Here is a 144179-nt window from a genome sequence, read left to right as displayed (position 1 = left end):
CCAAAGTGCTGGGATTACAGGCGTGAGCCACCGCGCCCGGCCTAGAAGAGATACTTTTAAGAGAAAATGAGAAAGTTGTTTCAGGTTTAGATGAGAACTAGGGTATAGGAAACTTCAAGAACCCACTTAAAAGATATTGCTAAGGGATTTCCCAAATCCCTCTACCTGAAAAAAGTAATTCAATTGATTTTCTATTTACTGGGTTGAAGATATTCTTGCATACTCTTAACCTGACTGAGTAAATAACCCAATTCTTTGTGCATGGTTTCAATTTTTCACTTGTATTTATTTATTTTGAGACAGAGTTTCACACTTGTTGCCCAGGCTGGAGTGCAATGGCACAATCTTGGCTCACTGCAACCTCCGCCTCTTGGGTTCAAGTGATTCTCCTGCCTCAGCCTCCCAAGTTTGGGATTACAGGTGCCCGCCACCATGCCCAGCTAATTTTTTGTATGTTTAGTAGAGATGGGGTTTCACCATGTTTGTCAGGCTGGTCTCAAACTCCTGACCTCAGGTAATCTGCCTGCCTTGGCCTCCCAAAGTGCTGGGATTACAGATGTGAGCCATCGCGCCTGGCCTGTGGTTTCAATTTTTAAACATCTTTCTTGATCTGTGACCCAATGCTTTTTAGATCTTTTCTAATTTCTTTCAGGATCTTGTTAGTGGGAGTCTCCAAAGAAACAGACTTAGGGGTGGAACAACTGCTCAGCCTTGCCTGTCACGGGACGATGTTTCAGAAGTAACTTCAAAAATTAACTGTTGATCCAGGCATGGTGGTGTGCGGCTGTAGTCCCAGCTACTCAGAAGGCTAAGGCAGGAGGATCACTTGGTCCGAGGAGTTTGAGGCTGTACTGAGGCATGAACATGCCTGTGACTAGCTACTGCACTCCAGCATGGGTGACATAGCAAGACCCCATCTCTAAAAGAAATTCGTTAATTTTTAAAAATCTGTATTTCACTCTGTAGTATAACAATTTGAAAATACAGTATTATTATTTTATTTATATCTTAAAAATGAATGTATAGATGAACTAAGGAATATTGAGTTCCATCCTTACCACAGAGCATTATTGACAGCATAATTGGTGTTAGATCATCTGGTCCTGTGAGTCCCCATGATGCCTATAAACTATGGGAGCCAAGTATGTAAAATGTCAGTGTGGAAAATAAAATTGGGATGTTTTATTGACAAAGCAACTGAAAGATTATACCCTACTCAAATTAACCCTGAGCAAATGCCTTTGTAGGGCATAAAAGTCACCATAGCATTATTTGCTTACTTCCTGAATGAATAAGTCATCCATAAGAACAAATTCTGTTGGCAAGAGATAAATTCTTATCTAGCAAAGTTGTTAAAAGCTGGTAGCAATCACACTGAGCTCTGAATTTAGGTGGGCATTGTTGCATTGAATGCTCTGGCATGGAAACATTGCCCTGATAATCCCCGAGCTAAAAAAAAGACGCAGAACACAAAAGGCATCCCGACAGCGGGAACTGGCAACATGCTCCTTTCTGTGACCAAACCAGTAAGATGCGTCATTGCTGAACCATCTTCATCTCTAGTCTCACATCAGCATTTGCTGCCTCGTAGAATTGTATCTTGCTGGTCTTCTCTAAGAAGAATTTAGAATACTTTTTTTTTAAAGGACTCCCAAAATGTCATGTTACTGTTCTGAATATGTGAAGATAGGGGGGTATGATTCTGCATTTGTGCAGGGGAAGGAGCCCTCTTTATTACCAGAATTGTGAAGTTGCCACCATCTGATATTTTCCAGGAACTGTGGGTGAAGAGTGTGAGTTTATTGTATGAAAATTAGAAAATACAAATAATGCTTCAGAATGAATAAAGATCACCCTTAATCCTTCTGTCCAAAGACCGCTATTGAGATATTGATATATAATCTTCCAGACATATATGTATGGATATATAGATAGAGATAGAGAGACAGTTGAAGATACAGAGGTAGATATATAGATACAGATAGATATATAGAGAGATATACAGATTGATAAAAAATATATAGATAGATAATTACAAATTGAGACCTTATTCTTCTGTAATTCACTTCTTTTGTCAACAATTTGTGAATATTCTTTCATGTGAATAACTTCTACAATGTAATGAAAATTTACACTTACAATGACAATTTACAATTTAGTGACAAAATAGTATTCTAGTAAATGGGTAAGCCATAATTTATTTAACAAATCTCTTTCTGTTGGACATTTAGATGGCTGTCAATTTTTTGATAGACAACTTTGTAGTAATCATCTTGCATAATATGCACATAAATATTGGCACATTGCTTTGATTTTTTTTCTTGATATAAATTACAGAAGGTGAAATGGCATGCATATTGTCAAGCTTCTGGTGCGTAATTTCTTTTGAAAGTTAAATCTGGTGTCATAGAGACAGTGAAATATACTCTCCCATCATGGGGTCACTTTTGTTGTTGCTCAGGGATAACCAATCAAATATAGGATCTAAGATTTTAATAAAGAGCAACTCCTTGGGGGAAAAAAAAAAAAACCATGATTTTTTTTTTTTTCCTTTTGAGTGAAACTTCAGGTTTCCTAAATCTCACAGGCTAGTTTTACCAGATCCACTGGGCCAATGTACTGTGTAATTATGTCTGATCTACTGTGGCAGTTCAAGGCGGGTTGGGGAAGTGGATTTCCCATCCTTATCAGGGTTGCAGGAGCTACCTCTCTGCCCTAGAGAAAAAAAGAGGGGGCATGATCACCCTACCTCAAATGGGGTTTAGGGAATCCAAATCTATTTTCTCTCGATAATGAAGCCACAAGTCAGAGACATGATGACTTTGAAGCATGGCTCCTCCAGTGTTGGCTGATATTCAGAGTGTACCTGCTTTGCTGCTATCATTTCCTCCATTACTTTTCCATCCATACGCCCATGTTTTCTTTCCCTTACATAATTTTTACATTCCTTTATAGCCATATAACTCCTTATGTACACTGCTACCTTGCCTTCTTTTATATACCACATGCATTTCCCTATTGCACAAAATTGCTCCATCTATAGTTTCTTCCCTGTTCCTGAGTCTCTTCCTAGATGACCTGGCTCTCTAAGCTAGGACAAGAGCTAGAACACTAGTGATTGGGGGAAACCAGGGGAGTGGTAGTAAACATCCGAAAGTGATTTTACATGCACAAAATTAGGGAAAATCAAAAGACAGAAAGGATCGAACTTCAGTGTTATAGAAAGATGACGTGAATGGTTTCTATTCATTGTAACCAAAACTCTCAGCAACGGCTATAAATGTATAAGTTCATTTACACAAAACCACAATAAGATACCATTAGATATTAACAAATAGTATGATGGTGTTGGGAAGGAAGTGGAGAAAGTGGAACCCTCATACGTTGCTGGTGGGAATTAAAAATAATGCAGCCATAGGAAAATAGTTTGGTAGTCCCTCAAAAAGTAAACACTACCATATGACTCGGCAATTCCACTCCTAGCTAGCCAAAGAATTGAAAGCAGCATTATTCACAATAGCCAAAAGGGGGAAAAAACCCTATGGGTCCATCAACAGATGAATGGATAAACAAAATATGGTATGTGCATACAAAGGAATATCATAATACAGCCATAAAAAGGAATGAAGTTCTGGCACCTGCTAGCTACAACGTGGATGAACCTTGAAAACAAGCCAAATAAACAAGCCAAACACAAAAGGACAAATATTGTATGACTCCACTTATATGAAATATCTAAAATAGAGAAATTCATACAGGCAGAAAGTAGATTAAAGGTTACCATGGGCTGAAGGAAGGGTGGAATGAGGAATAACTGCTAAAAGGTTACAGAGTTTCTGTTTGGAGTTGTAAAAGTGTTTCTTAACTTCTTACCTGTAGTTGCCTTAACTTCTTACCTGCAGTTTTCCTTATGTAAAATGGGAGAATACAAATCAGGATTGGTGTGAAGATTAACTGAAATATTTCATAAAGTGATCAGTAAATGTTAATTCTCAGCAATTAACTGAAACAGTGTGGATCAACTTCCACCATGAGAATTTGTGTGATCTTTTCAAGATTTTCCAGGCAGAGGCTGAAGATTTTATTTTCTCCTTATTCCAGAAGAACTATTAATTCCCTTCTATTAAGGCCCACTACTGAATGGGAGTTGCCTACCAATAGATCATTCCCATGAAGAGCCACAACCAGCTGTTCATTGCATCCTTGTTCTATAAGTTAGACTCAAGATGTCTGGTCAGGGATTTTTAATTATTATCACAATGCATTGTTGTATGTTTTCTATTGCTTCCATAACAGTTTACTACAAACTTAGTGGCTTAAAACAACACAACTTTATTATCTTATGGTTCCCTAGGTCAGAAGTTCTACACGGTTTGGCTCTTACTGCATGAAAAGCAATTGTCAGCAGGGCTCAGGTCCTGCCGCCAAAAAGGTGGCTCTAAGATCAAATCTGTTTCTCTTTTTCAGCTTTAGAAAGGCCACTCGCATTCTTTGGGTCATGGCCCACTTCTTCCATCTTCAAAGTGCACACTCTCTCTGACCTCGCTCATGTCATCACCATTCCTTTCTCCAATCCCAGCCAGGAAAGATTCTCTGCATTTAAAGATGTATGTGATTACATTGAGTCTACCTGGATGATCCAGGATAATCTCCCATCTCTAAGTCTATACCTTTATTCACATCTCTGAAGTTCCTGTTGCCATGTTAGGTAATATAGTCACAGGTTCTGGGGATTTGAATGTCAGCATCTTTCAGGGCCATTATTCTGTCCTGCACAATTTCAAACAGTTCAAAGATCTTTTATAAAAGGGAGGATATCCCCCTTCGTGCAATGCCCATTCTGAGCATGTTTCTTGGGGCCTTTGTCCTATATCCATTCCAAAAAGCTCTCTCATCTCAGACATAATACCTAGTTTATATAACTCTTAGTGTAAGTCACAATCTTTAATTATCAAGCCAAAACTTATCTTTACTGTCATTACCCAGGTCAACTTCTATAGACTTGTACATCATAGATGAACAGACTAATTTTTCAATGCGCCTATTACTCTTCTCTGCTAAATGATAGCGAAAGGCATCAGATTTTTTTCCAGAAGTTGTATTGAACTTCTGGACAGCCAAGAGGAAAGAGAAGAGAGATAATACATTAAACGGTTCAAATTAATATCATAGAAGGACTGATAAATTGATAAATACTATTTTTATGCTTTGAATAGCTCATCATTGCTTTGCTAAAAATATTCATAAGAAACTCCTCTGATTCTCCACTACATCATGTATCTAGTAGTTTTGCATTTCTATAACTGAAGTCAATACTCACTCCCATATCCCGAAAGAGACAAACAGCACACCTTCTCCTATTGTAGGGCTGACATTTGTTTCCATCATATGTTGAAGGCCACCCATCTTACAGGATACATCATTATTCATTAAATTCAATGATGTATTATCTTTCATAATCTTAAAAATAACTCACTCTCAAGAAATGAGTAAAGAAAACTAATAATACAGATTTTAAAAATTCTAAAATGTCTCCAGGGTTCCATGCAAATTTAGAGCATCAGCTCTACAGAATGCAGGTGTTAACTGATGCCATTTGCTAGAAAAACATTTGATTTCCAAAATAGGATCCAGTTTTTTGAGTTGAGTTCATTTTATTTCCTCTTGGCTTTTTTCTTTTTTTGGATGATAGAATGTCCTCCTGCCTGGAGGCAAGGGCTGAACTACCTGACCTCTTGAGGTCTCCTCTAGTCTTACCATTCTTTGCATCTGGATTTTCCTCCTTGTATAATAGAAGAATGATTGTTGTCTCTGCACACATTCTTTTACAGTAACCTCTGACCTTTATAAAATGTCAGTTGACTACCTCAGGTTTTCTCTTTACATGTCATGGTTCATTAATAACTGGGACACCTTGTCTCACTTGGCCAAACTAGAGGAAGACTCTAGCAAGCACTCACTCCAAGCCTACAAGAGAGGTTTATGCTGAAATCAAAGATTGATACAAAACTCTCTCCTGGTTATCTTGTCAAACTCTTCTTTATCTTCTCACTTTATCAGAAGGCCAAGGATGTTTATGGAGATACCACTGCTTTGCTGCTAGTAGTATGAATTCCCGGAATAGCAGAGAATCTCAGCTGGGTTCCAGCAGCAAAGGGAGCAGCTTCTCTGCATTTGTGTGTATTCCTAGCCCACCATTCTTTTCCCTGGCAGTGCGGTCTACTGTAGGGGTGGCTGTCTCTGGTAGGAAAAAAAAACTCTAAATTCCAACACATCTATCAGAAATACCCAGGATTTATACCCTTGCAGTAGAGGAAAGATGACTTATTCTTAAACCTATTTTTTCTGAATAGTACAAACCAGAAATTAGATATACTTTATATGTTTTTCTACTTTTGCTTTTAAAATACCACTCTCCATCTTAATTTCATGCACAAAGAAATCCAAATGTAAGCATATTTTTCTATTTTATAAAATAAATTGATGAATATTTCCATACTATATATCTATCTCCCTCACAAGATTGTGGGCCCCTTCAAGTCAGGGACAATGTCTTATTCATCTTGGATACCAGTGCCCATAACAGTGTCTTGTGTGTAGCAGGAACTCAGTAAAGGGTGGTCAAATAAATAAATAACGAATATTGTGAAGCAACTATCATTTACTTTTTTATTAATTTAACTGTGACCACACCCATTGGTAAATGAACAAGTTTTATTCCAAAGTATTAAACAAGCATCTCTTATGTGTCTGGCACTGCTATTTCTGGGGATACAAACATGTAATAGACACACCCTTGCTCCTAAGGAGCCCCAGTCTACCAGCAACGGGGGACGCAAATACAAAGAACTGCGTAACAAGGTGGGCAGTGCTATGAACAAAACACAACAGAGCAGAGTTGAAAAAGCTCTTCGTTCTGCTCAACGGAGAGATGGCCAAAGAAGATTCAGATGCTATCTTTATGCTGGTCCTTAAAGGAGAGAGCAGTCTGCTTTCTTTCAGGAAAGGGAATTTCATAGAAGGGAAGAAAGCATGCACAAGAGCAAAAGAAGAGAAAAACAGAGCTGGCTTAGAGAATGGCAAGGTTGTCTGGAGAGATCGGAGCACAAGGGGGCTGGCCAGGGAGTGGGAAGAAATGAGGTGGAAAAAGGGGTTGGAGCTAGAGAGTGAAAGAAAGCTCTTGAAGGCAGGAGTATGGGGTTTGGACTCTGCTCTGTTGTCAAGGTAACCCTCATCAAAGGCATGTGGCCAGGGAAAAATACCACCAGCTCTGTGTTCTAGCAATGATGAGTATAGTGGTGAGGGAGTCAGACTGAATGAAGCAAGAGAGTTGGAAGGTTATAACAATAAAGGCCTGAACTAGGGTGATGGGTGTGAAGAAGAGTTTCTTCTTCCAAAGAGACCCTCATATCGCATACACAATTTCCAGGTTCCTTCATAGGATCTGAGTGTGAATGTGTGAAGTCAGGGTATCCTATGGCCTCATTAATCCAATCCCTACTGAATATAGAGCCAGGCCTAAAAGCCAACTTTTCTGTGCTAAAAGGTAAACACATGACTTTTAACAGTTAAAATCCTAGTGTCTTCTTGAACACATATTTAATAAAGACAGACATATTCTGACCTTGTTTGCTCCAACCTTAATGTTGGCATCCGTGTGACACCATAGACTGAATGTCTCTGCTTCATGAGAAGAGAGATTAGCACCAGCAGGGCAGTGTGTGACATCCTTCAACCATTTGCCACCACCCTGCCATGGGTGATGTCATGTGGAGGTGAGAAAATTGTACAATTGCTCCTTGTCCTCTCTGCTGAGCTTGCAGGTGGGTTTACATGTTCGACTAAGTAAACTAGCACTTTTGGATAGAAAGTAGCCTTAGCCTTCATAATATAAAGGACATTATAAATTACTCAAATCTGGCCGGGCACAGTGGCTCATGCCTGTAATCTCAGCACTCTGGGAGGCCGAGGCAGGTGGATTACGAGGTCAGGAGTTCGAGACCAGCCTCGCCAAGATGGTGAAACCCTATCTCTACTAAAACTGCAAAAATTAGCCAGGCGTGGTGGCAGGCGCCTGTAATCCCAGCTACTTGGGAGGCCAAGGCAGGAGAATTGCTTGAACCTGGGCAGCAGATGTTGCAGTGAGCCGAGATTGTGCCACTGCACTCCAGCCTGGGTGACAGAGCAAGACCCCGTCTCAAAAAAAAAAAAAAAAAAACTACACAAATCTGAGATTTACAAGCACAATTTACCAATGCATTATCCAGCTTATAAAAAGTGATACTAATCACCAAAATTGTATTAGAGCAACACATATTAGAGACTCATTTCTTTTAATTCCCAAAAGGCAAAATAGTAAGAGTTATTGCTGGTAAGGGGTGAAAATATGAGTGATTTTTTTTCTCTTTCCTTTTTTCTTTGTCCTTGGTAATGTGATATTTTAAAACCACTACCTGTAGAAAATAAATACATTAACATTTCCTCCAACACAGCCTTGTGAATAAGCAGCACTAATTAAATTCTGCCCTATTTAAATTTCAGAGTGAAGAAATCTTCTGGAAAAGTCTAGTTCCCCAGACTGAAGCCCCTCAAGGATGGCTCTCAAGATTCCAAGAGGACCAGCGTCTCTTCCCTTTTCTGTGATCCCTGAATAGCTTTTTAAATTGGCTCTTGAAGTTTTTTGTTTTTGTTTGTTTGTTTGTTTTTATCTTGACAGGCTTCTCATTCACAGCTAACTTTTTTTCTCACTAATTTTCCAGCTACCTACTACAGCACATTCTATGAGCTAAAATTTGGTGCCACCAATCGGGGTTGGCCAGTCAGCATCACCTGGAACATAGACAAGCTACCTTTAAATTAGGATGATCCAAATACTCTAATTTACACTGCTAGGTTTTATATTGTTTTATTTTTTGTCTTTTATTTGTGTAGGGTTTTTTTGTTTGTTTTTTCAAAGCCATCACTGTTGGGTTGCGGATAAACAGCAAGAACACGTGCACTGCAATTGTAAATTGCCTTACCCAGGGCAATTTGTCAATGCTGCTTAACATGCTTATAAACGTTCATACCCTCTGGGCCTAAATCAGTGCCTGGAAATTTAAAGTAAGGAAACAATTGAGAGGAAAAACAAAAATAGTGTGTGTACGAAGCTGCCCATAGCGATATTTTCTATAACAATAAAAAACGGAACTAACCTAACTGTTCATTAGAAGAAGTCTAAATTACAATCTAACTCGTGATATTTAAACTATTTTGACTATGAGATCCTTTCTTTAATGAATAGTATGCATACACTAAATATGCAAATTGATTTTAAATACTTTATTTTTTAAAGAGCAATTGCTCTAAACAAAGCAAGAGGGTAGAGTTAAGAACCAAGACCGGCCTGTTTGTGCTCCTGACCTGTCTCCCTCCTGGCTCCAAACCAACTCTGAGAATTCTGAGGGCACTGTGGAGCACAACATAATTCCTGTTGTCACTAAAAATAAGTGTTCAGCCACATTAAAAAAGTATTTACAAGACAACATTTATAAAGTTATGCTAAATGAGAAGAGTGGAGCACGTGTAGTATACATACATAAAACTATATAAAATATGCATAATTAAGAAGATCAGAAAGACCAATGGATAGATGAACATAATTTGCCTTATCTTACTATGTTGTTTTAGAAATATTTAACTCTACTTAATGAAAACTTGTTTTATCAAACCTACTAACTAGCCCAAATGCTTTAGGTAATTAACCTGGCCTTCCTCAGCATTCTCATCTGTAAAATGGGAATAATTATAGTACCTGTATCATGGGGTTATAGTGAGCATCAAATGAATTGATTTGTGAACAGTGCTTAAAAGAGTGCCTCCAAAAATTTTAGCTGTCATTAGTAACATGATCATTGTCTTACACTCACTTGCAAAATGTTTGAAGTAAAGTGGGGAAACAAGAGAAAAATTTAGATTTATTTAGCTGCCCATCTCTTTACTCTTTTTGCTCGGCAAGGTAAATGGCCGCCCTGCTCCTGGTCTAAGACTCTCCGCAGCAGTCAATCAACTATGGTGAACAGTGAGTATGTGTGCTTCTAAATCCCCACCATCACCTATCTTTTCAATACTTGATAAAAACTAGTATCTCCCATCTCAAACTTCTAATGCAATTAACAAAATCAGTACAATTTGAAATTCCATTTCTCCTGCATATGTGCTGAATATGGGAATTTTGACTTTTAGCTATATATTTGTATTAATCTGATGTTCTATACACATACAGACCAGGGGAATTATTTCAAAGAAGGCTTCAACATTTGAATAAATTGACTAAATATTTAATGGGAAGAAAAAGATCCATATTTACCTAATGTTATCCATCATGTGAACACAAGATCTGTAGGCTGTTTTGTCTCTTACTGTTTTTCTTCCTCCTGTTATTCAGCTGTTGGTTAACATCCCTTTTCCATCTCCTCCTCCATGCCTCTAATTTCTGGGCTGATTCCATTGTTTCAGCCTTACAGCAGAAGCAGCATCTTTTTAAATATAGTATCACTATTTATTTTTGTATCAACTTTAATTGGTTAAATCAGCAAACCATACTGGCTTAACTGATGTCTAAGTACATTGATTTAAGCCTTACAATTTCTCTAAGGCTAACTCACTTTTAATATAACATTTAAAGAAATGCATCAAGGCTTGTGTTCTTAAGAAGGTAATCTCTATTTTCCCTTCTTCTCCCACCCCCACCACCTTGTTTTTATTAGAACTTTTTTTTTAATTTTAAGTTCCAGGGTACATGTGCAGGATGTGCAGGTTTGTTACACAGGTGAATGTGTGCCATGGTGGTTTGCTGCACCTGTCAATCCATCACCTAGGTAATAAGCCCAGCTTGCATTAGCTATTTTTCCTAATGCTCTCCCTCCCCCTACCCCATACCCCACTGACAGGCCCCAGTGTGTGTTGTTCCCTTCCCTGTGTCCATGTGTTCTCATCATTCAGCTCCCACTTATAAGTGAGAACATGCAGTGTTTGGTTTTCTGTTCCTGTATTAGTTTGCTGAGGATGATGGCTTCCAGCTCCATCCATGTCCCTCCAAAGGACAGGATCTCGTTCCTTTTTATGGCTGCATAGTATTCCATGATGTATATGTACTATATATTTTCTTTATTCAGTCTATCACTGATGGGCATTTGGGTGATTCCATGTTTTTGCTATTGTGAATAGTGCTGCAATGAACATACGTGTGCATGTATCTTTGTAGCAGAATGATTTATATTCCTTTGGCTATATACCTAGTAATGGGATTGCTGGGCCAAATGGTATTTCTGGTTCTAGGTCTTTGAGGAATTAGCATACCGTCTTCCGCAATGGTTGAACTAATTTACATTCCCACCAACAGTGTAAAAGCTTTCCTATTTCTCTGCAACCTCACCAGCATCTGTTGTTTCTTGGCTTTTCAATAATCGCCATTCTGACTGGCATGAGATGGTATCTCATTGTAGTTTTGATTTGCATTTATCTAATGATCAGTGATGTTGAGCTTTTCCTCATATATGTGCTGGCTGCATAAATGCCTTCTTTTGAGAAGTATCTGTTCATGTCCTTTGTCCACTTTTTAATGGGGTTGGTTTTTCCTTGTAAATTTGTTTAAGTTCCTTGTAGATTCTGGATATTCGACCTTTGTAAGACAGATAGATTGCAAAAATTTTCTCCCATTCCGTAGGTTGTCTGTTCACTCTGATGATAGTTTCTTTTGCTGTGCAGAAGCGCTTTAGTTCAGTTAGATCCCATTTGTCAATTTTTGCTTTTGTTGCAACTGCTAGAACTTTTTTTATCCTCTGTTTGAAAAGTACTAAACATCAGCAGTGACACCTAGTGTCTGGACCGAAAAAAGGAATCTGGAACTACTAGATTGTTCTTACTTATATCTCCCCTGTTGATAGACTGTGCACATTCAAACAATAGCAGCTAACATTTATTGAGTGTTCCAGGCACTGCGATAATTCCTTTAGGTGCCTCATCCTGTATAAGATGCACAACAAATTTATCATATGGATACTATTATTATTCTCGTTTTTATGAATTAGATAAGCAAGACCTGGGGATGTTAAGAAACTTGCCCTCCAGCCTGGGCAACATGGCAAAACCCTGTCACTTCAAAAAACTATTAGTCTAGTGTAGTGGTGGGCACCTGTGGTCGCAGCTGCTCAGGAGACTGATGTGGGAGGATCACTTGAGCCCAGCAGGTCGAGGCTGCAATGAGCCAAGATTGTGCCACCGCACTCCAGCCTGAGTGACAGAGCAAGACCTTACAAAAAAAAGGAAAGGAAAAGAAGAAACTTTTCCATTTTAACAAGCCATCGCACTTTATCCTCTGTCCTTCAGGTGAGAATTAGTACTTCCCTCATGGCCACTGCCCTTAATCTAAATCTAAAAATATGCGGAAAGTCATGCTCATATTGGGCCATAGGCGATTCAGTTGTGGGTGGGTAGGGCCAGCAATCCCAAAGGTGTATCCAAATGTTTTCTTATACGAAAAAGCAATAATCTGAGTTCTCTAGAAACTCAAGGCTAGAAAATTCTAATCACATTCCCATAACTTTTCACGAACAAAATAAGTGTTTTACTTTCTCTAATGCTAGGAATATCCTCTGAAGAATGGAGTCTTGTGTATGGATGACTGGGTAGATAAGGTACCACAGGGGAAAAAGCTAGACTGGGCAAGGTTGTAGATTGCTTTTAATGAAATCTTTGAGGCCTGAAGGCAGGGATGTGGTCTTGACCCAGCAGAAAACCTGGAGTTGAATAAGGAATGAAGAAAGAACACCAGCTAACCTTCAAAGAATCCCAACCTCACTGGGAATCTCGACAAGAATGGAGCATGCCAAAGAGAAGGTCAGGGAGGTAAGATTAACACAGTGGCCCTTTGTAAGAAAGCTTTTGATTGAAAAGATTTTAATTAATGGGTCTTTGAAATCCACTGGCTGATCAAAACTGCTGAAGACCCTTGATCTAGTCCATCCCACCTGCACAGAAGAACAGTGTTCACAGAAGAGACTCTATGCCACTTGTGGAAAACTTAGAACAAGATTACACATTTATAGAAGTATAGGTGAAGAGTAATCCAACGTTCAAGCAGCCTTGGCATTAGGAAATTTTAATCCAAACCTGCTTTCACCCGAGGCCACTTCTCCTTATTTTATGCCTAGCAGAGGTAGACTGCAGAGGGCTGAGCACAACTAATGTTTACTGTTAATGAATACTTCTCTGCCTTCTCTTCCCTAGCAGCAGCAAAAGCAAGGCCCAGTGGATTCAGTTTGGGACCCAGAGGATTAACAATGCCCAGAGCAGGTGGCAGAGCTGCTCCCACAGGGAATGGTGGCCAAGTGATGCACCTGGAAGGTAGGAGGAGGAGAGAGGGAGGTGAGGACAAAAGAGAAGAAATTATGAGACACCAAGTGCAAACTGACTTGACTCACTCATCAATGAGACACTCTTGACTTGACTCACCACAAATGAGACACTCTTTGGGAATATTTAGAAATAGTTAGGAGAGGGAGACTTCGGAAGAGGCTGAAATCTTGCACTAGCAGGTGGGAGTAAAGTAATGGTCATGGTGCCTCATTGCCTCATCCGCTACCAGGTACTGCAAATCAGCCTTTCTGATGCAACACCACCACCTGGTGGTTAAGATGAGGAACAAGTCACTGCTGTCTCTGCACCTTCCTGTTTCCTTTTTAGGGAGATTAATGCTCACATAATTGTTTCCTCTTAAGGCTTCTTTAATTCCTGTTAAATACTCCTTCTCCTTTACTGCATATTCTCCCTTTCAAGTACTGACCAGTTACTGCAAGAACATTTTATTTTATTCTCTCCATCCTCTCCCTCACTCCCTTTCTCTGTTTCTCACGCTAGCGTGTTGTTCTGGAAGACAAGGTGCCCGTAATGAAGAGACTACCTGAGTACTGGGAAATATGGCATCTATCATATTGTGAGTAACGATCTTCACTATGAATCAGCTACTTGAAAGTAAGATTTATATTGTTGAACATTGCATGAAAATTTTTAGGAGGATTTCAAAGTACTACTGAAAACAGTTTGTGAATATATGCATGTGCATAGGTGCATTAACGTCTTAAAAACTGCAATATCTTTTAAGCATTTTTTAAGGAACACCCATGAACTCAATATAACATAAAAGCTGACATATAATTGTAGATTTACACCCAGTCTTCTATAGATGCACACAACTTATCCAGAAAATTAAGGATTATATTGTCAATGTATACGTTAGTTCAAATGTGCATGAAAAAATATGCATTGGTTAATTAAATAAACACCTATTGATGTCTATCATGAGTCAAACATGGTTTAGGTGCTAAAAACTCTGATTAACAAAATGAAAAACACTTCCTTAAGGAGGTTACATTCTTGTAAGACAGACTGATGTTTAAAAATAAATATTATGTTAATGATATTGTAAATGACATGAAAAATAATAAATCAGAGTAAGGGGAAAGAAAGTAACAGGGCTGCTACTTAGAAAGTGTGGTCAGGGAAGGCCTCTTTGAAGAGGTGACATTTGAATGAATGAGGAAGTGATTCATATGAGTATCTGAGGAAGAGCATTGCAGGCAAAGAGAATATCCACTGTAAAGACTTGAAAAGGCCTGGCAGAGGAAAAACAAGGAGGTTGTCAAGACTGAAGAGTGGTGGATGGGACAGCAGGAGAGAAGGGGGGCAGGAGCCACAAGAGCACAGATCACAGAGTACTGTATATGCCATCAGTAGGCACAGCAGATTTTGTTCTGAGTCATAGGAAGTCACTGCAGTGTGGAGCTCAAATGGAGTGAAGCACTCTGACCCACTTTTTCAAAGAATCACCCTGGCCGCTGTGTGAACAATGTAGGGGGTAAAGAGTGGAGCAGAGAGACCAGCTGAGAGCCATATTTTAAGACTAGCATCCACAGGACTTGCTAGCAGATTCAATCTGGGTGTGAGCGAAAGAGAGTACAGAGATGACTGTGAGTTTTGTGTAGCTAGTGGTGCCATTTACTGAGATGGAGCATCCTTGGGAAGGGAAGGTTGCAGGCACAACAAGGGGATGGGAAGCAGAATTGAGGGATCTGGACATGTTAATGTTGACATGTCTGTCAGACATTCCATGGAGCAGTCTTATAGGCAGTTGGGTATATGAGTTCCAAGTTCAGGGGAAAGATTGGGAATGGATATATATATCTGATATATGCTGATATACATACACACATATATATAGTATATATATTTGAATATATATACATATATATGATATATAGTATATACATCTGAATATATATACACACATATATATGATATATATACACACATATATGATATATATACACACATATATATGATATATATATACACACACACACGTATATATATATATGTATATATCAACCATGTTTTTAAATGTCATTTAAAGTCATGGGGCTAGAAAAAAAAATTACCCAGGAAGTAAGTGAAGCAGAGAGAGAACAGACCGGAAAGGAACAGCTGGTGAGGAGGGAGGAAACCAGGACATTCACCTCAGAAGGCAAGTGAAGAGACAGAAACACGACATATACCCATGTCTAGTAAATAATTAAATTCAGGATTAGGCATTCACTATTTCTCTGATTCTCTGTCAAGCACTGAAGAGGAATGGAAGTGGGCAAGGGTGAAAAAGCATAGATAAATTTTGGTTTTGATTTACAACTTAGTTACAAAGTGTTTCATATGTAAGCTTACCTACATGAAATTATTACAGAACAAGAGTATGTAATTAAGTTTCACCAAGTCATTTGAAAGATGCTACCTGACCTAATGATAAGCTGACACATTCACAAGAAATACGAACTGTCTATAGAGACTCATTCAAGCATACTGAAATAGATATAGCTGAGATCTTTATCTTAAAAAAAGGTTAAAATGGAATATGTCCTCCTAGCCTTTTCAATCTTACTGATTTTTAACAAGCATATACTTTCATTATATATGACAAAAAGTCTTTGCTTGAATACAAATGAAGTGTGTTCTCATAACAAATAAAACAAACAGAGCTCTCTTATTCTTCTTGGTTGAGAAGCCAGATTTGGATTTGCTTTTTCTTAATAAAGTCATTTACATAAAAGAATATTTGGAGCTGAAATTTCGAATTCTTGTGATGAGTGAGCAAGCTCAGCTGAAAGCATGCTTCTGGATGGCTGCAAAGCACAACAGAACCTTTCATTATTTGGGGAAGGAGGATTTCAAGCTTGTATTTATCCAGGCTCCAATTTCTAAGAGGAAAAACACAGAAAGTATATCCACTATACAGGAAATAAGAGAAGGAAATAGATGAGGGTGTAGGAATTGTTGTTTTATTTGATCTCAGGATGTCTGAGTGACAGATGGAATAACCCAGCACAGCATAGTCTTTATGCCAAGAGAAAGAGGCACTGCTAGATACACAACATTTGGGTGGCCCCTTGGGACCAGGGCTGCCGGAGTTTCATGGATCCCAAATATTTTTATTATACAATAACCCTGAAAATTGTCTTTAAAAGTCATTATACCTGTAAAACCTCTACTTAGTCACAAAACTATGATTAGTCTTACTTATATTTATCTCAGTCAGTGCCTTCTGTCTGCATCCCTGTATTTCTCTTCTTGCTTTTCATCCTAGCTGGCTGAGAAAACATCGCATCTACCTGTATCAAATGCTAACACAGGTTTCCTAGAAGAAAATTCCATGAAAATAAAACCAGATGAAATAAACAGATTATATTGAGTTTTGGGGGCTATGCTGTCTCATCATCTTTAATTACAACACTTTGTTTTCTTTTTATATATTCAATAAGTAGTTTTAAACAATATCATTGTGGCTTGGCGCGGTGGCTCATGCCTGTAATCCCAGCACTTTGGGAGGCCGAGGTGGGCAGATCACGAGGTCAGGAGATCGAGACCTTCCTGGCTAACACGGTGAAACCCTGTCTCTACTAAAAATACAAAAAAATTAGCCAGGCGTGGTGGTGGGCACCTATAGTCCCAGCTACTCAGGAGGCTGAGGCAGGAGAATGGCGTGAACCTGGGAGGCAGAGCTTGCAGTGAGCCGAGATCGCGCCACTGCACTCCAGCCTGGGTGACAGAACGAGACTCCGTCACACACACACACACAAAAAAACAAATATCATTGTGTAGTCCTTGGGGGCTATACCGAGACTTTCCCACAAGAACTTGAGAATAAGTAAAATGAGCTTAAAATTTTATATTACATGTTTGCTCTCTCAGAGTTGGACTTTGCAATATATACCTTATGAATAAGAACCAAAATATAAACACACTCCTTAAAGGGCAGAGTGGCTTCAGATTTGAAAATCTTACTTGAGTGCATGTGTTAATATGTCCAATATAAGGATGTGCCAACTAGGGAAATGGTGGATTTATCACAGAATAGAAAACTGAAAACCACAGAAGCACATATTGCTAGTTTATCCAAATATATTCCAGTGTTTAAGAAAACATTAGTCAACAGGCCAAGTATTTTAGTCCTTTCGGCAAAACTATACATATTTTGAAGAAAATGCTGGGAAGTACAGCCAACAAAATTCTATTATTATGTCCCACTTTGAAAATCATTCTTTAGACGAGTCGGAGGTTTCAGACAATTTCTTTCTCTTATTTTTCTGAGATCCATACTCACCAAGTAAACATCTTATATAATTTGGTTTCCTGTGTAGAGTGGACTTCCTAGTGGTGCTCAAGAAATATTCTTTGAATGAACGTTCATGTTTGATTAGTGTTCCAGCTAATGTAAGACTCATATCACTCATTATAAATTAATAACTTGACTTTTTATCTTATATTTCAGACTTGTGAACTCACTTATGGTAAGTCTGCCCACGAGAAAGGGACATCGTGCTGACAAATTAGGTTTCTGATTTTGCAGAGCCGGGAGTTTGACTCTATACCTAGAGGACTTCATCAAACTCCTGAGACTCCCTAGGGAAATAGCCATCTGGTCTACTCCTGGCCACATATGCCTATTGCAGTGCTATAATCCAGCAAAAACAAACAAACAAACAAACAAAAACAACCTAAAGTGTAACAAATCTGTCAAGATAGATTACTGCTCTTTTCCAAGAGAAGAGGGAAGAACTGCAAGGTAGGGCCTTGGAAATGTAAATGCCTACAGGTAGAAGAGAAGGCATGAGAAGAAGTGGGAGGCCAATACGTGTAAAAGTTGAGACTGGGAAAGAGCGTGGCAAAGAAACTTGAAGTTCATGGTCAGAATCATTCAGAAATACACAAGAAAATAGAAGGCACTAGGGACAGGTTTTCAAAACCGAATGCTTAGAACAGGAGGGGTGGCAGTTTGCTAGGAACAAAACTAGATAGGGAATTTTTGTGGATAGAACCCAGGGAACTGCTTGGCCAGGGCCTTAAGAGACTATACAATAAGTTGTTGAGACTTGAATTCAAGGAATTAACTCAAACACAATGAAAATTATATTGTCCCTTCAGCATCTAAACAGGAATTAACACAGATCCCTTGGCCTTGGACTTGATGGGAGGAAGTAAAGTGGCAAGGGAGAGATAACAGTAAAAGTGAGGAAATGCCATAAAGGAAGAGGGAACCTAGGAGTGCCTGGAATAGAGTGACGAGTGCTGTGTCTAATAGTGTGAGACAGTGTGAATACTATTACCTTTTGGTATCTAGGTAATATATTTGTGTAGGTGTATATGGTTTTATTACAGCATATGCCACTCTGCTCAGTAGAATTGATCACTACTTTAGAAGAAAGGAGTGCTGGGAAGAACAAGTGGTAGGACACTGAATCATGGGGCTTGCTTTACAGGAGTGCTTCTTTTTTTTTTTTTTTTTTTTGAGATGGAGTCTTGCTCTGTCGCCCAGGCTGGAGTGCAGTGGCTCAATCTTGGCTCACTGCAACCTCTGGCTCCCAGGTTCAAGCGATTATCCTGTCTCAGCCTCCAAAGTAGCTGGGATTACAGGCACGTACCACCACACCCAGCTAATTTTTGTTGTTGTTGTATTTTTAGTAGAGATGGGGTTTCACCATGTTAGCCAGACTGGTCTCGAACTCTTGACCTCAGGTGATCCACCTGCCTTGGCCTCTCAAAGTGCTGGGATTACAGGCGTGAGCCACGGTGACTGGCCACGGGAGTAGTTCTTAATCCTTCTGGTCTCAGGACCCTTTTCACTCTTAAGAGTTACTGAAGATCTCAAAGAGCTTTTGTTTATGTGGATTATATCTGTTGATATTTACTGAATTGGAAATTTAAACAGAAGATTTAAAGTATTTCTTTATTAATTCATTTAAAGGTAATAAATGCATATAATGAATAATAAATTAGCATAAATAACAAATTTCGTGTAAATATTTTACCAAAAAAGGTATTAAAAAAAGAGATATTTACATTTTTTATAAATCCCTTAATGTCTGGCTAAATAGAAGACAGCTGGATTTTTACAGCTGTTTCTGCATTCAATCTGCTGTGATAGGCTGTTTTGTTTGAACTGCTTGAAGGAAATCCAGACACAGAGATATGTAGCTTGAAAAATGGAGGAGGAAGTTAGTAGCTTTTTCAGATAATTGTGTATATTTGTCTTCAGTACTACACCAAAACCTAACAAGTAGTGGTTTATTTTTTTTTGAGAAGTAGTCTTGGCTCTTGTCACCCAGGCTGGAGTGCAATGACGCGATCACGGCTCACTGCAACCTCCGCCTCCCGGGTTCAAGCGATTCTCCTGCCTCAGCCTCCCAAGTAGCTGGGATTACAGCTGTCCGCCACTACACCCAGCTAATTTTTGTATTTTTAGTAGAGACAGGGTTTCACCATGTTGGCCAGGCTGGTCTCAAACTCCTGACCTCAGGTGATCCGTCTGCCTCGGCCTCCCAAAGTGCTGGGATTACAGGCGTGAGCCACAATGCCCGGCCACAAGTGATGGTTTCTTAAAATCATATGAATAAACTTTATGAATAAACCACAGGAATAAACTTTTCATACTTGTTCCAGTAAAATCTATTGTTCTATATTGAATTTTGGATAGATAGATTTTTCTGTGCATGCCTGTGTAACATCATGCACTGGTCATTTAGAAAATATCAGTCCACCAAGTTGGGCATATCTTCAAAATGTTAACACAATTCATTATAAAATATCTCCCCCAGATCACATTTATTCAAATAACCAGTGGTTTAATTAGAAATGTCTCCATCCCTTGAAAAGCAGGCAAGCCGACAGAGGCAGACACAAACTTTCCAAAATCCAAATTTTCTCTTGAAAAATCTTATTTTACTATTGCCCACAAATACTTTAGCTTGTTTTTCTTGAAGTGACAAGCTCACTTTGTTCATTTCCAAGAAAATATTTGCCAATTACCCAAGCCTGAATATCCACAGTTTGTCAGTTTTTCTGTCAAATAAAAATGGTGCTCTACAAAAAAAAAAAAAAAAAAAAAAAAATGGCTAATTCAGTTTGCCATTCAGACACAAGCACAGAAGTGCTTCCCTAAAGGTAATCGTCATACTTCAATATGCAGCAGAAGTTCTTCATTCGGGTTTTCCATTTCTTGACTCCAAATATTAAAAGAATGTAGACTCAGGGTTGGGATTTAATAAAATTAGTAATTTTTACTTAGGAACTAGAACATTCTTGAAAGAAAATAACATTTTAAAACTGCGATTGGACAGTGGTGAAGACTACTAGTATTGTTTACTGCCACAGCCTTGATTTATGTAAGAAACCATCAACCCTTTTGTACCAGCAGTGCAAATGCCAAAACAGTTATTTAAAAAAATGCAAATAACACTTGGTACTATTATAAAATAGTTTTGACCTCACTGACTCCGTGAAAGTGTCTCAAGGACCCCCAGGAGCTTGCCAATCCTACTTTGAGAACTGCTGGTCTACTGCACTGGCTGTGAAAGAAATTGTCCTAGTTGTCCAGATGATGGCAGCAGAAGATTTTACTCAGAGGAGAGATGCGCGAACCTTAGCCAGAACAAAAAAGGGCAACACTTGGTTAAAAATCCTGGGGAGGATGGGCACTGTGCCTCACTTCTGTAATGCCAACAGGAGGCTGAGGCAGGTGGATCACCTGAGGTCAGGAGTTCGAGACCAGCCTTGCCAACATGGTGAAACCCCATCTCTACTGAAAATACAAAAATTAGCCGGATGTGGTGATGCGTGCCTGTAGTCCCAGTTAATTGAACCTGGGGTGCAGAGGTTGCTGTGAGCTGAATTGTGGCATTGCACTCCAGCTGGGTGACAGAGTGAGACCCCTTCTCAAAACAAACAAACAAAAAAACCCGAAATCATCCTGGGGAGAGAGGTTACCTTTTTAGTCACAATGCAATCTACCCCACCACATCTTGGAGTAATTTCACAATTGATAAACTGGCCATGTCCTGAGGGGAATGAATTGCTTGAGTTTTTAGATGAATAATCTATGGACACTTGCTATTTATTGAGGCAGATAGGTTGCAGGATATGCTCATTTTACTCGTGATCAGAGTGCTTATCCATGTGTTCATTCCTCAGGGTTTTCAACAAATACTTCTTGAACCACCTGCAAGGACAAGGTACTGTGAATAGCAGGCACGATCATTCCGTGCTGGTTGCTAGACAAGTTCAAAGAAGGCTAAGACAGATGAGGATGAAATCTAACAGACATGTCTCTGCCGTCTTGGAACTTGAGAGAGGCCAGCAACAGACAGGCCACAATGCTCAGAACCCAGTGTCCACATGTGAGTCCCACATGGGACACCAACAGGATTGGGTCATCCAGTAGCTCTGTCCTGCTGAAATGCCAAGTTTGCAATTCCAGGTTTAGCTCATAGGTCTGACAATCCCTATTCTTCCTCAAGCCAGTTAATCACTTTATCAAAGCATTAGCAGGAAAAAAACATTAAATCTTGTGCCTTATTGAAATGCTGACTCTACTTTTGGCTTGAGAAACATCCCTTAATTGAATGACAGTTATTTCCTGGAAACTCTGAATTAACTTATGAATTTCATTCTTTTCTGGCCTATTTCGAGCCACTTTTTCAGGCCTAAATAGATATTTCTTGCTTTTGCTGTGCAGAATATTTTCCCAGTCTTTGGGTCCTAGCCCCCATTTTCTTTCACTGCAGTGTCCCTCTCAACCCCACCACTCTTAGTCTGCTCAGTTATGAAAGAAGCTGACTCCCCCTGCTGCCCTGAGCCAATGTTCTCTCCACTGGCCATGAGGACTTGATGAAGGATGGACATGTGACTCCATCCAGGCCAGTGAGAATTCAAGCCAGACATTTTTTGAAGTCTTCAGACATAAAAGACCTCCTTTACCTTCTATAAGGTGTCTTATAGAAGGTGGTATAGGTACAGAGGTGCTGGCAACCATCTGACAACATGAGGGGAAAGTCTCACTGTTAATGGAGCCCACAGAGGTTGGGGGGCAGCCAAGAAGTAGGCCCTGGCTTTGCCATGATGAACGCTAGCTTTACCTCTGGACTTTTCAATTGTGTGAATCAATAAATTGAGGCGGGAGCCTCCTGCTCTTGCTAATCTCTTGGTTGCCTCACTGTCCTCTGTTTGGTTTCTCAGCATCTTTCATCACTTGTATAATTAATTGGTCAGGCATGGTGGCTCACACCTGTAATCCCAGCATTTTGGGAGGCCAATTCAGGAGGATTGCTTGAGGCCAGGAGTTCAAGACCAGTCTGGATAACATAGCAAGACCCCATCTCTATCAGAAAAAAAATTAGCCAGGCATGGTGGTATACATCTGTAGTCCCAGCTACTTGGGAGGCTGAGTAGGAGGATCACCTGAGCCCAGGAATTTGAGGCTGCTGGGAGCCATGTTTGAGTCACTGCAGTCCAGCCTGGGTGGCAGAGCAAGACCCTTCTCTAAATGAATAAATAAATAAATTATATTATTTGTTTTAGGTATTTTGAGCTGAGTTCCTATTATTCTCAAACAAAAGAGTCCTCACTGCTACATGTCCTTGTCCCCAGACACTAGGCAGAAAACCATACAGGGAACCAAATAACTCAATTTCTAAATATACCACACTTGGAAATCTTCATACCTTTGTTTTTTTTCCAGAACTAATAATTTCTTCATTTTCTCCATGTTCCCACAGCACTCTATAGATGCCTAAAATTAAGAAAACTAATATTTTGTGTTGAGGCATTTTGTTTTTATATGTGCCTTGGAAGTTTTGAGCTGTTTAAGAGCAGGAATAACATCTTAATCATCTTTATATCTCTAAGTCCTAGCATTACATTTAGCATCTAACATGTCCAATACATGGTGGTCAAATAAAATTTACAGAGTGGGAGAGAAGTATGACATTGGTTTTCTCTCTCTGGAGACTTCCACCCCAGCATCATAGTCTTTTGTTTGACCTAATAATGGAGGTTCCCAGCGCTGGTGTCTTGGCTGGTCTTAAGCATGTGTGTTCTCAGATCCAATCCTAGACTTTTCCACTAATCTGTTCTGTATCACAAAGGGGATGGCCTTTCATGTGTCTGGCTTCTGGCAAGGTTTCATCCACGGGTACTGGTAGAAATTTAGTGGATACAACAAAGGGAGAACCTGGAGTATTTCTCCCCTCCTCTCTGCCTCAGGTAAGATCTTAGATAATAACTGTGTCTTTAAAAAAATAACCAGATCCTACTACTCAGTCATACTTTCATTTCATCTTATCTGTTCCACAGCTCCTGGGCTCCAGGAACACTGCTTCCTCCTATGGAAGGTGGGACCTCCTGCTCTTGCTAATCTCTTGGTTGCCTCACTGTCCTCTGTTTGGTTTCTCAGCATCTTTCATCACTTGTATAATTAATCCCAAGTATTTACACCCTCTGTTTGGAATACTGAGTGGTTTCTGTCTTTTTTTTGGGAACCTGGCTGATACTATGCCACCTATTTTTTTTAATGCCAGTATCATTTAATTATGTGTTTGTGTCTGGAGCCTTTAGACACATAATACGATTATGTGTCTCCTCCATAACACAGTTATTTCCAGGAGTCCTTGTTAAAATACAAAATCTTTGTGTAACATATTTTTCCTAAGTCATGTCTTCCACAAATAACTTAGGGCTGAGTTATGGTTCATCAAACCCACACAGTTTCTGCAACTCTCACTCTTTGAGCACAGCTAAGATAAACTGACCATTCTCTTCACCCAGAAGAGCTATATTGGAAGCAAATTCGCTTGAAACAAGGAAGTTTAATGTACCCACTTTCTTCCGCTGGGTAATTCATTCTGGCAGAAGTGGTGAAGCAAGAAAATGTTGAAGATCTTCAGCCAGGAAGACTGCTGTCAGCCCATGACAGAGATGGGGGTCCTTGGTTGGTATAATTTCTCTTTAGGAAGGGAAAGACAGGTTTCTAGCCACACCAGAGAAATCACCAATTAATTCAACTCAAAAAAGAGTGATTTCTATTCACCAAAATTGAGTATTTACTATACATCAGTCATGGTGCAAGGTGTTAGGGTACAGTAAGCATATAGGCAAAACTGTGAAGTGGTTCAAGTTCAGCTTGGTTATCCAAACACTCAGATCATTCACTCTTGTATCAAGCTAACTTTCCTTCTGTCAACAGTCTTTGGTCCTACCAAAACTTGACATATGAAGATCAGTTACACTCAAGTGCAAATCACTACTGGTAACTTGGAAAATTATCCTGAGTGGAGTTTGCATTCCAATGGGTATTGAAACCTTAACATAAAGGATTTAGTCTTCTTCAGTAAAACATGAAAGAGCTTGGTGAGGTAGTTATCTGAGGGCCTGGATGCCTTCCCATCCTTTCAAATAAGACCACTATTTCTTGACCTACATTTTCTGCAGCCCCACTCAGAAGGTACTGAAAGCCTTTCACAAAATATCCCATTCCAATACCATTTTTGATAGAATGTGTGTGAGTAAAGCTACATTCTCTGTAACCTTATGTTAGAAAAACAAAAAAGGACTTCCCTATGAACAGCTCAGCAAATATTTCAAAGCATACTCTTACTCTTACCCCAACCTCCCCTCCCCTCCCCCTCCCCTCCCCTCTCCCTCTCCTCCCCTCCCCTTCCCTTCCCTTCCTGAAAATTTAGTCCAATGTCTACAAGATAGAGCCAAGCAAGGTGGACACTGCATGATGACAGGAGGGACAAGGCAGCCTAGCCCAGGACACCAGAACCCAAGCTGAGTGAGACAGGCATCTGTGCAATGTGTGGGTGAGAGGTGAAGTAGTAATGGGGTATTCGCTACACACAGAAGAATGAGCCAAATCAGAAACTGTGTTGGGGATAATGGAAGCCAGGTTTCTCACTGTTGAAGGAAATTACAAATATAGAAATGGAGAAAACTAGAATGAACACTGTAGTGCTGGATTAGAATTAGAGATATGAGTGTGAAATCATGTTTTAATATAGATAAGTATAGACATGTAGATGTTTATATCTGCGTATACATTCTCAACCACTGTTTATCAAGAGGGCCTCAGAGTAGCAATGTTCCAATAGCAATGAGCTCACCCAAATCTTGGTTTCCTCAATACTATTTTCTACTAAAAGAAACCAGGGATCCTTGGTTCTAGGGCTGGGGAAAGAAAGGTATAAAATGAGCCAGGAACATAGGAAAGCCGCCAGAAAGTAAGGACATAGGGACATGACAAAAGGACACACAAGTCAGCTTGAAGGTGCTCCTGCTGGGCAAATCAACAAAAAATGTGAGCATCAGAATAAATAATGATAATAACAGATTACAGCCTGTTAAATAAAACAGGATCTCTCAATCTATGCTGGAAATAAATGAATAAATTACAGGTTTAATGAGGAACAGAATATTTATATGCTCTTAAAAGAATCCCTTCCCAACAAATATTTACAAAGGACAAACTAACTTTACAACAGAGACATCTAGCAGACACCATCTGATATAGTTTGGCTATGTCACCACCCAAATCTCATCTTGAATTGTAGCTCCCATAATTCCCATGTGTTATGGGAGGGACCCAGTGGGAGGTAATTGAATCATGAGGGTGGTTTCCCCCATACTGTTCTCACGGTAGTGAATAAGTCTTAGGAGATCTGACGGTTTCATAAGGGGAAACCGCTTTTGCTTGATTTTCATTCTCTCTCTTGCCTGCCACCAGGTAAGATGTGCCTTTTGCCTTCTGCCATGATTGTGAGGCCTCTCCAGCCATGTGGAACTGTAAGTCCATTAAACCTTTTTTTCTTTATAAATTACTCAGTCTTGGGTATGTCTTTATCAGCAGCATGAAAATGGACTAATGCACCATCTTAATCAAATGACAAAGTGAACATACTCCATAAGAGCCAAATCAAAGTTGGGTGCTTGATTGCATGCAAGTAGAAGAGCACAGCATCACTTTTGTGGTATTCCTGCCAGCAACACATAATCTGAATCTAATCACAAAACACTGAACAAACTCAAATGGAAACATTCTATAAAGTAGCTGACCTATAATCTTCAAAAGTGTCAAGCTCACAAAATACAAGGAGAGACTGGGAAACAGGTCCTAACTGAAGGAAACATGAAAACTAAATGGACAAGTTATTCTTGAACGGATTGGGTGGTTAATAATAAAGCCATGCTAATCTCATGGTTGTTTTAGCTGTATTATGATTATGTAGGACAATGTCCTAGCTTGTAGGAAATACACACTAAAGGTTGTGAAATGATGAGGAATCAGACTGGTAAATTACTTTCAAACAATTCAAGGGGAAAAACAGTTTTTTTGTACTGTGTATTTTTTCTCTGAGTTTGAAATTATTTTCTAAATTAAAAGTGTAAAATGTGGCTGGGTGTAGTGGCTTATACCTGTCTTCCCAGCACTTTGGGAGGCTGGGTCAAGAGAATCACTTGAGCCAGAAGTTCAAGGCCAGCCTGAGCAACATAGTGAGGGATTTTGTCTCTACAAAAAATATAAAAATTAGCCAGGTGTAGTGGCTCACACCTGTAGTCCCGGTAACTAGGGAGGCTCAGTTGGGAGGATTGTTTGAGCCCAGAAGATCAAGGCTGCAGTGAGCCAAGATCATGCCACTGCATTCTAGCCTTGGTGACAGAGGGAGACCCTGTGTCAAAAAAAAAAAGTAAAGAAGAAGTGTAAAATGCAATCTCATTGTGCTTAATGTGCATACATGGCCCTGACACAGTTGAAAGCTTTTCTCATTTTCTTTATTGTGGTTGAATCCAATTTAAATTAAAATATGAAATGCTTAACAATCATAAAATCAGTATTTGCTGTGGTAAACAAAAGAGATCTACACTAGTATTTACAACTCTTTGTTTTAAAAGGAGGCAATATAACCATTTTAACACACATTTAAACCTTTTGCCTCTAGAAGATATATCAATTAACACATAATATTCAAGGAAATCAGTGCTGTATAGATATTTTTGGTCTATTAAGGTGCAATTTATAATACAGAACCAACACAATACTGAAGCAGAAACCATAAGTTACAAAGTAGTAACTCTCACAGACAGTAATTAGAACCCCTGTCCTACATGCCCCTCCACATACAGCAACTTACATTCTTCCAGAAAACAGGTTCTTTCCCTGACTAGGATACTTCACAGGTCTTTCCAAACTAAAGAAACACTTTTCCACTCAACACTGGTTTTTAAAAACCATTAGAACTTTTGGTTTTACAAGTTACAATTAATTAGTATTCCTTTAAAAAGAAACTATTTTCAAAAGACAATGTATTTTACTTGTTATATTAACTTATAGTGCATTTAATTTCAAGCAGAGAGATAATTACCAAAGACAGCAAATAAAAAATTTTTTAAATATTCAATTCATTAAATAATTGCTACAGATCAATCTTCTAAAAGCCTTAAACTAGACACTGAGGGGAAAAGAACATTGACCAAAGAATTAGCTTCACTCTTCAGGAGCTCATCTTATGCAACAGTATCCATCACTGTTACACAATTTACTGATACTCAGTTATTCTAACAACACGGCAGAATAAATTCAATTATTAAAATCTACATTCAAGCCAGGCGTGGTGGCTCACAACTGTAATTCCAGCAATTTGAGAGGCCGAGGCAGGAAGATCACTTGAGGTCAGGAGTTTGAGACCAGCCTGGCCAACATTGCAAAACCCATCTCTACTAAAAATACAAAAATTAGCCAGGTGTGGTGGCATGTGCCTGTAATCCCAGCCACTCAAGAGGCTGAGGCAGGAGAATCATTTGAACCCGGGAGATGGAGGTTGCAGTGAGCCAAGATCGTGCCACTGTACTCCAGCTTCGGTGACAGACTAAGACTCCGTCCAAAAAAAAAAAAAAAAAACACTACATCCAGAGGAAGAGAGATAAAAGAAACAAATCTTCCAAATCAAGGAAACTCAGGTAAACTTATGTCAGAAGATGACAAAAGTGTAGCATGTGTTCAAGTCTTAAATGTGATTATTAAGTTAATGCTTAGTGTCCCTCTGTTTGTACCAGAAAGGGCAAAAGAAACACCACTCTTATCCCCCACCAAAAACAAACAAAAATAAAAGATAATAGGTTAAAATTAAGATCAAGCTCCACCTGACAAAATTAAGAGACTGAGGGACATGTACAAAAAGAAAAGTGAGTTTTGCCATGGAAATGGGTTGAAGGGTTTATGGACCCATTCTATATTTATATGAGACTGAAGTAATTTTTTCCACAAATTGACAGAACAATGACCCACACAAAATTGCTTCCTGCTTTGCTGCCAAAACACCAGGCAAAAACGGGCCACATGTTCATCATGCCTAAGGGCAGCTCTGACTGCACTGGTACTGTGTCATATGTTAGTCTCAAACCAAGTTAATGTCATAAACTGGCAGGCACTGCATCTTGTCAATTATTAGCCAGTTCATTATTAACATTACTGAGTGAATATCATACATGGTATAATTCATTACAGTGTAAATAGCCATTTATATCCTGGGGAATTCCTCACCAAGACTATATGGAATATTTTTGATCAGTGGAGGAGACACATTAAGTAGCTTTATCCCATTGCCCTTAACTCTTGTATTGTTCATTTTATTAAAGGCATCATGCAATGAGAGTTAGCAATATAATCACTGCAAAAATTATCCTTATAGGAAAACGTAATCTACTTTTTATGAACTAGAATAACAAAATATTAAGCAGAATCACTTGTTACAAAAAAAGCATCACAATCCTATCATTTGAGATGTAAGTTTCCATCTAACATCACTGAGAGCTGTGACTAATTCAGTCTCTATGGCAAGGTAAAATTTTTAATACATTCTAAAGTTTGCAATGTTAACTATATTTTTACACAGGCTGAAGTAGACATATGTCATGGGTTTTAATATATGTCAAACAATGCTTACTGTGAATATCCATGAGTGCAAATAAGAGACAGATAAGTTAGTAAAGAGCTCTGGGTCAGCTCGGCTTGATGACCCATGCCTGAAATCCCAGCACTTTGAGAGGCAAAGGCAGGAGGCCTACTTTAGGGCAGGAGCTTGAGACCAGCCTGGGCAACATAGCAAGACCCCATTTCTTAAAAAAAAAAAAATTTAAAAATTAGCCAGGCATGCTTGTGCATGCCTGTGGTCCTACTTACTCTGGAGGCTGAGGTGGGAGGATCACTTGAGTCCAGGAGTTGGAGGCTGCAATTAGCCAAGATTGTACCACTGCCCTCCAGCCTGGGTGACAGAGTGAGACTCTATCACTAAAAAAATAAAAAAAAAAAAGAGAGAGAGATCTGGTTTTCTTTGTGACACTGAAGCTCATAGTAAAATGTTTCCTATAAATTAGAATTCCACAAAAGAGTTGTTGGCAGAGACTTTTGTGCTTTGTTTTGTTTCGTTGTCTCTCCACAGCCATGTTTGGGGGAGTTCATTGGTGACAATTTTTAATGGAAAGAGGCTCTCACTTTGCGGCCCTTTAGAGGCTGTGGTGGGCGGTGATTGCTCACCAGAAAAGCTGCTGCTTCACCCTCCGCTGTGCACAGGAGACTGCGAAATTTGGCCAGCTGTGGAAGAAGAAAAGAGTTAGCTTCAGCATAGAAATTCCCACCAATATTAATGAATTACCCTGCATAAAGAATTAAGATATATCTATAACCAGGAACAAAAAATACTGCAATGAAAATTTTCTGTTACATGTCATATATAATAAAGCAACTATTTTGCTAAATTCTCATCACTGTACAAATACCTACAGGTTCCAAAATTAAATGTATAAGCATTTTTAATTTGAGACCAGCCTGGCCAACAAGAGGAAACATCTAGAGTGTGGTTTAAAGAGTAAATATTCAGAAATCAGAGAATGTTTCTCAATGTTTTTCAATCTATAAACACACATACATACATACATTTTACGACAAAAATGAACTCAACTATATATGCTGTTTTGAAACCTAATTTTTTCACTTAGTATATATCCTGGCCATCTTTGCATGCCAATACATATCAACCTACATCACTATTTTTTGTTGCTGAAAACTTTTCTATTATAAATATGTTTTATAAATTTTTAACAATCCCTTGGTGGTTTAATATTATTTATTAAGATTTAGTACAGGTCTAAAGTGAAGTTGGAAAAATTAAAACTAATTTTATCTTCTCAAAAATATGCACCAAAATTATACTGTCAATTAATAAAAGAAAATCTTTGGTGTTTATTTTGTTTTACTTTGATGAAGACAAATTATTAGAAATGAGAACCTACATTCTCTAAATTTTGTTAACCATCTAATCTCAGAGTCAACCAAATTCACATCCTTTAGGTTTTCATCAAATACCTGATGCCTAAAATGTTTCTTGTACAGTACTAACCAGGACGGGGGCAGAGGAGAGAGAGGTCCTTTATAAGAAATAGGCAACAGTTTATAACCATGCTCTATGGCAATAGGATCAACCATCATACATACAAGCAACCATGTTTTCCACATGTGATATTTTGAGGGTTTTGTTTGTTTTTTGAGACAGAGTCTCGCTGTGTCACCAGGCTAGAGTGCAATGGCAGGATCTCGGCTCACTGCAACCTCCACCTCCCAGGTTCAAGCAATTCTCCTGCCTCAGCCTCCCAAGTAGCTGGGACTACAGGCACGTGCCACCGCACCCAGCTAATTTTTGTATTTTTAGTGGAGATGGGGTTTCACCATGTTGGCCAGGATGGTCTCGATCTCTTGACCTCATGATCCGCCCTCCTCAGCCTCCCAAAGTGCTGGGATTACAGGCGGGAGCCACTGCACCCGGCCATTTTGAGGTTTTTGTTTTTTTTTTTTAAGTACAGATATGGGAAGAAGACAAATGTTTACAACGTACTATTACTCATGTTTCATTAGACCAGATCATTATAGCTAAAACCACATGAGGCTGAAGAGAATCTCTGGTCAAGTCAAATAGCAGAGACTAATAAAATCTAACCTCTGAGACCATAGGAAAGATACCTAGCCTTCTGCAGATCATAACAATCCAGGTCTGTCTGGAGTGGTCATTCCAGGTGGCTGTGCAGGAATTCTGAGTCCTGAATTAAAGCATGGGTCCACAGGCCTCATCAAGCAACCTGCCTCCACAGTGATACTGCTGATTCTTCTGAAGACGTTGGCTTTATTTTTCTCCCACAACCCTAGCTCCTGCCTCTCTGGTAGTTCAACCCCTCTGGAAGGTGATCATGGCTCCCTGTCCCAGCAGCACTTTCAGCTCACCAGTCTAGAACTGGATCTGACTTCAGCTCTTTCTCTGACCAGCCTGTGTATTTTGGTAAGAGTCCCTAGACCTGTCCTGGTATCTCGCCAAACCCCTTCCCCTTATAACTGGGTCTCACAATCATTTGGCCCAGCTAGGTCGACCCTGTATTTGCCAGTCCCCATTCAGATTTGTTTCTGTTGGCTCTGGGTGTCCTCCACTACTGCCCTGGCCTTAAAATGCACATCCCTGGCTGGTTCCCACCAGTCTTATCCCCTTATGTGGTTCCAGGCTTTATTCAAGCAGCAAAGCTGCCCCTCTGTCACTAAGGCTGATTCAGTACCTACAGGTTCCCAGTAGAAATGTTCCCAGTTCAGCCTTGAGGCTGAAGCAGGTATGACCTGTTTTGCTGGTTTCCTTGACTCTAATACTGAAATTTTAATTTCATTGTGTAGCAACTCCAATAAGCTAAAATACTCTTCTATGGTTCTGTAAACAGCTTTATGCCACTCTCATGCTCAAACCTCTTTGATAGCACTCCACTGCCTGCCAAAATTGAGTAATAATAAAAATAAGTTCTGCTATGGAATATAATGGACTAGGCACTGTGTTAAGTGCTCTCCATTACCTCAGTCAAAATACCCCTGTCAATAATACATAATTATCCCCTTTTACAGATGAGAAACTTGAGGGGTAGCTGAGAAGTTTCAATAAATAAGCCATCTTGACAAGCCATGCACTAACCACAGAGAAACTTGTTTTCTGTTTACTTATTTTCTCCTATCCTTTTAATTTACTTTTTATTATGTAAATGTTCAAAAGTACACAAAGGTAGAAAAAGCAACATCATAAATCACCAGGCATCCATGACCTAGCTTCAACACACAGCCAATTTTTCCATCCATTCTCCCACCAAAGCTCTCTTTCCATTTGCCATCCTACCCAAACTAGGCTATTTTTAAGCAAATTCCCAACATCGTATCATTGTAGTGTAAATATTTCCAAATACATCCCTATAATACATCACATTTCTAACATTTTGGTATGCACCCAAAACAAATGTGTCAGCATGGCTTCCAAGCCCCTTGTCCACCCAGTTCTAACTAACCTTCCTAGATGGATCTATTACGTCCACACGCATGTCTCACTCTAAGCCAGTTTTGGGAGGGGTGGTCCTAAAGCACCTGAATGAAAATACTTTGAGTTAATTCTTAAAAATTCAGATCCCTGGACCCTACCCCAAACTTGTGAACTGGAATTTCTAATAAGGCCCAAGGATTCACTTTTTTTTTTTTTTTTTTTTTTTGAGATAGAGTCTTGCTCTGTCACCCAGGCTGGATTGCAGTGGCATAATCTCGACTCACTGCAACCTCCGCCTCCTGGGTTCAAGCAATTCTCATGCCTCAGCCTCCGGAGTAGCTGAGGTTATAGGCAGGGGACACCACGCCCAGCTAATTTTTTTTTTTTTAAGTGGAGACAGGGTTTCCCTATGTTGGCCAGACTGGTCTTGAACTCCTGGCCTCAAGTGATCCTCCCGCCTCAGCCTTTCAAAATGCTGGGTGAAAGATTCTCCCCCGGGGCCTGAAAGTTTAAGGGAATGAATAACTCCTCCCTCCTCAGGCCCAGTCCCAAGGTGCAAGGCCACTTGCTCCAGCAGCATGCATCAGGAAGATAGCAGAAGCAGGAAGAGAGCTGGCTGGGAGACACATACCCTCCGAAGACTGAGAGGGAGGCCGTCCAGGTACTATGCAGCAGTCAAGTCAGACTGGGACACTTCCTGTTTACAGAAGACTATAAAACCCCTGCCCCGTCCTCACTTGCGGCTGATGCCATTTTAGGCCTCAGCCCGTCTGAACCCAGGCGCTCATTAAAACCTCTTGTTGCTCCACACCACCTCGTGTGCTGTTGGCGCGCTCTCAGGGTTCGAAGTGATACAAGAGCGTTGCATCTGGTATCAGTACCCGCCCTACTGTCCACAGCAGCCCCTCTGAGCTGCTGTGAGTGTTATTGTGTCCGGAATTGGTGGGTTCTTGGTCTCACTGACTTCAAGAATGAAGCTGCGGACCCTCGCGGTGAGTGTTACAGTACTTAAACGCGGCGTGTCCGGAGTTTGTTCCTTCTGATGTTCGGATGTGCTCAGAGTTTCTTCCTTCTGGTGGGTTCATGGTCTCGCTGGCTCAGGAGTGAAGCTGCAGAGCTTCACCGTGAGTGTTACAGCTCTTAAAGCGGCGCATGTCTGGAGCTGTTCGTTCCTCCCGGTGGGTTCGTGGTCTCGCTGGCTTCAGGAGTGAAACTGCAGACCTTTGCAGTGAGTGTTGCAGCTCATAAAGGCCGTGTGGACCCAAAGAGTGAGCAGCAGCAAGATTTATTGCAAAGAGGGAAAGAACAGAGCTTCCACAGTCTGGAAGAAGACCTCAGCGGGTTGCCACTGCTGGCTCCGGCAGCCTGCTTTTCTTCTCTTATCTGGCCCCACCCACATCCGCTGATTGGTCCATTTTACAGAGAGCCCAGTGGTCTATTTTGACAGGGTGCTGATTGGTGCCTTTACAATCCCTGAGCTAGACACAAAGGTTCTCCAGGTCCCCACCAGATTAGCTAGATACAGAGTGTCAATTGGTGCTTTCACAAACCCTGAGCTAGACACAGGGTGCTGATTGGTGTGTTTACAAACCTTGAGCTAGATAAAGAGTGCCGATTGGTGTATTTACAATCCCTTAGCTAGACATAAAGGTTCTCCAAGTCCCCACCAGAGTAGCTAGATACAGAGTGTCGATTGGTGCATTCACAAACCCTGAGCTAAACAAAGGGTGCTGATTGGTGTGTTTACAAACCTTGAGCTAGATAGAGTGCTGATTGGTGTATTTACAATCCCTTAGCTAGACATAAAGGTTCTCCAAGTCCCCAGCAGAGTAGCTAGATACAGAGCGTCCATTGGTGCATTCAGAAACCCTGAGCTAGACACAGGGTGCTGATTGGTATGTTTACAAACCTTGAGCTAGATACAGAGTGCTGATTGGTATAGTTACAATCCCTTAGCTAGACATAAAGGCTCTCCAAGTCCCCACCAGACTCAGGAGCCCAGCTGGCTTCACCCAGTGGATCCCACACCAGGGCTGCAGGTGGAGCTGCCTGCTAGTCCCAGCGCCATGTGCCTGCACTCCTCAGCCCTTGGGTGGTCGATGGGACTGGGCACCGTGGAGCAGGGGGCAGCGATCGTTGGGGAAGCTCGGGCCGCACAGGAGCCCACGGAGGTTGGGGGGAGGCTCAGGCATGGCGGGCTGCAGGTCCCGAGCCCTGCCCGGGGGGAAGGCAGCTAAGGCCGGGCGAGAAATTGAGCACAGCAGCTGCTGGCCCAGGTGCTAAGCCCCTCACTGCCCGGGGTCGGCCGGCCCGCCGCTCGGAGTGCGGGACCCACGGAGCCCACGCCCACCCGGAACTCGCGCTGGCCTGCAAGCACCGCCCGCAGCCCCATTTCCCGCCCACGCCTCTCCCTCCACACCTCCCAGCAAGCTGAGGGAGCCGGCTCCGGCCTTGGCCAGCCCAGAAAGGGGCCCCCACAGTGCAGCGGCGGGCTGAAGGGCTCCTCAAGTGCCGCCAAAGTGGGAGCCCAGGCAGAGGAGACGCTGAGAGCAAGCAAGGGCTGCGAAGACTCCCAGCACGCTGTCACCTCTCATTATCAGTCTTTCCACTACGGAGGAAAAATACAACAATCCTTTACTTACCATACTTACATAGAAAAATCCTGTTATGGAACCTTAATCGAGGAATGTGTTGAATCGGGGAAAAGTTAATATAAAGTAAAAAATCTAGGAGTATCCGGTAGTCGTAATGGGACTATTTGTCCATAAGGTAAGCAGTGGCTTTGCTTCACCACAATTGGACAATGGGGAGTAAAAACTCAAGTGCTTGAGGATACAAAGAGAGAACAGATTATAGCCAAAACAAAAGCCAACAACTCCCCTCCAAAATCACCCGTGGCATTTCCATCCCTTTATACAAAACTACAAGCAGACGTATCGCTTCCCAAGGCAGGAAAAAACCTGTTTGTAGATCTAGGAGAACGCATCGCCCTTACCATGAATGTGTCCAATTGCTAGGTATGCAGGGGAGCCTGTATGAGTCAACAGTGGCCATGGTATGGGATAGACATTCCCCCTTACTTACTAGCATCCCAAAACTCCAGCCTCACTTTCACTCCTCAGGAATGCCCACAGTCCTGGACACTTCCAGTAACAGGGACGGTGTGCATATCCCGCAAGTGGAATGATAAAACTCAGCATGCCTAGGTGAAAGCCCCTGTCACCAAACCCTAACAGTCAATGCCTCCACAGCAGAGGGGTGGCCAAAATTACCCCACGGAGCTTGGTCTCCTTCTAACTTAAGCTACCTCAATTATGTCTTGTCAAAAAAGGCCTGATACTGTACACACCACAACCCTTATGCCGCACACCCCAGCCTAAGTGCACTGTGGGACAATCCTATGAACACCAGCCTCCAATGGACTGCCCCTGACGGATTCCTTTGGATATGTGAAACCCAGGCATACTCATGGCTACCTTATCCCTGGCAAGGTACTTGCTTCCTAGGCACAATTAAACCTGGATTCTTTTTACTTTCAAAGCAGGCAGGCAACATCCTCGGAGTCCCTGTGTATGATAACCTAACCAGAGAAAAACGATCCTTGGAGGTAGAAGGGAGCCAAAGATGGCAAGAGGACGAGTGGCCTCCGCAACACATCATCGAATATTACGGTCCTGCCACTTGGGCTGAGGATGGTTCATGGGGTTATTGCACTTCCATATATATGCTAAACAGAACAATTAGACTACCAGCTGTTCTAAAGATAATCACTAACCAAACCGCCTCAGCCCTAGAAATGCTCTCGCAACAAAACCAAATGCTTGCGGCAATTTTTCAAAACAGGCTACCACTAGACTACTTATTAGCAGAAGAAGGTGGGGTCTATGGTAAGTTTAATATCGCTAATTGCTGTCTTAACATAGACGATAATGGAAAAGCGGTTCTAGAAATCACTTCAAACATCAGAAACGTAGCCCATGTATCAGTCCAAACCTGGAAGGGATGGGACCCAACAAATCTTCTAGGAGGGTGGTTCTCTAATTTAGGAGGATTTAAAATACTGGTAGGGACAGTAATCTTCATCATTGGGTTCCTCCTATTTCTCCCCTGTGTTATCCCACTAGCCACCAAAAAATCCAGACGATGCTCCTGCTACAGCGACATGATGGATACAAACCCGTCTCTCAAGGATACCCCAAAATTTTTTTCTTTTTCCAAGGTGCTCACGCCACCCCTATGTCACGCCTGAAGTAGTTATTGAGAAAGTCATCCCTTTTCCTTCTTTCTATAACCAAATAGGAATGAAAGATTCTCCCCGGGACCTGAAAGCTGGGCAGGGGGTGAATAACTCCTCCCTCCTCAGGCTCAGTCCCAAGGCACAAGGCCACTGGCATCAGCAGTGTGCGTCAGCAAGATAGCAGAAGCAGGAAGAGAGCTGGCCGGAAGACACATACCCCCTGAAGACCGAGACGGAGGCCGTCCGGGTACTATGCAGCAGTTACATCAGACTGAGACACTTCTTGTTTACAGACTATAAAACGCCTGCCTGCCTTGTCCTCACTTGGGGCTGACGCCATTTTAGACCTCAGCCCGTCTGCACCCAGGCACTCATTAAAACAGCGTGTTGCTCCACACCACCTCGTGTTGTCTGTCGGCGCACTCTCGGGGTTCGAACCAGTACAAGAGCCTTGCATCCCTGGGGGCAGACGGGCTGAGGCCTATGGCGTCAGCCCCAAGTGAGGACGGGGCAGGGGTTTTACAGTCCTCTGTAAACAGGAAGTGTCCCAGTCTGATCTGACTGCTACACAGTACCCGGACTGCCTCCCTCTCGGTCTTCAGGGGTATGTGTCTTCTGGCCAGCTCTCTTCCTGCTTCTGCTATCTTGCTGACACACGCTGCTGGAGCAAGTGGCCTTGCGCCTTGGGACTGGGCCTGAGGAGGGAAAAGTTATTCATTCCCTTAAGCTTTCAGGCCCCGGGGAGAATCTTTCAGTGGGATTACAGGAATGAGCCACTGCGCCCAGCCTGAGAAAGAGCTGTTATCCAGACTATATAAAGAACTCTTGCAAACAACCCAATGTAAAAATGTACAGATGATTTGAACAGATACTTAACAAAAGGAGATACATACATAGCCAATAAGCATACAAAAAATGTTCAAAATCATTGGTCACTAGCTAAATGCAAATTAAAATCACACATGCCCACTAGAATACCTAAAGTTAGAAAAACTGACAATGCCAAATGCTTGCAGGGGTATGAAGCAACTAGAAATCTCATACGTTGCTGGTGGGAATTTAATATGACACAGCCACTTTAAAAAACAATATAGTAGTACTTTACTCAGCTGGGCACAGTGGCTTATGCCTGTAATCCCAGGATTTTGGGAGGCCAAGGCGGGCAAATCACTTGAAGTCGGGAGTTTGAGACCAGCCTGGCTAACATGATGAAACCCTGTCTCTACTAAAAATACAAAAATTAGCTGGGTGTGGTGGCGAGTGCCTGTAATCCCAGCTACTCAGGAGGCTGAGGCAGGAGAATCTCTTGAACCCGGGAGGTGGTGGTTACAGTGAACCAAGATCACACCACCGCACTCCAGCCTGGGCAACAAAGCGAGACTCCTTCAGAAACAAAAAGAAAAGAAAAGGAAACAATGTAACAGTACTTTACAAAATTAAACAAACATGAACTAGTAATTCCAGTCCTAGGTATTGACACAAGACATATAAAAATGTGTCCACACAAAAGTGAGCAAATTACTCCTAATATCCATATATGGATTGCTATTATTCATAATGGCCAAAAATTAAAAGCAAGCCAAATGTCCATCAACTGTGAAATATATTTTTTAAAAATATAATATATCCATACCATGGCATATTACACAGTAATAAAAGTTAATGAAATGGGTCAGGTACCATGGGTCACTACCTGTAATCCCAGCACTTTGGGAGGCTGAGATGGGTAGATCACTTGAGGCCAGGAGTTCAAGACCAGCCCAGCCAACATGGTGAAACCCCATCTCTACTAAAAATACAAAAATTGGCCAGGTGTGGTGATGCATGCCTGTAGTTCCAGCTACTCAGGAGGCTGAGGCAGCAGAATCACTTGAAGCTGGGAGGCAGAGGTTGTGGTGAGCCAAGATCTCACCACTCCACTCCAGCCTGGGCAACAGAGCCAGACTCTGTCTCAGGAAAAAAATAAAATAAAATGGGTGAATCTTAAAAAGATTATACCAGTAAAAGAACTCAAACACAAAAATCTACTGTATGACTCATTTAAATTCTAGTGACAGCACATCAGTTGTTGCCTAGGACTATGGTGAAGAAGGTGAAGGACTGCAAAAGAGCACCAGAAAATTTTTGGCTGAGATCTCTATCTTTTATTTATTTATTTTGAGATAGAGTCTTGCTCCGTTACCCAGGCTGGAGTACAGCGGTGCAATATGGGCTCACTTCAGCCTTGCCTCCCGGGTTCAAGTGATTCTCCTGCCTCGGCCTCCTGAGTAGCTGGGATTACAGGCATGCACCACCATGCGTGGCTAATTTTTGTATTTTTAGTAGAGATGGGGTTTTACCATGTTGACCAGGCTGGTCTCGAACTCCAGACCTTAGGTGATCCACCCGCCTTGGCCTCCCAAAATGCTAGGGTTAGAGGTGTGAGCCACCGTGGTGGTTGAGAACTATATCTTGATTGCAGTAGTTGTAGGATGTCTATATACAGTTACCAAAATCAGCAACCACACACTTAAAATCCATGAGTTTCACTGCATGCAAATAATATCATAATAAACAAAAAAGTTTTTTTCTTTAAAAGGAGAGTAGAAACAAAGCCAAGTATTTTGCACGTTGAATTTCAGCTAAGTAACCCAATTTTGATGATTTAGGATAACCCAAAGAGACTTGGCAAGAGAAGTTGTCCCTCCAGAGAAAATGACAGACTTGTCTTCAAAAGGATCAGAAAATAGTACATTTATCTGCTCACTGGCATGGCAGTTAAGAATTCAGTCCTCAATGAGTGACTCTGAGAGAGAAAAATGGACTTAAATCAAGAAAAAGAAAATGAAAAACATCTGATTTGCCCCTTAGGTCAAACTGTGACTTGGCAAGAAATTGTGGAGAAAACCCTAGGAAAAAATCCAGAAAACACTACACTTAGTATTCATATCTCCATAGGTATTTGTTGATTGTGACAGTATCTCAGACTTACCTTGTTTTTGATGACCTTGGCAGTTTTAACGACCTTGAGAATACTGACTAGTTTATAGAATGTCCCCTGACTGGGTTTTGCCAGATATTTTTTCATGGTTAGACTGGGACTGAATTTTTTTTCTTTTGCTTTATTCTTTAACTTTTAAAACCACCACAATATCAGATTTTAATAAATTGAATTGTTACTCAAATAACTTTCTCAATTTGGTTAAAAACTAAAATACGTGAAAGTGTTCCTACTATAGGAGATTTAAGTGAATGCTCCAAAGTGAATTAACAATCACATCAGAGCTCTAAAACATAGCTATTATTTTATATACTGCTCTGCATAAAAGCCACATTAATAATAGTAATCCATTGAGCCTCAAATAAGACAAAGTAGTGAATCCTCAGCTAGGCAGTCACAATTCCTAAACTTGCAGGTAGATATTTTTAATAAGGTTAACTTTATTATTTTTAAGGAACTAAACTATATATTTTGATATATTCTCTTCCAAATCACTGGTGGATTGAAAACAAAAAACAAAACTAAACAAAAAGTTATTTTCCAAGTGGCTTTAAGAAATAACAGTGTCCTTGAAATATGAGGGAAAACATGATTCCCTTATTAACTACCTTGATGTTATAGTTTATTCACTCTTAATATTATTCAGTTCAAATTTAATAAAGAAATATAAAAGTAAACCATTTAGCATGTGACAGGGAGAAAAATGAATTCCCTTATTAAGGACTCTGAATCAGTAACAGGTCATTTTTCTCATGATAACAATGATAGAAAAAATTCACAGGAGTTTTCATGTCAGTCAAGCTCTGGATTTCTACATAGACCTTTGTAAAATGTTTTTAAAAAGTATACACTTGGTTATTATTTGCCTTTAATCCTAAAGACAAGGTCAACAAGGAGAAACACCCAACAGAAGGAAGGATGTGTTCAATGCCCCAAGGGGAAATGCTGCCTGAAATGATCTCGGTAAAGGTGGGCCAGCTCTGGTATCATTAGGAGGAAAAATAAACAGGTAGGCAGGTGGGCAAGCCCAGTACATGTGTACTTTATTAGCTGCAAAAATTACTAGACTGTGTTCATGCTAAGATATTGCACCTAATTCAAAAAGAACAACAAAAACAAAACCAATGAAGAAGCACAGCATCCAAGAACACACAGCATCCACCCATCAGATTGGCCAGCCCCATGGTTCGCACTCCAAGCACAGTTTCTGAACATTAAAGACTCGATATCCTGGCTAGGTGCAGTGGCTCATGCCTGTAATCCTAGCACTTTGGGAGGCCGGAGCAGGAGGATCATTTGAGGCCAGAAGTGGATCACTTCAAGACCAGCCAGGGCAATAATGCAAGACCCTGTCTACACAAAATTTTTCAAAAAACATAAGCCAGGCATGGTGGCATGCACCTGTAGTTCCAGCTACATGGGAGGCTGAGATAGGAAGATGAATGGCTTGAGCCCAGGAGTTCAAGGTTGGACTAAGGTATGGTTGCACCGACTCCACACCAGCCTGGCTGACAAACTGGATATCCTGAGTCTAGCAGACTCTTGGCCTACAGGGGAAGCTCCATAAGTATTTAACAGAAGAGTGAGTGAGTAGATGTCTACACAGAAAGAGCCTCCCTACAGCCTCTCTGCAAATGCTTAAGCATTAAGCCCCTCAGACAGCCCAACAAAAGTTTTTGTCAACAAATGCCAAAAGATCAACAATTCCTCCTCTCCCTCTCATTCCCCTCCCCTTTCTCTCTCTTTCCTCTTCTTATAATTATAGTACGAACACTTAAATGAGATCCACCCTCTTAACAAAAAAAAATTTTTTTGAGACAAAGTCTTGCTCTGGAATGCAGCGGCATGATCCTGACTCACTGCAGCATCCGTCTCTTGGGTTCAAGCAATCCTCCCACCTCAACCCCTTGAGTAGCTGGGACTATAGGCACGCACACCACACCTGGCTACTTTTTGTATTTTTTGTAGAGACAGGGTTTTACAGTGTTGCCCAGGCTGGTCTCCAACTCCAGGGCTCAAGCGATCCACCCACCTCAGCCTCCCAAAGTGCTGAGATTACAGGCAGGATCCACTGTGCCCAGCCTACCCACTCAACTACCTTTTAAGTGTACAAAACAACAACTTCTTACACTTAGCAGGCACACATTTCTTAGGGCACTGCACCAATCACTGTCCTCAAGTTTCACTTGGAAATTTGTAGAAGCAGGTGTGGGGACTAAGGTCAGAAAGAAAAACTGTCACCTTCTATAAGTAGCCTCTCTCTGATTTTTTTTGTATCTAAGCCTGTTTATATCCCCATTTTTCGTTTGTATCTCAGCCTGTTTATATCCCCATTTTTCGTTTGTATCTCAGCCTGTTTATATCCCTATATCAAACAAACAGCAACAAACCAAAAGCAAATGATTATAGTGCTCAAAATGATGCTTCACTTTCATCCGTGTCGCTATGTACATTTCTAAGAAGTGGCAAATAAATCATCTAATCACAGGTCAAATACGAAAGGGACATAGGTCTCATCTAGCCCAACGACCCACCTGATGAATAAAGAGAAAACAGACTTCAAAACACAGCAGAAATTAAGGGCAGGGTTGAAAAAAAAAAAAAAAGCCCAGTTTCCTCTGAGGGAATCAGTATCAACCTGGAAGAGATTATGTACCTGTTGAGAGCTGATGTTTATAGGTTGCTTTAAAACAATCCATGTGACACTCTCAAGAAGAGGTGGAACTGTAAGAGAACCAGGATATGTCCAGTAGTCCCAGGATGGTGGAAGCAGAGACAATGGGTCAAAATTTGTGAATCGAGTTTGTCTACCCTGGAGGATCAAAAAGAATTCCCACAAATTACAATGGGATAGCTCTACATAGACCTCAAAAAATATACATCCATGTACTTCCATTATAATCCCATAAACAATACAGAATATCTGCATCTACAATTATGTAATATCTTCCTTTAGTATCTTTAAAAAAGCATCTACATCTTAAAAATTTTAGATAAAGTAACATATCATAGATTTATTTAAGAAGCATAAGGTTTGTTTTCATATAAGTGGTCCCTTAAATGTGTTACAGTTAAAGGCTTACTCTGTAATGTAATACCAGAGACTAACTATGCATAAGTATATTTATTCATGTTTATTTTAGGTAATTTAAGACCTTTACATTCAAAAGATAAGTGGTAATAGGTTACTTCTGCTTTTTTTCATCAAGTATGTTGCAAACTTCAAAGCAGGCAGCATATGTCTAAGTCTTTAAAGGAAGATAAGAGAATGTGGGAGAGAACAAGAAATATGTTAACTATTAACAAACAGTAATTCATTTTACCTTTTCTTTAATGGAATCCAAAGTGTCAGTAATCTTTTGCAGTTGGGAATTAGGTTCACCAATCTAAAAACATGAAATTTCAAAAGAAATGGTTACTGTAGCAGATCAAGTCTGAATCACTCAATTTCAGCCACTATTTAAAAATTATTTTTTAAAAAAACCTTAGCCAGCACAGAACATACAGTGATTGTTCTATAACAAAGCTTCTCTTTTACCTGCCGGCCTTATCATGCCAGAAGGATCTGAACAACAAGATAATATTACAGGGTTCCTGTACTGAACTTTCAGCTTAGTCCCAAAACTAATAGAAACAGCTTAATATTTGTTAAGTTTTATCAGTGTTTAAGATGTAGGTTAACTTGAGAGAAACTTTGCATAGGACAGTCTAACAAATAACCTGCACTACTAAGCTAGATGTGACAGTCAGCCCCTCAATTCAAACGGACAATGGTGGCATCAAAATACTAGATGCAAACATCTCACACTTGCAGCCTAAAATGATTTGAGGTCCCAAATCAAGGGAATATATCATCATAAGCAAACCCATCATAAATTATAGATACATAAATGATCCTCTTTTCATTATTACAGGTGATCTGAATCTACCTGAAGGTTTTAAAGCACCCGGATCCTGCCGCAACCACCCCTACTTGGTGTCCAAAGGCAAGGAATTGTTGCCATCCATGAAGCATTCTCTGTTCATGAGTTACAACACATGGAGAGTATGGGGTGTGACAAAGGGGTACACCTACAAGAATGTGGAGGCAGAGGGAGGTGAGAAGCCCAACCTGTTCCCAGGTATGATGACAATAATTGTCTAACCACATGTGAATGTTAGATTAAAGGAAATACAATAAAATTTTTTTTAAAAACCAGTGAGCACATTGGGACAATATGTCATTGTGGTGAGACCAGTGTTTCAAGAATCAGGAGCTTGAACTTTATTCTGTCCTAAATAGTATACAATTAGGAAGAGCCCAGAATAAATATTTTCCTCCAGTATCTCAGTTGTTATTTCTGCTACTATTCTTGATGTTGATGCTGCTATTGTTATTCACATAAAAATGATCAATGGACAATAAGAAGACTTATAAGACAATGCTCCTACATGAATATATAATTTTTAAATATTCATTTCAAAAGGAAACTGCTACACCTAAAATGAATTTACTATTAAACAAGATGGTTGAATGTCTACTTCGTGACTGAAGCTCTTTCTTCAACAAGGCTGATCATTTAAAATGAAAACAGTAGATTCTCACCTGTAAAAACACTCCCAAGACAGCCAGTCCATCTGGTTCATGAGCTGCCTCAACAAAGCTGGGGTATTTGTCTGAATTCCAGTGAACAACATGGAGCTGAAAGGGAGATATACAACATAGTAGGAATGTTTTGTTAGACATCCTGAAAAACATAAATGCAAATAAAACATTTACAAATTTTCTGGTGCTGTACACTTATGTATAATGTATTTATCACAAGAATCTTGGACAGAATCCTCTTGTTTATTTTTGTCCAAAAGTGAAAGTTCATGCAGTGAAGGATCAGTCACTTAACTAGTCTGTGGTACACTATATTAAAGACTATATAGAATGCCTTGAGCATCTTAGCTGGACATGGTAGTACATGACTGTAGTCCCAGCTACTCGGGAGGCTGAGGCAGGAGAATCACTTGAACCCAGGAGGTGGAGGTTGCAGTGAGCTAAGATTGTGCCACCACACTCCAGCCTGAGCGACAGAGCGAGACTTCGTATCAGAAAATAAATAAATTTTTAAAAAAGCCTTGAACATCCTTCACAGCCCCTTCAGCCCTAACAAACTCCAGCTATTGCTCCCAAGTAACTGGAGGCTCCTCCAGGCCTTCCACAGATGAGACTGCAATGGAGCAGCCTCAGATCAGATCCTGGCTGGCAGTAAAGTCCATGGAAGAGGGCTGAGCTCACAGATGGGTGGAGAAGTCAACCTCCTACACAGTAGGTTTTCCAGGACAATCCCGCTACCAAGGACAGTGAGGCGTTTCTAAAACTGTCCAGTTAAATGTTTACTACCTGTCATTTTAAGACTATTTATGGCTTGAAAACACAAAGTCTCCTTATGAGTAATCATGTAATCATGTTAAGTAGCATTCAAACTTTTTTATTAAGAGCATTTTTAATTAGCAAATCATAACTTTATACATTTATGGGGCACAATGTAATGTTTTAATATATGTATAAATGTGGAATGATTAAATCAAACTAATTAAAATATTTGTCATCTCGCACATAAAAATGCTTATCATTTTGATACATTTACCACGTTCTATGAATATGTTTAGATACTTTGCTGAGAGCAAGTTTCAATGGGGGAAAAAGAGGTAGAAAATGGGAGGGTAGCTGATGCTACTAAGGAGGGAGATAAAACAAGGGGGAAGGGAAGGAGGTGGGGGGCCTGGAACTCTGGAAAACAGACTTCACCCACCTCACAACTCTACTCATATGCAGCGGCCTTATGCACCACCTAAAGGTATCCTAAATGTTTTACCATTGCAAGCAATACGGTATCTCGAACACACCCACAAGTGTGAAAGATTTCAGAATAACGATAAAGGAGAAAACCACTTTGGGGGAGTCTTCCCCAAAAGGACAAAGTGAGACAGAAGCCAAAGGGCAATGCGACATGCCTAAAACATTTAGCTACGATCATAAATGGTGATCAAGCCATGGTGTCCAAGGACCTGATATGAGGGACTGACTTCAGACAAGATCTCCTTCTAATGAATCCCTTTTGTTTTATCAGGAAGGAAATACTTATGTGAGCCTTCATGCCCAAATCATCTTTCTAGCTGACTGTTACAGAGAGGATTTAGCATATTCAAATACATGTTTATCCCATCCTTTAAATATAACTCTATGTCTTACAGGCAATTTATAGGAGATAATTTCTGGATAGATAACAATTATCATAAACAGTCAACTATAAAACAGTGCATCATCCACAAACAATCAAGGAAGACTGTGCAATATCAGGCAAGTAATATAAAAGTGGATTCCTGTAGTGCCATGTTCCAAGTTGGTGTGAGATAGTTGGGGGAGGAAAGAAACCTGAAAACACCAGGTGATGAAACAGAATTCATTTGGCTCACATGAGACAGATGACATTCACTGTCAGGGAAGGGCTGATAAGGATGTTAAAATTGTTTTAAGTGGCTCTGTGCCAATGCACCAGTTCTCTCAGTAAGAGATGAGACCAAACAGAGAAAGATATAGAATGACTTCGTTAGGATCACAACCAGAACTGATTAAAAAATGAATGTGTAACTAAAGAGAGATGAATGGACATATATATATCCTATATATAACCATCCTTCTGCTAGTTAAAAGTACAACTATTTAAACTATGATGGGAAACTAGGCCAAGAAAATATTTTTCTTTCTCTCCTACACACCTTACTTAACTGGCAGCAATACCTTCACAAAGGAACTGATACCACTTCTATTAGCATTTATATTTTAATTAAAACAAAAAAAATAGCAAACTCACATTTCCTGACTAACAATGACAAGAGCAGTGATTTGAACTGAATGACAAGAAATTGTAACCACTACAAAAATGAAAATTAGATTCTTCTCTACTGGCAACTAATTTCTAAATAATACTATTAAAATTTAGCAGTTTCAAATTCCATATTAGTGGTATGCAAAATATACTGCCAAATACTATGCCAAAAATCCATGATGAATGTTGAAATCAGTTTCATTATTAGCTACATATTTAAAATGCTTGCTATATATTCTGCCTAAACTTTCATTAGATAAAGTTCCAAACACAGAATGGACGATTAGCCTAGTTTTGTAGATGCCTAACTTTTGGGATAAAACTTTTCTTGATTTAGATCACTTTAATCTCTCTGTAATATTATAAACCATCATATTAGGCCTAAAATTAAAGTTGTATATGTTGCAACTTTAAATGTCTTTTTTCTTTCTTTCACTTCTCCTTTTTACTCACAAGGGAACATAACTTGATGATGGTCATGAACTTTGTATAAAAGTGGCTGGAAAAACTAATCAACTCCTTGAAATCACGGAGATGAGCACAAAGGGGTTCTTTTGAACATGAAACCAAATGCAAGGACTCCCAAATGCCCCCATCTCCAGCCTTGACCTCTTCTTAAACTGGAAGTTTTTATCCAATAGCCTACTTGAACATGACCCTAGAATGCCTAACAGACATCTCAAACTTAACCTGTCTAAAACAGAGAGTGAATTCCTCTCTGCAACCTGCTCCTTCCCAGACTTGCACATCAGTAAATGGCACCACCAGCCTCCAATATGCTTACACCGAAACCTTAAGAGTGTTTCTAAACTCCTCTTTTTCCTTCCTTCAATCATGACATCCTTTTCATCAGCAAACCCTATTGACTTTATCTCCCAAACATCATAGATTTGTCCAGCTCTCTTCGTCTCCACCACCCCCAGAGTCCAAATTACTGTCACTGCTCACTTGAATGATTTCCATAACCTAGTTTTTCTCCCTACTTCAACATTTGCCTGACAGCGGCCTCCTCTCTACCCAGCAGCTAGTTATATTTTGTAAAATATAAAGCAGAACATGTCATTCCCCTGATCACAACCTTCCATTGTCTTCTTCCCACTGCATTACAGATAACTTCAGACTGCTTACAATGCCCAACAGTACCTGATGTGGCATGGTCCCTGCCTGCCTCATCAGGACAGAGCACATAACTTTTCCTTTCTCATTAATTCCAATCCTAATAGGCCAATGACTTTCTCCTCTTGAACATGCCAGCCTCACTCCTGCCTTAGAGAACTTGAGCTTGCTGCTCCCACTTCCCGGAAAGGTCTGTCTAGATTTTTCTCTTAGTGCTTTCTTCTTATCATTCAGTCTCAACTCATGTATCACCTCAAAGAAGCTTTTCCTAAGCCCTCAGCCACTCTACCAAATCACATGGTATTGTTCCCATCAAAGAACTTACCAGGCACCATTTATTTATTTGTTTATTGTCTACCTCTGCCACCCCACCAACCCTGAGGTTTGACCCAGACTTTCTCTATCTGCATTTCCTATCTCAACCCAGAAACATGGATGCTGCCCTCCCTCACTCTCAAACCCACCAATCGACAAATGCCACTAAAGCTGCCACTGCCAGCCAGCCAGCCTCTACCCGCACTCTCATTTATTGCCTGGAACTTTCCCCAAAAGTTTCCTCCAAAGCTCCCCTTAGCCACTCCTGCTTCCATCCAATCTATTCTCAAACAGTAGTTGAATTGTTTTTGAAATGCAAATATCACCACTTCCCAATGGAAAGCCTTTCAGTGGCTTCCCATTGCACTTAGAATCACCTTCATAAACCTTACCAGGACTTACCTCAGTAAGATCGGGCCCTTCCCAGCCTCTCCAACTTTGCCTCTGACAACTCTCCCCTTCATCCTCCATGCTGTAACTACACTGTTAAAGGCCATACTGTTTTTCAAATGTATGAGCCTCCTTCCCAACCCACATCCTCACACATGATTTTATGCAAAACCACTGCTGTCTCCCCACTTGACCTGGTTCCCTCCCCTTCAACCAAACCAGGTTTTAAGTTAAACCAGGTTTAACTTAAAACGGATGCCTATCCCACAGGGCAGCATTTTCTGACCTCAAATATGTGTGAGGCTGCACTCCTTTCAGGGTAAGCATCAGTAAGCTGTGTAAAGATTAGGAGCATGGTTGATTCTCAATGAATTCTTACTGAGTGAAAGAATGAATGAATATATAAGCCAATGAAATAAGAAGCAATCATCCCTCCTTGGCCTCCCAAAGTGCTGGGATTACAGGCGTGAGCCACTGCACCCAACCTTGTAATTATATACTGTTCTTTAATATGCATTCAAGGCTATTTCTTATTTCATTGACAGAGCCTGGCCATCTTGCCTAGGCTGGTCTGAAACTCCTGGGCTGGGATTACAGGCATGAGCCACAGCACCCACCCTTGGAATTGTATACTGTTCTTTAATATGCATTCAAGGAGTTTCAGACCAGCCTAGGCAAGATGGCCAGACTCTGTCTCTATAAAAAATAATTAGCCAGATGTAGTGGTGCCCACCTGTGGTCCCAGTTGCTCTGGAGGCTAAGGTGGGAGGATCCCTTGAACCCAGGAGGTCAAAGCTACAGTGAGACATGTTTGTACCATGGCACTCTAGCCTGGGCAACAGATTGAGAGCCTATCTCAAAGAAAAAGAAAGAAAAAAGAAAATCTATTCCAAGCTTTATCCACAAAGCTTTATCTTTAAATGCTGGTGCTGGTCATAGTTTCTTTGTTAGATTCTCTCATTAAAAAAAAAAAAAAAAAAATATATATATATATATATATATATATATATATATATATATATATATATATATACTGGCTGGGGGCGGTGGTTCACGCCTGTAATCCTAGCACTTTGGGAGTCCGAGGCAGACAGATCACTTGAGGTTGGGAGTTTGAGACCAGCCTGACCAACATGGAGAAACCCTGTCTCTACTAAAAATACAAAATTAGCCAGGCACGGTGGCGCATGCCTGTAATCCCAGCTACTCAGGTGGCTGAGGCAGGAGAAGCACTTGAACCCGGGAGGCAGAGGTTGCAGTGAGCCAAGATCGCACCATCGCATTCTAGCCTGGGCAACAAGAGCAAAACTCTGTCTCAAAAAAAAAAAAAAAAAAAATACTGTTTGTTTAAAGCATGCATAAAAATGTATGTCTTAAAATATACTTAAAAATTCCAAGATGCTTCTGATTTGTGTAATATTTACCTGGAGGACTCATACTTAGGTGTCTTAACATGAATTGAGTCTCCAAGGTCTCCATGTGAAACAAAAGAAGGGAAAATAATTATCTGTAATGTTGTAAGTTGTACCTAAGTTTTTTAATAAGTGAAATTTGCATTATAAATTTTTTCCATTTATAAATACATAAGTGAACCAAAGGTTTTGGTCCTTTCCTTCACTGGTTTGCTTTAAAATAAATAAATAAATAAATAAAAGATAATGATTTATTGCAGAACAACAACAAAAAAAAGTCTTTATCTACAAAAATGGCCCTTGATCTGCAGGTAAGGACTCTGAGCCTCTGACATATGTCAGGAGGACCCTTTTCAGGAAACTACTTGCCAGCTGGCAGAAAACCTAAGCCTCTCTGAGTATGTAGTACTTTCAAGTTTATTAAAGTACAAGGTGTAACCACACACAGCATTTTGACCAATTTTCCTGAGTTGCTAAGGAAAATGAGAGACCAGTGATCCAAAGCAACCAGTAATTAGTTCCAAGGGCGCTTTGGACATTTAGAACATGTTATATTCAGAACATAAAACTTTAGAAAGCAAACATGAAAACTATTTGGTAAATGATGCAAATTGAGACACCATACAAATTCAGCAGTCCCACTTTCTACCTTCTAGACATAGTTTGTCCACCATCATAAAAAACTTTGTATGTACATTTTATTTCTCTACCCTGAGGACAGAGCAGGTTCCATACTCTAAAGCTACTTGGCCTCAAACACAAGTGATTTAGTGGCAAAGCAAACATTTCAGATGATAACCTGAAAGGGCAGAGGTACATGTCAATGGAAGAGTGAAACTGGAAAAAAGTTCTGATTGTCGGATTTCTCTGAACAGCAGGGCTATACAGGGCATCTAAACTCTACAGCTCAGTAACCATGAGAACATGAAGAAAAATTGCACTTGCCTGATAACTTAGCTCTGTCTTGCCTAGGCGACTCAGAAACCAAATTATTTTCACGTGAATAGTATTGATTGAGTCATATAATTCACTTTCACCTCATGGTAAAGTTGGGTGTTAGTAATATTTAATCATATTAAACTTGAAGCTTATTATGCTTTGTTCTTTAACCAGAGGATTAAAAAAAGTAGAGCATTTTTTAATCCAGATCCTGCACAGAGTATTATTAGTGAATACAATTATAAGGAAAAAGGAGTAGAAACAACTCAATGAATGCTTTACTGTGTTATGATTTACCAAAAACTGAATAACAGATTTTTATTTTATACCTGTAAATATAGAGATAAAGTAGAGTTTAGAAGAGTTTGTCTTTTTTTTTTCCTCAGTAAAACTTTGCCATTTACCTATTTAAATATTACCTATTTAATGTGGTATTTACATATTAGTGGATATTTGTATCTGGATGAAATATGACCATATTTGGACTAAGACAAATGTTTCTTTCTCTCTCTTCTCACTGGCCTTTCAGTAGATAGAAACAATTTGTAATTTGATATCAGACAGATCTAGATTTAAACCTGTCTCAATGCTTCCTAGCTGGATAAATTACTTAATCTCTCCAGCAACCAGTTTACTCATGTCTAAAATGGGAACATATAACCCTAAGCTCTCAGGGTTGGTTTAATGCTTAGGAGGGCAACATCTGAAGCTCTCATATTCATAAACTCTCATATTGAATGAATAAAGCAGTTTCAGACACTAAGATACCTAATTGGCTCAGGATCTATTTGGAATCAGTAAAGTTGTCTCTGTACCCCTTAAATCCCACCATGTGGGAAAACTGTGAATCACAGATATGTCTTATGGCTTACCTCTGCAGCATAGCTCACTCCATCTACTATGTGCTCGGAGCCGTGGTCATCAGCGGACCCCCAGTGAAGGTGAAACTGCCGTAACCTGTAGCTTCCAGTGAGAGGACCACCACGCAGAACTAAACAATAACATGTTTTACATTGTTAGCAAGAAAAAAATATTTACATAAGCTGCTCAAACCACATCTCCCTGCATTACTCCATACATCCATGTCCTCCAAGGAATTTTTTACAAATGTGTCATTTGCTTTGCTGACAAGAATACCACTTTTAAATATGTGTAGATTGAAAATAGAACATTTTTAAAAGCTTAAAGCATCCACAATACAGATTTTTATGGAACACCTGGGAAATCGTAACAGACATACTGGTTAGAAAGGCATAGAAATTAGGACTTCTGAAAGGTAAGGAATGGTTGTGTTTACCTGAGGATAAGTCAGCCTGTCTGAATAAGGATGTGACATGCAGAAAGGTCCAGTTTGAGCTTGGTAGAGCAATGCAGCATTGTGGTTAGAGCACAGGCTTCAGCAGTTAGAAGGCCTACACTCATGCTGTCTTTTCCTAATTATGTGATCTTGAACAAACTCTAACTTCTTTTTTTTTTTTTTTCCTTGAGACAAGGTCTCGCCCTGTCGCCTAAGCTGATGCAATCACGGCTCACTGCAACCTCTAACTTCTGGGTTCAAGTCATCCTCCCACTTTAGCCTCCCAAGTAGCTAGAACTACAGGTATGCACCACTACACTCAGCCAATTTTTTTTTTTTTTTTTTGTAGAGACAGGGTCTCACTATGTTATCCAGGCTGGTCTCAAACTCCTGGCCTCAAGCGATCCTCCCAAAGTGCTAGGATTACAGGCATGAGCTACCACACCTGGCAACAAACCCTAACTTCTAAGCTTTATCTTCCAAGTGTAAAAACAAGATAGTAATGGGACCTCCTCCTAATGCTGTCATTAAAACAGAAGAAAAATTGAACACAAAGCACTTATTACTACCTGACACACAGTCAACACAATCAACACAGTTTTTTACTGTAAAAACAGGCAAAGCAAGCATACCTTTTGTCCTTAAATTCTATATTCTTGGGGAAATGTGAAATATAGGACAAAAATAATTTTTCAAAAATCTGTCATATCTTTGTCACTTTGACAAAGTACATTTGAGTAATTTCCTCAGTAAATATGATCTCTAAAACTATGACAATAAATCATATCTTAAGTATATAGAAAAGCTTCTTAATAGAAAACATAGTCCTAAATTGTCTCATCCTAATTAAACTTTATTGGGCATGTTTAAAGCATATGGGAGAATCAGGAAGCATTGGAAGCTAAATATACCATAAGCGTTATTAAATTTCCATGAACAGGCCTGGCATGGTGGCTCACACCTGTAATCCCAGTAATTTGGGAAGCCAAGGAGGGAGGATTGCTTGAGCCCAGGAGTTCAAGACCAGCCTGGGCAACATAGCAAGACCTCATCTTATTATTTAAATATAAATTTATATTTATATAAATTTAATATGTATATATTTAATATAAATATATTTTATATATTTGATATTTAATATCTGTATACAGAGATATTATATATATATTTTTTGGCTGGGTGTGGTGGTTCACACCTGTAATCCCAGCACTTTGGGAGGCTGAGGCAGGTGGATCACTTGAGGTCAGGAGTTTGAGACTAGCCTGGCCAACACGATGAAACCCTGTCTCTACAAAAAGAAAAAAAAAAAAATACAAAAATTAGCCAAAAGTGCTCACTTGAACCCAGAAAGCAGAGGTTGCAGTGTTTTGGGGTTTGTTTGTTTTTGTTTTTTTTTTTTGAGACAAGGTCTCTGCTGCCCAGGCTGGAGTACAGTGGGGCTCAAACTTGCAGCCTCAATTAATCCTCCCACATCAGCCTCCCTAGTGGCTGGGGCTGGGACTATGGGCGCACACAGGTACGTCCAGCTAGTTGTATTTTTTTTTTGCAGGGATGGGGTTTCATCATATTGCCTAGGCTGGTCTCAAACTTCTGGTCTCAAGTGATCCTCCTGCCTCAGCCTCACAAATTGCTGGGATTACAGGTGTGAGTCACCACACCAGCCTTAAATTTGACTTTTTAAAAATTGTTGGTAATTTGCTAACCCTGGCCATTTTCCTAAACTACACTGTAGTCAGCTGTCTTGAATGACAAGCAAGCTGGCAGGCAACAGGATCTGTTTGCTCACGCATTTACTCTCTGCTAATTAGGATACAAATTCCTTTAAGGCAGAAACTGTTTTGGTCCCCTGTATCTCCAGTGCCCAGAGAGTACTTGAATCAATTAATATTACTAAGATAAAATAAGAGACCTCACCCGTTAAAGCACTCTTCCACAAACTTTGGTTTGTAGGGATGCTACTGAAGTTACCTGGGAATCACTAAAAACTAAGTTCTTAGGACTAGTGAACCTGAGAATAATCACTTTATGGTAAACTTGTTCTCTGAAGTAAAGATACATGAACAGCACATCTGCAATTTGCTTGGAATCTAGAGAAACAAGAGCCAAGAGCACAAATCTGCCAGGATTATACCAAGACAAAGACAGAGAGGGAGAGAGAGAGAGAAACCAAAGGACATAGATGTTCCCACTCAGTAGGACCTTGTATTATTTAGGAAGCCAGAAGAACCTTCATTAAATCTGGCTTGTTTTACACAGAGCATATACACACCAAGCTACTCTCTCATTCAACAATTATTAAGAGCTTACGATGGGCTAGCAATTATTCAATACTAAATATGCAATGATAAAAAAGTTTGTCCTTATCCTTAAGAAACTTAGTCTAGTGAAGGAAACAAATAATCATAATAGAGCTTTATATAATTGTCACATTGTCATAGGTTACCAATTCATTTCCTAGCTATCTTGGCTCCTGGGGGGATTATACACCTATGGTATGTCCACCTATTAAATCTTTTTCTGCTTGTTGTTTGTTTTTGTTTTTGTTTTAAGAATATATAGTGTAAGATCTTGTGAATAATTTGTTTGACTTCAGGCAGTTACCTAGAACTAGATAATGGAAGCATAACTGAGAAATTGGCATTTTCTAGAGATGAAAATTAAAGAACAATCACTGAATTCATCAAGTTACTGCTCTTCCTAGCAGGACTTTCTTAATCAGAAGACAACTTTCTTTTTGATATCTTTTTAAAATTTCAGCACACATATTTTATCCACAAAAAGAACACACACCATTATTGTTAGTAGTAGTAGTTACTAATTGTTATTGAGCGCCTACTATAATCCAAGAACTATTTCATTTATAAAATACAAAAATTAGTACCACAAATTTTTTAAAAATAAAGGTTCCAGCAATGAATAATGTTTAACTATTTAAGTGTTAAATGGCAAATATTAATTGATTTCTGGTGGTTTGTAATTTTATTGAGAATTAATCTATGTATGCTAAGGCATCCCAATGCTATGTCATGGTATTTTCCATGTCTTTCCGTCATACAAGTTTTTTTTTTTTTTTTTTTGTAACTTAAACACACATGTATTGAGCACCTACCATGTGCCAGGCACCATGCTAGGTAGGTAAGTAAGACATAGTTGTTGCTCATAGAGAGCTTTAGCTAAATGGAAAGACAGAGAAGCCAACTAGCAGTTACAACATAATGTGGAGAGTTCTGTGTTAGGAAAATTCCAGAATGCCCTGGGAGCCACAGCAAGGGTGGTAGGGCCTCAGGTGAGGTTCCCAAAGCAGCAAGATACTGTTTGAGTCCAGAAAGACCAGGAGCTCAGGTGAGAACAGCCTTGTCTTTCTTCTTCAAACTACTATTTCCCCTGTATATTACAGCCAATTGGAAGTCTTCCTAAAGAATTTCATGAGCCAGGCATGGCACAGTGACTCATGCCTATGATCCCAGCACTTTGGGAGGCCAAGGCGGGTGGATTACTTGAGGCCAGGAGTTCGAGATCAGCTTGACCAACATGGTGAAACTCTGTCTCTACTAAAAATGCCAGGAGTTCGAGACCAGCTTGACCAACATGGTAAAACCCTGTCTCTACTAAAAATGCCAGGAGTTCGAGACCAGCTTGACCAACATGGCGAAACCCTGTCTCTACTAAAAATACAAAAAATTAGTTGGGTATGGTGACATGCGCCTGTAATCCCAGCTACTCAGGAGGCTGAGGTAGAAGAATCACTTGAACCCAGGAGGCAGAGGTTGTAGTGAGCTGAGATTGCACCACTGCACTCTAGCCTGGGTGACAGAGTGAGACCTTGTCTTAAAAAAAAAAAAAAAAAATTCATGAGCTAGGCATGGTAGTGTGCGACCGAGTGGGGAGAAGCACTTGAGCCCAGGAGTTCCGGGCTTCAGTGAGTTATGGCTGGCCAGCTGCATTCCAGCCTGGGAACAAAGAAAGTCAAGAAAAGAAAGAAAGAATGAGAGAGAGAGAGAAGAAGGAGGAGGAGGAAGGAAGGGAAAAATTTCACATCCCCCTCCTCCCTTTTGCTCCCTTTTGAAAGGATTTTTGGGTAGTTCTCTAAAGGTTTAACTATGGAGCATGGATGTGTCCAGCCAAACATGCCCTCCAAGGACTATGAGGAAGATTTCATGCCTGTGGTTTATTGACATGCCTGAGGTGGGATTCAGGGTTAATCCTGGTCAAAAATGGCTTCTTTACAAAATGGAAACTGTTTTATTCTAATTAATGTGGTTTGCTACAGAAAGTATCTTTGTGTTTTTTATAGTTTACCAAAAATCAAAAAAAAACAAAACCAAAAAAAAAAAAAAACTTGTTTAACTATGGTGGTTTCTTCTTTTTAATTGATTTAATCTCCCAAATCACCATGAAACAATCTCTTTTGGTTTATCTTGAGAAAAAAAGAATAAGAATCATGACCCATATTTACATAGCTACTGTCTCAGAGGACTACAAAGTACTTTATGGATATTTTCAATTAATCCTGGTAATTTTATTGTGAACTAGATAGGAAAAGGATCTTCATTTAAAAGAAAGAGCACACACTACTGATGACTAAGTGTCAAATCTGGAAACATAAATTGATTTCACCGATTAACCCAAAGTAGAAGGAAAATGAAAGGAAGAGAAAAACAGAAGAGAGAGAGACAGAAACCTGGGTTCTCATAGAGCAAATTAGAGTAGAAAATTTTTACACTATGAATGTCTACATTTATAAAAAATATACTTAAAGTTTTAGATGAAGTAAAATACAATCATTTCTCATTCTAAAATGAGGAATGAGTAGCTTTACTTTTTCTTTTTTCTTTTTTGAGATGGAATCTTGCTCTGTTGCCCAGGCTGGAGTGCAGTGGCATGATCTTGGCTCACTGCAACCTGCGCCTCCTGGGTTCAAGCCGTTCTCCTACCTCAGCCTCCTGAGTAGCTGGGATTACAGGTGTGTGTCACCACTCCTGGCTAATTTTTGTATTTTAGTAGAGACAGGGTTTCAGCATGTTGGCCAGGCTGGTCTCGAAATCTTGACCTCAGGTGATCTGCCCACCTCGGCCTCCCAAAGTGCTGGGATTACAGACATGAGCCACCACACCCGGCCTTATTTTTTTATTTATTTATCTTTTTATTTTCTGAGACAGCTTCACTTTTTAAATGTTTGACATATTGTAAACAGTAACAAACTACACTTATGGGTGGTATAAACTTTGTATTTAGAAGACTTGGACACTTTTACAATATATCTATTACATTAACCACAAGAGATGGGGTCTCCCTATGTTGCCCAGCTGCCCTCAAACTCCTGGGCCTAACTAATCATCCTCCTTCCCCAGTAGCGGGGTCTACCAGTGTGTGTCAGCATGCCTGGCTTAACCACTTTTATTAACATAGATTCACAAAACTGAGGAGTTGAAAGAAACATAGTTGAACATGTATATAAAAGGCCAGGTCCCTCCTTACTTGGCATTTCCTCCGAAAAGTTGAAAATACCATGTATTTATTTGTCTTTATGCATTTTTTACAATGCTTTGATGAAAATGTACTACTTAGGCCAGTGTGGTGGCTCCCAGCACTTTGGGAGACCGAGGTGGGCGGATCCCTTGAGCCCAGTAGTTCAAGATCAGCCTGGGCAATATGGCAAAACCTTTTCTCTATGAAAAATACAAAAATTAGCTGGGCATGGGAGCACATGCCTGTGGTCCCAGCTACTCAGGAGGCTGAGGCAGGAGGATTGCTTGAGCCCAGGAGGTCAAGGCTGCAGTGAGCCATGACTGCACCACTGCACTCCACCCTAGGCAACAGAGCGAGACCTTGTCTCAAATAAATAAATAAATAAATAAATAAATAAATAAATAAATAAGAAAAAAAGGCTGGGCGCAGTGGCTCACGCCTGTAATCCCAGCACTTTGGGAGGCCGAGGCGGGCTAATCACCTGAGGTCGGGAGTTCGAGACCAGCCTGATTAACATGGAGAAACCCTGTCTCTACTAAAAATACAAAATTAGCCAGGCATGGTGGCACATGCCTGTAATCCCAGCTACTTGTGAGGCGGAGGCAGGAGAATCGCTTGAACCCGGAAGGCAGAGGTTGTGGTGAGCCGAGACTGTGCCATTGCACTCCAGCCTGGGCAACAAGAGTGAAACTCTGTCTCAAAAAAAAAAGAAAAAAAAAGAAAAAAAAACTTACTACTTTTATGAATTTGACAAATATGAAGAAGAAATGTGGTTGGGCTTATAATTTTTGCTAACAATAAGGCTTTACATAAATACAAGATATTACTACTAATCTAAATCTGGGCTCAATTAATAAGTAAAAACTTTCAATTAAGGATTTTTAAAAATTAACTATATTTTTTCATTAATAGAGCAAATACAGCATCATCCTGATCTTAGATTAAAAATAAAAACAATCTGTCAGAGGCCCTAAAAAGTGTTTCCAAATATGATTCTCTCTAATATTTTATCTCACCTTACATTTAAACTTGATACCTTGGGCAGAATCTCTGCTTGGGCAGTAGATAGTCTGAAGAAGGATTAAACATTCGTTTCAAGAAAATGTTTTTTCATCACTTATTTAATAAATTAACAAATAATCTATGAGTCCATTATTTATTCATGGTGTGAAAGACACTATCCCAAGAACTAATCATTAAACAAAATGATTACATGTTCTAGAAAAAAGTACTAATAGGGAATATACAGTAAAAAAGTTTCATATATTGATTTTTTTAAAAAAATTAAACTTCTACTTTCCCTCCCCTTCAATGTCCATTGTTAGGAGAATGGTACATAAATTACGATACAAGCATAGCCAATACAATTCAACTTTTAAAATTATTTTACTTTTATTTTTATCTTTTGAGACAGGATCTTGCTCTGTCAACCAGGCTGAGTACAGTGGCACTATCATGGCTCATTGCAGCCTTGACCTCCCGAAGTCAAGCAATCCTCCTGCCTCAGCTTCCAGAGTAGCTGGGACTACAGGCACACCCCACCATGCCTGATTAATTTTTTATTTTTTGTAGAGATAAGTTCTCACTATGTTGCCCAAGCTGGTCTTGAACTCCTGGACATAAGCAATCCTCCCACCTCAGCCTCCCAAAGTGCTGGGATTATACATGTGAGCCACCACAACCGGCTGCAGTTTAGCTTTTTAAACAAGATATATTTTAATCTGGAAAAATGTCTATAAAATATTTTTAAACAAGAAAAAATTTCAGAGTTATATAGCATTATTCCAAATGTATTTTTAATAAGAAAATGCAAAACAAGGATGATACACATGTATGTATACATAACTAAGCACCGAAATATTATGGAAGAAATAACATTAGTTACTTCAGGAGAGATTGTGGGAAGAAAGGGACATTAATATTTGTCATATGTTTCCATATTGTTTCATTTACTATGAGTGGATATTACTTTGGCAATTAAAATAAGAGAATAAGTTTTTTTTAAACTAAACTTTTTCTATTAAAGCATGTACTAAATGGCATTATAGGTTTGCAAATAATGCTAAAATAATTACGGCTAAAACTTTGCAGAAAGAAATCATGAAATATCTATAAAAACTATTAAACTTTAATATTTTTATAATGGTAAATGCTAAGTGAAGTTATAATAACAAGCTAAGGTCAATTTTAAATTATCATGCAACATATCCTTTTCCAAATACTCTTTATTATTTTAAGGTAAGATTATCTGAAGGTTCAAATATATAACAAGATATCTTAATTCACACGAAGAAAAAATATGCTTCAATTTGACAAATTCTAGGTCTAGCAAAAACAAAGCATGAAAGATTAGAGAGTGTATTCTGGGTGCAGTGGCTCACGCCTGTAATCCCAGCACTTTGGGAGGCTGAGGCAGGCGGATCACGAGGTCAGGAGATCAAGACCATCCTGGCCAACATGGTGAAACCCTGTCTCTACTAAAAATACAAAAAAAGTAGCTGGGTATAGTGGCGTGCACCTGTAATCCCAGTTACTCGGGAGGCTGAGGCAGGAAAATCTCTTGAACTTAGGAGGCGGAGGTTGCAATAAGCCGAGATCGCGCCACTACACTTCAGCCTGGCGACAGAGCGAGACTCTGTCTCAAAAAAAAAAAAAAAGAGTATAGTCTAATCATTCAAACCCTTCACCCACCACCACATACACAAAAAAAGAAAAGCCAACCTGATTTGTTCTCTGTGTCATCAAAGTCAACATTGAAGGAATGGCCGCTGTTGCTGATGATTTTAGCTGAGCTTGGGTCATACTTGATACTAAGTGGTCGGAGGGAAGAGTCATATTTCACTTCTTTGGTTTTAATCTCAATCGGAGATTGCTGATCACCATCAGCAATAGGGAAAAATTCCTTCCAGTGAATAGGACCTTAAATATATAGGACCAAAAGAAAAGGATTAAATAAGTTCTTTCTTTCAACAAACATACATTGAGTATAACGCACTGTGCTTGAAATTGAAGAAAACGCAAAGATTAATAAAATGAGATTCTCGTCCTCAGGACCTTGGCATCTAATTGTTTTTTTTTTACAAGATTAGTTGTTTTTATTATAGATGTGGGAAACTCTTGGTGTGCTTTAAGTCATGTTCAGAATTAAAGTAACCCTTGTAGACAAAAGAGTCTGTAAATTTTATAAAATACTCTCCAAAGGTAACCTTCTACCAAACTAAAAACAATAATACAATTCATCATTGAAAACAATGACATTCAGTCTCAGCTCCAAAAATGAGCTGTTGCTCCAGAGTTCAAGTTTGCAGATTGGAAGAGTCAAAAAAGCTGAGAAAGCCATGAAGCAAAGAAAGGGTGTCATTCTTAAAGATGCTGTGCTTACTTCTTTATTCTTCCTTCTATCACTCAGTGCTATCGTCTAGTGTCACTCAGGCCTCCACTCAATTACCTGTGATGTGCAACAGGCATACCAAGGAAACACACAAATTTTTCACCTAGGATAATCCAAATAAAATGGCTGCACCATGTCAGGAAACGTAATATTGTTGATTATGTGCAGTGGAGTCAGATTGTAATTTATTTCTCTCTTTCTTCATTTCAGAAGGTTCTTCTATGGTTATTTTGCCAATGTTACATTTGAATTTCAACACAAGAGAAAGGTGTCATCCTGGTCCTCTACTCAAAACGTCAAAATCGTATCAAGTTCACAAATCAGACATGTTAGGGAAATTGAAACGAGCCAATCAGCTGACAGTTCCCTTTTCAATCCTCTTCACTTCTTTGGAAGACTCTATAAAGTCTTGCCTCTCAAAATCAGCAGCAAAGCTGTAGTTTCATGTAAGTTCCATGTCATTCTACAGATGTGAGTCACTTTATAGGTTATAGGTTCTTATTCTCTCTACTATTCCTGAAATTTATACAGCTATCACCACCTACACTGGGCTACTGACTAAGGTTTACCCACCTACTTTGCTAACCAATCTTTCACTAAAAATCAAGTACTAATTAAAACACCATAGCATGACAATTAATTAAACCTGTTACTAACGACAACCAAAAACATTTTAAAATGATAAAATTTAGAGTAATATTTAAAGAAATGCAATATATCACAATCATCAACAAACTTTAAAGCATAAAATTCTAAATCTTTTTTTTTTTTGAGACAGGGTCTTGCTCTGTTGCCCAGGCTGGAATGCAGAGGTGTAATCTCAGCTCACTGCAGCCTCAACTTCCCAAACTCAAACAATCCTTCCACCTCAGCCTCCCAAGTAGCTAAGAGTACAGGTGTGCACCACCACACCCAGCTACTTTTATAAAAAACTTTTTTTTGTTGAAAGTCTCACTATAGGCTGGTCTCAAACTCATGGGCTCATGTGATCCGCATGTCTCAGCTTCCTGAAGTGTTGGGATTACAGGCATGAGCCACCACGCCTGGCCCAAACTCTAAATCTGATACTGCTTACTATGCCTCATTTTTGCAAAAAAGAACTCACACATACATACATTCTTTCATATATGCTTCAGGCACAAAAAGTCATAGCATAAATATATAACTATACACTCAGCTTAAAAGATGTCATCTGACAAACTGGACTTCAAAGCCACTTGAGCTTCAGAAGTCCTTGCTTAGAATGTATTACAGAAAAAGCCTTTTTTATTCAATACTTTTACCATCTTTCTGAGTACTTTTTCTATATATAACCTAGACTTTTTTCCCCCTTAATTCAGAAAAAGCCTTCTATTTCACTGCCACCAAGTAAGAGTTAACCTAACGAAAATTCAATTTCAAATACGCAATGCATGTGTTACAACATGCAGGTGACATCCTTCCAATCAATAAAGAGTTGCTTTCTTCTCCTAATTGCTTTGCTCTCCTATTTCCAGTCATTTATAAACAGAACTATTTTTAAAAGAAGTCAAACCAAAATAAAATAAAAGTAATAATACTTTGTATCACATTCCCAATATTATCTACTAACTACCATAGTCAGTTCAGTACCCTGCCTCTTAAAGAGGTCCCCTTTTTCAATTTTTCCAAAAAAATTTCCTCCTCCTCCTCCTCCTCGTCCCCCCCATGACCCTGCAGGCTAGTCTGGAACTCCTGGCCTCAGGCAATCATCCCATCTCAGTCTTTTGAGTAGCTAGGATTACAGGTGCAAGCCACCATAATTCTTTTTTTTTTTTTTTTTTTTGAGACAGAGTTTCGCTCTTGTTGCCCAGGCCGGAGTGCAATGGCGTGATCTCGGCTCACTGCAACCTCTGCCTCCCAGGTTCAAGCAATTCTCCTGCCTCAGCCTCCCAAGTAGCTGGGATTACAGGCACGCACCACCACGCCCAGCTAATTTTGTATTTTTAGTAGAAACGAGATTTCTCCATGTTGGTCAGTCTGGTCTTGAACTCCTGATCTCAGGTGATCCACCCACCTTGGCCTCCCAAAGTGCTGGGATTACAGGCATGAGCCACCGCGCCCAGCCAGCATAATTCTTAATTAGAGATATGTGGTGGTTGCTCAACTGATTTAGGAACTTTTAAATACCTACAGTGATATACACTTTTCAGTGATGTCACATTCCCTAAACTAAACTAATAAAGTAGTCAAAGGTTAGGGGAAGAATCCTAAGTTATTTGTGAAGGCAGTACCCTTTCAGGGCTTCAAGTCTCGATGTTTTATTTTATCAGTGTTGCTATTCCCAGCTTAAGTTTCCTTTTATCTGCTCAGTCACTGGTTTTACCAATGTTTAAACAGAAAAAAAAAAAAAACTTGCCTAGTTAGGCCCAGAGCTGTGGCTCATGCCTGTAATTCCAGTACTTTGGGAGGCCAAGGCAGGCAGATCACTTGAGGTCTGGAGTTCTAGACCAGCCTGGCCAACATGACGAAACCTTGTCTCTACTAAAAATACAAAAATTAGCCGGGCATGGTGGCTCGTGCCTATAATCCCAGCTACTTGGTGGGGCTGAGGCTGGAGAATCGCTTGAACCCAGGAGATGGAGATGGCAGTGAGCCAAGATAGTGCCACTGCACTCCAGCCTGGGCAACAGAGCAAGACTCATCTCAAAAACAACAAACAAACAAACAAAAAACTTGCCTAGTTAGTATATAATACATTTCCAATAGGATTTTCCCAATCTTTCTCTGAAGACCACACCTTTAAGTAAGGATGTGGTCTTCAGAGAGAGATCGCACCTAAAAGAAAGGAATGGCTAATTCCTAACGGAACAATTCCTAACAGAAATACAAAGTCACTCCTTATTAATGGCTTTGCTAAGATGAATTTTTAAAATTGCTGAAATAAGCTTCATTCAGGTGAATAATTTCTAACCTACTAAAGAGTAATCAATATCCATTGATTGAAATACCCTTCTTCTTCCTAACTACCATAAAGGCGCAGTTGGGATTCAATGACTATTAAATAACTCTAATAAAAACGACTTCAGCAGAGAGGGAAATGAAAAAAGATTTGTCATATTTTCCCCCTAAACATTCACTGGAAATTAGCAAAATGTAAGATTATAATTATGGCCTTAATCAAGAAGAAATCTGACTATACACCTTTTATTATTAAAGTTATAAATTTCACCTGCTGCCATTTTTAAACTAGCATGTTTAAAAACAGGCTACAATTAGAAATTAAACAGGCTACAATTAGAAATGGAATTTTTCTGTTAGTTTGTGAAATTAAACTTTCTATAAAATTTGACCATTCTATACTGTTTAATCATGTACACGCTAATAGAAGGAAAGTATTATTATTCACAGCCTTAATTTTTTTCTTTATTATGTATTTACTTCTTAAATTGACAAAAATTGTATATATTTATGTGTACAACATGATGTTTTGAAATATATGCACATTGAGGAATGGCTAAACCAAGCCTTAATTTTGACAGTTATTCACTATAAGGCTTTTTGGTGTCACTGCGATTATTTCAAATAATTATTATTTAAACAATCAGTTCAGTTTAACGTAGGAACAAGAAAAAATGTTTTACTTTTGATAATGTGTGATATACAAGAAGAAAAGTTTATGTCATTATTATTTATCCTATTAATACATTTCTATCAATGAATTATAATTTCAGTAATCCTTTGCTCACCCTGCAAGGATGAGCGTGGAGAGGAAGAGTGGAGAAGTAACCCACAATGTAACTTAATTTCCCAGCAAGAACCTGAACCCTTACTAAAGTCCCCAGTAGTAGTCAGCCAACTGCAAATTGCTGTGGGAATATTTACAGTAACAACTATTAGGAAACATGCAGTATTTTGTTTGCCACGAAGCCAACTTAATCTTCAGTGTCACAATGCAAGTTAAGATTTCCTAAATATATTTTTAAAGATTTTATATGATTTGTTTCTCCTAAGTGAATAGTGAGCTTAAAAGACTGAAAGCGAACTTGTCCTTATTTCATTAAAGTGTGTCATCAGACTTCTAATCTCCAAGCCTGTAATTGATAAGTGGCTGTTACTAGGCAAAGTCCTTGGCTTTTCAGATGAAGGTGAACTCACACGTATGAACACTTGGGAGTTTGGGGAATCCTGACAGAGATAACACACACCAACGCTCACATCCACCACCAACAACCCGTCTACCCTGACAAGACTGCTCTCCGCTTCTCGCACTGGGCTCCCAGGAGTGCTGCTTAGTTTAAAGAGGAACCGAAAAGTTTCTCAATGTGCGAGCCCAGTGTGTGGTCAGCGAGCGCCGGGGCGTCGCGCTAGTCCTCTCGTCCCCCGCACAAAGCCCCCTCTTGGATCAGGAAAAGGCGCTCACCGTTGTGCTCGCGGTATCCCCAGCTGAGCCTCGACATGGTCCCTCGGGGTGGAAGGCAGAGGAAGATGTGATTGAGCAGCGAGAGAGCGGAGGGAGCGGGGAGGGGCCCGGGAAGGGGCCTGCTAGGGCGGGACCGCGGGGCGCCGGCGGCCGGAGTGCGAGACCGTGAACCCGGTCCGGGGCGCTCCCGCCTGCGTCCTCCAGGCGGCAGAGGCGTGCGGGGAAGGCGCCCGCGCCGCTGGCTGAGTCCTGGGGCGCGAGTCTCTCTTAGTTTGGACTCGGGAATGAGAGATTTGAGTTAGAGGGAGAGACGGAGAGAGAAAGGTTTCCGGGGGGGATCTCCTGCCTTCTGAGAAGGAGTCACTCGGGAGAGGAAAGTGTTGCCTAGAGGGCTTCCAGGAAGTAAATGAGTCACCAGAGCCTGGAACTGCCAGGCTGGGAGGTGGGGATCCCAGTGGAGGCGTAAAAGAGGTCGGTGATGGTCGTGGCAGTGATGATTACAAATACAAAACAATAATGACGATGGTAATCACCACCATTGAAAAATAACTACTTATTAAGGGCTTATCGTGGGCGAGGGTCTTAGCTAAGACGTTTACCCACGTTTTCCCATTAGATCCTCTCAGCATTTCCTCGAGAAACACGTGGCTTAAGTTAGAGACACTGTAACCTGCCCCGGGTCGCTCAGCTAAAGCGGGCGGGGTCGCTGTTAGAGAGGACCAGCTCCCGGTCCTGGGCTGGCTCCATTGCCCATTCATCCTTTCCTTACCTCTTCTTCTCACTCTGCAGGCTTGTGGCTTGGTGGGTGAGGAAACCAAAACCAGTTGTTGAGATTTGGTCCCAAAATTCTGCTGCCCTCCTGACCCCGCAAGAAAGGTTTTCAGGACATCTGTCCTGGATGCTTGGTGGGCTTGTTACCCTAGGACTGGAGTCAGAACTAGCTGCAGAGTCTTGAATTTCTGGCCTGGAGTCGTGAGTGTTCCGGGTTCAAAGTGAAAAATAAAAATTGGGTACATGAACCACTTTCTACGTCCTTGTCTCGGGTCAACTGCCTCATATTTTATAAATCCAAGCAACCTCTTTGTAAGGAACCTAGTAAACCCATTTTCAGTAACTCGGATGATTTGGTATGTCAAGATGAATAATGCTCTTAACGTTCTAAGTATGCATCAGTTCTTGACACCCAATAATAGTGGTTACATGAATGGATGAATGACTGAATAGACCAAAATTGTTAAAGAAATTTTGGTTGGTGGGTCTCAAATACTTCCCAAATTGTTACTTTTATTGCTTGGGTACACAGTTTGTAACCACCCAATGGGTTTACCTTGCCCACTGTCAAGACACAGCTGATTTATCAAGACAGGGGAATTGCAATTCATAAACGGTAATTCATGTAGAGCCGGCTGTGCAGAAGACTGGAGTTTTATTATTACACAAATCAATCTCCGCAGGCATTGGGGATCAAAGTTTTTAAGGACAATTTGGTGGGTGGGGGATAGCCAGCAAGTCAGGAGACCTGGTTGTTTGGGTCAGAGGTGAAATCATAGGGAGTCAAAGCTGTCTTGCATTAAGTCAGTTCCTGGGTGGGGGCCATGGCATCAGATGAGCCAGTTTATCGAGCTGAGTGGTGATCCATCAAGTGCAGTGTCTGCAACATATCTGAAGCACTGGTCTTAGGCTTTACAATAGTGATGTTATTCCCAGGAGCAATTTGGGGAGGGTCAGAATCATACAGCCTCCAGCTGTATGACTCCTAAACCATAATTTCTAATCTTTTGGCTAATTTGTTAGTCCTGCAAAGGCAGTCCAGTCCCCAGGCAAGAAGATTTGTTTTGGGAAAGGGCTGTTATTGTCTTTGTTCTAAACTATAAACTATGTTCCTCCTCAAAGTTAGTTCAGCCTATGCCTAAGAATGAGTAAGGACAGCTTAGAAGTTAGAAATAAGATAGAGTTGTTTAGGTCCGATCTCTTTCACTGTCTCAATTATAATTTTGCAGTAGTGGTTTCAAGTTCCTTCTTGTTTAAATTCATAGCACAGTCTATATAATTTTCTAAAACAGCAACCTAAGTATTGGCAACAATCAAATTACCTTTCATAGGAAACTAGTTAGATCATCTGTAGAGCATCCATCATTCAATGGACTTCTATTTTTTTTTTTTTTTTTTTTTTCAGATGGAATTTCGCTCTTGTTGCCCAGGCTGGAATGCAATGGTGCGATCTCGGCTCACTGCAACCTCCACCTCCCAGGTTCAAGCAATTCTCCTGCCTCAGCCTCCAGAGTAGCTGGGATTACAAGCATGCATTACTACGCCAGGCTAATTTTTGTATTTTTAGTAGAGATGGGGTTTCACCATGTTGGCCAGGCTGGTCTCCAACTTCTGACCTCAGGTGATCCACCCGCCTCGGCCTCCCAAAGTGCTGGGATTACAGATGTGAGCCACTGCGCCCAGCTGCCATTCAATGGACTATTGTCCATTTATAAAAAGAATGAAGATCTCCATGAGCAGAGCAGATGTAAAGTGAGTCCTGGGATGTATTGAGGTTGCGGGAGCGGGGGAAGCAAAGGAGCAAAAGTGTATATAATAGACTGCATGTTTAAGAAAAAAATAGAAATAAGAAACTGCACACATATTTTCAGATTTTTACCAAAAAAGTAGAGAATAAGCCATAAATTAATAAAAATAGTTCCTTACAGAGGATGAGTGTGAATGGGGTGGAAGTGTCAGAGGCAATGGAACCACAGCAACTCCATTCAAATCTTATTATATGCTAATTATAATGCATTCACATGCTAAAAGACACTCCCACCAGCCCCAGGACAGTTTACAAATACCATGACAACATTTGGAAATTACCCTATATGATCTAAAAGTGGGAGGAGACCTCAGTTCTAGGAAATTCCCACCCTTTTCCCAGAAAACTCATGAATAATCCACCCCTTGTTTAGCATGTAATCAAGAAATAACCATAAAAAGTAGACAACCAGTTGCCCTTAGGGCAACTCTGTCTATGGAGTAGCCATTCTTTTGTTTCTTTTTTTTTGAGATGGAGTCTCTCTCTGTCGCCCAGGCTGGAGAGCAGTGGCACAATCTCAGCTCACTGCAACCTCCGCTTCCTAGGTTCAAGCGATTTTTCTGCCTCAGCCTCCTGAGTAGCTGGGACTATAGGCGCCCACCACCACGCCTGGCTAATTTTTGTATTTTTAGAAGAGACGGGATTTCACCATGTTGGTCAGGCTGGTCTCGAACTCCTGACCTTGTGATCTGCCCACCTCGGCCTCCCAAAATGCTGGGATTACAGGTGTGAGCCACCGCACCAGCCCCTTTTTTTCTTTACTTCTCTAATAAACCTGCCTTTACTTTACTCTGTGGACTCAACCCAAATTCTTTCTTGCATGAGATCCAAGAACCCTCTCTTGGGGTCTGGATTGGGACCTCTTTCCAATAACAGAGGGAGAGGGATAAGTGAAACTTCTCAGTGTATCTTTTTGACTTTTAATCATAAATGTCATTAAATTAACTTTAGCCTAAAGCTGCCTCCTTACATATTTTAGTCCAGCTTAAAGTTTTCTGTGTATATAGTGAACTCTAACCTAACTAGATGTGTAAATAGACTGTAGCCCACTCTTGTGCCAATCACTGAGTGTTGGCCAATCAAAGGCAGCCAACTGTTCAAACCCTGTTCAACTGAGGTCAACTTTGAGCTGTAACCAAACCAGCTGTTTCTGTACCTGACTTCCATTTTCTGTCCATCACTTTCCTTTCTCTGTCCATCAATCTAACCACACAGAAGGGCCAATCTCTCTGAACCTATTCTGATTGGAGACATTGCCCAATTTGCAAATTGTTCTTTGCACAATTAAACTCTGTTCAATTTAATTTGTCTAAGATTTTTCTTTTAACACTGTTCTGCATTGTTTAAAAATAAATTTAAATCAAAGAGAATAAAAAAGCAAACCCTGAAATTGAATTCAAACAGAAACAATTAAAATTAATTGTATATTGAATTGATAATGTAACCATAAAGAAAAAGTTAAATAGCGTTCGACTATAGTACTTTGGCTATATATCCTTAGTAGGACATATAACATATTAAGAAGAAATGCAAGAAAATCTTGAACATTACTACTAGTAGGTTTGTTTTTGGTAGGATATTGGTGTTATGCTTCTGAAACCATTTTTTATTGGTTTGTTTGTTTGTTTTGAGATGTTGTTTTGCTCTGCCACCCAGGCTGGAGTGCAGTGGTGCAATCTCGGCTCACTGCAACCTCCACCTCCCAGATTCAAGTGATTCTCCTGCCTCAGCCTCCCAAGTAGCTGGGATTACAGGTGCCCACCCCTATGCCCTGGCAATTTTGTGCTTTTAGTGGAGATGGGGTTTAACCATGTTGGCCAGGCTGGTCTGCAACTCCTAACAAGTGATCCACCAACGTCAGTCTCCCAAAGTGCTGGGATTACAGGCATGAGCCATTGTGCCTGGCTGGAAACCACTTGTGTGAAAATAGTAAGATAGAGCAAATGAACAAATATATTGATAATCTCTGGAAGCATGATTTTCATTCTGGTTTATACAAAATAGGAAATGACAGAAGCTAAGAAGTAAACCCGTGGTATTGCATTTGAACATTCTCTTCACTGAAAGATCCCAAAAACAATAATATCCCAATAATAATGAAGCTAATAAACCTTAAAATATATAGCCCTTCACTGAGGGACCACTTCTAAAGCCATATACTAATTTTATATTTGTAACTTTACATTCCTTTTCTTTAAAAAAAAAAAAAAAGTCCCAAAATTGTAGTAGCTTCAGGCTCTACAAATCTGAATCTACCCCTTGCTATGAGACACTGAAACTGCCCAATGGGTTCATCTTGCCCATTTCCTAGGCAGAACTAATTATTGATGAAGACAGGGGAATTGAAATAGAGCCACCTAAATGAGTGACTGGAGCTTTTTTGTTTGGTTGGGTTTTTGAGACAAGGTCTCATTCTGTCACCTAGGCTGGAGTGGAGTGGTGCAATCATGGCTCACTGCAGCCTCCACCTCTCAGGCTCAAGCATCCTCCTGCCGCAGCCTCCCACGTAGCTGGGATTGCAGGCATGTGCCACCATGCCTGGCTAACTTTTTTTTTTTTTGTAGTGGGGAGAGACAGGGTCTCACTGTGTTGCCCAGGCAAACTATGAGCCCAGTCAAACTCCTGGGCTCAAACAATCCTTTTGCCTTAGCCTCCTCCCAAAGCGCTGAAATTACAGGTGTCAGCCACCATGCCCTACTCAAAGTTTTATTATTACACAAATCAGCCTCCCACCAAATTCCAAGGTTAGGGTTTTTCAAGAATAGTTTGGCAGGCAGGGGGCTAGGGAATGGGTGATGCTGATTGGTTGGAAAGGCAATTACAGTGGTGTAGAAAATGGTCCTCATGAGCTGAGTCCACTTTTGGGTGGGGGCCACAGAGGAGTCGCTGGTCTGGGTGGGGCCATCTGGTCATCATACATGCAAAAGCCTGAAAAAAACATCTCAAAAGGTCAATCTCAGGTTCTACAATAGTGATGTTATTTATGAGAGTAATTGGGGAAGTTGAAAATGTCGTGAGCTACAGAACAAATACATGGCTTTGGGAAGGGTTATTACCATTGAAATTATAAACTAAATTTCTCCCAAAGTTAGCTCGGTTCACACTCAGAAATGATCAAGGGCAGTTTGGAGGTGAAAGGCAAGATGAAGTTGGTTAGGTCAGACCTCTTTCACTGTTATAATTTTCTCACTATTATGATTTTTGCGAAGGTGATTTAAACACTAGCACCCAGATCTTGTTTCCTAAACACCATTCCCCATTCGAAGGAACCAGAGCTACTTGGAGAAGTGACTAGTTTTGTTAGCAGCTGCGAACCTCTACAGGTCTACAACAACCTCAGTTCTTGCCTCCTCAGAAGAAAGAATTTGACCAAGGGGCATAGGGCGGAGTGAAAGACCTAGGCAAGTTTTAGAGCAGGAATGAAAGTTCACTAACAAGTTTAGAGGGAACAAAAGGAAGTAAAGTACACCTGGAAGAGGGCCAAGCCAGCAACTTAAGAGACTGAAGTGCACTGTTTGACCTTTGACTTGGGGTCTTATACACTGGCATGCTTCTGGGGTCTTGCAATCCTTCTTCCCTGATTCTTCTTTGGGGTGGGCTGTCCGCAGGCACAGTGGACTGCCAACACTTGAAAGGGGCTGTTTGCACAGTGTGTTTACCAAAATTGTGCACATGCTCACTTGAGGGGTTTTTTCCTTACCAGTTGAGTGTTCCTAAAGGAAGGTCATATACCAGTTAAACTCTGCCATTTGCCTCTTAGTGTGCATGCTTGAGACCACTCAACCAACTCCTGAGATCCTACTGGGAAGCTGCTGATCACCAACTTTAAGTGTTTCTATCTATTGGGAGACTGCCTTTTCCTGATGCCAGCTGCAACCAATTATTATTTTAGAGAAGCAGTTTAATAACCGCCTGACCATCACCTGATGGTTGTCTGACATTCTTGGTTGAGGGGCAGTAGGGGCTCTCCTGCCCTGCTTAGGTCTGCTTGACTACCTATGTAACAGTTTCAGGTCTAGAGCAGAGAAAGACTAAGATGAGCCTAGAACATATTTCTTATGCCAGAAAGCTAGAAAGCATTCAAACACACACACACACACAGACACATTCACACACACACACACATACACTGATACGCACAAATAAGGTAGCTTGAAGGAGGAACTGCTGACAAATTTGGGATAATTTGACCATCAAAAAAAATAATGATAGTAATAGATTATAACTCCCCACCCACCAAATATCCATCAGTGCATAGTGATGCTGAGAGAGAATGAGAGATCTTCTTTATGTCCACTAGTAAATACAGATGAAATGATAAAATTTTAAAACCACCATTTTTGCAAGGCCTATATAATCTCTGTATAATCTCTGATTCAGGCAAGGATCAGTAATGGGTACTAAAACTTCTGGATGAAAGGATATTGGGGAATAGGATATTCACACAGTCTAGGATTAAAAGAGACAAAAGATATGTAACAGCTAAATGCAATGTATGGCACTTAATTAGATTCTAGGTTACATAAAAGCTGTAATAAATGTTTGGGAGACATTTGGAGAAATTTAAATATGGACAGCACCTATGTGATATTATTAATTGATACTAATTCTCTCAGGAGTGATAATGGTACTGAGAATGATTTAAGAGTTCAACACTAAAGCTACAGGGCTGAAGTACTTTTTTTTTTTTTTTTTTTGAGACTGAGTCTTGCTCTGCTGCCCAGGCTGGAATGCAGTGGCGCAATCTCGGCTCACTGCAACCTCCTCCTCCCTGGTTCAAGCAATTCTCCTGTCTCAGCCTCCTGAGTAGCTGGGACTACAGGCACACACCACCATGCCCCGCTAATTTTTCTATTTTTAGTAGAGACGGGTTTCACCATATTGGTCAGGATGGTCTTGAACACCTGACCTTAGGTGATCCACCTGCTTCGGCCTCCTAAAGTGCTGGGGCTGAATATCTTGATGTCTGAAACTGACTTCCAAATGTCTCAGTAAATAATTGATTAATCTAGCTGAAGGATATTTGGGAGCTCATGATAATATTCTTACTTTTTTTCCGTAGGTTTGAAATTTTTTCAAAAAAAAAAACAACTGAGGAAACAAATATCTTTTTACTTCTTCAAATCAATGAATCCATTAACTTAATAAATAACCTTTCATAACTATTTGTGTGGTTTCTCTTTAACAAGGAGCCTCTGTCTCCAGGCTCACAACCATTAAGTGTAATCAAGTAAAAGAAGACTAACACTGGTTGGGCACAACCTGTAATCCCAGCACTTTGAGAGGCTAAGGCAGGAGGATTGCTTGAACCCAAGAGTCCAAGACCAGCCTGGGCAACACAGTGAGACCCTGTCTCTGCCAAAAAAATATATATATATATATTAGCCAAGTATGGTGGCACCCACCTGTGGTCCCAGCTACTTGGGAGGCTGAGGTAGAAGCATCACTTGAGTCTGGGAGATGGAGGTTGCAGTGAATTGCTTGAGCCCAGGAGACAGAGGTTGCAGTGAGCTGTGATCATGCCACTGCACTTCAGCCTGGGTGACAGAGTGAGACCCTGTCTCAAACAAAAAACAAAAACAAAAAGACTAACACTAACCAAATAACCCAGAAATGCTGACCCACGATATGGTCATCATCTCCACCTCACTCTTTTTTTGGTCGGTGGAGATGTGTGTTTTTTTTTTTCACTTCACTTTTGAACTGGTTAGATCCAATTTAAGCTCCCTTAAGGAACAAAATGTGCCGAAGTCCACTCTCCTCTTCAATGACACTGTGTGTCATAATAAAGCAGCACTTGTAAATTACAAATCTAGCCATAAAAATATTTAATTAACACAGTAACATATTAAGGAAATATCAGAGTATAAGTTCATATTGTTTTATTAGGGCATGTATACAGACTCTCCCTGAGATGCACATTTTTCCAGGTATTCTTTTTATTTACTTATTTATTTATTTATTGAGACAGAGTCTTGCTCTGTTGGCCAGGCTGGAGTGCTGGAGTGTACCCTCTTGGCTCACTGCAACCTCCGTCTCCTGGGCTTAAGCAATTCTCCTGCCTCAGCCTCCCGAATAGCTGGAATTACAGGCATGTGCCACCATGCCCAGCTAATTTTTGTATTTTTAGCAGAGATGGGGTTTCATCATGTTGGCCAGGCTGGTCTCAAACTCCTGACCTTAGGCAATCTGCCTGCGTCTGCCTCCCAAAGTGCTGGGATTACAGGCATGAGCCACCGCACCCAGCCCCCAGGTATTATTTTTAAAAACTCTAAATGTGAACCAAAGTAGCTATTATCATCTGATTTTTACCAAGCACGAAACTTAGATAAGCAAGGTTCCCCAGTCCCCTAGAGAGGCAAGCCACACGGTCAGGGACATAGCACCAGTCTGCAGAGTCCCAAGTCCAAGGTGCTCTCCAATTTGTGCCCAGCTTCCTTTATTCATTGAGTCCTGTGATTTGTACAACCAGGATGTATTACCCACAAGAATGTCTTATCACTTGATAGCTTGTGGAGATTGGTGACTTTATGGAGCTGATACTATACGGGGTTTCGATTTCTTTATTTTCTTATTCCTAAGGTTATCCTAAGGTTAGTCTTGCATAATGCAATCTCCCAAAGAGGAATTTGAGACTCAAAAGGGTTAAAGGACTTTCTCAGGTGACCAAGGTTTCACGCCAAGATGAGGACTCTCAGACCAAAATTGAAAGGATAACTTCAATAAATCTCTTCTCCAGTCACCTCTCCAATGATAGCTTTCGGAAACTAGAGCCAAACATTTCTTTGTCCTATATTGTCAGATAAGAACACATTGCTAAAACCCAATTTCTACATTTTTGTTCTTTTGTTTAATTTTATACAGTTTTCTAATCGAAATTTATCTACATCCTATTTTGTAGTGTTTCATATCTTATTTGTGCGTATTACAAAAGTAGGTAAAGTGTGAAAGAGAAAAAGGAAGCATCAAGACTATTTGAAAGGAAATACACTTGTATAAACATCAGATCAGTGTTGAAAAGTCCAGATAATTCATGCCAAAGTAATTCAGCTGTTAAAGAATTTAGTAATTCCTTGGCCTAGAATGAATAAGTCAATGTCATTCTATTGCTGTCAACTCTTTGAAATATAACCACAGAGCGATATTAGGGGCGTGACGGCATTCTGTCATCAGCTCTTGTAAGGTTTATCTATTCCTTTCTGTCCTCTAGAAAAGGAAGGTTTGTTCCTTTTTTTTTTTTTTTTTTTTTTTTTGAGACAGAGTCTCACTCTGTTGCCCAGTCTGGAGTAGAGTGGCACAATCTCAGCTCACCACAACCCCCGCCTCCCGGGTTCAAGCGATTCTCCTGCTTCAGCCTCCTGAGTAGCTGGGACTACAGGCATGGACCACCACACCTGGCTAATTTTTGTATTTTTAGTAGAGACGGGGTTTCACCACATTGGCTTTGAACTCCTGACCTCAGGTGATCCACCTGCCTTGGCCTCTAAAAGTGCTGTGGTTACAGGTGTAAGCCACCATGCCCCTGGCCGGACAGTTTGTTCTATGAAAAGCAGTACCCATATCCCCGTCTCACCACTGAGGAAGGTGTGATTTACCCTCATTCCAAGAAGTTCTGACCTGGTTGCCACCATTTCACTACTGAAAGCTTGCTGCACTAGCCCTATGTGCCTAGCAAAACCTTGCACTCTTGCCAAACATATACTATTTTATCCCTTATAGCCTCCATTGCCAACTCCATTCACTCTTCTTTATTATTGCCATCAGCATACTAACATGTTCTGGAATTTATTCTCATTAGCAGGAAACTTTCTTCCTGAATTTACATTTTCCATTTGCTACCCACCCATGCTCTCTGGAATTCCTTGGGTTCTTCTTTCTATACTCAACTGTATTATGTATTAGTTAGGGTTCTCCAAAACCATGTATATGTATTGAGGGAGAAAATGAGATTTATTATTAAAAATGGCTCACTTCATTATGAAGCCTGACAAGTCCCAAGATATTCAGAGTGAGTAGGCAAGCTGGAGGCTGGAGACCCAGGAGAGCTGATGGTGTAGTTTCAGTCCAGAGCCCAGCAGGCTCAAGACCCCAGGTAAAGCCATTGTTTCAGTTTGAATCCTAGAGTAGGAAAAAGCCAATGCCCTATCCCAAAGACAATCAGGCAGAAGGAAGTTTCCCTTACTTGGACGAGGGTCAGCTTTTTTTTTTTTCTATTCAGGCTTTCACTGATTAGGTGAGGCCCAGCTCTTTAGGGAGGCAGTCCGCCTTAGTCCGTCTACTGGTTGAAATGTTAATGTCCTCCAAAAACACCCTCATGTAAACATCCAGAATACTGTTCTACCAAATATCCGAGCACCTCATGGCCCAAATTGACACATACAATTAATCATCACACCAACCTTTAAATTTGGGGGTTTGGGGCTTTCTACTATAAACTCTCCTCTCTCTACACTCTCCTCCTAGGCCCTTCCATCAGTTCTTATGGAAGTAATCTACCTAGCTTAGACATCCATTCCAGAACTGTCCAAGTGCTAAGCATATATGTTACTTAAATTTTTGACTAGGTGCACTTTAAAAACTAAAAAGGAAAGTGAAATTATTCTTAATGATATATATTATTTAACCTAATACATCAAAAATATCATTTCAACATTAGTCAATAAAAGAAAAAAATTAATGCACTCATGCTTGTAATCCCAGCACTTTGGGAGGCCAAGGTGGGCGGATTGCCTGAGCTCAGGAGTTCGAAACCAGCCTGGGCAACATGGCGAAACCCCGTCTCTATTAAAAATACAAAAAATTAGCTGGGCATGGTGGTGGGTGCCTGTAATCCCAGCTACGCGGGAGGCTGAGGCAGGAGAATCGCTTGAACCCGGGAGATGAAGGTTGCAGTGAGCTGAGATCACGCCACTGCACTCCAGCCTGGGTGACAGAGTGAGACTCTGTCTCAAAAAAAATAAAATAAATAAAAATTAATGAGTGTTTCAGTTATCAATTTATTGTCTTTCACGTCTAATTTTACCCTGCATTACCAGCTCTGTGATAATGAAGCTTTAAGCATTTCTTTTTTGCAGCAAGCATAATGTTAAGCTTTCTTCAGTGGAAGGTCATTGCTGGAGAAAGGAACTTCTCTTCCTGGTTCCTGAATGCTGTGTTTTTTGTTTTATTCTTGTTCCTGCTGGGCTACTTTCAGCAGCCACATGTGGCCGTGTATAGAGACATCCAGGCACTCCGGCCCAGCAGCACACTCAGAGTATGCAGTCTCTCAGTAAGCTGACAACCCTAGCCCTAACCCAGTGACCACCTCACTGCCCCTCCCAAAACAAACCCCACATACTCCAGGCCTCATGCCACCCTATTGGCAAGCAGATGCCCCAACTCCCTCTGCATACCTGCCCACCAGCCCTAGTCTGCCTGCACCCCAAAGAGTGTTTCCCATGGCCTCCTGACATGGACACTGTTCACTCTAGGCTATGCATCTGTCAGCCAGAGTTGTTCCCAATGCTTTGAGTCCCTCTGCATACCTGTAGTCTTGCACACCAGTCTTAGCCCACCTGTACCCTGTTTCTCGCTTGTCTAGTAACTGTGGACCAGCTCAGACCTGGACAACCCAGCAAACTTCTCTGTCATCCACTGGGTTGCAACCGTATCTTCTCCAGTGATCTGAATCCCTTTGGAACGGAGGCTGGCATCCAAGTTTGTCCCTCATTAGAAACTTCCTTAGCCTCGGGATATTGTTTAGAGTTATCTTTTACATCTTTATAGTTGCCCCATTATACTTAATAATTCTTTACAGTAAACTTTCCCTGTTCAAATTACTGTGTGATTTGTCTCCTGATTGGATCTTAACTGATACTATCATTTATCTTTTACCTTCTTTGTTCTTACAAAGAGTTCCAAATCTGGTGTATATTTTATTCTGACAGCACATCTCAATTCAGGGTAGCCACTTTACAAGAGCTCAATAGCCACATGAGGCTAGTGGCTATTATGCTGGCGGCACAGCTCTAGATCTACTGAATTAGATCCAATGACTTCAACTTAAATTGTTCACATGGAATTATACAGTTTTTCCCTGTCCCAACTTCCCCGTCACATTTCTATCTCATCCAATGGTACCACCATCCACCAGATGCACAAACCAGAAACTTCATAGTCACATTAATTTCTGATTTTCTCTTTTTCTCTTCACCTCTAAGTTTTGTCAGTTTTAACTCCTAAGCAATCAGTTAATTTCACACACACACACACATACTCCACTATACTATAAGCCTAAAACAAAATTCAAAAGATGTATAATTTTAAAACAATCTGTATGCCCTTTCTTCCTAATCAAATTTTTTCTGCTTCTAAAAAAGTATCAGGCTGGGCACGGTGGCTCATGCCTGTAATCCCAGCACTTTGGGAGGCCAAGGTGGGTGGATCACTCGAGCCTGGGCATTTGAGAACAGCCAGGGCAACATGGTGAAACCCTGTCTCTAAAAAAAAAAAAAAAAATACAAAAATTAGTTGGGCGTGATGGCACAATCCTGTGGCCCCAGCTACTCAATGAGGCGCAAGGAACGCTTGAGCCCAGGAGATGGAGGCTTCAGTAAGCAGTGATCTCACCAGTGCACTCCAGCCTGGGCAACAAAGCGAGCAAGATCCTGTCTCAAAAAAAAAAGAAAAACAAAAAAAAGAGTGGCCAGGCGCGGTGGCTCACATCTGTAATCTCAGCACTTTGGGATGCCCAGGCAAGTGGATTACCTGAGGTCAGGCATTCGAGACCAGCCTGGCCAACAAGGTGAAACCCCATCTCTACTAAAAATACAAAAATTAGCTGGGCGTGCTGGTACATGCCTGTAGTCCCAGTTACTCGGGAGGCTGAGGCAGGAGAATAGTTTGAACCCAGGAGGCGGAGGTTGCAGTAAGCTGAGATTGCACCACTGCACTCCAGACTGGATGACAGAGCAAGACTCTGTCTCAAAAAAAACGAAACAAAAAAACAAACAAAAAAACCCACCAAAAATGTATAAACAATTTGTGTAATAAGAATATGGTGAAACAGCCATGTTCATACACTATTGGTAGAAATGTAGAATATATGATCTTTTGGAAAAAAATTGGTAATTTAAATCAAGAATTTTAAGCGTATTCATAACTTTAGATCTTATTGATAGACACGCTGCCTGAGAAAATATTAAGAGATTCTGTCAAAGATTATTCAAAAGGATGTTAATTACAGTGTATTTATAACAGAAAAAAGCTCTAGAAACAACAGAAGTGATAATGATAAGAAAAGGGTTAAAACAACTCATGTATATCAAAATGATATAATTTTTGAAAGACATTAAATGCCATATTTCCAAACTACTTATTAAAGTGTATATATATAGATATATAGATTATAAAATTGTATCTACACAGAAATTTTAATAAGCAATATAGTATATATGCCTAGAAAAAAAGATTGTAAAGAAATATATCAAAAAAGCTGGGGGGCAGTGGCTCACACCTGTAATCTCAGCACTTTGGGAGGCCAAGGCAGGCGGATCACCTTAGGTCTGGAGTTCGAGACCGACCTGGCCAACATGAAGAAATTCCATCTCTACTAAAAATACAAGTTAGTGGACATGGTGGTGCATGCCTGTAGTCCCAGCTACACAGGAGGCTGAGGCAGGAGAATCGCTTGAACCTGGGAGGCGGAGGTTGCAGTGAGTCGAGATCGCATCACTGCACTCCAGCCTGGGCAACAGAGTGAGACTCTGCCTCAAAAATTAATAACAATAATAATTAAAGAAAGAAAGAATGGGCCAGGTGCAGCTCATGCCTGTAATCGCAGCACTTTGGGAGGCCAAGGCGTGCGGATCACGAGGTCAGGAGATCGAGACCATCCTGGCTAACATGGCGAAACCTGTCTCTATTAAAATACAAAAAAATTAGCCTGGCGTGGTGGCAGGCGCCTGTAGTCCCAGCTACTCGGGAGGCTGAGGCAGGAGAATGGCATGAACCCAGGAGGCGGAGCTTGCAGTGAGCCTAGATTGCACCACTGCACTCCAGCCTGGGCGACAGAGCAAGACTCCATCTCAAAAACAAAAACAAAAACAAAAGAAAAGAATGAATGAATTAACGAAAGCAAAGTACTTGCAATGACCTGCAGAACCCTATGTGACCCCCTTCAGCCGTGCTGCTTTCTGTTCATTAATCATGCCACGCTCTCTTCTGCTCTTGGCCTTTCTGCCTGGAGCACCCTCCCCCTAAATATCTGCAAGACCCACTCCTTCACCTCTTTCAAGCATTCTCTCAGTTTTTGACTGTCTGCTTTGGTCTGTGTAAACTCTGAAAATAACACTTTCAACTGAAACACAAAATCATAGTTGAGACTTAGATAGTTGAGAGTTTACATTATCAATTAAACTTGATAATTACAAAGCACTGCATCCTTTCATTTTTTTAAATTTAATAGCACACTGCCTTCTTTGCCTTTGCCAACTTTCTGAGTTTTAAATATGCACCTGCTAAATATTTCACAGTTCTTCTAATTTTTAACCATTACTTGCATTTTAACCAAGTATCATAAAGAGTGAAAAAGTACGACGCATGCCCTTGGAATATTTTTATTGTCTTTGTGACATGTATTTGACCATTCTTAACCCTCGAATACTTCAAATGCAAGCCCTTCTTTGTGACTATAATTAGTTCAGGTTCAAGATCCCTAGGCATTTGGCCAGGAGATTATTCTAAATCAAATTTGCTTAATTAAATTAATAGTGTATTTGTGGAGCACCTATCACATCCAAGAAGCAGTGCTACAAGACAAAAAGTGTTCTTCTAGGTATATCTTGGCCATGCTAACAGTGATAGTGCTTTACAATAATTTTTAGTGTATGGCTACAAACCCTTGCCTATTTTTACATCTCAGGAAATTTTATTTCATTCAGCAAATGCTTCTTTCACACCTCCTATGTCACAGAAGTATGTATTCATGAATGGAAATCCAAGGTGACTTTTTTTTCTGGGCCCTGAAAAGAGCACGAGAGAAAAGCATGCATAAAAGTAACATGGTATTTGAATACAGAAACCTTACCATGAAAAGCTAAAGCCTGTGACTCACCTCTTGCAGCTTCATAGTAATCTACTGATGCGAGTCACTTTTCCTTCACTGCAAAGCATTAACCTTCTCTTTTCATTAACTGGTTCTTACCCTCCAGATATTTCCAGGAATTTGACCTAGAGAGAAAGGTGGTGGATCCTGTTTATTCTGCTGCATTTTCTTATACAGGCTGTGTCATAAACTTTCATTTATAGTCTAGAAATAAATGCTCCTGTCATTAGGGGGTTAAAAAAAGATTCCTCATTTCCACAATCAATCATGAAAATGTTCATCTCATCGGTTCCTCATAAGAAATGTAGACTTCTTTTCCTTTCCTTCCTTCCTTCCATCCTTCCTACCTTCCTTCCTTCCTTTCCTCCCTCCCTCCCTCCCTTCCTTCCTTCCTTTCCTCCCTCCCTCCCTCCCTTCCTTCCTCTTTTTTCTTTCATTATTTTGAGGCAGGGTCTTGCTCTGTCACCCAGGTTGGAGTGCAGTGACACAATCATGGCTTGCTGCTGCCTCAACCTCCCAAGCTCAGCTTCCTCCCACCTCAGCTTCCTGAGGAGCTGAGACTACAGGTGCACACTACCGTGTCTAACTAATTTTGTATTTTTGGTAGAAACAAGGTGTTGATATGTTACCCAGTCTGGTCTCAAACTCCTGGGCTCAAGTGATTCTCCTGCCTTGGCCTCCAAAAGTGCTGGGATTACAGGCATGAGCCACTATGCCTGGCCAAGAAATAAAAATTTCATTGGAAAGTAGCTCTAATATTTATTTGACCCATGAAGAAACTACACGGAAATGCAGACTGCATATAATTTTTATTGACTGTTTGTCATGCATTGGCTGCTCAGAGGAGCCATAGTGGGTGCACAGTCATCTAAGGATATCTATCTCCTCGTTAGGCTTCATCACTTATTTCCTGAACCACTGCTTCCCTGCCTGCAACCATTCCTTCTTCTAAGCTACTTTCATGCAGCTAACAAAATTATTCCCTACAATAAGCAATCTCATGTGTGTTTTGGCGGGTGGGGTGTGGAGAGGAGGACAAGTCCTTCGTTGCCTATAGAATAAAATCTCAAACTCTGCTATCTGCTTCTCTGCCTCCCTCCCTTTCTCTATTCCTTTTTCCTTCCTTCCTTCTTCAGTCTAAAAGACATTAGGTCTTATAAGGAGGAGAGAGACGGCATCAGCCCACAGAAAGCAAGAGCCTGAACAGGGTGGGGAAACCACCTATTCAGGTGGCAGCACATGAAGATGGCAGCAGCCCAGGTGGATGATGAGAGTCCATGGGGGTGAGGAGGACACCTGCATGTCATGGAGGTAGGGGAAGTAGGTGGCAACAGTGAAAGAAGACTGGTTACATACAGGAAGATGAACCAAATGAGTACATATATTTCAAATAAGGGAGCCAGGAAAAAATGACAACAATGGAATAGTAGAAAACTAAAACCTTTGGTATTCAAATGAAATTAGAGATATCAGCATGAACTCATGGTGTGTACATATAGAAATAAATACAGCTGATGTGCCGTGTGAATACTGATAGATAGGTAGATAGACAAATAGTATGTACACACATGCATGTATTTCCTAGCTATGCTCACTGCAAAGACATGGAAGCATCAACTTCCCAGATCTTGGTTTCTTTGCTTTTTTTTTTTTTTTTTTTTAGATGAAGTTTCACTCTTGTCACCCAGGCTGGAGTGCAATGGCGCGATCTCGGCTCACTGCAACCTCTGCCTCCTGGGTTTAAGTTATTCTCCTGCCTCAGCCTCCCGAAGAGCTGGGATTACAGGCGCCTGCCACCATGCCTGGCTAATTTTTTTTGTATTTTAGTAGAGACAGAGTTTCACCATGTTGGCCAGGCTGGTCTCGAACTCCAAACCTCAGGTAACCCGCCCACCTCGGCCTCCCAAAGTGCTGGGATTACAGACATGAGCCACTACACCCAGCCCAGATCTTGGTTTCTTTTCTTTTTCTTTTCTTGTCTTTTTTTTTTTTTTTAGACACAGTCTCACTCTCTCACTCAGGCTAGAGTGCAGTGGCGTGATTTCTGCTTACTGCAACCTCCGTCTCCTGGGTTCAAGTGATTCTCATGCCTCAGCCTCCCAAGTAGCTAGGATTACAAGTGTGTGCCGCCACACCTGGTTAACTTTAATGTTTTTAGGGTTTTGCCATGTTGGCCAGGCTGGTCTTGAACTCCTGGCCTCAAGCGATCCACCTGCCTTGGCCTCCCAAAAAGTGCTGGGATTACAGGCGTGAGCCACCATGCCTGGCCCCGGATCTTGGTTTCTAAGTATCATTTGTCACCTAAAGGAACCAGGGCTCTGTGGAGAAATGACTGATTCTAAGATTGGCAAAGCACAGGTCCAAAATGAGCCTGGAATAAGGAAGTGGTCAAAGAATGGTAGGAATGGATCAAAATAGTGGGGCAGGTGAAGGAGCACTCACTGTCCAAATCTGGGTAATGTGAACATCAAAATAAATTATGATAATAAAAGACTATAGTGTGAGGCCAGGCGTGGTGGCTCATCTCTGTAATCCCAGCACATTGGGAGGCTGAGGTGGGCAGATCACTTGAGGTCAGGAGTTTGAGACCAACCTGGCCAATATGTGAAACCCTGTCTCTGCTAAAAATCCAAAAATTAGCAGGCATGGTGGCACATGCCTGTAGTCCCAGCTACTTGGGAGGCTAAGGCAGGAGAATCGTTTGAGCCTGGGAGGCAGAGATTGCAGTGAGCAGAGACTGAGCCACTGCATTCCAGCCTGGGTGACAGAGGTAGACTCTGTCTCAAAAAAAAAAAAAAAAAAAAAAAAAGACTATAATCTGTTGAATAAGATAGCAACCTATGAGCTCATACTGATCTCAATAAATACATAGGTGGAGGAGAAAGCTTTTACTAGCAATAAAATGTCAACTGATGACTGCAGAAAAGAAGATGGAAATACAAAAATTAAAATTTGGCAATCATCATAGTAACAATTCAGCCAAGAAACATCAATATGTGTACCAAAACTAGTACATGAAAGTTTGATGAATAATGGGATATTTACATAGTTTAAACTGGCTCCTAAAAAAATACTTACTGATTAAAAGAGGAGTAACTTTCTGGTTTTCTTTTCTTTTTTTTTTTTTTTTTTTTTTTGGAAATGGAGTCTCGCTCTTGTTGCCCAGGCTAGAGTGCAGTGGTGCGATCTCAGCTCACTGCAACCTCCGCCTTCTGGGTTCAAGTGATTCTCCTGCCTCAGCCTCCCGAGTATCCAGGACTAAGGTACGTACCATCATGCCTGGCTAATTTTTGTATTGTTTTTAGTAGAGATGGGGTTTCCCCATGTTAGCCAGGCTGGTCTCGAACTCCCGACCTCAGGTGATCCACCTGCCTTGGCCTTCCAAAGTGCTAGTATTACAGGTGTGAGCCACTGTGCCCGGCCTGAGAAGGGACAACTTCATGGGAGAGAAACCTGATAGATGTTGTCTTAATGCAGTGATCAAAATTCATATTTCCCTGTAAAGGAACAAATAAAATCATGTACCCAGTAATAGGATGCAATGAAAGATCACAGCACTACTTTTCTGGTATTTTTGTCTGTCTTTCTCCCCATCACCCAAAACAGTATATACTAAATCTAATCATGAGGAAACAATAGAAAAAGAAACATTCTAAAACATTTCAAAAAATGATTGAACGGTTATTTTCAAAAGCGTCAAGCCGGGAAAGCCAAGGAAAGATTGAGGTTCTATTCAGGTAAGAGGTACCTAAAAAGACATGACAACCTGATGCAACACTTTATCCTGAATAGGATTCTTTTGTTATAAAAGATGTTATTGGGATAATTAATGGAATCCGAATGACAATTATGGATTAGATAGCAGTAATGTGTCAGTATCCATTTTTTGAGTTTTGATGGCTGCATTGTGGTTATGAGGGAGAATATCCTTATTTTTTGGAAATACTAAAGTATTTTAAAATACTAAAGTGAAATGAACCCTTCTTGGTTAAGGCCCTTCATTAGTTTATCTTACAGTCTCATCTTCAATAGCATCTCCACAACCCCATCCTCCGCCCATAATAGACCTTTCCCACAATGATAGCATGTCCATCTCTGGGTCTATGGCTTGCTCATGTTATGCTGTATGTATATGTGTATGTACACAGATATATGTATATATCTTTTTTATTTATTTATTGAGATAGAGTTTTGCTCTTGTTGCCCAGGCTGGAGTGCAATGGCACAGTCTCGGCTCACCGCAACCTCTGCCTCCCGGGTTCAAGCAATTCTCCTGCCTCAGCCTCCTGAGTAGCTGGGATTACAGGCATGCGCCACCAAGCCCGGCTAATTTCGTATTTTTAGTAGAGATGGGGTTTCTCCATGTTGGTCAGGCTGGTCTTAAACTCCTGACCTCAGGTGATCCGACCGCCTCGGCCTCGGCCTCCCAAGATGCTGGGATTACAGGCGTGAGCCACCACGCAGGGCCATATGTATGTATATCTACAAGGCCTTGCAGCTCCATTTTTGCCAGTTAAAATGCTTGAGTTTAAGAAACATCATTGTGGGGCATGATGACTCACGCTTGTAATCTTAGCACTTTGGGAGATCAAGGCAGGAGGATTGCTTGAGCCCAGGAGTTCCAGGCCAGCCTGAGCAACATAGTAAGACCTCATCTCTACAAAAATTAAAATTAGCTGGGCATGGTGGCACAAGCCTATAATCTGAGCTACTCAGGAGGAGGGGTGGGAGGATCGCCTGAGCCCAGGAGGCGGAGGTTGCAGTAAGCCTCTGTGTCTCCAAAAAGAGGATCATCATAACACTTCAATACTTGAGTATAAGTGTGCTAGAAACATCATAAAACTTAAAATTTTAGATAAAATTAAATCTGACTCTGACTTTCCCTTCTTAATTTGGCATAAAAATGTGATCTCAGTCTCAAGTATATGGAAGTGGGTGGCTTACCTAGTGCCCAGAAAATAGGAAAATTTCTCTGGTCTTTAATTCATCACAGTGGCTGCTGAGATGCTCAATGCCAAAGTCCACATTACATTTAAAGGCAGAAAACTCCATCCTTTCTGTGACATTTATTGGTGCAAGGATCTTATGCTATTGTTCCTAGGGCTATGGTAGGGGGTGCCACAGGGATAGTCTCAAGCACTTGCAGAAAGCCCTTAACCGCCCTTTCCCCAGTAATTTCTCCAGTCTTATCTTCTCCTCTAGGATTAAGCCATTTCCTGTTTCCACTTTCTAAGACGGATCCAGATGGAAATATCTTCTACATAACTGGGAGCTTCCATTTTTAGCCTGGAAGAATGAAAATTATTGATAATCATCAGATGAAAGGGAACCCAAACTCATGACATTAAGGTTTTTCTACCTTCTTGAAATGCTGGGATGAAAAATTCATTTAAGCTGCCTGTGTATTTGAGTATAAAATAGCAATATTCTGAATAATACCACCATGCTGCTCAACTCTAATATAGGGATTGGCAATGTTTTAAAGTTTTAAATTGGTGGCTGGGTGTGGTGGCTTACACCGTTAACCCCAGAATCTGGGATGCCAAGGAGGGTGGATCACATGAGCTCAGGAATGCAAGGCCAGCCTGGGCAACGTGGTGAAACCATGTCTCTGCAAAAAATACAAAAATTAGCCAAGCATGGTGGTGTGCACCTGTAGTCTCAGCTACTTGGGGGGTTGAGGAGGTGGGAGGATCGCTTGAGTCCAGGAGGTGGAGGCTGCAGTGAGCAGTGTTCGCGCCATTGCACTCCAGCATAGGCGACAGAGTGAGACCCTGTTTAAAAAAAAAATTAGGGCCGGGCGCAGTGGCTCACGCCTGTAATCCCAGCACTTTGGGAGGCTGGGGCAGGTGGATCACCTGAGGTCGGGAGTTCGAGACCAGCCTGACCAACATGGAGAAACCCCATCTCTACTAAAAATACAAAATTAGCTGGGCATGGTGGCGCATGCCTGTAATCCCAGCTACTCAGGCGGCTGAGGCAGGAGAATTGCTTGAACCCGGGAGGCAGAGGTTGTGGTGAGCCAAGATTGAGCCACTGCACTCCAGCCTGGGCAATAAGAGCAAAATTCTGTCTCAAAAAAAAAAAATTAAATTGGTCAAGGCCTAGGTAATAAATGTTTTAGGCTTTCCAGGCTATGTGGTTTCTGTCGCAAGTACTCAGCATTATCATTACAGCATGACAGCAGACAGACAAGATGTAAACAAATGTGCATGGCTGTGCTGCAGTGACACTTTGTGGACACAGAAACATGAATTTAATAGAATATGCATGTGTTGCTATGTATCATTCTTATGTTGAGTTTTTCCCCATCTTAAGATGTAACTTCATTCTTAGCTCGTGGGCTATACAAAAATAAGTAGTGGGCTGGATCTGGCCTTTGGGCTGAAGTCTGCCAATTTCTGCTCTGAGACAATCAAATAAGAGCTTTAACATGAATGTTTCCGGAATTCGGAATTATCTCCACCCATAAATAGCATATTTTGTGCATTTATCATAGTTCTTACCACTTTCTGTCAAGAATCATTGTTCCCTGTGCATTTACAATCCAAACGATTGTGCCCTGAGAGATAGAAATGTGGTATGTACTTCCTTTGAGCACCTACAGAGCCTAGGTGTCCAAACGATTTTGACTTAATGAAACTGTGTGGTGGAAAGAAGAGATGGAGGTTAAATAAGTAAGAGAAACTATGGAGTATCATCTATACAAGGCTGGCTGTGTTCCCTTAGAGGACTATGAGTTTCGTTATAGATGGTTTGTAATTTATGTGGTGTTCTCATTTTCTTCTTCTCCTTAATTATCTTTACTTGTTGAATTGCTTCCAAGACAATTATTTGAGGTCCAGGTCTGTATAAAGAACTCTGCATTGCCGAGTCTATCCCAGGAAAACTAAGGTTTCTGAAAGATTATTTTTCTATTTATGATTTTATTCATCTTTAAGATTGTTAGAAAAACTGGAAATTTAATTTTTGCATGTATTTTTAAAGATGAAAAATCTTTAAGCTATTTTCTTTATGTATGGTTCATTTGGAACATGGGTAAATATGGCTCTTAGAAAATTAACATGATCCTTTCTTTTGTTTTAGTAATACTTTATGCTTTCATGTTTTATATTTCACTAACTCTGCACAATAATCCTGTGAAGTAGGTAGGACAGGAGTGGAGTCAAGACTCTTTCAGGTTAAAGTGACTAAAAAATAAAATAAAAACAACCCAAAGTAGTTTAAGCTCAAAGAAGGTAATATTTTAGCTCAGGTACTTGAAAAATGAAGGGATGGATCTTTCTTCCATCTATGGCTGAATCCAAGGACTCAAATGATCGCATCAGAGTCCTCTGGTCTGTTCAGTTCTGTCTTCTTGTGTGTGTTGCTCTCATTGCAGGAAGACTTCTTCCAAGTTGCTGGAGGAGATGACCACTAGTAGCCTTGATTTTATATCATCCCAGCACAAAGACACCAAATGCAAGAGACAGCATTTTCCACCAGCTCTAGCTGGAAAATACTTAGAGGAGGACTGTAGTTATCAGCTCAACCAGGACCACTTGATCGGAGAAGAGTAGTTATCCAGAAAGGGATGCTGAGCAGATAATCAACGTTCTCTGAAGTGGGTATAATGACTAATCTACATGCATATGGGAAAGGGAGGCACAGAGAAATGAAGTAACTTTTCCAAGGTCACACTGTTGGTTGGCGGGAGAGGTAAACCAAAAACCCAGGCCTCCTCACTCAGACCTCTGCTCTTGCCTGAATAACCATGTTATTTCGCCACTTCAAAATAAAAGTGAGACCTACCAGTTTTTATAAACTCTGTAATGTCGTTCTGTTACATTTATTTCCTTGCCTTCTGTATATATATATCAATAGCCTCACATTCAAAGAACCAAATAATTGTACCCAACTTATTCGCCTCAGAATTTGTGAATAACTTTGGCCTTATAAAAAAGTCTAACGGTTTTGTTTTTGTTTTGCTCTTACACTTTATGGGCATTTTATACCAGCATTTTTAGGTGTTTTTAACAGGTGGATCGTCAGAAAGAATATAAAAGTTTGAAAAAACATACATTGGCAAGCAATTATTCCTCTCCCCTTAGTATATTCTATTCCTTAATTTTTTTTGTGATGGGCATAATTAAATGATTTATTGCAAAAATTGCTTATCTTTCTGTAAGCAGGCAAGTGCCTGGTTTGTTGGAAAGAGGACTTGACCAAGTGCTAACCAATGTGGATTTGCGAATTATTAAGTTTACAAAAACTTTTTAAAAACTGTTTTAAAAAAATGCTTAGTTTTACAAAATCGTCTGGCTTTGTCAATTTCTAGTTAGTTGTGTGGCTGCCAGGACACGGCTTAAACTCTGAACCTTAGTAGTATCATCACTTGCAAAAGAGGAGTGGTTTTATCACCTTATTTTTAGCATAGTGTAGGCTGAAATCTTTTGTAAGCTACAAAATGGCATATAAATGTCAGTTTTACTGACAGAGCAGGAGCACCGTCATCTCGGACAAACACCGCCACTTTTAAGTTCCAGCTCCCTTTCTAGCCTCATGAATTTCAAGGAAATCACTTCTCTTCTAATTACAAGCAGATAGAAAGAGCAGTCAGTAAAACACAGATGAGACAGCTCAGGCAGAGTGAAGTAGGGGGAAAATCTCTTGGGTAACTACCAAACCTCACCCTCATACAATGAGCCCCAGTTAAACAGTGGGCCTTAATAAGCACATTCCTTTCCCTTCAGGTGCACTAAGATAGGGAAGCTAAAAGCAGACTTTTAGCTGCGGGTATGCCTGCAGCTGCAGAAAGATGTATGGGAACAGACACACAACTCTCCCTCCCAGATAAGCACAGCAAAGAGACACAGAAGCAGTCCAAGCCTCTGTTAAACTCTCCCATCCTGAATCCTTAAAAACTCTTAGTCTGTAAGAGAGTGTGGCTCTGACCTAACTTGGCCAGCTGCCAGTCTCAGGTTTATTTAAAATAAACCTGTCCCTGTTGACTATAAAGCCACCCTTCGTGCTTCTCTCCTCTATTTAATTCTTACATCTACGTTTGTTTGAAATCCAGCTTTTCCTATGACCTCAACAAAATAAATAGAGACACATGTGAAAACTTACCTTTAATAGGGTTATTCTCTTGGAAGAATTGAGTCAATTTTCTTAAAGCAGAAAAACCTAGACGACGTTATGGGTTGAATGTTTTAAGTTCCTTGGTACCTGTTTTATTTGTATATTTTATACTGTGCCTGGTTTCTTGTGCCTTTGCAGTGCTGTCAAAAATTCTCTTTTTGAAACAAGGAAGCTGCAATGAGAAAAACATTTCTAACTCGCAGTGCATTACAAATCTTCCTTTCGGAGATTATAACTCTAGATCTTTTCCAACCTCAAGGCTCCCTCTACCGCCAGCCGAGCCCTGGAAACCACCCAGAGGTGCACAGCGCCTCCTCCTGGGAGAGTGGCAGAGTCAGCCGGGAGTCCGCGGCGGAGCGCTGACCTCCAGTGCGGCGGTCTTCACTGTGCAGTCTCAGAAGCACCTCGGGAAGTTTCTGCACAAGTACCCACGCCAGCAAGGGGAGACTTGGCTGCCTCTATAACGCCCCAAACTCGCTTGAGCTGAGGATAAGTCTGCAACACCGCAGAAGACAAGAGATGCTAATGAGACTGGACTTCCGAACCTCGCTCTATGGGTGGGGCTTCGCTTTTTCACTGCACCTTGCTCCTTAGACTTGGCTCTATGGGCGGGACTACGCCAGGTGGGTGGGAACTAACTCTATGGGCGGGACTTCCGCCTATGGACGGGGCTGCGTTCGGTGGGCGGAGCTACGGCTCGTGAGCGGAATCCTGACTGGTTCATCCTCCCCGGAACTTCCTAGACGCCGTACGTGCCAGATGGTGTTACCTGGACCTTAAAAAGCTGCACGCAAGTGTTAAATTTCTGGTGAGAGTTTAATAAATTAAGTTTTCTGGAGGGCTGGCGTGAAGTTTGCAGGGGTCGGGGTTGGATTGGGCCGGTCTCGTACCGCTGTGGCCTGTAGGCTCGGTTCCGTCGCGCTCTGCCTCAGGCAGCCCTACTGGGTAGCAGGCCCGAAACCCCGGTGGTTGTTGGGCTTTCATCTCCTGACGGTTTCCCAGTTTTGGGCTGTGTCTTTCATGATCAGTTTCTACGTGGTTTTCAGAGAATTTTCCTCCACTCGCACACCCCCACTAGTGTATTACTTTCTCCACGAACCTTGCTCAGGTCTACAGCTCTAATAAACCTCTCCTCCACTTGTAGACTGTCTGTTCATGGCCCATGTGTATATTATAGGTAGTGTCATGTACAATATACCTATCATGTCTGTGTATGTTCCGTATATATACTGTCATTATTTATGTTCCATATATATTTTCTGTGTATAAAATATAAGTTCTCTACCACACGTGGCATATAGCAATTGATTTATACTAGATGAATGATTGGATTTTGGTTACTATTGTAATTATTTTATTTTAATTTTTATTTATTTATTTTTGAGACTGAGTCTCAGTCTGTCGCCCAGGCTGGTGTGCAGTGGCGTGATCTCGGCTCACTGCAACCTCCGCCTCCTCGTGTCTCAGCCTCCCGAGTAGCTGGGATTAGAGGCGCGCGTCACCACGCCCGGCTAATTTTTATTTTTTTAGTGGAAACGGGGTTTCATCATGTTGGCCAGGGTGGTCTCGAACTCCTGGCCTCAAGTGATCGGTCCGCCTCGGCCTCCCAAAGTGCTGGGATTACAGGCATGAGCCATCGCGCCCGGCTTGGAATGATTTTAGAGTACTTCATTTGAGGGGTTTTATTATGTGTATTTTATTTTTTGCATCTTCAGTAATAACCATGTATTTTCTACTGCATTCTTTTTTAAGTAGGAGGAATACTGTTGGGGTTCAAAAGCATTGCTGTTTCAGTTAAGTAGTTCCTTAATTACTTACAATGTAGTAAGGCTACATTGAAGGAAGATATAAATTTCAGTCAAGACTACGACTGAGCAAAGGAAAAAAAGGAAGAATGTTCAAGGTGTCTGTGCAAGAGAACAGTTAGACCAGGCTGGCTAGAGCAGTGTTTATAGAGACGTAACAGGAGATATGTGTGGCAGATTTAGGGTAGATTCAGCGTGCCAGTAATATGCCAAGCCAAGGCACGTTGCCCCTTATACATTGGGAAAACTGTTGAAGGTTTTTAACATTGGGAAGGTCGATCGCATAGCTTGGTGCCAGATAGCCACTGTGCAGATGGCTTAAGCCAGGAGTTGGCAGACTTTCTGTTAAAGGTCGGACACTAAATATTTTGGACTTTGTGGGTCATAGTTATAGCAGAAAAGCAGCCATATCAGCACATGATTGAATGGACATAACTATATTCCAATTAAACTTTATTTTTTAATTAATTAATTTTTTTGAGACAGAGTCTTGCTCTGTCACTCAGGCTGGAGTGCACTGGTGCAATCTTGGCTCACTGCAACCTCCGCCTTCCGGATTCAAGCGATTCTCCTTCCTCAGTCTCCCGAGTAGCTGGGATCACAGGCATGTGCCACCACGCCCAGCTAATTTTTGTATTTGTAGTAGAGACAGGGTTTCACCGTGGTGAGGCTGGTCTCTGCCTTCACCTCCCAAAGTGCTGGGATTATAGGTGTGAGCCACCGCGCCTGCACTTGGCCTCCAATTAAACTTTACTTACAAGGACAGGTGCTTGGCCTGATTTGGTCCATGGGCATAGTTTGACAAACAGTGGTTTGAACAAATGGACCTAGGGACTTCAGCAGTAACCCAGTCCTGAACTAAGCAATACTATACCATTTTTTTGTATAGCTTTTATATTTATACATGAAGTGCAATACCACATAATGTTAGCTCTGATCTAGTCTGCCTGGCTGTAAGTCCTGGCATCTCCTGGTTATTGACAGTGTGACATTGGGCAAATTAACTTCTCTTTGCATCAGTTTTTTAATTTTAATCTTTAAAATGGGGATAATAGTACTTCTTACAAAGGGTTGTTGTAAGGAGTAAATGAGTTAAAGCATGTAAGTGTAGTGCTTGTACATATAATAAAAGCTCAATACGTGTTAACTTAATATTTTAAAAATTATTCCTCATATACATTATTAAAGGCAGATCTGAGAGATGTTTTAAGGTAGAATTTGCTGGCTTAATGCATCTCTAGCTACGGAGGAAAGACAGTATCCAACACTTCAAGGCAAGGGCCATTCACATAGAGGTAATATGGAAGTCATGAAAGTAAATTAAGGGAGAGAGGGAGGTAGGAAATGGAGGATTAAGGACTGATTTTGATGGGATGCACAGGAGAGAAAGTGGGGAGAGTAAAAAGGAATAAAAAAGAAGTCAAGAAGGAGGCAGAATCAGTCTCTAAAGTATGATAGGAACCAGAATAGCATAGTAGTATATAGACTAACAGAAGGATGGGTGGTGAGGTACTGCTGAGAATAACAGTTATTGTGTTGATGATATTAGTGAATTCAACCAGCAGATATTAATTGGATGCCTCCTATGGGCCCATTACTGGGGATACAGGGAAGAATTAGATACATACTCTGTACTCAAAGAGCAGAAAATCTACTAGGAGTGAAAGACATGGAAATAATATATGCACCAACTTTAAAAATAATCAAGAGTAAGATAGAATTTTTTAGATTTAATTGGTACCTTTAAAAACTTAAAATTGACTTACGGTTCATAAATGTGGGCAATTTAATTGAATTTATTTTCTTTTCTAGACAATGGCCAAGAACAAATTAAGAGGGCCGAAGTCCAGGAATGTATTTCACATAGCCAGCCAAAAAAACTTTAAGGCTAAAAACAAAGCAAAACCAGTTACCACTAATCTTAAGAAGGTGAGTATTAGTTAAGCACTCTGACTTTATTGTTTACAAGCAAAGTGTCATTGTAAGCTACTGAACAACTGTATACTATTACTTTTTAAAAAGGTTCTTCATTTTTCCTAGAAAGGTAAGGATGGTTTCAAGCATTTGTCTAAAAAAATATTAAAAAAAAGGAAGAAAAATAACCTCCCTTTCTTGAAAACAAATGTTGAAAAGAAATAAACATTTTAACTACAAATGTGTGAAGCTTCAATTTAATAGTTTTACTGAACCATAGAACTCATTTAAAAACCATAGTATGGGAAACAGTTCTTATCTCTGAACTCAAATATAAGAATGTATTAATAGAGGCAAGACATGGGATGTCAGTGAGCACCCATTCTTTTTCTCCTCAGTAATTCTTGTCTCTTTGAAGACATCTGCAATTCAAACAAAAACCTGTAAAATGAAGATAAAAAATATTTATTGAAATGCACAATTTGAAAGGGGTTTCTTTCTTTTCTTTGTTTATATTTCAAAATACCTGAGAAATTTCTACAAGATTTAAGAAAAATTTTTAAGAAAATGTTTTCAAGTTTCAGTAGTAGATGGAGTCAGCTCTCCAGGACTCAGTTTAATTATAATAGTCCATAGAAATCTAACATTTCATCTTTCAACTTTCATGAGCTAGCTGAGTTAAGCTTTTTGGTTGAATAGTTTTATGATTTTATAAATGCTAAGAATGAAATTAAGCAGATGATGGGGGTTTTGGGGATGACAGTTTATATAGGACGGTCTTCATAGTTGACACATTGAAACCAAGACTAGAATGATAAAGAGCTAGCAATGCAAAGTGCTAGGAAGTGTTGGGAGTGGTGGGTTCGAGGCAGAGAAAAATAGCAAGTGCAGAGGCCCTGAGCTAGGGAAAAGCTTGGTGTATTTGAGGAAGATTATTTTATTTGGACAGGAGGTACTAGAACTTTTATATATGCCACCAGGTAGGATCTAAGAGAGAGATCTATGGGTAGGCAGCATGAGGTGCAAAGGAGGTAAGGGTTTTGAAGGAGAAATTGTTTGGCGGCAGCAGCAGTGAAGAAGAAGAGCACCACCCCTACCTCCGTTAAACTCAAAAGAGGAGGACTGCAAGGGAAGCTGTCATCAGGGGTCTTCCATTAAGACAAGAAGGTCCAGGAAGGATTCAGAGACGTACTGTTATGTTAGAAGGGACTAAAAGTATTTGATCCAGGTTTCTTGTATAGATGTGGGATGACAGCACTGTAGCCTAGAGATTTTGGTCACTGTAAGGATACAGGAAAAAAGCAACTCAGTTTCTCTTACTCTCACTCTCATACGGTCACTCAACACTTCCAATACTAGATTTGTGGGGCGGTTTCCCCCACACCTAACAATTCTGCAGATGAATCTTCAGCAGGCAGCAGCTGGGTGTCCTTTAATTAAAATCTGACACTGCTGACCTGGAGATAGCGTCAGATTCCACAGGTTGAGAGTTGAGTTCTAAGCCTCTCCCCAACTTCCAGTGACAATCACAAGTCCCAGATGTTTTACCTGTGCTTCTCACCAACCAGTTATAAATAAGGGTTCCCATGACCCCCTCCTTGGGTTTGATTAATTTGCTAGAGCAGCTCACAGAACCCAGGAAAATACTTTTACCAGTTTATTATAAAGGATATTACAAAGGGGACAGATGCGTAGCCAGATGGAAGAGGTGCATAGGGCAAGGTACATGGGAAGGGGCATGGAGCTTCCCTGCTCTCTCTGGGCATGCCACTTTCTAGGAGCCCCCATGTGTTCAGCTATCCAGAAGCTCTTTGAACCCAGTTCTTTTGTAGATCTACAGAGGCTTCATTATGTAGGCATAATTCATTAAATCATTGGCCATTAGTGATGGGCTTAACCTTTATCCCCACTCCTCACTGTGGAGCAGAAAGTCCTAATCCTCTAACCCTGTGTTTTTATCTGACTAGCCCTCCTCCTGAAGCTATCTAGAGACTCCCAGCTACCAGCCATCTTATTAGCATTCAAAAGACACTCTTATCCCTCTTAATACAATGATTTAAAAAGCTGTATGACAGGAAATGAGGACAAAGACCAAATATATATATATATCTTATTATGAATCACAATATCACAGTCACATATTTTAGCCTTCTGTACCATAAGTGTGAGGCATATCCACATAAATCCCATTTTTTAAAAACCAAAACTTTTTGTAATTTCCCAATAAGACTATAAGAATTTTTGAGTGAATTATCCCTAATTTGTTGGTAAGAGTTTTTAGATTTTAGATTTAACAGGTTAAGGTTGAATATATCTTATCTTTAATGGTTATGAGATCATAGATTAATGCTTTTTTTTCTTTTTTAAAAGATAAACATTATGAATGAGGAAAAAGTTAACAGAGTAAATAAAGCTTTTGTAAATGTACAAAAGGAACTTGCACATTTCGCAAAAAGCATTTCACTTGAACCTCTGCAGAAAGAACTGGTAAGCAGAAATCATTTGCTTTTTTTTATGGCTAACAAATTGAGGCTAATAAATTAAACTCCAAGTTTTCAAAGCCTGTAAGTTGAGTGTAATTTTTAGTACTTGGCTCTCTAGTACTAGGGCTCTGTAGTACAAATAGCATATTCAGACTCTAAAACATTGTCTGAATATACAGATTATTCTACTTCCAAAGATACGACTAGAAAAATTAAATTGAATAACAGCTTATATAAGTAATTTGTCTGCTATTGTTGTCTATGTTTTTAAATATAATACTTTCTCCTTTCAGATTCCTCAGCAGCGTCATGAAAGCAAACCAGTTAATGTTGATGAAGCTACAAGATTAATGGCTCTGTTGTAATATACTGGTGATGCATCTAATTCTCCACAAAGACCAATAAATTGAATGTTTTATACAATTTTATTTTTAAAAATCTTGTTAATGTACAGGCATTGGCACATTTTAAAAACAAACTACATAAACAGATCTTTCCTATAACCTAGGAAAGTGGAATGTCAGAAGTCAACAAAATGTGATAAACTTAAAGTGCTAAAACAGAAGGCACTTCACAAAATCTGTTCACTGAAACAGTTATATATCCTCGTTTACATCCTTCACTTTACAAGTGGCAGTGAATGTCTGTTTGGATAGAAGGACATACAGAAATACAGGCAGTTTAGTGGCAGTAAAAATATGACAAGTAATGAGTCCTTGGCCAACTTGTTTTTGATGACCTGTAGTGTCCTTTAACTTTCCTCTTGTAAGAAGAAAAAACAGAAGGATTCACAATTAGAAGAAAAGTTGAAATCCAGAATATAGTTACTTTTGGGAGTGGGGACGTTTGTGGATATTAAATCACTTATCCCCTAAAGCAGTCAGAGCCCTTTGTTTTTATGGTTGAAGTTTTGTGAAGTAAAGAAAGTATTAGGGAAGAACACTTCAGAATCAGTGAACTAAAAAAGGTGTTACATTCATTATTTTAAATACTTAGGTTATTAAGAAGTCTAAAATGTTACACAGTTAGAGGTAGATAACAGTCCCAAGTTTCCATGGAATCTAATAATTTAGTATCTGGACATCAAACAGATCACAAACTCCTTCATTATCATCTAAATTAAAGTTGTAGTCATCTGCCGGGGTAGGAGAAAGCCTTAAGAGAGGAAACACTGCGAACAAAAAACAAATTTAGTGTTAAAGATGGTTTCTATATACGGTTAATGATCTTTAACAAAATACTCTCAAATACATCATTCCAAATTAAAGACCTGTGTAATGTGTATTTTGAAAGATTCTCATTTAGTAACAATTTGTACATTGATTATTGATATTAGATTGAGAAATAGAAGTTAATTTTTTTTTTTTTTTTTTTTTTTTTTTTTTTTAAGATGGAGTCTCCCTCTTTCGTCCAGGCTGGAGTGCAGTGGCTCGATCTCGGCCCACTGCAAGCTCCCGACTCCCGGGTTCACGCCATTCTCCTGCCTCAGCCTCCCGAGTAGCTGGGACTACAGGTGCCTGCCACCACGACCGGCTCATTTTTTGTATTTTTTAATAGAGATGGGGTTTCACCATGTTAGTCAGGATGGTCTCGATCTCGTGACGTGATTCGCCCGCCTTGGCCTCCCAAAGTGCTGGGATTACAGGCATGAGCCACCGTGCCCGGCCTAGAAATTAAATTTTTTATTGGTTGAACTTATCACTAAGGTAATATAACTAAAAGGCACTAATGAGGCCAGGTGCAGTGGCTCATGCCTGTAATCCCAACACTTTGGGAGGCTGAGGCAGGTGGATCACCTGAGGCCAGGAGTTTGAGACCAGCCTGGCCAACATGGTGAAACCCCGTCTCTACTAAAAATACAAAAAGTAGCCAGGTGTGGTGGCAGGTGCCTGTCATCCCAGCTACTCGGGAGGCTGAGCCAGGAGAATCATTTGAACCTGGGAGGTGGAGGTTGCAGTGAGCTATTGTGCCACTGCACTCCAGCCTGGATGACACTCCAGCCTGGATGACAGAGGGAGACTCTGCCTTAAAAAAAAAAAAAACAGAACACTAATGAAAGTGTTTTGTTTGCCACTTTGCAAACAGAAGAATGAACTGGACTTACAAAGTTTGCTGATGTTCTCTGCTTCTACATACATGTTTAGTACATCTCTAGTTACTATAACATTTGCTAACTTAACTGCTACCACTTCGTAGGTTTCTACTATATTTGTTAGGTAGTAGGACTCTGATCCAAGAACTTACAGAAGGAGAGAAATTATTAAAGTAATTAGCATATTGTAGCTAACTGATATTTAATAATTTTTCAGGTTAGATGACAATGTGGTTAATATTAATACTAATTCAGTGACTTCCCATTGGCAGCTTGAAATTGGCCCGGGTAGGGGTATTTACAAAAGCAGGTGTTCAGATCACTTGCTGATTTAGACAAGTTATTTTACTCTTCTTGGACCAGATCCTTCAGGAGTGGAAAGGGCTAACAGTTTATTTTCAATGAAGGTGAGAAGTATCCTCATATGGATTCCTTTCCCTCAAAATGCAAGCAAAGAAAAATAAATTCTGAAGGATGCCTATTACTTACTGTAAGTGTTAAGGGAGAATTTTCATGAATCTTCATAGTAAAGCAGGTAGCAAATGTATGTTCATTTCTTTTAAATCATGTTTCACTTATAAATTCCACAAAAGCATTACTGATAAGTGAGTAAAATTTTAACCTACTTACCGTCAGAAGACATTAACTCATCAATGATATCTCCACTAATAGATCCTGCTGGAAACAGTAATAAAGTTTGGTTATATTTCTGTTAACAGTAAAAGATACTTATATTTAAACACAAGTAGTCACAGCAGCAGCTTGACTGACATGCACATTTATTTAAAGTACTAGTACTTTGTGGACAGGTTGTTTTCATGAGCACTTACTCTGTGCCTGGCATTACTGTTAAACTTCCAAACTCCAGACGAAGACCAAAAGACTCATTATCTGCCAGGCGTGGTGGCTCATGCTTATAATTCTAGCACTTTGGGAGGCTGAGTGAGGCGGACGGATCGCTTGAGCTCAGGAGTTCAGACCAGCCTGGGCAACATAGTGAAACCCGTCTTTACAAAAAATACAAAAAAATTAGCCAGACATTGATGGCACGTGCCTATAGTCCCAACTACTTGGGAGACTGAGGTGGGAGGATCACTTGAGGCTGCAGTGAGCTGAGATCGTGCCACTGCATTCCAGCCTGGCTGACAAAGTAAGACCCTGCCAAAAAAAAAAAAAAAAAACAACAACAAAAAACCTCATCATCATTCTACCAAAAAACTGACTCAGTTTTAGTCAGTAGTTTCATAATTCTCCCAGTTATTCAACCTTAAAACTTCAACATCACTTTCCATTCCTGTTAACTTTATCTCCAGATCTCACACATGAAATGTTATTTTGCCTACAGTGTTTCTCAAATCTGTTCGTTATTTCTCTTCCTGATCTCACTGTAATCGCTGTTTTAGCCTTTTTATTTATTTATTTTGAGACAGGATCTCGCTCTGTCACTCAGGCTGGAGTACATTAAGTGCTGTCATGGCTCACTGCAGCCTTGATCTCCGAGGCTTGCAATCCTCCCACTTTGGCCTCCCTCCCCAGTAGCTGGGACCACAGGCACACGTCACAATGCCTAGCTAATTTTTAATTTTTTTTTTTTTTTTTTTTAGAGATAGGGTCTCACTGTATTGCCCAAGTTGGTCTCAAATTCCTGGGCTCAAGCAGTGTACCTGCCTTGGCCTCCCAAAGTGTTGGGATTACAGGCATGAGCCCCACCACACTTGGCCCTTGTTTTAGCCCTAATGTTCTCTCAGTTGCATAACTGCAAACATCTACAGTTTCCATCGCCTCTGAATTCTGCTTCCCAAGGCCAAAAGCATCTTTCCTAATCATATTACTCCTGTGTGCACCATTATAGCTAATTATGCTATTTCCTTGGTCACAGATCTTCACTGGTTTATTGGATAAATGTCCTAACTACTCTGAAATTCAAGGCCCGCTCTAATGTGGCCCAAAATTACTTTCCTTAGTTAGGATTTCCAAACATGAAACCATAAAAACAGAATACTCACTTTTTAAAAACACTTTGTTGAAGCCAATGTGTTAATTGTGTCTAAGCTAACCCATGTAAAACCCATGTAAAGCTTGCCTGCTTTATATCCTAATTAGATTGTAAGCTTTTTAAGGACTACATTTTCTTTTTTTTTTTTTTTAAGATGGAGTCTTACTCTGTCGCCCAGACTGGAGTGGCGCGATCTCGGCTCACTGCAACCTCCAACTCCTGGGTTCAAGCAATTCTCTTGCCTCAGCTTTCCAAGTAGCTGGGACTACAGGTGTGCGCCACCACACCCAGCTAATTTTTGTATTTTTTAGTAGAGACAGGGCTTCACTATATGTTGGCAAGACTGGTCTCGAACCCCTGACCTCAGGTAATCTGCCTGCCTTGGCTTCCCTAAGTGCTGGGATTACAGGTGTGAGCCACCGCGCCCAGCCAGCACTACCTTTTCTACTGTGCATCCTAATGGTCTGTAGTATAGACATATTTATAGGGGAAGGAAAGGAATAGATGCTTTGGGCAAAAAGAAGCTAAAAAACATTCCATGTCCAGTTATATCTTGTTAGCGTCACTTTTAACCTGTGAACTCCCATTTTAGCAATGAGACACATCCTAGAGGTAAAATAAACAATTTGGATTATATACAATATAGTTTTAAATTATCTGCAATATGATGTCTATATTGGCAGCATTCATTCATTCATTCATTCAGTAGTCACTGAGAGATTGCCTACCATGCTCCCTTTATTTGGAATCAGTAAGGTACTGCCAAATTAAGAGTTGTGCTCTCTACTCCTGATACCCAGTGTGAAATGTTTTAGCTTTTTAAAATTTCATAAATGAAACAAATGAGGAAAGTAAGATTTCCTACATAATTGGAGTTGAGACCATTTATCACTTCTATAAAACTAAGCTTCCCAAATAAAAAGTATAACAAAGAATATGGAGAAACAAGAGGCATAAGTCACTATGGTCCATACTTAAAGATAGTTGGAACATATTTTCTTAAAGGTAGTTGGAACATATTTCACTAATTTATCCTAGACTTACTAAGAGAGATAAAAGAACCTTACCAAGTAAACTTCAGGTAAAAGCTGAACTCTATATATGCCACAAATGGAAAATTCCACACCTGACCTTGTGATAGGTTGCAGTCAAGCCACAGTCAATATTTTGTTTCATGCAAAAATTAAAACTATTGTATAAAATTATATTCAGGCTATGTGAATAAGGTGTGTATGAAACAAATGAATATTGTGTTTAGACTTGGGTCCTATCCCCAAGATATCTTATTATGTATATGCAAATATTCCAAAATGTCAGAAGTGCTTGGGACATTTCTGGTCACAAGCACTTTGGATAAGAAAGCCAACCTGTTTTTATATTTCTCCCTCTCTAATTTACAAAAGAAAAGGCTCTGAACCCACCTGAGGATATATCTGTAGCTGATGTCTGCTGCAGAGCCTGGCTTCTTTCAGAGACATGTTGCTCAGGCAGATTTTGAGTTGCCATGCTGGATTTCTGTGGAGTCACTGGAGTCAAGGACTGGGAAGAAGGCTGTGTGAGGTCATCAGGTGGGGGAACAGGAAAAACCACGGGCTTAGATGAACTCGACTCTTTATTTATAAGCAGCACATGGATAGGTCCTGAATGACTCTTTAGATTGATCTGGTATTTCTTTTGTCCATTCTGACCCTTTGAAGTTATTGGGTATAAACAAATGTATAATTATTAACATTTCTAGCTAACTTAAGACAGTAAAATAAGGCAAAGCTATTAGGGACTTACTAAATTCACATAACACAATAAAGTCATTAAGTCAAAACACAAAAGTAGAGACATAGAGTAGAATGTAATTTTGAGGGCTCTAAACCACTAGTTTCTAAAAAGTAAGCTTTTCACAAATACTGATCATTAGAAACTCTCTGTTGTAGAATTCTGGCAACCATCTGTTGTTACCGTGTGTGACTATATAATAGGTCAGGGCCCAGCAATGCTCCAGGTATTCTCCATATACAGGAACTTTATCCCCTGGAGTTGGCCACCACAGATCTGGTCAGTTCAACATGCTTCACAAGTCAAACTCTTTTTTTTTCCCATCTGCAAGCACAAAGACAACTAATTTCTCCTACTGAGAAATAAATATAACATTCTTCCAGCTGAAAAAGTAATCTGTATCCTGAGGCTTCAGACTCCAGTAATACAAATGCCTAAATGTAAACTTTTTTAATAAGGGGGTGGGGGAAGGAGGTAGATAATATAGTAATCTTTTTCTACTCCCCTTTTTAGTTATTGCTTTCAAATTAGTTTGTTTTTAAAAATCTGAACCTGAAAACGAAAATCATGAAACTCACTTATAGAGTCAATAAATGTCTTTGACTTAATAAGCCAGACAATGTTTTGTAAAAGACCTAATTTAAAGGAATTGATTGTTGATATGTACATTGAACTTTTTCCTCAGTGGCAATTTTTATATCAGTTGTAGATGTGTTGTTGTTGTTGTTGTTTTGAGACAGAGTTTCACTCTTGTTGCCCAGGCTGGAGTGCAATGGCGCGATTTCAGCTCACTGCAACCACTGCCTCCCAGGTTGAAGCAATTCTCCTGCCTCAGCCTCCCAAGTAGCTGGGATTACAGGCGTGCACAACCATGCCCGGCTAATTTTGTATTTTTAGTAGAGATGGGGTTTCACCATGTTGGTCAGGCTGGTCTTAAACTCCTGACCTCAAGTGATCCACCTGCCTTGGCCTCCCAAAGTGCTGAGATTACAGGCATGAGCCACTGCACCCAGCCCAATGTGGTCATTTTAACTGATTTTTATAGATTAGTGGCCATATCATTAGTCATTTCTTGACATCCTCTAACTTAAAAAATTCAAATTTAAAATAATTTAATCAAAATGTTAAGTCATTTTAAATCATTTGGTTACTTGGGGATAGATATCTTAGGGATAGGACCCAAGTCTAAACACAATATTCATTTGTTTCATACACACCTTATTCATATAGCCTGAAAATAATTTTATACAATAGTTTTAATTTTTGTATGAAACAAAAATCACTTGATAAAGCATTCTGATTACTTTTTAAAAAATCACTTTATTTGAGCTAAATGATATCAATAAATGACTAAGGATATAGCCAATAATCTTTAAAATCATTTATGATTCATTTAGTTCTATAATTTTACCAAGGAATTAAAGACATACAAATTCAGCTATCAATACTTTTAGATAAAAACTTGACTAACTCACAGTGTTTACACAATTAGCTCACATTCAGCTAAAGAAAATATCCTTCTTGAGACAGTAGATTCATTTTTCCCACTTATATAAACATAAGTTATCGTACATACCATTTCTGGAATGGGTACCTCCAGTTGTGTACCAGAAGGTGCCTGAATGGCCAAAAGTGTATCACCTGGTCAAAAATAAATATAAAAAGTTACATAAAATACTGTTGATCATGGAATACAGTGGCAAGAATGTGGGCTCTGGAATCAGAGTGTTTGGTTCAATCCCAAACTAGGTGACCTTGAGCTTTGGTTTTCAATTCTATAAAATGGGGGACACACAACCTACTGCATAGATTTATTTTGAGGATTAAATAAGATAATACATGTATTAGTATTATACATGGGTTAGCTGTATGATTCTCATTAACAAATTCAGCTCAAGTTGATTTTGCTTTGACTAAGACTCCTGTAAAGTCTGAGATTCTTAAGACCATTTAGCCTCAAATAACACTGTTCATTGGACTGAGGATAGTGGAGATTAGGTATGAGACACTGAAATGTTGAGCTTAAATGATTTTATTATTTTTGAAGCCAAATTCTACAACAAATCTCTGTTGAGTTGCAGATTAACAGAAGTCTCAGCAAACTTCCTTAAAAAACTCAGGAAATACAGTGGTAAAATAGAACAATAGGCCTATACTTATTTCCAACATAGTCTTACATAGAAAGTCAGACTCCACTTGATGAGGTACTTGGCAGAATCTTTTTAAATAGGTGGATAATACACATAAATTTAAATATGCACAATTTCATTTTACTTGTGCTATAATTTTGGAACACACGTCCCCCCATTTTAGTTATATTAATAACTATAATTATTAACATGATATTGTTATTTTAAGGAGAAAACACAGGGGCAGCAAATTGCATAGGAATAGGTTTCCTGGTTATAAGATGGATTCACCTAATTCTTTCCTCATGGTTTCTTTGAGTTTCATTTGAGACCAGCATACTTGCATATAGTTTGATAAACAATGCTGATGAGAACCATGTTCTAGTTCAAGTTTGGTCACTAACTCTGTGACTGTGTGACAATGAAAGTTGCTTAATCCCGCTCTGATTTAGCTTGCCCTCTGTCCCTGTCCCCTTCCCCTTCCACACACAGTTGATCCCTACCAGTGGAGCTAATGAACTGAATGCTGTGAAAAGCAGCTATTCTCATGAAAACAGAAACAAAAGCAGTCTATCAATACACGGCATGGTGGAGTGAGACACAATGCCCACAACTTCTGAAAATAATGACAGGATGAGGACACAGGGAATTCTGAATCACTCTCCACTAAACAGGTTGAGAGGAAGAATGCAAGGAAAAGTCTAATGGTACTTACCATTAAAGCAATTACAGATGTCTTCATGAGTTACATAGGAAAATGTACTGTCATAGGAGTTAAGGAACAACATTTATATCAAGCCGTAGGCATTTAAATTAAGGTAATACATCTGAAGGTCAAAATAACTAAATGACCATATGCACAGAGGGACTGCCACACATGGACAGACAAAAAAAGAAGTCTAGTCTAGAAAGGTAAAGACAAAGGAGTTCCCATCCTTTGCTCTTAGAAGAAGCCATTCTGATTTTTGTGACATTTGAGGACCCTTAGGAGAGAGATGGAAAGCAGTGCACATTCTTCATGGAGGCAAAGGTTTCTGGGGGAAGGGAATGGATGGGGAAAAGGAGGCCATCAGCAACCATATCAGCTTCCACATCAGGAATTTTCTGTGATCGTTGTTTTTTGTTCTTGTATTAAATAGTCAGGTATGGCCACAAGAGGACACAGAGGAAAAGAAAGGCTCAGAAAAACAAAGTATTATACTCATAGGTCCTAGTGACGGGAGGCAAGGCAGGCTACTCAGGGCCACGTGGTTAAGACAACAAGGTGGTCAGGAGGCAGAAGACAGGAGCAAGGGGAAAGCATTAGCCCAGAGCTTTTATTGAGGTTTCCTTGGGAAAAGAAATGCAGGGTGGCCGGGCATGGTGGCTCACGCCACCCAGCACTTTGGGAGGCCGAGGCAGGTGGATCACTTGAGGTCAGGAGTTCAAGACCAGCCTGACCATATGCACAGAGGGGCTGCCATACATGGACAGATAAAAAAAGAAGTCTAGTCTAGAGATGGTGAAACCCATCTCTACTAAAATACAAAACTTAGCAGGGCATGGTGGTGAGCACCTGTAATCACAGCTACTCTGGAGGCTGAGGCAGAAGAATTGCTTAAACCCGGGGGGTGGAGGTTGCAGTGAGCCAAGATCGCATCACTGCACTCCAGCCTGGGCAACAGAGCGACTCCATCTCAGGAAAAAAAAAAAAAAGCAGGGTGGGGAGAACACTACGATTAGCTAGTCTGGATAATTTTGTTTTGTTTTATTTTGAGACGGAGTCTGCTCTATCGCCCAAGCTGAAGTGCAGTAGTGTGATCTTGGCTCACTGCAGCTTCTGCCTCCTGGGTTCAAGCAATTCTCCTATGGCCTCCCTGGTAGCTGGGATTACAGATGCACGTTGCCATGCCCAGCTAGTTTTTGTACTTTTAGTACGGACAGGGTTTCACCCTGTTGGCCAGGCTGGTCTCAAACTCCTGACCTCAGGTGATCCGCCAACCTTGGCTTCCCAAAGTGCTGGGATTACAGGCGTGAGCCACTGCATTTGGCCTAGTTTGGATAATTTTGGTGGGCTCTAAGCTATGCAGGTAGTCCCCCAGTTGTCTGGTACCTGGCCCTGGGATGATTAAGGCAGAGGAATATTGCCACCTGGGGTGTATGGACTGGAGAGAGGAGGTCTGGACCTTGACTGGTTAGTTTATATATCAAAGGGATGCTCCTGGCTGAGCCCATGCTGTTTCTTTTTTTTTAATTTTATTATTATTATACTTTAAGTTTTAGGGTACATGTGCACAACGTGCAGGTTTGTTACATATGTATACATGTGCCATGTTGGCGTGCTGCACCCATTAACTCGTCATTTAGCATTAGGTATATCTCATAATGCTCTCCCTCCCCCCTCCCCCCACCCCACAACAGTCCCTGGTGTGTGATGTTCCCCTTCCTGTGTCCATGTGTTCTCATTGTTCAATTCCCACCTATGAGTGAGAACATGCGGTGTTTGGTTTTTTGTCCTTGCGATAGTTTGCTGAGAATGATGGTTTCCAGCGTCAGCCATGACCCTACAAAGGACATGAGCCCATGCTGTTTCTAAGAAGTGGCTAGTCCCAGGATGGGCAGTCTCTCCTCAGCCAGAAAGGTTTATGGAGATGTCAAAATACCATAATATACAGAAAACTTTATATATATCACACATAACCATGGTTGGGGCAATGGGAATGGCCAGCATCTCGTAAAGCAGGGCAGCGAAGTCCAAGATAAAATAGATTAATGGCTTTTGAATTTCAGAGCTCCACAGAACACAGCTTGAAAACTCCCATTGTTCTCAAACTGTTAAGGGGCTCTGATCCATACAAAGGAAATAACAAATGAGATCATGGACTTGTTCACCAAATACATGAAAACGTGAAAAGTAAATTATATTGTATACATTAGTCAAAATTTCATGAGGTGCTACAAGGTAAAATGTGGTTAGTTTCTTTAAGAGTACAGGTAAGTTCGTAAACTAAGAGAATCACAGATACCTGAGAGAAGACAGTGGTTTGTAAGAAACACATGGATATGTGTTTTTATATATATAATAATGTTTTTATATATTATATATAAATATATATATTTTATATATTATATATAAATATATATATTTTATATATTATATATGATATTATATGTATTATATATAATAATGTTTTTCCCCCAATATATATTGGTGATAGGCACACGCGACTTAGACCCCTGTTCTCCAGTAGGAACTATTTTGGGGTTCATGTTAGGCAGAAAGTATCAAGGATTGATTGTGGACACATGATATCTCATCTTTAAACGAAAAATTTTCAAAACTTTGAGAGCTGCTGAATTTTATACTTCAGAACACTGAACATAATTATTTAAAAATAACAAATGTACTTAACAATGGCTTCTAATATTCACAGATTTCCTAAGCACACTGGCTAGCATACTGCATTCTATCAATTGGTAGGCCAAAAGTTGGCTAATCTCTTTTTCCCCCTCAGTGCAACACAGGAATAACACTAATGGATCTGTACTATATAACTTAAAAAGGTAACATTTAGAAAATATTAGTATATATTATAAGAATATAATAAAATTAAAATGTCATATTTACTTATAAAACAACTGTCTAAAAACAAAGTGAATGATCTTCAGACTGAAATGATTTATACATACATATTCCAAAGCTATATGTATATGCATAAGTTATTTAAAAGGATATCTATTATTAATGGAATCGTCCATCACATTTTTGATGCTTTGCTGTAGCCACAACTTCTGCTGATCAAGTTCTCTTTCCTTCAGTTCTAGATCTTCAATTTCAGCTTTAAGATATCTTAATCTATCTATGACTTCTTTAGTATTACAGCCAGCACCTACACCTCTTAAAAACATATGAGAATTAATATCCTCAGTATCAGATCTAGGTTAATATCACTTAATTTTTACTGTAATAAAACTGACTTATTTAGTAATATATTCAAGACAGACGTCTTTACACTCTTAAAATCAAGCACTAAAATCCTTAAAAATTTTAAACACCATACTTCTTGCTTAGAAAATTTATTGACAAGAACAACCAAATTACAAAAATTCTCAATCTTCCCTACAGTGTTTTTTTGTCATCTGGAAGGCCAGACTGGTTGGTGACTGGGTACCAAAAGAGTGTGCTCAGCAGTCACACCTAGCAGTCTCAGGTTGTGACTGAGGTGCTGGTAAAATAAATTACAACATTTTAATGTTTTGGTGGAATTTTGGCGAAAACAAAACAAGACAAAAACTATGGTCAAAGGGGACACATTAGAAGAACAGAAATTGTTACATTCAAACGTATAACCAGGCCACAATTAATGACAACATGCGTTTCAATTAATTACTATTTACAAAGTACAAATTCCTATGAAAGTAGTTCTTGCTCTCAAGGACAGGTAAAGAGTTAGGAAGAGATTAATACAAGACAGTATGCAATGTGTGCCAAATGAGTAATAGCTTGAGGGAGAAAGTAAGATTTGAATTTTAAGAGCGAAAACCCAACATCCAAGAGAGCAAGGGAACACCCAACACAGGAGTGACACAGAGGCCCAGAAAGGTGTGTTCAGGGAAAGCTGAGGGGCCTGACTGAAATAGAGGATTTGGGAGATAGAAACATTGGGAAGGTCAAATTTTACAGAGCACTGAGAAGAAAAATAAAGGTTTCAGAAGAGGGTGCTGGTTTGTAACTTACTTCCACTGGATACTGTTTTTTGACTTTTTTTCAATCAAGTCAATTCCCTCTAAGACATTGGTGATATCATAAATTCTCCTTTTTTGCCTCACAGCCAAAGTATCAGCAGCCTGTTCAGGAAAGACAACGAGAACAGTCAAACAAAGGGCAAGTCATATTTTAAAGCCAAAAAGGGTTGATTATTAAATCCACAGCAAGTCCAATCTCAAATTTGACCCAGTCAGTTGCTTGGGGACAATAGCTGAGCATGTTCAAAGCATCTCCCAAACACTGCAAATACCAAAGAAATTATTCCATTTAAAAGCTAGCAGATGTTGGAACAGAAAAAGAAATTAAGGTCATGACACAAAGCCTGCAAAAATAAAAGAACACAGTAAGAATACTTTGTGTCACCTTATGGACTAATCCTGAGGAGGAGCTACTAATTGCCTATCCATGTCACCTCCTATCTTATTTCTCTGTTCATAAACAGTCTCATCTAAAGACGCATTACTTATTTTTTAAAATTTTAAAGAATTACATCTCAGCAATTTATTTTGGTAATTAAGACACTTGGAAATTCTGAACTATATGCACACTTATAATACCTTGAAATAAATATCTACATTTTTAAATTAATAATGAAAACAGAGGAATGAATCATGCCATCCTAATACAAAGCATAAAATCAGCAAGAAATCAGAATCAATAGCTCAAGATTGCACTAGCAACTATTATACAAAAACTTGGTAGCTGCATTCACATTAGATAAGATCAACAAAACAATATATGCTATCATGTTATGAATTCAACAAACAATTCCTCTGATTAGTTCCAATTCACATTTTTGATGTGTGTTCCCAAAAGAACAAAGAGAACCTCAAAGAAGTTTTCAGAGTGGATTAGACAATAGCCTATTTTGAATGTGGAGCCACATTTTAAGATCCATGGTAGTTACAAATATTTGTGTCTCTACTGACAATTTTCAGCACATTATCTAAAATATCTAAATGAACAGGATTTAGCTTCGCATAATTGCTAACAGCTCTCCCAGCTTCGCATAATTGCTAACAGCTCTCCCAGAGAGCATCACTACTTTCTTGATTCTGTGAAAACCTAGCTCAGCACAGTGTTTGCAATCTGGACCTGCCTTCCCCCTGGAGAAGGTGCCACTGACAGCTATATTCACTGTACAGGCATTTGGGATCTTAAGAGAAATGTCAGTTCTCTCAGACACATTTTTTTTGTATGTGCCACCAAAACCCCCAGGTTACTGCTGTCCCATCATTCAGGTCTTCCTCAAGAAGGGGATTCATGCCTCAGTGGACCAGGAGAATAAGCAGGATGTGGCAGAAGAAGGAAAAGCAGGAGAGTGGGGCTCTTTGTTCCCCAACTCTAACTTGGCACTGTCCCTTCTAGAGAACCAGAAAATTAACAGCAGGACTAGCCATGGTTTGTTTCATTGATACCTTCTTCCCTTGTACTTAGCAATTCCCTTCTTGTTTTATCAACCTTCATAGAATTTTTACTCTTGACTTCGAGGCTGTTTTTATGAAGAGCAATACACGACTGCAAAGTTAACGGTACAAATCTGAAGCTGAGGTTTCATTTCTCACTTTCCTCTCTCTAGAGAAGTAACTCAGAGAACTCCAAGCCATGGCTCTGTGTTACTGGTATCTATGTACTCACACAGAAAAGCATTCACAGCCATAGCAACAGCACTCTGGTTTTGGTATCAGAACATGTTTGTATGAACCAGACCACAAGATCTAGCTTAGGTCATTAGGCAAAGTGCCATGAGATTTAATTTTTAGCTCAAAGTTTTAAAAAGGTGTCTTGTTTATCATTTACATTTATTACTGCTTAACAATCACAACATTTAACCCCTAGTTTCTAAAACTAAACATTATTTCTCAAATACTTTACTATTTAAGTATGTAAACATATAAATGACTAACATGTACAGATCATATGTAAAAGAATCTCCAGGAGGCTTTTATTTTAGAAAGTCCCATCATTCTTTTTTTTTTGAGACAGAGTCTCCCTCTCTTGCCGAAGCTGGAGTGCAGTGGTGTGATCTTGGCTCACTGCAACCTCCACCACCTGGGTTCAACTGATTCTCCTGCCTCAGCCTCCCAAGTAGCTGGGACTACAGGTGTGTACCACCACGACTGGCTAATTTTTGTATTTTTAGTAGAGACGGGGTTTCACCATGTTGGCCAGGCTGGTCTTGAGCTCCTGACCCCAGATGATCCACCCACCTCGACCTCCCAAAGTGCTGAGATTACAAGTGTGAGCCATGGCACCCAGCCAGTCCCATCATTCTTAAGAAGTTCTGAAGCTAAACACACTGAGATCCAGTCCCAGGGCTGCCACTTCCTATCTTCAGCTGGCCTCATCGTAAGCTCACTAAGCCTCATTTCCTTTTTCATAAAATGGTATAACATATACTGAAAGGAGTATTGTGGGAATTAAACTGGATAATCTTACCGCAATGTCTACTGTATAGTGATTACTTAAATGTTGGCTAGTCAGCCTCATCATCAAATACAGGTTGAAATGGATCGTGGGTAAGACTGTGTTTAAGATTGGTTAAAGTTTGTGTGTATACAGATTTACCTTGTTTTATATAGTGTTTGAAAAAGTTGTGTGTGAATTCTTTAAAAACTAATTTGGGGCTTTAATATCTAACAGAATAATACCATGAATCTCCACCCCCACCACCACCACCATCACCACTACCTTCCTCCATTCATTTAACACCAAAATGTTCCAGGCTTGGTTCTGGGTCTTAAAGATATAGATGTGACAGAACAAAGTCCCTGCCCTCAAAGAAGAGAGGGAAGTTAATAATATACAAATAATTATGTTTGGAGAGAATGCAGGCAAGAGGAAGGTGCTATATCAAATAGGATTTTCAGGGAAAGAGCTCTCTGACAAGGTGACGTTTGAACATTTGAATGGAGTAGGAGACCCCTGTGAATGTCTGGTGGTAGAGCATTCTGGGCAGAGGAAGCAGCAAGCACAAAGGTTCTGAAGTGTGAGGGGTGCTTAGCTTCTTCAAGGAGAGGCAGGCAGGCCAGTGTGGCAGAAAAATGAGAGGGAAAATGGAAAAAGGAGATAAAGACAGGAAAGGAGACCAACAAGATGGCGATGGCAATAATCCATGCAGGAGATGGTAGTGGCTTGGATGGAGGGGTAGCTATGAAGATGGTGAAAAATGTTAACATTCTGGATATATTTTGAAGGTATGGCAAGCAGCAGGTCCCTAGAGAGGAATCAGAAATGACTTCAGTTTTTGATAAGAGCAATTACAAATAAGGTATACTACAGAAGGAACCAGTTTGGAGCACTGGAAATAAAGAAACTGGCCTTGAACCTTCTGACATCCACAGGGAGAGAGCAAGACCACTGGACACGAGAGTGTGTGGCTTAGGGGAGAGATCCAAGCTAGAGATATAAATTCAGTAGTCTTCAGCGAATAGACAGTTTATACCACAAGATGGAATCCACTAGTTTGACATAGGAGGTGAGCATATAAGGGAAGGTTAAGAACCAACTCTGGGGAAGTTTAAGGTCCAGGAAATGAGGGAGCAACCTGCCATTGAAGTCAGAAGAAAATCAGAAAGTGTGGGGTCTTGGAATCCAAGGGAAGAGAGTGTAAGAAAGTGTGACCATATCAAGTATTGCTGTCAGAGCAAGTTAGAACTGATCAGTGATTTGCCTTTGGAAAGATCATGGGTGACTTTGATCAGAGCTGTTTTGGCAGAGAGGTGGGGCTGAAAGTCTTAATGGAGAAATTTCAAGAAAGAATGGAAAGAAAGCTAGAATAGACAACTCTTGAAGAGTTCTGCTGCAAAGAGGTAAGGAGAAATGGGGCAATATTTTTAGGGAACTGTGGGGTCTCCAGGAAGTTTTTTTTTTCCTTTTAAAGATGGGAGCTATTTCAACATGTGAGTATGCTGATAGGAATGATCTGGTAAAGAAGAAAGAGGAATCATTAACAATGCAGAAGAGAGAAGGGACGACTGCTAGAGATGGCCATAAGTAGGCAAGGCAGGATGTGAATTCAATAAGTGAGGATTGTCCTTAGATAATAACAGGGCATATTAATAACTGAAGTCCAGCAGAGTACCTGGGTACAGATATAGGTACATTAGTAGACCAGGTAGGGAGAAAGGTTAGACATTTCCTTCTGGTTGATTTTTATTCTCTCATCAGCACTGGGATCGGGGAGAAAGGAAAGGAACTATTAATGGTTGAGAGGAGAGAAGAAAGTACGAAATATTCATATAAAAAAGCAAGACAATAGGTAGCATGGAAGGAATGCTGGACAGCACTACTGGCCCCTTTGTAGTTGGCGATCATGAATTTAAAGTGAGACCTATCAGCATTATTTTGCATTTTCCTCGAGCCCTGGGCAGTTGCCTGGGTACAGACAAGGGGTAGGTGGAGAGCAAAGCAAGTCACCATTCCCAACCCATGCTCGCCACTGTAACTGTTGAATAAGTATATATATTTCTTAATCACATTTACTTTAAAAGGCTACATTTACTCTCATAGGATTTTACCTATACAGCCATAAAGGAAGCATCTAATTGTATCACATTAACTCAGTTTACAGAAAAAAACAAACAAAAATATTCCTCTGAAAGAATTAGATCTCCCCTCCAAATATTAAATCCTGTTCTAAAAATATGATAAACAAAGGTGAACAAAGCAATGTCTATAGGTGGAACAAAATTAAAGTCTGCAATGCTTCTAAGAGGTGCTCAAGACAAATGAACCAGGAAAGCTGAGATAGGTAGTCCATAAGTGCTAAAAACGGCTTTAATAATCATGAGGCCACGTCCCTTCATTTGAACAAATGAGTCCACTAAGACCCAGTGTTAACTCTGGATAGGGAGAAACATCATGTGGTAGCTTTATTTGAGTTAGGATTAGCTAAGGCTCATTGGCTCAGGGTTGTTCTTCTGATGGACCATGATGTTGTATTAAAAAGGCTAATATCAAAACAATAATAGGAAACATCCTGTCTTTCAGGTTCTTCACCTGCAAAGCAGGTACTTTATTTGCTGTCTTCCAAAATCACAAAAGTCAATACATATGCACTCAATAGTTTAGCTACTGTGATTCAGAAACGAACACTATGATGAAGCAGGCCAGAATCCCAAAATAAAAAATGTGCAACAGAAGTACTATATAAAACCAATCAGTTCCACTTGAAAAGAAGATGGGAAGGACCCCAACTGATGCTCCAAAATTGCCTATATTTTAATGAGAATTAAAATAAAAACTGAAAGAACTTGCTTTCAACTGAGCCACATGGTACTTTATGTTGATCTATTTCATGATGAGGTTTGGACTAATTATTACTTAATTTTAAACACTGTTAAAGATAATTTATATCTTTAGATGTTAATGCAGAATGTTTTATTTCAATCCACAATTAAGAGGAACCTTTTATAAGCCAGTAACAGGATAATTGTGTAATAGAATCTTACAGAGACATTATCTAATTTAATGCTCATGGCAGCTTTAGTGTTCTCCCTGTTATACTGGAAACAGATCCACAAAGCTAATGAATGATCAAGGTGGAATTTAGCATTAACTGCATATTCATAAATACATTTGTGGTAAAACATTTTTAAATGGACTTATATGATTTCAAATGACTTTAAATAAATTTGGTGCACAGCCAAAAGTTTCCAAGTTATATAACTGCATTGAAGAAGCAATTCAAATAACAATGGTCTACAGGAAGTTTCATATCAAGTGTATAAAATGGCCTGAAAAAACAGAAAGATCTTAATTTCCACTTATTATTGAAAAATAATAAACAGTAACAAAAAATTGCATACATATCTAAAGCTCTGGGATTGTGACCAACACTTTATAGAATGAGGTTTAAAAAATGAAATAGTACCTAAAGTAGACAAAATGTTATAAGAGATAGAAAAATGAGAGATTACTTAAGGTGGGAGCAAACAGGAAATAGTTCCTGGAGGTGGCCACTATGTGTTTTCAATGGGTCTGTAAGGGCTACCAAATCAATAAGGAAATTAAATATAAAAGAATAAATAACTTACTTTAAAGACGCAAAGCGCTCCCTCCAGGAGCCGCATGTTTCAATTCCCAGTCACTACTCTACCACAAGGAAATCTCTCCTTAAAAAATCTTCAGGGGTCGTCTTGTCACTCCAAACTAACTGCTACTGTATTTGATGTTTTTGAAATGCATAAGCTTTAAATTTAAAAAAAAAAAAATTTTTAATAAACTTTGTATAAACTTTTAAAAAAGGAAATTCATTTCTATTGTCTTACCAACAGAAATCATCAAAGATGACTCAAATGAAAAAAAGATATTTGATAAAGTGCCTCTTTAACTAGGACAATAATGCTGAACCTCAGAAACCTATAAATTATTAAGATCTAGAGACTGCTTGCCTACATTTTCAATTGCATACTTTGAAAATTCTCTTGGCCGATGCAGTGGCTCATGCCTGTAATCCTAGCACTTTGAGAGGCTGAGGTATGAGGATTGCTTGAGCCCAGTAGTTTGAGACCAGTCTGGGTAACAGAGAAAGCTCCCCATCTCTACAAAAAAAATTTTTAAAAATTAGCCAGACAAGTTGGTACGTGCCTGCAGTCCCAGCTATTTGGGAGGCTAAAGTCGAAGAGTCACTAGAACCCAGGAGGTTGAGGCTGCAGTGGGCCATGACTGCACCACTGCACTCTAGCCTGGGTGACAGAGTGAGACCCTGTCTCAAAAAGGAAAAAATAAATAATAATTCTTTTAAGTATTAACTTCCTAAAACAGGAGAAAGATTAAGTGTGAATCTGCTATTCTATTACTGAGATTTGCACCTACTTTTTCTTTTTTTTGAGACAGAGTCTTGCTCTGTTGTTCAAGCTGGAGTGCAGTAGCACAATCTTGGCTCACTGCAACCTCCGCCTCCTGGGTGCAAGCAATTCTCCTGCCTCAGCCTCCTGAGTAGCTGGGACTACAGGTGCATGCCACCACATCTGGCTAATTTTTGTATTTTTAGTAGAGAGGGGGTTTCACTATGTTGGGCAAGCTGGTCTCGAACTCCTGACCTCATGATCCACCCACCTCGGCCTCCCAAATTGCTGGGATTACAGACGTAAGCCACCGTGCCCGGCCTCCATATTTTAACCTCACCCTGTCAGCAACACAGCATAAAGCTTAGGAACATGGGCTCTGAGGTAGACCCCACTTATTAGCTGTGTGGCCCTGGGCAAGCTACTTAGCCTCAAATTCCTCATCTGTAAGATAACAATGAAGATATTGTTGCTGTGAGGATTAAATGAGTATAATATTTGAAATAGAAGAGTGTCTGGCATAGCCGGGTGTGGTATTAAATTCTACAAAAATTTTAAAAATTAAAAAAATAATAATAATAATAATAAATAACAGGGCCAGGCACGGTGGCTCATGCCTGTAATCCCAGCACTTTGGGAGGCCGAGGAGGGTGGATCATGAGGTCAGGAGTTGAAGACCAGCCTGGCCAAGATGGTGAAACCCTGTCTCTACTAAAACTACAAAAATTAGCCATGCGCGGTGGCAGGCGCTTGTAATCCCAGCTACTTGGTAGGCTGAGGCAGGAGAATCACTTGAACCTGGGTGGCAGAGGTAGCAGTGAGCTGAGATCGCACCACTGCACTCCAGCCTGGGTGACAGAGTGAGACTCCGTCTCAAAAAAAAAAAAAAAAAAAAAGAGAAACAAACAAAAAAACAACAAAGAGATAAACCTAAGTTAATCAGAAAACTAAGTTATACACAAAATTTCATTGCCTAAAGGATAACGAATGGTGTCAGGAACCTAGACTTGTCATATTCAAGAAAAATGTACTAGACAGAATCTACTAGAATGTACATGGATTTTAAAATAATCTAAAAAATCTGAAGAAATTATAGTGAATATGAACTATGATTTGAGTTTACCCTAACTTTCATGTTAGCTGTCTTCATTAACTGCCGAATAGCCCATTCTCAAAACTGATTAAAACTCCCAAAATTACTGGGCACACACATACACAAACATACATGCATATACAGCAAAATGTCAAAAATTTCCTTCATGGGAACTTATAAATGTTACATATATAGAAGAAATAAAAAGATTTGACTATCTCAATAATTAAAACATATAAAAGAAAACATAAAACCACAAATTAAACACGGACAAAAGATAGAACTCACAAAAACAAAAAAAGTTAACATTCTTGAAAAAGTTTTCAAACTTTTAATGAGTTAATAAAGGAATAATAATCAAAGGAATACACACCAAAACAATAAAAATGTGTCTATATGAAGGCTTATACATGAATTCATAGCAGTATTCATAACAACCAAAACTATACATTTAGTAGAGTAAATGGATTCATAAGCAAAGTGTGGTACATCCATAAAACAAAACACCACTCGGGGAGTGGAAGGAATGAACCATTCGTACATGCAACAATATGAATGAATCTCAAAAACATGCCAAGTGAAAGAAGCTAAGCACAGAGTACCTATGGTACGACTTCACTGACATGAAACTCTAGAAAAGGGTATTCTAATTCACAGGAAAGAAAGCAGAGCAATGATTGCTTGGGATTGAGGATGAAGTTGAGGGCTGACTGGGAGGAGGCAAAAGGGAACTGTCTGGGGTGATGAGAATGTTCCACATCTGGTTGAGGTGATGGTCATTCAGGTACAAGTATTTATCAAAACTAATTTAACTGTTTGCTTAAAATAGGAGCATTTTATTGATTGATTGATTGATTGATCGATTGAGATGGATTCTCTGTCACCCAGGCTGGAGTGCAGTGGCGTGATCTCCACTCACTGCAACCTTCACCTCCTGGGTCCAAGCAATTCTCCTGCCTAAGCCTCCCAAGTAGCTGGATTACAGGCACCCACCACCAGGCCCAGCTAATTTTTTTATTTTTAGTAGAGATGGGGTTTCACCATGCTGGCCAGGCTGGTCTCGAACTACTGACCTCAAGTGATCTGCCCGCTTGGCCTCCCAAAGTGCTGGGAGTACAGGCATGAGCCACTGCACCTGGCCAGGAACATTTTAATGTATGTAAAGTATATATACAAAGTTGACTGAAAAAAAATACTATTCGTTACTTTTCAAATTTGTAAAATATTAAAAAATTAGAATACCCAACATTTATTTTATGTATGTATGTATACATGTATGTATCCATCTCTCTACGTATCTGTCAGTTACCCAACAAACACTTCAATGTAGCATTTACTATGTGCCAGATACTGTTTAAGTGCTTTAAAAATAAAAACTCATTTTGATAACTTCTTTAATCATAACCACCTGAGGTAGGTAATATTATTGTCCCATTTTTGCAAAAGAGGAAACCAAGGCTGAGTAACTTGCCCAAGGGCACTAAATATTATAAAGTCAGGACATAAACTCAGAGATACCATGCTAATTCTGATGCTGTGAGATGGTTGGTCACAATCATATGCTGCTATTGGACTGAAAACTAATTTCATCTTTTTGTAATTTGACAACATTAAGTAAAGGACTTAAAAACGATTATTATGCTCTGCTCCAGTAATTCTTTAGTATAAACTGTCTAAAAGCCCAAAATGTTTTCTGGAACATTAATTACCTCTGTTACTAAAACCAGTGGACACTATTAAGTCCTGTTGCATCCTCTGTAGCACTCAACACTGGTTGGCTACTCCCTCATCATTCTCTAGTCTTGGTGTTACCATACCCTCAGGCTTTTCTCTTATTTTCCCTTTCTTCTGCCCTCTGCTACTGAACTACTAGTGTTTCAGAGTTCCATTCTTGTTCCTCTTTCGGCTAAAAACCATTTTCCTTACATAAACTTCATAAATCAACCATATCCAAGTCAAACAGGAAGCCCTCAACTTTATCCTGGGTTCCAAACCTATAATTCCGATAGGCTGCCAGAGACCTACCCTAGGATGTCCCACAGGCATCTTATTCATGTCCAGAATTGAATTTACCATTCCTCTCAATTCTTTCTCCCTTTTGATAACTTCTAAGTGAAAATCACCACTATCTACTCCGTTTACCAAGCCAGCAATATGGCAGTCATTGATAATTTTTCCTATTCCCATAGACTCAGCACCAGGTTGTCACTTCCACTTTCCTATTCACATAGACTCAGCACCAGGTTCTGTCACTTCCACAATGTGAAGTCACCAGAATCTCTCCATTTCTTATTGTCCCTGCCTCTAACCTAGTTTAGGCCTGTAAATCTGCTTGCAATCCAATATTCTCTTCATACAACAGTCATCTGATTTATAGCCTCTCAAATGTACCCACATGTTTCTCTACCTCTTGGCTCTGACATACACTGTCTTGCTGACTAGGAATGTCCTCTCACTTAACTCAAAACTAATAGCTATTTGTTGAAAGCTTATAATGGACTGGCTGGGTCAGCATTGGTAACACAGAAGACAGTCCCTGGCCCACAGCGAAACATGGGAAAACAAAGGAATAAATAATTCCATATTGTGATAAAGGATAGTAAGGCAAAAACCCAGGCTGCTGAGAATAAGCACGAACCTGCTTTAGTCACTTCAGATTAAGGAGAGTCAGGACAAGCATCTGTATACACTTTATTCCCTTAGTTTCCATTGCTAACTGTCACAAATGACCAGAAATGTAGTTGTTTAAGACAAAACAAATTTTTTAAATAAAATTGGTAATTAAAAATTATATATATTGTTTACAAAATGTTGTTTTGAAATATGTATACATGGTGGAATGGCTAAATCAAGCCAGTTAACATGCTTTATCTCACATACTGATCATTTTTTTTCTGTGGTGAGAACACTCAAATTCTATTTTCTTAGCAATTTTCAAGAAGGCAATACATTGTTATTAACTATAGTCACCACGATGTGCATTAGATCTCTCAAATTTATTCTTGTCTAACTGAAATTCTGTATCTTTTGACCAACATCTCCCCAAGCTCCTGGTAACCACTATCCCATTCTTAGATTCTATGAATTTGACTATTTTAGATTCTATATATGAGATCATGTGTCTTTCTGTGCCTGGCTTATTTGCTTAGCAAAATATCCTCCAAGTTCTTCTATGGCGTCAAAAACTGATAGGATTTCCTTTTTTTTTAATGGTTGAATAGTAGCACAAATTTATTATCTTATAGTTCTATAGATCAGAAGTCCGAAATGGATCTCACTAAGCTAAAATCAAAATATTGATAAGGCTGTGCTCCTTCTAGTTGCTCTAAGGAAGAATCGATTTCTTTGCCTTTCCAGCTTCTAGAGGCTATCACACTTCTTGGCTCATGACCCCTTCTTCCAACAGCAGAAAGGTCATTTTCAAGCTTCCACCTCTTTGGTTCTCACTCTCTTCTTCCTTCTTCCACTTTGAAGAACTTTTTGATTACAACAGGCACAGCCAGATATTCCAGGAAAAATCTCCACATCTTGGCTGGGCATGGTGGCTCATGCCTGTAATCCCAGCATTTTAGGAGGCCAAGGCGGGCAGATCACTTGAGGTCAGGAGTCGAGACCAGCCTGACCAATACGGTGAAACCCCATCTCTACTAAAAATACAAAAATTACCTGGGCATGGTGGTGGGCACCTTTAGTCCCAGCTACTAGGGAGGCTGAAACAGGAGAATTGCTTGAACCCGGGAGGCGGAGGTTGCAGTGAGCCGAGATCACACCACTGCACTTCAACCTGGGTGACAGAGCGAGACTCCGTCTCAAAAAAAAAAAAAAAAAAAAAAAGAGAAAAATCTCCCCATCTTAAAATCAGCTGATTAGCAACTTTGACCTTAGTTCCCCTTTCCTATGTAACTGAACATATTCACAGGTCCTGGGAATTAGGACATGACCATCTTTGAGGGACCACTGTTCTGCCTACAAAAACATCTAAAAGAAGGAAAAAAAAAAAAACTAAGACCAGACGGTTTGGAGAAGTGGCCAGTTGTGTGTTTGTGTATGTGTGGTGCAGTAGTGGTGGTGGGGTGTGTGTGTGTGTGTTTTCACACATGTGCAGAAGTCCATTTCAGGCAGCAGGAAACACCTGTGCAGCAGCCCTGAGGCGGGAGGAGAGGGCATGTGAGAGTGCTGAAAGACAGTCAGTGAGACTGGAGTCATCTAAGAGGGAGTGCATAGACGAGGTGGCAGAGGAAGGAGGGCCAGACTAGGCAGGATCTTGTAGGTGTCTGAACGTTGTTCTAAGTAGAGGTATAATATAACCTTAAATTCTTAAATTTTATATATATTGATGACATCTGACTTTTGAGTCCCGGAGTTCCTAGGTCAGCTCCCAGCTACTCCCTGAAGCCTTTTATGGCTTTTGTATCACCAATCCTCAAGGCTCAGGTAGGTGCTTCCAAACACCCCTCACAGTGTAAAAAGCGTGGAACTGCCCATTTCTCTGACTTTTTCTGATAATTATAATCTGGAAGCTACTAAAATAAAGAACAACGGGGCACACATTTGTGAATATATATTCATTGTATGAAATAGGAAAAAAACATAAAAACTTATATACCTACTAATAAGAATGGTTAATTCTGGGTAATATGACAGATCAAAATTATGAAGACATTATAAATCATGTTTACAATTTGGAAAAAGAGGTTGGGTGCAGTGGCTCACGCCTACAATCACAGCACTTTCAGAGACTGAGGCGGGTGGATCACTTGGGGCCATGACTTTAAAACCAGCCTAGCCAACATGATGAAACCCCATCTTTACCAATACACAAAAATTACCCAGGCATGGTGGTTCACACCTATAATTCCAGCTACTTGGGTGGCTGAGGCAGGAGACTCGCTTGAGCCTGGGTGGTAGAGGTTGCAGTAAGCCAAGATCTCACCACTGCATTCCAGCCTGGGTGACAGAGACTCTGCCTCAAAAATAATAATAATAATATTAATAAGTAGGAACAATAAACATTTGATCTCAGCTATAAAAAGTTGCAAGAAATGGGAAATACTAAAAATTGTTGACAGTGGTTCTCTGTGAGTGGTTGCATACTGGGCAAGTTTTACTCTAGAGTATATTAACCTTTTCCCAAGCTTTCTACTATTTGTATGTTACTTCAGTAATTGTATTTTAGGTTGGAAAAGGAACATCAGAAAGTATATCCTCACTTTCACAAAAATATTAAGATGTAAGAGGAAACTTACTCATAATTGAGGACAGTCAGTCTTTACTGGTGAAATTAAAACAATGATTTATCTAGGAAGGGATGGAGCAAGATGGCAGAGTAAGACGCTTCAGCAATTTTCCCCAGCAGAAACACCAATTTGAACAAGCATCCATACTATAACATACCTTCACAAGAGCTAAATAAGCCATATAAGAGATTACACTATCTGGTTGCAGCACAATAAGAAAAGTCACATTGAAGAGGGTAAGAAGGGCAGTTTTATATTACCCCGTCATCCTTCCCTCAACCCTAGGAAGCACAGCAAGGAGAGAGACACCATACCTTTAGCTCCAATGCTAGGATTGCCAAAGTAAAACCTAACACTGGTGAGACCACCACAACCCCATGTTCCAGGCTAGTGCCCATAGACTGAAGCTCTAGATCCAGCCTGGTGCCAAGCAGGATCACATAACCCGAGGCTTCAGGCTTTCAACGCAAACTCAATCTCTGGGCTGCACCAATGCCAGGCTGATGTCAGCAGTCCAGGGCTCTGGACAGCTCACAATACCAGGGATATCTCAGTGAACTTTGGCTTCAGATTGCACCACTCCTGTGCTGGCCACATCTGCCAAAAGCTTCTGGCCTGCCTCAGTGCTCAAAGTGCTGAAAGAAACCCTGTCAGCCAAGAATACCAAACCCCACAAAGCTGTCCTTCAGAAATGAAGAAGAGATAAAGCCTGTTCCAGAAAAACAGAAGATGAGGGAGTTCATGACTACCAGAACTGTTTTCCAAAAAATGGTAAACGGAAGTCTTCAGGCTCCAAAAAAAAAAAAAAAAAGGATGCTAAGGAGTAACACAAAACAATCTGAAAGTCTAAAACTCACTTAAAAGTAAGTACACTGACTAAAGATATAAGCAATTTATGCAGCATCATCACAGAATTAAAGTATTCTGGATTTTGTGTAAAAGTTAAAAGACAAAACTATTAAAAATCATAATAGCTGCAATAATTTTTAAGCAATAGATGATATAAAAAGATAAAACTTGTGACATCAAATATTCAAAATGTGAGGAGGGGACTGGAATAAAAGCGTAGAGGCTTTTTTGTTGTTAGGTTTCTTTTTGTTTGTTTGTTTTTGCGATCAAACTTGTTATCAGCTTAAAATACCGCATTGTAAGATATTTTTTTGTAAGCCTCATGGTAACAACAAAGCAAAAACCTATAGCAGATACATAAAAAGGCAAGGAATCAAAACATATCACTAGACAACATAATTTAGCCACAAAAGAAGATAGAAAGGAAGAAAATATCTACAAAACAACTAGAAAACAACAAAATGACAGTATTAACTACTTACCTATGAATGATAACCCTGAACGTAAGTGGATTAAGTTCTCCAATAAAAAGGCAAAGTAGTTAAATGGATTTTTAAAAACACTCAACTTATGCTGCCTATAAGAGGCTTGCTTCAACTGTAAGGACATAGACTGAAAATGAAAGAACAGAAAACGATACTCCATGCAAATGACACCAAAAGAAAGCAGGAGTGGCTATACATATATCAGATTAAATAGATTTTAAGTCAAAAACTATAAAAAGATACAAAGGTCACTATATAATAATAAAAGGGTCAATTCAGCAACATGAGATATAACAGTTGTAAATATGTGTGAACCCAATATTGCAGCACCTAAATATATAAAGAAAACATTAATAAATCTGAAGGGAGAGATAAACAGTAATACAACAATAGTAGGGGATTTCAACAGCCCACTTTCAGTAATGGACAGAACGTAGAGACAGTAAATAAGAAAATATCAAACTTAAACTATACTCTAGATCAAATGAACCTAACATCCATCCAACAGTAGAAGAATACACACACTTCTCAACTGCACACAGAACATTCTCCAGGTTAGATTATATATGAGGCCAAAAAACAAATCATAACAAATTCTAGAAGACTGAGATAATTACAAGTATCTTTTCTGACCAAAATCATTAACAAGAGAAACTACAGAATATTCGCAAATACATGGAAATTTAAAAACAAAAAACATGCTCTTAAACAACTAATGAGTCAATGAAAAAATATAAAGGGAAACTGAAAAATATCTTAACAAATGAAAATGGAAACAATATAACAAAATCTATGGAATACAGCAAAAGCAGTTCTAACAGGGATTTTTTTTTATGCTTGGATTGTTAGAGAAAACTAAGGAGGAATTTATATATATACACACCATATATATACCTTACATATATATATACCATATATATACACCTTACATATACACACCATATATATACACCTTACATATATATACCATATATACACCTTATATATACATACCATATATATACCTTATATATACCGTATATATACACCTTATATATATACCATATATATACACCTTATATATATATACCATATATACACCTTATATATATACCATATATACCTTACATATATACCATATATACCTTACATATATATACCATATATACCTTACATATATACCATATATACCTTACATATATATACCATATATACCTTACATATATATACCATATATACCTTATATATACACCATATATATACCTTATATATACCATATATACCTTATATATACACCATATATAAATACACACATCATATATATACCTTATATATATACCATACATATATATACCATACATATATATATACACACACATACACACACCTTAAGTTCTGGGGTACATGTGCAGAACGTGCAGTTTTGTTACATAGGTATACACGTGCCATGGTGGTTTGCTGCAACCATCAACTCCTCACCCACATTAGGTATTTCTGTTAATGCTATCCCTCCCCTAGCCCCCCAACCCTGAACAGGCCCCACTGTGTGATGTTCCCCTCCCTGTGTCCATGTGTTCTTGTTCAACTCCCACTTACGAGTGAGAACATGTGGTGTTTGGTTTTCTGTTATTGTGATAGTTTGCTGAGAATGATGGTTTCCAGCTTCATCCATGTCCCTGCAAAGGACATGAACTCATCCTTTTTTATGGCTGCATAGTATTCCATGGTGTATATGTGCCAGATTTTCTTTATCCAGTCTATCATTGATGGATATTTGGGTTGGTTCCAAGTCTTTGCTATTGTGAATAGTGCCACAATAAACATACGTGTGCATGTGTCTTTATCATAGAATGATTTATACTCCTTTGGGTATATAGCCAGTAATGGGATGGCTGGGTCAAATGGTATTTCTAGTTCTAGATCCTTGAGGAATCACCACACTGTCTTCCACAATGGTTGAACTAATTTAAACTCCCACCAACAGTATAAAAGCATTCCTAATTCTCCACATCCTCTCCAGCATCTGTTGTTTCCTGACTTTTTAATTATCGCCATTGTAACTAGTGTGAGATGGTATCTCATTGTGGTTTTGATTCGCATTTCTCTAATGACCAGTGACGATGAGCATTTTTTCATATGTTTGTTGGCTGCATAAAAGTCTTCTTTTGAGAAGTGTCTGTTCATATCCTTTGCCCACTTTTTGATGGGGTTGTTTTTTATTGTAATTTGTTTAAGTTCTTTGCAGATCCTGGATATGAACTCTTTGTCAGATGGGTAGATTGCAAAGATCTTCTCCCATTCTGTAGGCTGCCTGTTCATTCTGATGATAGTTTCTTTTGCTGTGCAGAAGCTCTTTAGTTTAATTAGATTCCATTGGTCAATTTTGACTTTTGTTGCCATTGCTTTTCGTGTTTTAGACATGAAGTCTTTGCCCATGTGTATGTCCTGAATGGTATTGCCCAGGTTCTTTTCTAGGATTTTTATGGTTTCAGGTCTTACATTTAAGTCTTTCATCCATCTTGAGTTGATTTTTGTATAAGGTGTAAGGAAGGGCTCCAGTTTCAGTTTTCTGCATATGGCTAGCCAGTTTTCCAACATCATTTATTAAATAGAGAATCTTTTCCCCATTGCTTCTTAGTGTCAGGTTTGTCAAAGATCAGATGGTTGTAGATGTGTGGTGTTATTTCCGAGGCCTCTGTTCTGTTCCACTGGTCTATATATCTGTTTTGGTACCAGTACCATGCTGTTTTGGTTACTGTAGCCTTGTAGTTTAGTTTGAAGTCAGGTAGCATGATGCCTCCAGCTTTGTTATTTTTGGTTAAGATTGTCTTGGCTATGCAAGCTCTTTTTTGGTTCCCTATGAAGTTTGAAGTAGTTTTTTCCAATTGTGTGAAGAAATTCATTGGTAGCTTGATAGGGATAGCATTGAATCTATAAATTACTTTGGGCAGTATGGCCATGTTCATGATATTGATTCTTCCTATCTATGAGCAGAGAATGTTTTTCCATTTGTTTGTGTCCTCTCTTATTTCCTTGAGCAGTGGTTTATAGTTCTCCTTGAAGAGGTCCTTCACATCCCTTGTAAGTTGGATTCCTAGGTATTTTATTCTCTTAGCAGCAATTGTGAATGGGAGTCCACTCATGATTTGGCTCTGTCTGTTACTGGTGTATAGGAATGCTTGTGATTTTTGCACATTGATTTTGTATCTTGAGACTTTGCTGAAGTTGCTTATCAGCTTAAGGAGATTTGGGGCTAAGACGATGGGGTTTTCTAAATATACAATCATGTCATCTGCAAACAGAGGCCATTTGACTTCCTCTTTTCCTATTTGAATACCCTTTATATAATTTCTCTTGCCTGACTGCCCTGGCCAGAACTTCCAACTCTATGCTGAATAGGAGTGGTGAGAGAGGGCATCCTTGTCTTATACTGGTTTTCAAAGGGAATGCTTCCAGTTTTTGCCCATTCAGTATGATACTGGCTGTGGATCTGTCATAAATAGCCTTATTATTTTTAGATATGTTCCATTGATACCTAGTTTATTGAGAGTTTTTAGCATGAAGGGCTGTTGAATTTTGTTGAAGGCCTTTTTGCATCTATTGAGATAATCATGGGTTTTTGTCATTGATTCTGTTTATGTGATGGATTTATTGATTTGCGTATGTTGAACCAGCCTTGCATCCCAGGCATGAAGCCAACTTGATCATGGTGGATAAGCTTTTTGATGTGCTGCTGGATTTGGTCTGCAGTATTTTATTGAGGATTTTCGCATCGATGTTCATCAGTTATATGAGCCTGACATTTTCTTTTTTTTCATTGCCCCATTTGGTTTCTTCAGAGGCTTTGCTCCTTGGCTTACAGATGATCACCTTCCTGCTGTGTCCTCACATGGTCTTTCCTCTGGGTGGGAGCATCTGAGGCATCTCTTTGTATATCCAAATTTCCCCTTTCTCATAAGGACCCCAGTCAGATTAGATCAGGTCACAGCTTAATTTTAGCTTAATTATCTTTCAAAGGCCCTATCCCCAAATACAATCACATTCTGATGTATGGAGGTAAGGCCTTCAACATATGAATTCTGGGGGACACATTTCAGCCTATAACATCCATTAAGCAACAAATTCCATTCTGTTTTCCCTCAACCCCTGGTAACCACCCTTCTACTTTCTGCCCCTATGAGTTTGACTACTCTAGGTGCCTCACGTAAGTGGAATCATACAGTATTTATCTTTTTGTGACTGGCTTATTTCACCTAGCACTATGTCCTCAAAGTTCATCATGTTGCAGCATATGTCAGAATTTTCTTCTTTCTAAGCCTGAAGAATATTCCATTGTATATATACCACATTTTGTTAAGCTACTCGTCTATTGACGGACATTAGGATTGCATCCACATTTTGGCTATTATGAATGCCACTGTTATGAACACAGGGGTATACATACCTTCTTGAGACCCTGCTTTAAATTCTTTGGGTATACACCCAGGAGTGGAAGGGTCCTGAGAATTTGTAAGCATGCACTAAAGTTCTCGCTGTCCTACCCACATATCTCTCCTTAGGCTAATTCTACCTTAAAATGTTTGCCTGGTATTACAAACTAGAGTCTTTTGTTGTCGTTGTTGCTGTTTTTTGAGACGGAGTCTCACTCTGTCACCCAGGCTGGAGTGCAGTGGCGTGATCTTGTCTCACTGCAAGCTCCGCCTCCCAGGTTCACACCATTCTCCTGCCTCAGCCTCCTGAGTAGCTAGGACTACAGGCACAAGTCATCATGCCCAGCTAATTTTTTTGTATTTTTAGTAGAAACAGGGTTTCACCGTGTTAGCCAGGATGGTCTCAATCTCCCGACCTCGTGATCTGCCCGCCTCGGCCTCCCAAAGTGCTGGGATTACAGGCGTGAACCACCGGGCCCGGCCAAACTAGTGTCTTCAATTATTTATTTATCCCAGGATGTATCTAAATCAGGCTCATAAATGGGTATGCATCAGGGACCTGTCAGATAAGATGTACCATACTTTATCACATTAATTCAGGTATAATTCAGGTAATTTATTAAGTTAAAGAATTATAATAAAAGAGATAAGCAATCTTCATCATGCTTAAAAAAGCTCAAAGTGACACCAAAATGGCAAATAAAATGTAGAACTTTAGTTATAACTTACATTTAATAGGAATTTTCAAAACAACATACAGATACATAGTCATGACTATCTTAACAGTTGTTCAAATTCTTAACTGTGAACAAGTGAAATCCTAGTTTAATTTATGCAATAATACAGAATATGTCACCAATACCTTCATTTTCAGGAGAACAGTACCTCCTTCTTTTCCACCATGGGCAGAGGAGTAAGAATAATCATGCATTTTTCCATGCCCTTACGCAAATGGAAACCTACCTACATACATTTATTTTTGAAGACTACTGAAAGATGGTATAACATAGAGAATAACAATAAATGGTCTAATTTCAAATCTTAGCTCTCACTTTCTACTGTACAACACCAGGCAAGTTATCTAACCTATCTTGGCCTACTTAACTAGCAGTTTCTTACGCTGTGAAATGGGGCTGTTCTGCCGAAATGTTCACGTTGTTAAGAGGATAACATTAGCTAAAAACATGTAAAATGTTTTGCATATGGTAAGCTCTTGATGTATATTAGCTATTAACAGCATAAACTGGCAAACCACGTAGCTTGAAATAACCATGATATAATTTCTTATCTCACTGGAATAAAGAAATAATAACTATCCCACCTCCACTATTGTAAATGAGACTATATGGTGTAGGTGAAGCTGCAGAGATAATGAATAAACTTTCCTCACATCACTTTCAATGTCTTTCTATTGCTTCCTAATTGTTAAGTTATACTACAACAGGTTTATTAAAATTGATTTTCTATGTTGAGCCATGTTTTTTTTTTTCGAGACACAGTTTCGCTCTTGTCGCCCAGGATGGAGTGCAGTGGTGCGATCTCGGCTCACTGCAACCTCCGCCTCTTGAGTTCAAGCGATTCTCCTGCCTCAGCCTCCCAAGTAGCTGGGATTACAGGTGCCTCCACCACGCCTGGCTAATTTTTTTGTATTTTTAGTAGAGACGGAGTTTCGTCATGTTGGGCAGGCTGGTCTCGAACTCCTGACCTCAGGTGATCTGCCCGCCTCGGCCTCTCAAAGTGCTGGGATTAAAGGCGTGAGCCACCACGCCTGACCGAGCCATGTTTTCAATTAGTTATATTATTAAGAAGAAATGGCCAGGCGCGGTGGCTCACGCCTGTAATCCCAGCACTTTGGGAGGCCGAGGTGGGAGGATCACGAGGTCAGGAGATCGAGGCCATTATAACATGGTGAAACCCCACCTCTACTAAAAATACAAAAAAAAAAAAAAAAAAAAAAAAAAACTAGCCGGGCGTGGTGGCGGGCGCCTGTAGTCCCAGCTACTCAGGAGCCTGAGGCAGGAGAATTGCGTGAACCCGGGAGGCGGAGCTTGCAGTGAGTGGAGATCGCGACACTGCACTCCAGCCTGGGTGACAGAGTGAGACTCCGTCTCAAAAAAAAAAAAAAAAAAGAAGAAGAAGAAGAAATGTGTCACTAAGATACAACCTTACGTTCTTATTCTCCAGTAGCATAAGATAGAAAAGAAATAGCATCTATGTGGTCTAGGATACTTTATGATATCCAAAATATTTGGATATTTTACTTGAAGTTTGATATACTTTTTTATTCTTTGGGACATTCAAAAACTGTTTCTTCAAGGCCGGATGCGGTGGCTCACACCTGTAATCCCAGCACTTTGGGAGACCAAGGTAGGCAGATAGCTTTGAGCTCAGGAGTTCGAGACCAGCCTGGGCAACATGGCAAAACCCTGTCTCTACTAAAAATATAAAAATAAGCCAGGCATAATGGTGTACGCCTGTAGTGCCAGCTACTTGGTAGGCTGAGGCAGGAGAATCACTTGAGCCCGGGAAGTGGAGGTTACAATGAGCTGAGATTGTACCACTGCACTCCAGCCTGGGCGACAGAATAAGACCCTGTCTCAAAAAACAAACAAGACCAACCAAAAAACCATATATATATATATAGTTTCTTTAACTGCGTTTAAAAGTGTATAACTTAAAAGTTTCAAAAAAATTATGCTGAAATATGCCCCCACCAAAGTAAGAATACAAGAGAAAATGTGTCTTTATAATTTCAAATTAGAGGAAATCTATAATTGTCAGTGTGAGTTCATCTTTAATATGTATTATCAAACATGTCTTAATGGGCTGGGTATGGTGGCTCACGCCTGTAATCCCAGCACTCTGGGAGGCTGAGGCAAGCAGATCATTTGAGGTTGGGAGTTCGAGACCAGCCTGGCCAACATGGTGAAACCCCTTCTCTACTAAACATACAAAAATGAGTCGGGCATGGTGGCGGGCACCTGTAATCCCAGCTACTTGGGAGGCTGAGGCAGGAGAATCGCTTGAACCCGGGAGGCGGAGGTTGCAGTGAGCAGAGATCATGCCACTGCACTCCAGCCTGGGTGACAGAGCAAGACTCAGTCTCAAAAAAAAAAAAGTCTTTAACGATCTTTCACTATGGTGTATAATAAGAAATATCATTGGAAAGATTTCAGTGTAAGATTTTTGGCCGGCGCGGTGGCTCACGCCTGTAATCCCAGCACTTTGGGAGGCCGAGGCGGGTGGATCACAAGGTCAGGAGATCGAGACCATCCTAGCTAATACAGTGAAACCTTGTCTCTACTAAAATTACAAAAAAAATTAGCTGGGTGCGCTGGCGGGCGCCTGTAGTCCCAGCTACTCGGGAGGCTGAGACAGGAGAATGGCGTGAACCCGGGAGGCGGAGCTTGCAGCGAGCCGAGATGGCGCCACTGCACTCCAGCCTGGGCGACAGAGCAAGACTCCGTCTCAAAAAAGAAAAAAAAAAAAGATTTTTACATATATAAGTATATATAAATAAATGAAAAATATACGTAAAATACATAAAACATGTTTTTCATACATATATATGAAAACTAATGACATTCAAACTCTTTTCTAGGAGTATAAAGTCATTAATATAATGAGACAGTGTTATCGCAGAAACCTTTGAATTTTTAGGAGAGTTCCAGAATGAATAAAGCAATTATTGTTATGAAATATCAAACTTCACATCCTACTCACTGCCTCTGTGACTTCTGTAGGGCAATTATATAGCCACAGATGAAACAGGAGGAAGCTAAAGAATTTCAAGTCAAGAAAGGGCAAAGTTCCACCATATCCTGAGGCAAGCTGAGGGAGAAGCCCTCAAAGTCCAGCCGTCAGAGTTCAGTTTTACCTGGAAAACCCCAAACTTCCCTGATTTTCTTACACCAAAGTCACAGGCTACAGTTGAATTTCTAGATTTTGAACAGCAGTTTGCCACCTGTGCTTTGTAACATTCCTGGCTTTCTCTGATAACTTCATGACTTCCTGTGAAATTCTTTAAACAGAATCCATTTTAATTCACTACAATTTAAATACTACACATGCCATAAATCATTTTCAGGGAGAGAAAGGAAGAAGGGGCTGTGGTGGAAAAAAGAGAACAAGGAATTTCCAGAGGTGGGAAAAAAATCCAGGAATAACATTTCAAAAAGAAAATAGTAGAAATTACTTACCAAAATGCAAAATATGTGCAGCATGCCTCAGTTGTATGAAGTTGAACAATTTAGGTAATTCAGTTCAACAATCACTGACTGAACACCAACTACATCCAGGGAAAGGAGAGGGCACTGAAAAGATCTACTTCCCCTTGGGCTACACTGGAGGAGGGCCTCTAGCAGAAGAGTTGGCCCCTGCAAGTCTTGGTCCTTACATTCAGGGAGCTGCCACTGCTTTATGCAGAGCCTTGAGGATGCAGTGACACTCTCAAGCCAGGTAAGGTGGTCCAGGCACTCCCCTGGGAGCTGGGGCCAATCCTCCAAGTAAGGCCACATTTAGGGAGTCAAAGGGGATTTGCAGTGATTATTGGGCAGTTAGTGTTTTTTGTTTGTTTCTAAAACTTTAGTTCTTAAACTTCGCGCGGAGTGACCACATTCTCATTATCCTGAGCGCTGTTGAATTCTTCCAAATCCTTCCTAGATCGGTTAAGTCACTCTGTATGACAGAACAGCTTTTGATGCCTGCTCCTGTTTGAAAAATCTGAACGCTGTAAAGGATGACGCAGGGAGAGAGTTTACTGAGCACTTCCACCTCTTTGGGTGAAAGTTGTAAAATATCCCCTTTTCGTGTGACAGCAGATCTCACTTTTGGAAACCCATGACACATGCCAAATGAAGTCACAAATCAAATACCCCTCCTAACTATCAGGGTGATGAAATAAGTGCACAAGGAAGACTTAATACTATTTTATCGGGGAGGGGCGTGGAAAGAAGTACTTTTTTTTTCTTTCTTTCATCTGGTAGAGATGGCAGACTGGGTTTTGTTTTTCCTCCTTTTTATTTAAACTACAGGAACATGGTTCCAACTGGAATCGCCTATTAAAACCATCCATTCTTAACAGCAAAATCGATATCCACGGTGTCTCCGGGCAAAGCGTCCGTTACCCCGTGAGCCTCTGCCACAGGTGGACGCAGAGCAACAGACACTCGGTTACCCTCAGGTCCCTGCGCCCGGAGACAGAAGCCACGCGGGCGCGCTCGAGGTCCTGGGCTCTTTGTCGAGAGCCCAGCGTGGCGCCGGGCCCCATTGGTTACGCGTCCGCTCGGGGCCATCCTGGTCCCTCGTCCCTCCCCCATCCCGGCGTCCACGACCCGGGCACAGGCCACATGGTCCTCGGATTGCCCGGTCCCGGGTCCCCGCAAGGCGCGTCTACACCACGCCGTTAGACCCACGCGGCGAGGGGCTGGGCTTCCCCGGGGGCCACGGGTTCCGAAGTCCGCCCCCGTCCCCGCCTCCGGAGCTCACCGCTTTGAGATCCAGAACGCCGTCCTTGGCCTCCTGCAGCAGCGACACGAACTTGGTAGTGAGCAGCCCCAGGCTCTTCTCGTGCCTGCTGCTGCCGCCCCCGGCGCCCCCGAGCTGCGGCGGCGGCGGCGGCTGCGGGGCTTGCGCCTGCGGAGGCTGCGGCGGCGGCCGCTGGCCCTGCCCCTGCCCTGCCGGCGCCTGCTGGCCCGAGCTCGCGGGCTCTGCCGCCGCCATCGCGTCCCGGCCCCGCGGTGGTCGGGCCCCCGCGCACTTTCGCTCGCCGGCCCCGCCCGCGGCCACCTGCCGGGTCGGCTCCGCTGCGGCCGCTTCGCCGCCCGCCGAGAGCGGTCGTGCGGGTCGCTGGCTGCTGCAAACAACAGGTGTGCGGCGCCCACTGGAGTCTGGGCCGCTTGTCACGCCGGGCCTCCGCCCCCTCCCCAAGCCCGGGGAAGCGTGAATGAGGCCCACGACCGAGGGGGGAGGGGTGGAAACGTGGAGAAGGGGCTGCGAGGGGTGGGGACCTGAGTTTAAATGGCAGGAAGTGACGACGCCGCCCGCCGTTGCCTAGAAACACATTTTTCTGTAGGAAGGAGGAGCGCACGAGGAGGAGGAGGGGTGTTGGCGCGTGTGTTTCACACTCGCCTCCCTGGCGTTCGCGAGCTGACCCGGGGAGTGGTAATCTCACGCGGCAAAGCAGGGAGGAAGAAAAAAAGGAGACAAAAGAAAAAAAGACTTTTATCTGGGCAGAAAGTTACAATGCCTAGCGGCCAAACGTTTGTGAGCTGTGAAGTTGGTTGACTGCTCAAGTTTGCAGAGCTTCAGCAGTAGGTTACTTTCTCTGGACGGTTTCTGCTATCTTTGGTCTTTTCGAGCTCTAGCATCGTTTGCAAATATTTCAATGACTTGGACCAAGTGCAGAGTTTTACTTCATAGCTCATCCTTTTAGATTCGGAGTACAGAAAAAGGCATCGTGGAGTTTTAGGGTTGGTTTTCATCAATCCTTTCCAAGGCCTTTACTTTCTACATGGAGAAACGTGGAGAGGGAGAGGTTGTGAATTGCCAAAGACATGCCGTTAGATTCCAGATCTCCTGTGTTTGACCAAAGTTCTTTACCAAAGTTCTTAATATCTTATTTGAACCAAATTATATTGTATTTGGAATATTGGGTAGCCACAGGCCCTTGGACTTCAGTGATATTCCAAACTATTGATGGCAAATGACATTATGGAGATCTGAGTAAAAGAAAGTCGTTGGGATTTTTTCCTCATTATATTACAAACTCTTGAGAATCCAGACTAAATTTTAAATGACTTGGTGTCACACTCAACACTTCGAATATAGTAGACAATAAAGATTAGGCGAATGGGACCAGGCTCGGTGGCTTACGCCTGTAATCCCAGCACTTTGGGAGGCCGAGGCAGGCAGATCATTTGAGATCAGGAGTTCGAGACCAACTTGGCCAACATGGTAAAACCCGTCTCTACTAAAAATACAAAAATTAGCTGGGGGTGGTGGTGCCCGCCTATAGTCCCAGCTACTCCAGAGCCTGAGGCAGGAGAATCTCTTAAACCCAGGAGGCAGACGTTGCAGTGTTGCAGTGAGCCGAGATGCCGCCACTGCACTTCAGCCTGGGCAACAAAGCAAGACTCTGTCTCAAAAGAAAAAAAAAAGATTAGGTGAATGAAAATTCTATATGGCAATAATTAATCAAGAAGATTTCATGCAAGAAAGATTTTGCTTCATTTTAAATAACAATAAACTAACAAAAAAAGGTCACTGAAGTGACATCAAATACAACAGCATTAACTAGTAAAGCTGAACACACCATTTATAATATCATAGGCACAGAACTTTATAACCTTTATTAATAACCTATTCATAATAACCTTTATTTTAATCAAAGAAATCTATAAACAAAACTTAAAATTGAAAATCTGAAGTAAAACATGAAAAATTCAGTTGATACAACCATTTTCCAACAACCTATCCAAGAAAGGCTATCTTTATTTGATTTGACGTGGGAAACATCACTGACAAGTTTTGCAAATTTATTTTATTGATTATTGTCAAGTAATATTTCTTAGAACATACTGAATTAGGAAGATTCTAATTTGTTTTTAACTTTATAACAGAACATTGTGTTATATGTGCAGGGACAGGAATTAATAACACTAAATGTATTGATATTTTTAAAACTTACACTTCTATGGTGTCTTAGTTTGAGAAAGTACCATAAACTGGGTGACTTAACAGAAATTAATTTTCTCACAGTTCTGGAGGCTGCAAGTCCAAGATCAGGAGGCTGCCATGGCCAGGTTGTGTTGAGGGCCCCCTTCTTGGCTGTCAGATTGTGGCTTTCTCATTGTGTCATATGGCAGAGAGAGAGAGAAAGACAGACAGAACAGAGATAGCATAAGCTCTCAGATTTCTTATAAGGGCAGTAATTCCATCTGAGGGCTCAATCTTCACGACTTCATCTAGACCTAATCACCTCCCAAAGGCCCCACCTGCAAATACCATCACATTGAGGGTTAGGGTTTCAACATACAAATTTTGGGGAGATATAGGTCAGCCCATGGCATGTAATCATATTTTATAGTAGCTATCTTGGTAATTTTTAAAAACAATATTTTTTAAATTTCAGCTTTAAAAGGTTTTCTACAAAGCAATTATATTATTAGTGATTCTAAAAGGTCAATTAACAATTTGTTTTGCACTGTTATTTGTGTTTTTCACAATGAATTTTTCATCTCTTTAGATTGCCTGGGGTTCAATTAGAAATTATTTACAAATTAGCAGCCATTTTAATTAGGATTCAAAATCTTATGTCTGTCTGAAGAGCTAAAAATCACTTATACCAGTGGTTCCCAGACCTTAGGGAAAAAAATCATCTACAATGTTTGTTAAAAATCTAGATGCTTGGATCCAAACCCCAGGGATCAAATTAGCATTTGATATAAGAATATGACCTGTGAATCCACATTTTTCACAGTTCAGATAATTCTCATGCACAACATAGTCATTCTTTGAGAAACGCCAAATAGCACAATGAAAAATAATGCAATATATATTTTTCCTAAAAATCGACAAAGAACAGAGATTGATAATGCAAAAGTTTTTTAAATATTGCTAAATGTTTTTAAAAATTCTATTTTTTAAAAAACTAAGAAATGATTTTTTAAAAGTTATGATACAAATAATGTTTAAGAACATGATATTGATCAGTTTTGTAATGTAACTTTTATTTCTGTATCCTTTTGACTATAAAGGAGATAACTCTCAAAAGGCTGTAAATTCCTACATCAGTTCTTTGTGCCATTTCTGACAAAGGCTTAAAAATTATTTCCAACAAAAGTCAAAGCTGGCTGAGTGCTCATGCCTGGCTGGGCACTCACGCCTGTCTGTAATCCTAGCACTTTGGAGGGCTGAGAGAAGAGGATTGCCTGAACTCAGGAACTCAGGACAAGCCTGGACAACATGGCAAAACCCCATTTCTACAAAAACTACAAAAATTAGCTGGGTGTGGTAGTGCACACTTGTAGTCCCAGCCACTAGAGAGGCTGAGGTGAGAGGATCACTTGAGCCCAAGAGGTCAAGGATGTAGTGACCTGTCATCCTGCCACTGCAATCCAGCCTGAGTGACAGAGTGAGAATCTATCCTAAAAAAAAAAAAATCCAATTGAACTAAACTGTATTTCATTGACCTATAAGGGTAATAAATGCATGACAGTAATCCTTCATTAAATTCAATTTATGCTGATTAGTTGGGTAGATACTATTTTCAATTATAATATTGTTTATATGCCCCTGATTAAATTTTCTTTTTTTAAATGCATTTTGGAAGTGCAGCTCCTTAGCTAGTTCAGGACTAAGAGGGAAGGCTTAAATATTTCAAAACAGAATGATTTCTTAGTCCACAGCTCAGTAAACTTATAGTATCTAACATTTGTGGAATTTCACAAATGCCATTTTTATAGAGATTCAGGATCAATTTAAAATATGTACAGTTTTGTCATAATCTGGTAGTTAAATATTTAAGAAAATCCAACACAATTTTACTTGTTTATTGATGATAGCAGACTGACTTTTTTTTTTTTTTTTGAGATGGAGTTTTGCTCTTGTTGCCCAGGCTGGAGTGCAATGGCGTGATCTCAGCTCACTGCAACCTCTGCTTCCCAGGTTCAAGAGATTCTCCTGCCTTAGCCTCCCTAGTAGCTGGGATTACAGGCATGCACCACCATGCCCAGCTAATTTTGTTTTTTTAGTAGAGGCGGGGTTTCGCCATGTTGGTCAGGCTGGTTTTGAACTCCTGACCTCAGGTGATCCACCCACCCTGGTCTGCCAAAGTGTTGGGATTACAGGCGTGAGCCACCATACCCGGCCATGCAGACTGATTTTTTAAGTGCATTAGCCCATTCGGTGATCATGAATGGTTGGAACTTTAGACTCTCAGTTGCCCTTTGAGCTAACAAATCTCCATCAAAAGGCTGCTACATCAATCCTAATACCTTCTTCTTGTAATCTAAGTTAGTGAAAATAAAATACAGTTTTCCATTTTTCCTTTCAAAACCTTGCAACATACAGGCCAGGCACGGTGGCTCACACCTGTAATCCCAGCACTTTGGGAGGCCAAGGTGGATGGATCACCTGAGGTCAGGAGTTCGAGACCAGCCTGGCCAACATGGTGAAACCCTGTCTCTACTAAACATACAAAAAAATTAGCCGAGCATGTTGCCATGCGCTTGTAATGCTAGCTACTCGGGAGGCTGAGGCAGGAGAATCACTTGAACCTGGGAGGCAGAGGTTGCAGTGAGCCGAGATCACACCATTGCACTCCAGCCTGGACAACAAGAGTGAAACTCCATCAAAAAAACAAACAAACAAACAAAAAAACCTTGCAACATACAAACATCTATCTTATGCACTTCCTGTGTTAAAAAAAAGATATGTTTCAAAGATTATGAATCTTTTTATTATGATAAACAACAACATTCTTTGCCCACTCATGATATGCTTGGTACAAAACTATGAGAGAAAATGCATAGACTTTGTCTTCAGAAGTTTGTACCCTATAAGTAGAAACAGGAAATGCAGATTACTCTCAAGCATACATAGAAATATAATTCATACACTAGAGAGATTTCAAGTTTTATTTAGCGACTTGTACTCTACCTTTTTGCAAAACTTTATGAAGATTGCATCACTAAAGAGAGCAAGCACACAGATTTGGTAAGTTCAGTAATGTTTACAAAATAATAGGTGATGCATGCCAACATTGTTAATACTGAGATTAGGAGGGGCTTTCCAGGACTTAAGTTACAAATCAATGTTCTCTTCGCCACTATTCAGGAAAAAAAAATCTGACGATCAAAGAAGCCCCTCCTCACACTACCAAAGGTTTAAAGACAACGGAAAAAAGTGGTATAGACAGATCCTCAAAGCCTCTCACCATGTCCTATTCTCAATGAGACATAGCCTAAGAAAACGGAATCTAAAAGCAAGACAGATACATTACCAACAAATACAGTAGTATGTAGATGAAAACAAAAAATGATTTAACAAAAATAATCCATTGAAAGCTGATACGGGTTTGGATGTTTTGTCCTGTTCAAATCTCATGTTGAAATGTGATCCCCAGTGTTGGAGGTGGAGCCTGGTGGGAGGTGTTAGAGTCAGGGAGGCAGGTCCCTCATGAGTGTCTTGGTGCCGTCCTAGTGGCAATGAGTGAGTTCTCACTCTGAGTTCAAAAGCTGGTTAGTTTAAATCAGCCTGGAATTTCCTCCTCTCACTCTTGCTCCATCAATCACTGTGTGACACAGTGGTTCCTCTTGCCTTCCATCATGACCAGCAGCCTCCTGAGACCCTCACTAGAAGAAAATGATGGAGCTATGATTACACAGCGTGTAGAATCATGAGCCAAATAGCCCTCTTTTCCTTATAAATTTTCCAGCCTTAGGTATTCCTTTACAGCAACAAAAATGGGCTAACACAAAAACTATGGCACTACAAGAGCAGACTATGGCAGGGTGCGACTGGGTAGGAGAGAAGAAATCATAACCATGAAGCGTGTTGAAAGAATTGTCTAATAGAGGTAATATTGCCAGGCTGTGATTGAAATCCTAGAAAGAATTCAAAGATTCTTATAATGTTGGACCTAGACCCCCAACTTCTCAAAGTTGTAGAAACAACTATTTCATTAGGTTTAAATAAAAAGATATTCCAATAGTTTAAAGAAATGGAGAAAAATCAAATTGCGTCTATAAATCACATGCTTATTTAATCTATATGTATAATGACTGCAGTTGGTACATTCCTTGAAGGAAGACAAGGCAAAATTTAGTCTAATTACAGATGTAACGACTTTTCTTCTAAATTTCACTTTTACAAAACCTGGTAAGAGCTCTTGTGGAAAACTGCATAGCAACCCCTTGGTGGAAAGAAACTGATACAGTGTATTCCTATGGGAAAATAATGTTTTGCTTGGGTGAGTCTCAGATAAGACACCACAGATTGATGCCCCTGTAATTCATTCTCAGTATGTGTATAAACCAGAGAGAAGGTGCCTGCTACAGAAAGGATTCTTTTCATCTCTTTAAAGCCTGAACATATGCTCAACAAGACTCTGGGGCGAGGATCAGGGTGTTTATATTTGATTCTAGCCTTGGTTTCATAAGTTCTAATAAGTAGGTGTTTGTTTTGCTTTGTAGGTGGTATCCCTGTATGCCTGAACCAGCAGGTCTTTCAGGAAGTAAAAACTGGGTGAGAGATTTTGGTAAAGCGCTCTAGGAAAGATAAGGTATGAGCTATCTGATGGGAAGAAATTAGATCAGACTGGGACTTATATCCCAAGCTGTGACAATAAATGTTGGGAATACCATCATGACTGGGACATAATTAAAGAACACAGTCAGATTCTAGGGACCTTCTAACAGCTGTGTTAGATTTATGAACTCCAGAGGAGGCACATTGACAAAAATGGTGGTTACATCCACCACACTGCATGGAATGTATAATTGTGAGTCAAGCCTTAGGATTAGGCACAGTGAGTGAGACGTCTTGTTCTCCCTCTCTCCACTAGTATCATCAAGGAGTAGCAATACTATATCTCCAAAAGAAGTTAAAAAATAAAGAAGATAATTAGGGATCACCATTAGAGTTCCATTCTATCTCTTTTGAATCCTCCAGTTATTTTTGATCATCCCATAAATCATAAATTAGGTGGGATATCAAGACTTCTCAATGGAAATCTACCAACTGAGTTAAGTAGTCACAATATTGGCATCTTTACTCTCCTACACCTGGAACACGTGGATTCATCTACTATTTGTCAGAGATTTATTTACTGGGACTTGCAATGGTGATATCAACCTAAGGATATTTACTCTTTTTTTTTTTTTTTTTGAGACAGAATCTCACTCTGTTGCCCAGGCTGAGGTGCAGTGGCGGAATCTCAGCTCACTGCAACCTCCGCCTCCTGGGTTCAAGTGATTCTCCTGCCTCAGCCTCCTGAGTAGCTGGGATTACAGGGGCGTGCCACCACACCCGGATAATTTTTGTATTTTTAGTAGAGATGGCGTTTCACCATATTGGCCAGGCTAGTCTTGAACTCCTAACCTCAAGTGATTCACCCGCCTCGGCCTCCCAAAGTGCTAGGATTACAGAAATGAGCCACCATGCCTGGCCAGGTATTTACTTTTATCCATTCCACTGACAATATTTAATGTTAATAGAGTTTAATAAAGGAAGCTAGCAACTTTTCTTTATCCCCTAATACCTCAACAAAAAAAGAAAGGGGTTAAATTGTTATTCCCCCAAGAAACTCCGGGTCTGGCCATGTGAGTGACCATACTGGGACCCCAAGGGATGACAGCGATAGTCTTTTTTCTAATTATCTTCCAGAATGTTAAACTGGAAACTGTTTCCCTAACATCTCAATCTTGAAGGAGCTCAGCAGTCTTGGAGAGAGCATATCTTGACTTTGGGAATTTGGTGAGTTGTATGCACAAGCTGGAAAATAAATGCATAAACATAAGTACATAACAGTACATAAACTGAAAGACTAGGGACTTTGAGCTGAGATACTTTTATTTATTTATTTAGACAGAGTCTTGCTCTGTTTCCCAGGCTGAAGTGCAGTGGCGGGATCTCAGCTCACTGCAACCTCCACCTCCTGGGTTCAAGTGATTCTCCTGCCTCAGCCTCCCGAGTAGCTGGGATTACAGGCGCGTGCCACCACGCCTGGATAATTTTTGTATTTTTAGTACAGACAGGGTTTCACCAGATTGGCCAGGCTGGTTTCAAACTCCTGACCCCAGGTGATCCACCTGCCTCAGCCTCCTAAAGTGCTGGGATTATAGGTGTGAGCCACCACACCTGGTCTGAGGTACTTTTAAGTCAAGATTTTGGATTAAAGGATAGGATGCAGAGTAAGCAGCCCTTCTTGGAACCCATGACCCAGACAGCCAAACGATTTGTAAAACCTCTGCCATCTTTTGAATCATCTCTAGACAAACTGCACGCACACGCATACAGTATGGGTCAATATAATGCCAACTTCCCTATCACACAATGACCTGAGCTGCCTATTATGAACTGAGGGCTATCAGCACCTCTTTCTCACAGATAAGTGAACCTAATACTTTGTCAGGAAATAGAAATAGAATATTCAAGATTATATAAATGGTAACTAAGTTTCGCAGAGTGTTTGCTACCTTAGTGCACAGTAAGGATTCCACAGGTATCCTCATTTGTACATATCCATGTGATATTAGAGAACTACTCATTCCCTCCAGTAGGCTGAAGTAGATATAGATTAAACAGCAATAGAGAGTTCCATTGAGAATGCCACGAGGAATCCTGGATCCTTATCTGTTTATGGAATATAGCTAATATTATAGCTAAGTGGTCAGAACTGAAAAATTAAGAGTTTTAGGAATTGGTTCAGGCAAAAATTGGACTCATTGTCAGATCTTACTCAAATTCATGTGTCACATATAGATGGATACCCGAAAAATAAAGGATAGGAAGCATATAAAATAATATTGCCAATTTGGCATTGCCAAATACAGATGAGTACAACTTAACCCGAAGTAGATGCTATAACATTAATTTATCTATTGTAGTTTTGAAATAGTACCAACGATGGATGATGTGTTAATAAGGATGGCCTAGATTATGTTACAATAACAAATGAGATCTCACATCTCAGAAGCTTAAAATATCATCATCTGCAGTGAAAACGTATTTACCGGAACTAGTTGCATGGACCCATCCAACCACAATGGTGCCATGAAATGTGCCTCAAATGGAACGAAACTCAAATACTTACAAACAGCACTAGTGATGACATGTTTGTGAAATGAGATGGCATAGACACTGTTGTGGCAAATCACTTCAACTACCAGCAAAAGAAGTCAGACTTAAGGAATATATCAGTGAGGTAAACAGGCAGAATTTGCTAAGAAAACTACATAGGAGCTCGCTAGCAGAGAGGCCTATAAAGGTCTTATCTAGGGTAGATATTTAATAAGAATTTTAGTTTTCATTCTCAGTGATAAGGTCCATAGCTGAAGTAAACTGCAGAGAGCTCTAGGCCATTGCTACTCAAACTTGAGTGTAAATCCGTCACCTAGTGCATTTGTTAGGAATGTAGATTCTGGTCAGGTGCGGTGGCTCATGCCTATACTCCCGGCACTTTGGGAGGCAGAGGCGGGCAGATCATTTGAGCTTAGGAGTTCGAGACCAGCCTGGTCAATATGGTGAAACCCCGTCTCTACTAAAAATACAAAAAATTAGCTGGATGTGGTGGTGCAGGCCTGTAATCCCAGCTACTTGGGAGGCTGAGGTGGGAGAATCACTTGAACCCGGGAGGCAGAGGCTGCAGTGAGCCAAGATGGCACCACTGCACTCTAGCCTGGGTGACAGAGCGAGGCTCTATCTCAAAAATAAATAAAAGTGTAGATTTTTATTCAGCAAGTCTGGGGTGGGGCCTGAGAATCTGCATAACTAAGAAGCTCTCAAGTTATGTAAATGCTCCTGATTCTCTGATCACACTTTGTTTTGTTTTGTTTTTCTTCAGCTTTTATTTTTAGTTCAGGAGTACACAGGAGGTGCAGGTTTATTACATAGGTAAACATGTGCCGTGATAGTTTGTTGCACAGATCATCTCATCATCCAGGTATTAAGCCCAGTATTCATTAGCTATTCTTCCTGATGCTCTCTTTCCACCTGATGGCCCTCTTCCCCCATAGGCCCCGGTGTGTGTTGCGTGTTTTTCCCCACCATGTGTCTATGTTTTCTCATCATTCAGCTCCCACTTATAAGTGAGAACATGCAATGTTTGGTCTTCTGTACCTGCATTAGTTTGCTGAGGATAATGGTTTCCAACTTCATTCATGTCCCTGCAAAGAACATGATCTCGTTCACTTTTATGGCTGCATAGTATTCCATGGTATATATGTACCATATTTTCTTTATCCTGTCCTATCAGCAATGGACATTTAGGTTGATTCCATGTCTTTGCTTTTGTGAATAGTGCTGAAATGAACATAACACATGCACATGTCTTTATAATAGAATG

General features: G+C 40.2%; 3 protein-coding genes and 1 long non-coding RNA gene across 6 annotated transcripts; 1 reads left to right on the top strand and 3 right to left on the bottom strand.

The window, feature by feature from the left end:
- Positions 1 to 27164: 27164 nt before the first annotated feature.
- On the bottom strand, positions 27165 to 65939 carry CA13 (carbonic anhydrase 13). Of its 2 annotated transcripts, XM_055349688.2 has the most exons (8): positions 65532 to 65938; positions 60481 to 60678; positions 51866 to 51984; positions 44547 to 44642; positions 43285 to 43347; positions 42618 to 42773; positions 29948 to 30004; positions 27165 to 29701 (listed from the first exon to the last, which is right to left on the bottom strand). In XM_055349688.2, the coding sequence occupies exons 1-8, from the start codon at positions 65566 to 65568 to the stop codon at positions 29699 to 29701; spliced, it is 729 nt and encodes a 242-aa protein (XP_055205663.1). In that variant the 5' UTR covers positions 65569 to 65938; the 3' UTR covers positions 27165 to 29698. The 2 variants fall into 2 exon arrangements, with proteins under 2 accessions (XP_055205663.1, XP_004047266.1); XM_004047218.5 differs by having other exon boundaries at positions 27165 to 30004; positions 65532 to 65939.
- Positions 65940 to 70801: 4862 nt separating this feature from the next.
- Positions 70802 to 90891, bottom strand: LOC129524334 (uncharacterized). Its single transcript, XR_008668120.1, has 4 exons — positions 90302 to 90891; positions 86138 to 86479; positions 81203 to 81318; positions 70802 to 71037 (listed from the first exon to the last, which is right to left on the bottom strand). It is a non-coding gene; the product is annotated as an uncharacterized lncRNA (long non-coding RNA).
- On the top strand, positions 90850 to 96938 carry RBIS (ribosomal biogenesis factor). Its single transcript, XM_004047216.4, has 4 exons — positions 90850 to 91121; positions 93931 to 94047; positions 96403 to 96519; positions 96809 to 96938. Exons 2-4 carry the CDS (start codon positions 93934 to 93936, stop codon positions 96878 to 96880), a joined length of 303 nt encoding a protein of 100 aa, XP_004047264.1. The 5' UTR covers positions 90850 to 91121; positions 93931 to 93933; the 3' UTR covers positions 96881 to 96938.
- On the bottom strand, positions 96922 to 134118 carry E2F5 (E2F transcription factor 5). 2 transcript variants are annotated; one of them, XM_004047214.5, is made up of 8 exons: positions 133601 to 134118; positions 109220 to 109329; positions 108218 to 108379; positions 105218 to 105261; positions 103950 to 104014; positions 102025 to 102292; positions 99238 to 99285; positions 96922 to 97686 (listed from the first exon to the last, which is right to left on the bottom strand). In XM_004047214.5, the coding sequence occupies exons 1-8, from the start codon at positions 133832 to 133834 to the stop codon at positions 97577 to 97579; spliced, it is 1041 nt and encodes a 346-aa protein (XP_004047262.2). In that variant the 5' UTR covers positions 133835 to 134118; the 3' UTR covers positions 96922 to 97576. The 2 variants fall into 2 exon arrangements, with proteins under 2 accessions (XP_004047262.2, XP_018888272.2); XM_019032727.4 differs by having other exon boundaries at positions 99238 to 99282.
- Between the last annotated feature and the right edge of the window lie 10061 nt (positions 134119 to 144179).

Source organism: Gorilla gorilla, chromosome 7 (genome assembly GCF_029281585.2).
Source record: "Gorilla gorilla gorilla isolate KB3781 chromosome 7, NHGRI_mGorGor1-v2.1_pri, whole genome shotgun sequence".
NCBI classification, from domain to species: domain Eukaryota; kingdom Metazoa; phylum Chordata; class Mammalia; order Primates; family Hominidae; genus Gorilla; species Gorilla gorilla.
The sequence above is the reverse complement of the archived record's forward strand: the minus strand, read 5'-3'. Positions and strand labels throughout refer to the sequence as shown.

What these genes read in the sequence shown, in the direction of transcription:
- E2F5 (XM_004047214.5), bottom strand. Translation starts at nt 133,834, where the DNA reads ATGGCGGCGGCAGAGCCCGCGAGCTCGGGCCAGCAGGCGCCGGCAGGG. An exon ending in AGGTACCCATTCCAGAAATG is followed by an intron (nt 102,293 to 103,949) that starts GTATGTACGATA and finishes ATAACTTCAAAG; the next exon opens with GGTCAGAATGGACAAAAGAA. An exon ending in AGCTACAGATATATCCTCAG is followed by an intron (nt 99,286 to 102,024) that starts GTGGGTTCAGAG and finishes TACTGTTTCCAG; the next exon opens with CAGGATCTATTAGTGGAGAT.
- CA13 (XM_004047218.5), bottom strand. Translation starts at nt 65,568, where the DNA reads ATGTCGAGGCTCAGCTGGGGATACCGCGAGCACAACG. An exon ending in TCTTGGGAGTGTTTTTACAG is followed by an intron (nt 43,348 to 44,546) that starts GTGAGAATCTAC and finishes TCATGTTTTTAG; the next exon opens with ATTGGTGAACCTAATTCCCA. An exon ending in TAAACATCAGCTCTCAACAG is followed by an intron (nt 30,005 to 42,617) that starts GTACATAATCTC and finishes CTTCTTCCACAG; the next exon opens with CTGGCCAAATTTCGCAGTCT.
- RBIS (XM_004047216.4), top strand. Translation starts at nt 93,934, where the DNA reads ATGGCCAAGAACAAATTAAGAGGGCCGAAGTCCAGGAATGTATTTCAC. An exon ending in TTACCACTAATCTTAAGAAG is followed by an intron (nt 94,048 to 96,402) that starts GTGAGTATTAGT and finishes CTTTTTTAAAAG; the next exon opens with ATAAACATTATGAATGAGGA. An exon ending in AACCTCTGCAGAAAGAACTG is followed by an intron (nt 96,520 to 96,808) that starts GTAAGCAGAAAT and finishes TTCTCCTTTCAG; the next exon opens with ATTCCTCAGCAGCGTCATGA.